The 144,179-nt window shown below is 44.8% G+C and overlaps 2 protein-coding genes across 12 annotated transcripts; one reads left to right on the top strand and one right to left on the bottom strand.

Annotated features, from left to right (window-relative positions):
• Nucleotides 1-2,325: 2,325 nt before the first annotated feature.
• LOC142775344 (dynein light chain roadblock-type 1-like) lies at nucleotides 2,326-2,730 on the bottom strand. The gene has a single exon (XM_075876706.1). It carries the CDS (start codon nucleotides 2,728-2,730, stop codon nucleotides 2,326-2,328), a length of 405 nt encoding a protein of 134 aa, XP_075732821.1.
• A 50,319-nt stretch (nucleotides 2,731-53,049) lies between these two features.
• On the top strand, nucleotides 53,050-99,164 carry LOC142776324 (uncharacterized). 11 transcript variants are annotated; one of them, XR_012887454.1, is made up of 6 exons: nucleotides 54,764-54,897; nucleotides 72,139-72,219; nucleotides 72,722-72,793; nucleotides 76,774-77,037; nucleotides 80,303-80,522; nucleotides 99,048-99,164. XR_012887454.1 is itself a non-coding variant. In XM_075879821.1 (6 exons), exons 2-6 carry the CDS (start codon nucleotides 61,460-61,462, stop codon nucleotides 80,359-80,361), a joined length of 495 nt encoding a protein of 164 aa, XP_075735936.1. In that variant the 5' UTR covers nucleotides 54,956-55,249; nucleotides 61,342-61,459; the 3' UTR covers nucleotides 80,362-91,721. The 11 variants fall into 11 exon arrangements, 9 of the variants coding, with proteins under 9 accessions (XP_075735937.1, XP_075735930.1, XP_075735933.1 ...); XR_012887455.1 differs by lacking the exon at nucleotides 99,048-99,164 and adding an exon at nucleotides 89,131-91,721; XM_075879821.1 differs by lacking the exons at nucleotides 54,764-54,897; nucleotides 99,048-99,164 and adding exons at nucleotides 54,956-55,249; nucleotides 61,342-61,478 and having other exon boundaries at nucleotides 80,303-91,721.
• The last annotated feature ends 45,015 nt before the right edge of the window (nucleotides 99,165-144,179 follow it).

Here is a 144,179-nt window from a genome sequence, read left to right as displayed (position 1 = left end):
GGCATGGTAAATCAACCCACAAAGCCAAGGCTTAGTCTAGGCTCCCTTCATAGAGCGCTGACACACACACACACACACACACACACACACACACACACACACACACACACACACACACACACACACACACACACACACACACACACACACACACGCACGCACACACACACACACACACACACACACGCACGCACGCGCACACACACACACACACACACACACACACACACACGCACGCACACACACACACACACACACACACGCACGCACGCACGCACACACACACACACACACACACACACACACACACGCGCGCGCGCGCGCGTGCGAACGTTAGTTTTGAGTTGACGGAACGGGAATGTGGCCGAGGTAAAATATGGCGCACTCTTTCCGGGTGGCGGTCGTGTACAATGAGATTCGATGATTCTAGAATGTCAAATAAAAGTTCTCGAAGGTGTGTCTGCATGCCAGAACGGCCCTTGATTGCTGTCAGACTGGATTGTTGTGATAAGTGCTCGAGTGCAACCAGTGCGCTGTTTGAAAAGTGCGTGAGTGCATCGGCGCAACAAAGGAAACGACAACGACTGAATGGGTGGACACGAGATCTTTTTGTATATTCGGCGAGGAAGACAATGCGCAGACGGGGCACATCGTCTTCGCACTGGCATGAAATAGTAGGAGGAATTTACTTAGTGAGGGGCCTCCACGCTGCTTAGGAAGAAGCACAGAAGAAGAATGTGACAGACGTGGCGGAGACGCGGCAGAAGCGAGAAGGCTACCACCAGGGCGCTGGAGAGGCGGCTGTCTTCATGTGGCAAAGCCGCTTTGGTCTCCCACCTGGACGTGTACTCGAGCGTTAACCACCGCCTGGCGTTGGGCAGGCTGCTTGTTGGCTGGCGTTGGCCAGGCACTTCCCGTCTTTGGATTCATGCCCCAGTGTTGAAGGACGACACCGAAAGGTCGTTGACCTTGGTTCACTCGACGCTACCTTCCTTCCAAGTGATGTCTTGACACTGACTGCGTCTCGCTGCATCAAACCTTATTGTCTACACGAATGCCACTACAGAACGTTGACCGTCGTTTGTCGTTCCTCCTGAAATAAAGCACTGTTAGCATTTATCAGTTAGCTCCCTAGCTTTGTTATTTTATCTCTTTTGCATGTTTCGTTTTTGAAGACAATAATCTTTCTTGGGCACCTTCAACGGAAAAATTTTGGTCTGTTTGCCTCTCTGTCTGTCTGTCTGTCTGTCTGTCTGTCTGTCTGTCTGTCTGTCTGTCTGTACATTTGTCTCTTTGTCCACCCTTAACGGTACCCTAAAAGGCATCAGACGGTACTTCAAACGGCCGACCCCATTCGCAGCGCCCACCAGTAGTGCTGAAGTTTCAGCGTTCATACTTAAGCAATTGTGAGATAAAAAGCAATTATTGCCCATATATGAGGCACTATAACAACACGTCAATATTCTGTATGTGTTTATCACGCTGCGCTGACCATGTAACGCCTACACGAAAAGGCAAGTGTTTTTTAAGCGGCTTTGCTAAGACGACACGGTGGTGACACCTACCCGTCGCCTGGCGTTCTACACCTTATCACCTCTGAGATGGGCGCGTACACCCGTCTCAGAGCCACGCGCTTTGTTTTCTAAAAAACTGCCAGATAGCGCTCATATACGTGTGACGTGACTTGATGTGCTCGTTCGCCTCCGCTGCACGCTCTAGGACTCTAACGGAGCGCTTCCAGAATACCATTCACCGATTTTCTTCCGCAGAACATCAAATAAACGTTTTGTTCACTCTCTCCAGATGCATGACTATCGTCTTTCGACGACATTTGCAGTGTAACTTGCAGATACGGGGCCAATTTTTTCTTATAACTTTCTTTTTTCTCGTTTTATTCAAATATATTGAGTGTCGGGTTTTTCCTTTTTTTTGCACAAATGGTCTCGTTTCTTTTTTAACGATGTCAGTTCTGTCATCAGTTTTACTTACACAAACCTACGCGAGAGCGTTTCGATGAAATATCCTCGTGACAATCACACAAAAAGAAACAATGAGCAACTGTTCCTCCCGCGTGTGCTTGGTGTCGGCATCGCGCGCCTCACACAGTCACTCATCCGCAGTGCTCTGCATGATGTGCTCGGTAGAAGAAACGCTGACTTGCATGGACGCGTGAAAGGGCGCGAAAATGATGTGAATTCGCAGCCGCTGGCTTCTCTGGCTGCCATAATAACAATAGTGGAAGGGTTCTGGATTTCTTGATTACAACATACTACACAAGACACATATATTCGCACTGACGCACACAGTGTTTGTGTGCGTGTACATTTATTGGGAAGCCTCTTCGAGTGGTTCCTGCTGCTTTTTCACCACGATAATGGTGTACAGACGGCCTGGTGTGACGACGATCTCGTGGTTCCCGTCTTTCACCGTAAAGTAATTCAGCTGCTCCTTGCGACCGGCTCCGATGCTGCTCCTGCAGTCACTGCCAAGGCCGGCAGCCATCCTGGCATAGCGATTGGTGTCGTCTTTGTCCGGCATTGTGGACATAATAACCATGCCATTGGACAGGGTAGCGATGACGCCAAGGACGCCCTGGTACCGGTGCATGGTCGCGAACACCTCCTTGGCTTCTTCGGTCGGGGACTCCCCGCCTCTGTCATAGACGTGGCCTGATCTGAATTCCCCATGGCGGCCCCTATCCACGGCTCCCCGGCGACGACGCGAGTCCATGGCAGACGGCCGAAGCGTTGTCGAGGGCTACTGGATGACGAGACGCAGCTGAACCTGGGCGAGCTCTGAGAAACTGTCTTCTTCGTTTTCTTGTTCTCCTCATGTGCTGGCTCGTGCCGAATGAAGGAGATCGGCCGAGTAGTAGGAAAACGTTTTCAGTATTTTTTCTAGTTTATTACTCATAAAAGTTATAATTAACTAATATAACGAATTTCAGTACGGATTATTGCAAATAAAGAATTCAACGGATAGAGAATTAAACTTGGTATTCTTGGAGTGACTGATAAATTCTTCAATTGCGAAAAAAACATCTTTTTGACTAGCCCAGATTAGAGGCACCAAAAGGAAGAATAACTGATTTTAATACTTCCAGACCCAGGCTTTAAAGAGATGATAGTATGAACTTTTTCCTCAATGACGTGAACCGGCGACAGGATAGAAAGTAGTGGGTAATGCTTTCATCCTCATTACAAAAAAGGCACAAAGGAGAAGGCACTAAACTTGCCCTATGCAGCTCCAAATTGATGAAAGTTACGCAGCAAAAAATATGGTTATAATTACTTTCTTGATTCTCGGCTTCAATAAATTGCTGTGCCAGGGAAATAAAATTGATTGATATTTAATGTTTAACGTTTCGAAACCATCATAGAAATAAGAGAGACGCCGTAGTGGAGGGCTCGGAAAATTTCGACCACCTGGGGTACTTTTACATGCACCCGAATCTTAGCACACGGGCCTAAAGCACACGGGCCTACAGCTACAGCCGCCGCCGCAATTCGATCCCGCAACCTGCGGATGAGCAGCCGAGTACGCGTAACTACTAGACTGCAGCGGCGGAACCAGGGAAAGAAGAGGTGCTTATATGCTGGAGAAGCTATCAATACAGAGTCTGATAAGCTTTTCTGAATGTGAGTGAGCGAAATATTGCAATTGTGTTGTATGCAGACGCTACGCAAACCGGAATGATCGGCACCGAGAGCACCACCTCGGATACAGATTTCGTTTAACAACAAACCTTTCTGGCCTGATACTCAAATTAAATGAATACATAAAAGGTGAGCGAGAACTATACTTTAAAGAGCAGAGTTGTAGCTGTTTCACCAGATGCGTAAAGAGGACATATAGTTGAGTGATACTGCAACTACTGTAATTGAAATACTTAATTATCGTAAAGCTAATGTTACGACCACAAATTCAGCTATAAAAACAGGAATAAAATAAGGCAGTCGTAATAAAAAACGTGGTTGATTCCCCTTTTTAGGAATCGGTATAACAGAAAAGTGAAACGTGTCCTTGCAGAGGTAGTTGGGCGTTCATTGTGCATTCTTTCGCCAGAGGGGTGAAGGAATGAATGCTGCAGTAACCAATTGCAATTCACGTGAAGAAGCGAAGAACGGCAAGCGGCTCGAAACTTGCAGCGCACATCCCAAGCAGAAAACATGCACGAAAGGAGCACACTCGGGAAGAGCGCGGATAAACCTGTCATAGGCTCGACACTTGAAGCAGGTTGCTCAAACAGAAAGACGTACGAAACAAGGCACAAGTGTATACACCTAGATGAGTGTGAACTATGGTTGGAATTCTTACTTCTTCCTGTGTAAGCAGCGTGCTCCTTTCGTAAACGCGGCCGTGGCAGCGAGCGAAGTGACCTTCGTGCTCTCTCTAACTTGATTTGTTGGGTTTAACGTCCCAAAACCACCATTTGATAGAGACGCTGTAGTGGAGGGCTCCGGAAATTTTGACCACCTGGGGTTCTATAACGTGCACCCAAATCTGAGTACACGGGCCTAGCGCTCTCTCTAACTTACGTAACATCAAAACAAGCTTGTGGTGGAAGCTCAATAGATACAAAGCGCCCGAATACCAAGATAAGCGTGTCAGCGAGTGAGCCACCACGCTATATCTATACGCACTCTGACCATATGCCATCTGGTGGTGGTGGTGGTGGTGGTGGTGGTGGAGAGAGAGAGAGAGAGAGAGAGAGAGAAATAAACGTTTAGTTAGAAAACAGTGTTCCGAGCGAGGCCCGGTGTCACCTTAAGATGGGAGGGTTCCCTAGTCCAGAAACCTTCTGTCTTTGACTGCCCTCTTGGCCCGGGCGACGAGCGGTCGCTGGTCTTCCAGGTCCTCGAGGACGAGCTCGGCCTCCCACGTTTCAATTAAGTGATCGTCGTTTATTCTTGGGGCTTGGTCCCATTCCAGTTGCACGTCGTGGTTTGCATGGCACTGTAACTCCAGGAGCAAGTGTGACATGGTCTCCGGTATGCTGCAGAGCGGGCACATGTAACCATGTGTCGTTGGGTAGAGGTGGTGCATTAATATGCCATGTATGTGAGTGTTGCTTTGTAGGTGTCTGAAAATCACGCTCTCTTCTTTGGTTATTCTAGCGGCGTGAGCCGCTTCATTTCTCTGTAGACCCTCATGTCCAGGAACTCAGATTACGCAGGTATATGGAAGTGTAGAGCTTCGCCATTGCAGGATGGTAATTGCGTCGGCAGAGACGTGGCCCTTCACGTAATTCCGGCAAGCGGCTTGCGAGTCAGTGAAAATCACCGCGGCGTCTTTACATGTGGTGGTGGCGAGAGCGATTGCCGCTTCTTCCGCTGCGTCTTAGCTGCGTGCCTTGACTGTGGCGGACGCTAACTCTCGGCCTTGAGAGTCGACGACGCTGATAGCATACGCGTTTCTACGGGGTTACTTGGCCGCGTCGGTACAGCGGGCGTTCGGGTTTTGCCTGAACTTTCGTTGAAAAGCTTCTGCTCTAGCCTTTCGTCTACCTTTGTGAAATGTAGCGTGCATTTTGCGTGGGATAGGCTTGATGGACAGGGACTCTCGAACGTCCACAGGGATGCGCGTTTTCCGGTCTGCATCCGCAATGTATGATTCACTGTAGTTGAAATACCGGAGTACCAACCTCCCAGTGGGTGTGAGCTTAAGTCGTTCCAGCTGGATGTTCTTGTGAGCCACCGTGAGCTCTTTCCACGTGTTGTGGACACCCATCTTAAGAAGTTGTAAAGTAGAAGCCATGGGTAGTAGTCCCATGGCAGCTTTGGTTGCCTTTCTTATCATAATATTAAGTTTTTCTATTTCCGCACTTTTTAAACAGAGCTATGGCGTGCCGTACGTGATGCGGCTGGTGAGCAGAGCTTGCATTATTCGTAGGGTGTCGTGTTCTTTAAGCCCATTGCGTTGGTTTGCGATCCTCTTGACGAGGTCCGTGAGCTGCGAGAGAGTTCTCTGGAGTCTCGGTATGGTGGCCGCTCCCGATACATCTTTGTGTATGTGAAGTCCGAGCACTCGTAGCGTATCAACTTTCGGAATAATTGTCCCGTTGAGGGTGACGCAAGGGTCGGGCTCTTCGTATATGGGAGGCCTGCCTCTCGTTCTCGCTTTGAGTACAAGGTGTTCAGACTTCTCGGCAGCACAGTTGAGGCCACAGTGCCGGAGATAACTTTCGATGGTGTTTACGGCATCTTGTAAGCAGCTCTCTTGTCTCCCGGTACTCGAAGCCTTGGTCCAGAGCGTGATGTCATCAGCGTAGATCGCGTGCCGTACATCATGTATTTTATCAAGAACCTTAGGCAGATTGATCAAGGCCACGTTGAACAGTAGCGGCGACATGACCGAACCCTGTGGCGTACCTTCTTTTAGGTAGTTGGAAGCTTTTGCTGCGAACGTTCCAGATGCCCACAGTTGCTGTACGGTCCGTCAGAAAGCTTCGGACATACGTGTAGGTCCCCTGAGGTAGCCGCCTTCAGTTTCCCCGGTGTGGGCTGGGTGACCTCGCTCCTCTGGTGTCGGCAAAAGTGCGGCGCTGCAACGAAGGTGACTGGGCAGGAGAAGGAGAGTGTGGTCGACGTCGGAAGACCGGCTTGTAATCAGTTGTAGTCTCGTCATCATTGTTACGGCGGCCGTCGAATGGGTGTCGAGGTATCGGAGGTCCTTGAGAACCGACATCGCCACGGCGGGATACGTACTCGTTGGCATGTCGAATGTCAAAGCGTGGCCTGAGAGGGCGAGACGGATCGGCGCGGTGCCAGCAATAGCGGGCTATGTGGCCTACACCTCCGCAGTTGAAACAGAGTGGACGCCTGTCGGCAGTGCGCCAGGTGTCTGTTCGGCGAAGCTGTGATTGCCGTGATGAGCCCTCACGCGACGAAGGCCATGGCAGGCCAGAAGACGACTGGTCGTATGGGGGCTGGATGGGTGGGCGCCACGATGTCTCCCCTGTGGTGGTGACCAAAGAACAGTTGCAGGTGGCGGGTAGTATGAAGGCGGAGTGGGTGGGGAGCTTCGAAGGGCGGCGACGTGCGTCATGGGACGTTGTTCGGGGGCAGGATCAGCTGTCGAGAATGCTTGGCGGATTTCGTCACGGACGACTTGAGCGAGAGATGCCATGGGTGTATCCACTACCGGAGTCCGCAGCCTTTGCAATTCGTCGCAGCCGGTTCTTTCAAGGTTCGTGAGGATCGCGTCATGGCTTACATTGTCGAAGCCGTCTCGCCCTCTCAGGCCACGCTTTGACATTCGACATGCCAACGAGTACGTATCCCGCCGTGGCGATGTCGGTTCTCAAGGACCTCCTTGACATTGACTCCGAGTATTGAGCACTTGGTTCGGTGACTTAGGTGATCAAGAAGGTCTCTTTAAGTAGTAGAAGCACGTCCTGCGTCGAGAGGTGCTGTCTGAAGCCGAACATCGTATCTGGTAGGTGCCCATTATCTTCTAGGTACAGAGTCAAGCGATCATGTACCATATGTCCAAATAGCTTTCCCACACACGCGCCCGATTTCTCTCACACAAGGTGAGAGAAATCGGGGGCAAGTTCTTGCCCCCGAATAGGTTTGTTAGGCTTGGAACTCATGGTGATCTCCAAGTGTTTCCATACCGCAGGCAGCTCTCCTTTCTCCCAGCAACAGTTGTAATATTGGAGAAGAGCTGTGGTGGCCTTGTGCGGTAAGTTGCGCAAGTGTTTGTAGACAATTCGGTCTTTTCCGGAACTGGTATTTCTTGTCAACTTCGATAGGGCAGCGTAAAGTTCCGCTTGCGTGAAGGGTAGGTCGAGGTCAAGGTTTGGTCTTCCCGCATATTCCTTGGTGTTAAAAGACGCAACAGCGGGCGCGTCTCCGCAAAGCTTTTTCACCAATTCTTGAAGATGTTCTTCAGATCCGGCATAATGGTGAATAAGCTTGTGAAGATGCTGCTTCTGTGCCGCTTTGGAGGGTTGCGTGCCCATAAGAGAGCGTAGCAGGTGCCAGTATTTTTTTTGTGTGTGTGTGCTGAGAGTTCCCTGTAGCTTGTCGCAAATGGCGTGCCAGTTCAGCCTGGCCAGTTGGTTCGCATAGTCTTGACTTTGCTTGGTGAGGACAGCGATACGTTGTTGAAGCTTCCTGTTAAGCTTTTGCCGCTTCCACCTCCTGAGAAGAGCCCTTCTCTATAATATCACCACGAAGAGCCCTTCTTCGTGGTGATATTATAGCCCCATGCCGTGTGTGAGGCATTCAAGTCTCCCACTATGACGATCGGGTGGCCTTTTGTGCGCTTCCTGAGTTCTCTTACGAAGTGATCGAAATCTGGTAGTTGGTATCGAGGGGGCTGTACACGTTGGCTATCAAAACTATGTGGCATATCACACGAATGTGTCGAAGGTCCGATGAAAACGCCATATGTAAGACCGAGCGCAGTGAATAGGTTGCAATACATAGTAAATCGTTGCAGCTAAAAAGTATTGTAAGCTTCAGCTCTCCCAAAGTTGGAAAGGTGATGTGGATAACAAAAGTCTGGGTCTGTCGTTCAAGCTTACGAACGCGCTCTTTCCAGTAACGTGCACTGAATCTGTACGCGTCTAGTGGCACACCAACGTACGTTGGTGGAAAACGAACCCAATAAATTCCTGCGAATGTGTCTGGCGTACTATCCCATGATCCAAACCATAATCCTAAACTTTTATATCAGTTTAAACGAGTTCCTGATACAATGCTGAATTTACTTATTGCAGATAACACATTCCCAACACTTCTTTTGTCCGAACAAAAGCAAGCTACGTCGTTTCGAGGTTTTGATTTTTTCGCGACAGTTGCCATCTCATAATTCGATCCTTCTTGCAGATTACATTTGTTAAAGTCTTACCTGACCTTATTGTTACTTCATATTTGTCTGTACGCCTGTGTTTATGAGGTTTTATGCAGAAAGTTCTGATCGCTGTCTGGTTTCTCAAAGTCCGGTTTTCCGTAGAATACTTACACACAGTATCACGCAGCAAACTCTATCAAGATTTGTTATCCATGCTTTTTTCCGCATCCACTTTACCGCTCACTATATTTAACCTTCAGACAGGATGTGCTAAAACTTGTCCCGAAAATGTCAACGTCTCCTGATACTAAAACCTTCTCTTCTAAATTTCATACAGATATGCTGCGGTGAAACCGTGGTTGCAAAAGAAGGATATTTTTGTTTCTTCACTTAACTGCCACCTCTGCGATGTACCAGAGACAATACAACGCTGCTTTATTAGCTGCCAAAATATCTTTCTATTTGGGGACATCCTTCAACAATCCATTAAAAATATTTTAACATTGATTCACATACCATACTTTTCCGTCTTCCAACAAGTCCTAAAGAAGTGCCCTTTGATATGTTTTTTTTTGTGGGGCTGCGCAGTCTATGGAAAACGCGCATGCGAGACCGTAATGCGGAACCAACGACTGCTTCAAGTATGCATTTCATGTGTATGGCTCTCCAGCTAAAGGACGTTAACGATGAACTTCACTTCAAACTAGACTGGCACCCCATCTTGATGAGGTTCTGATCCTTGCCCACCTTTTGAAGAACTTTTCCTCTTTTTTTTCTGGACTTGCTGAGTATATATGTATATAGGAATTTGAATGTTTGTACAGTAGTTGTGCTATTATTGTCGCTGAGTGAGTGTATCACTATACGTCATCGTTATAATTCCAAACACGAATTATAATGAATACCATGAAGAAAAAAAAGTCACTCGGTTAGCGTCGCGCGATAGAGAGCGCGTGGTCACTGGTTCGACGCCCTGCTGTGGAACAACTTCTCGTTCTTTTTTAAAGACGATAGTCTTTCTTGGGGCCTTCGACGCAAAAATTTTGGTCTGTCTGTCTGCCTGCCTGCCTGCCTGCCTGTCTGTCTGTCTGTCTGTCTGTCTGTCTGTCTGTCTGTCTGTCTGTCTGTCTGTCTGTATGTCTGTCTGTCTGTTTGTCTGTCTGTTTGTTTGTCTGTCTGTAGATTTGTCTGTTTGTCCACTCTTAACAGCATCAAGTACTTGAAATGGCCGACCCCATCCGCAGCGACCACCAATGTTGCTCAAGGTTGAGCGTTTATGCCTGTGCAATCGTCAATTCAAAAGCAATTAGTGCACATGTCTGGGGCACCATAACAACCCGCATACATTCTGCATATGCATCTCTTACTAGAAAACGCATACATAAGTAATTTTAAGGACCGTAGCGCTTATCACGCTGCGCTTACCATGCAACGCTTGCACGGACTGGAAGTGTTTCCAACGCTTTGCTAAGACGAGATGGTGGTGGCACCTAACCGTCGCCTCGCGTTCTACACCTTATCACTTCTGAGACGGGCGCGCACGGCCACGCGCTTTGTTTTCCAAAAGAAACTGCCAGATGGCGCACATGGCTCACGTGTGACATGACTTGATGCGCTCGTGAACCTCCGCTGCATGTTCGAGGCACTCTAACGCAGCGCCTCCGGAATACCTTTCACCGATTTTCTTGCGCAGAACATCAAATAAATGTTTTGTTCACTCTATCCACACGCAAGACTATCATCTTTCGACGACATTTGCAGATTACATGCAGATACTGGGCTAATTTTTTTCTTTGTAATCTGTTAGTCAATATTTAAAACGTCAAATCCGTGATGGAGCTGTGGTGGATCCCAGTATAAAGCACTTTTCTTTTAAAAGACCACTCGAGCTTATGGCAAAATATTCCTATCCCACATCTTTTCTCGGATTGCGATGTGTCCCTAGCAATGGTCACATTTGTTGGAAGGTATTTAGATGCTCTTGTAACAGTAATTTTGATATGCCGTGAGGTAATAATTTCTCATGGTTCGGGAAAAAATATTCTGGTAGACAATGCCTGTAGAGTTATGGTTGCATAGTCAAAAGAAGCGCATCGCAAATTTGTACATTTAGAAAGTGGAGTAATGTTTCAACAAATATAATCTGGGGCTAGCAGAATCTGGGCCGATGCTCGGAGAAAACTGAGTCAGAACTAGAGAGGAAAATAATTTGAGTATGATTAGTCAATGATCAATGCAACCTTAAGAAAGCCTGCACAGTACAAGTAGGTTAAATTGGCATAACTGGGGCTTCGTTCCCGCTTCAAGATATAATGCAGCATTTTCCACATTTTTGGAGACCTAATCACTGCTGTAAAACCTCTCGCTTTAATGGGACTAGTGACCAAAGCTCCGTCCATCCATCGGTCCGTCAATCCCGTCCGACTACGACGTTCACACGACATACTGCCAAACTGGTATGGTATCACTTGGCAGCATGACGAACATAAGTGACAGGCTCTGACGTGGAAATCATGACATGCATGTCATGTAAGTCATGACTACACGCTTCGCTTATGGCGTGCTTCTGGTCGTTTCGCTAGCTTCACATATACCACATTGGGTATTACGGGACGTGAGTGGATGACGAAGGTATATATGACTGGTGCAAGCATGATAATCATGTGATGCGTGTCATTCAAGAACATGACTAGATGCCACGCTCATGACGCGCTTGCGGCTGTTTCGCCAGCTTCATTTGGTATATCTAGCTAGCACTAGATATACCAAATTTGCGATCACGTGACGTGAACTTATAACGAATGTAAGTAACACCTCCAATTATGATAATCGTCATTTGCGTATGTTACAAGCTGCCACTATAGCGTCGCCAGCGCGAAGTAGGCGACGGGAATGACAGCAGGTTAGTTCGTTCCGTACGAGAGCAGAGACAGTAAAGAGATCAGAGACGTGAGAAAACAAAACAAACTTTACTCTAGTGATATTGCAGCACACGGGATCTAGTACAACACTTCAATACAACTAACAAAATACATGAACACTTGATACAACTAAAAGTTATATAAACAAACAATAAATTAGCTTACGAGAGAGAACTATTACAAATTACACAAACTAACAACAATAGAACTACAGAGGAGAAAGTTCGAAGATATAAACAAGTGAAGGCATACGTGTGATGACCGGCAGCGTTGCGTCCCCGACGATTGGATGCGAGAAGTCGAAGAGAGTTCTGGCACGACTGCGATGTCGGCGGTGTTGCAACGCTGGTGGCTCCAGGAGGCTAGTGCTTGCAGGTGACTTCGAGCATGTGTAGCTAACTCGAGGCGAAGTCCCAATGTCTACGTTGCAGACGTTAATATCGCGTCGCAACTAGACGAGCGGCTAAGTTTAGGTGGCCAGCCGATACAGATCCACACTAAAAACTTCTAGAAGAGATGTTTGTTGATCTGTTTCTACACCATGTTGGTCAGTGACTAGTCTGCCAAGCAGGGCAAAATCCTGCGCTTAAATCCCCCTCGTGTCTCCTCGCTTTCTTCCTTGGGGAAAATAAACCTCTATATGGGCTCAATAATGCGCGTTTAATTGATGGGAACTCCGTCCCAAAAATATATTGACCCCACTCCTTTTTAATTGGGAGAGGGCCCTCAACTAGCGAGAGTGACAACCTGTTGGGTTGTTGTCATACGACTTGGCTACCAGAGGTTTTCCCACGCTTTTCCTCGTGGGAAACGGTCAGACTGTTTGGCTCTCAGCCGGTGCGTCCCGTAGTATAATCCTTGTTCGGGGTACATCGCGGCCTTCCACGACCTTGCAGACGCCGCCGCAGTTACAAAAGGATCAAACGTCGACGGCGACGTTCCAAGAAGAGCACCCCATTCTGCACTTCTCGGCTCTCTTTTATGCGCCCGCCATTCCCACGGTCAGTGGGGGGAGTACGGCGCCCGTTAATTGCCGTGACGCGGGGCCGCCACAAGTGGCCGTCCGTGACAGCGTATCATGTAAAACTTGACTACATGCAACGCTCGTAGCGTGCTCGCGGCCGTTTTCCTAGCTCCGCATGTACCAAATATGGTATTACGTGACGTGAATATACGACGAAGGTAAATGACACGTCCAAACATGATAATCATGATGTGGAAGCCATGTAAGGCATAATTTACGTCCACCTCGTAACGTTGTGCTGATTTTAATGTGGCATATCAACCTTTCGCCTTCGTGCTTCGCATAACATCTATTCCCACTGTGCGTGGGATCCGCCAATTTTTTTATAGTTAACTAATAGCCCAACCGTGGTGGTCTAGTGGCTAAGGTGGTCGGCTGCTGACCCGCAGGTTGCCGGGATGGAATCCCAGCTGCAGCGGCTGCATTTTTGATGGCTGCAAGTCCGTGTGCTCAGGTTTAAAGTGTGTACGTTAAAGAACCCTAAGTGGTCGAACTTTCCGGAGCCCTCCACGTACTATGGCGCCTCTCATATTCATGGACTTGCTTTGGGACGTTAAGCCCCACATATCATTGAAATCATTATTAACTAATACTTTCGCTTTTCTTTCAAATGATTTTATTGGACATCCTCTTTCAAAGTATACCAGCTCATCACTGCTTGAAGCAAAATGAACACTTCTCAAGACGAAACGTCAGATATAACACTGATCGTGCTAGACCGCGAAGAAACGAAGGCTACTTCATGTTTAGGCTGGCAAAATTTTCATGTGTAATCCAGTCCCACAGAAGAGCACCAGAAGAATCTATTCTAAGTCACCATGGAACGAGATGGGAGTTGAAGTCACCGGCTAGAACTATTGAATTCTTGCAGCTAGTTAGATTACTATCTAACTGTTGTGTATTTGTGCGCGCCCGAGGGAAAATATGCCTTTATAATAGAAAAACGCCGTCATACCGAAATACTGAAGTCTATCACCGTATTTCTGCAGTCCGAGGACATTAATTAGAAAGCCAGGCTCGCTGTGTGGCGAAGTTTGTTCGATATTAGTATCATTGCACCACCCCGTAGTGGAGGGCGATCTAACCCAAACGTTCTAAAATATTTACTATAACCATTTCTATTAAGAGTAAGCCAAGTTTCTTGCAATGTTATTGCATCGGGATTTTACTGATTAACTAAGCAAAGTAAGTCTGTTGATGCAGAAAACAAACAAAAAAAATCCACTGCAGAACTTTCAAAGGATCTCTGGTGATGAGCGAATTCCTTCAGGAACATCTGTTTCCAAAATACTTTCTCTAGAAACTTTATTGATGTTAGAATTACTTTATTTTATTTTAGAACTTGGGCAAAGAGATCTTACTGGGGACCCAGCTCACTTCTGGAACCTGCTATCGTGGCTTATTTAAATCTCATCCTGCTATTCTATTTTAGTTGATATTGAGGGTTTGGATAAAGCAGACGTTCGGTCTGTACCATGTTCGCGCTGTGGAGCTTATTTAATCTCTGCTTCTACTGATGCTTCTGCGCAAGATGTCACTTTGCTCATCAGTACTGCAGCTTTTAAAAGTAGATGTATCACTTCAGAGCAGAACACTTGCGAGAAATACTCAATTACAGTTGGGATTATCGGATCCATCACTTTCAGCGTTGCTTTTTGTACTGCTGACTCAACAAGATGCAAAAGTTTGGAGTCATTTAATGAATCTTGCCTCGCAGCAACAGCAGCATATCCGAAGGCCCGATTCTTGATGACTGCAAAAAGTTATCGTCGCGAATATCTTCGCCTATGAAGTATTTCAAGCAGCTGAATTTCGTTTGATCTTGCCGCAGTGTTTGAGAAATCTACCGGATGGTTTCCTCCGCGAAGACAGCACTTTTATATCTTGGCTGAGCATTCATTAGAGAGATGATCATCGTGCACCACACACACATTTGCGTGAAGTTGATTTGCAACCTCCTACACTGTAGTCAAAACGCAAACAGTTATGACTCTGGAGAGAACCAGAAGATAGGCGTTCTACTTTGAAAATGAGTGGCCATATTTTCAACTCTCATGGACAACAAGGGCCGGCAAAGGTGATAACCAATTCAGTGGGAACTTTCTCACCCTTCACTACGCGGTTATACCAGTATACAGCTATGACCCAGCATCAGACAGCTTTTCCAGAGTCTCAATTAGTGTTAGTCGAGAGTCTACATGCTCAATGGGGCGGGATGATCGCATTCACCAAAACCGACGCAAATGACTTGCACTTTGGGAGGTCCACGACGCATGAGAGATCTGACGCCCAACAAACCGCACCACCTCTTCCAAACTGGCGAACGTCACCTATCAATTGGAAGTGCGATGTCGCGGCCTGTAGCTCCACCTAGACAGCTTTTGGGTTACTGAGCCTGGTAAATCAACCACTGGAAAGAACTAGCGCAACACGGATGCTGTTAACACTACTGTAGAAAAAAGGATTTTGATGGGAGGTTATCATTAGGCAAAAGGGCTGACCAATAGCGGTGCCCTTGGTCAGGAGATAAATTAGGCATTGGCATCGTTTCAATCGCCTAAGCAAGTAATATGTATCACTAAGAAATTTTCACTGATCGAACTCACCAAAAACACAGCCAAATCCACAGATAAATGCCCCAGCTCAGCAATCCCGAACGACATTTCGGACAAGACCACTTTGTGCTCGTCGGAATTCCTTAAGGATTTCCTTCGTAGATGTAGCTCGCGCCTTCTTGCAGTGTTGGCATACATCAGTGGTGTAAACCTCCGGGCAAACAAGGCGCGAGCCACCCAGAGACACCTCCTCTGGGACTGTGCACCACCGCCGGGTAACCAAGAAGTAATGCCAACTGCCATAAGCAGCAAAATCACCAGCCGAGAGCCAGGCAACCAAAGAGACGTGGTCCAGCACGTGCTTAGCATCCTGGAACGCCAGCGGCTGAAAGCGGTGCCCCCACGGATTCGACGCGAATAGGTTGCTGCTCCGGGACGTCCGAGCACGCTAGTGTCTCGCTTTAATCCCCCTACCCCTTCCCCCTTTATGCCGAATGGTCAATAAAGTTATTTCACTCACTCACTTCGTAGATGTAGATGTAGATGTAGATCCTAAACTCGTGGCTCACACCCACTCTGGTGGATTGGCCAAGAATCGGGTAGCTTACCAATAAAAAAAACGAATCTATATAAATAATACTGGCGAAATGAAAATTAACAGAATTATTGTTTTTTGTAAATTATTTTTGAGAAAAAAATTTGATGAATAAGACTGAGCAATAAATGATTGATATCAAAGAAAATTTTTCAATAGCCTACATGGGTTAACTGAGAAAATTTTGGTACGGAGGTTATTAAGTAAATCTCTTAGACTGTACAATAAAATCTTGCATGGCCGCGCACACTTGCTGAGCCCTAGGGTATGTGCACCTAAGGATAGTAAATTTGACGTTGTCAAAGCTAAGCCAAGATTCGTAACGGTATTTTTAGTGATACATTTTTCAATGTTGAAAACTTTGTATAAGAGATGAAAAAAGGCTGTACTGCTCTAAGCTGCGCGTTGCATCGTTATTCTCTAAAGGAGCAAGTGATCATGGCGCTTTGAGCAGCCTCAATGCGGGTGGACCGGCACAGTTCCGCAGCACGCAGCGTAAAAGTAGAAAAAGCCGTTTGCTTGTAATAAATATTTTGAAAGTTGGCACAGAACGGAAATTTAATAAAATGAATACAAATAGAAGAAATTAGAGCCACAATATGAAAACTAAATTAAACGCAAGGTTGAATAGAACGTTCCAATAAATTTACTAACAAATTTGGCCCAAATCTTAATGTTACACTGTGAATGTCATCGAAAGACGACAGTCGTGCGTCTGGGGAGAGTGAACAAAACGATTTTTTTGTGTTCTGCGCAAGAAAATCGGTGAATGATATTCTAAAGGCGCTGCTTTAGAGTGTTGAAGGCGAAGAAGCGCATCTAGGCACGTTAGCCACGAGTGCCATCTGGCAGTTATCTTCGAAAACGAAGGCATGAGGCACCGCGGAGAAAGATGCTCGCTAGTCTCGGAGGTGATAATGTGTAGGCTCCAAAGCGACAGGCAGGTGCCATCACCGTCTGGTCGAAGAAAAGCGTTGGAAACACCTTCTTGAGCATCGCATTGCACTATCAGCGCAGCGCGATAAACGCTACAGACCTTGGAGTTACTTGTGCGTGCCTCTTCTAGTATAAATGCAGACATACAAAACATATATGTGTTGTTATGGCGCCTCAGATATGCGCAATATTTGGTTTTTTAATTGATAATCGCACAACTATGAACGCTAAACCTTGAGCAATATTGGTGGGTGCTGCGGATGGGGTTGGCCGTTTGATGCTGTTTGAGGTATCGTTAGGGTGGACAGACAGACAGACAGACAGACAGACAGACAGACAGACAGACAGACAGACAGACAGACAGACAGACAGACAGACAGACAGACAGACCAGGACCGTAAGAAAGACTATCGTCTTTAAAAATTAGGTGTTGGCGTACGGTCTTGTTCGTCTTGATCGGCCTTCTCTTGTGGCTCATACCGATTGTGGGAGATTGGTCAATATTTGAGTGGTATTACAAAATTATAATTCAATATTAGAGCAATGATAAGTCAGGATTGTTAGACGTTGTCTTGGTCGCCTTCTTCAACCGCAGGTCGATTTGATATGGTATGGAAAATCTTTATTTAGGTCTGTCAGGGCGTGAACAAGCACGTGGCGAGCCGCTTCCACGTCGGGACAGATAGGCCTAACCTATACGGGCAGTCCAATGGGTCGTGGGTCTGATGGACTGCCCGTAGCTGCGTCCTTGAATCTGTACTGCGTAGCACAGCATCCCACTTTGACGATCGGTGATCACACACACAAAAAGAAGCAACAACAACAACAACAACAACAACAACAACAACAACAACAACAACAACAACAACAACAACAACAATAATAATAATAATAATAATAATAATAAAAACAAAACTACAATTTACCACTGCGAATTACTGTTAAACAAATCGGTTTTAAGACGTGCCTGTTTATTACCTGCATTCTTCTTTAAAGCGGATACTTTGCCGAAAAATTGAGGAGCCATTCTACTCTGTCAAACCAGATGACCAATGAAGCTGTAGCACAACGGACAAGGTTAGGCAAGAGTCCGCGTATTTATTTTTACAATTTCGTAATGACAATGACAAGACTGTTGTGTATACTGAACGGTTTGGTTACAACACATGACATATTCTTGACCAAAGTTAAATTGATACACGACCGTTGTCCTGTACATTTGAGGGACTTGGGATGTGGGGTTGTATGCCACCGACGAAGAGTGTTATTTTTTTCATTTCATATTAGTTCATTGAAATTTGTGTCATATTCATTACAGTACAGTTAAACAAAACGTCGAGTAATCTCGAGCTTCACGTTCAACAGCACAAGCTGGCAGCATACTTGGGCCCCGGTCGCATCGCCTTCTAATTGGCTAGCTTGGCTTCACTTCTTGGTGGATGCCGTGCCGCAAAGAATTGTACGTCTGTACGCGTTACATTGGCCGTTCAAACTATCCTTGAACGCCTACTGCAGGCATAGGTGCGACGGGCTTATGCAGTGCGCCATAATTATTCAGCTAGGTTCTTTCACGCTAAACGCCCAGCTATTTTGGAGACAATTTCAAATGTATTGAAAAAGGAAATCGTGCTCGTTTCTAGCGGTGGAAACAGTTTCTTATTTAAATATTTTTGAGGGGTAAAAAAATCGGCCGCCATCCCACTCGACGAACGTGAACGTCCCAAGAAGCTGTACCAACATCACGCGTGATAAGTAGTGTGTGGGGGTTGTTCTATGTTTTTAATTGTATACGTTAGAGTAATCCAGGGTGTAGGATGAATTTTTTTGGCTGGGGGGGGGGGGGGGGATGGACCTTTATTTTTAGTGCGGGTTGGGCAGGCACATGTGGTCACATGTCATTTCGTGCTCTGTATACCATGCTTAAAAACCACCAGGCCTGCATGTGTGGAACGTCCAGCACAGTCACAAAAAAATATCGAAGAGCGGCCTTTCTAAGCCTTCTTTAAACAGTCTTGGCGCTGCTATACTAAAATCCCACTTACATGATGCCCACTACGCCGTAAATCATCGTGATATTTGTCTGATGGGGAAGCGTCTACTGTGCCCTTATTCGATGATGTACATAGTACCTGTAATTATTTTTTCTTCTTTAATTCTTAAGTTTTCGTACTTTTGTGTTTATAATGTACATTACTGTCATGATGTTGCGATAGCCTGCTCTAGCGTAGCCTACCTTTCCATATTTTGCCAAATATAAATAGAAAAATTATGCCCAAGGTTTTTGTAATAGGTTGGAGCACCAATTGAGGCTGTCGTGATCCCACCGCTGATCACCAGTTGTTGTGATCCCGGGGTGCTGTGGTAGCGTGGTGTAGCTTCGGGTTGACGAAACGACCGCTTACAAGATGGGGATACGAAAAACAAACAAGGTTTATGGCACTATTTACAAATATTTACAGCATGAGGTTAAGAGTTCACAAACCACGAGCGTGGTGGTTAAACCTTTTCTTGGTTCAGAGCCTTCACAAACTACGAACGTGGTGGTTGAAGCTTTAGTTGGTTCAGAGCGACGTCCTGCACTCTGCGGCGCCGTTATAAGCCCTGTCGGGCTCCTCCTTCTTCAGTCGAACACCAATCACATACACACAACAGGTGAGGGGTACGAGCAGGCACGGCGCACGTGAACAGCCAATTTCGAGTCAAGATCACTGCACTTAAAGGTGGCGCCAGAGGGGCTCTTGCTCGTCGTGTGTGTCACTGGTCGAGGGATCCCAAGCTTCGGACAGCAGAGATCAAACGGTCCGCCAACCTCTCTGCTCAATTAGCAGGGCATTTTGTGGCGGCGGTCGCCGTTTCTACAAAGGAAGACGCTGTCTTTGTTGTCCCCTCTGGAACGGCTTACCGCTTCGTGGCGACGTGACGTCTCATCCGCCGGCTAGCAGGGACAATGCCTGGCGGGCATAGGCATTCGGCGAGCCGGCTACTTGTTTGAAGATTAAAAGAGCGCCGCTCCCTCGTCATTTCTGGACGCTGGTTCCGAGAAAACCTGGGTTACAGGCGTGGGAACGCTGCCCGGCCACGCTTCTCAGCGACAGCATGGCGCCTACTGATGCCGGTCATAACAGCTTCCCCCTCGCCAGATGAGTCGCGGAGGGCAGCAGTCAACACTGCTGCTCGCAGGGACGACGAAAAGGTCAGTAGTTGAATGCCAGGAACTGGCCTTCGCTTGTGGCATGGTCTGAGTAAATGCCAAATCTTCGACACCGTTTCTCAAACTGGACCACATGCACAAGCAAGTACTCGGCCCCCTTCGAACAAACCAAGCCAAAAGAGGGATGACAAACCAATTTTTCTTTGCTAGCTTTAATAAAAAGCTCGCACTCAAAACTCTCAGGACTCACTTGCGCTGAGAAACCAAACGTGCTACCTTACAAATTTACATAATAAGATGCACGACAAAAAAAAACTAAAATATCAATTTTGATACATAAAGAGCATCCCAGAATGGTTTAGAAAGAGCGGCTGAGCGCGTCAGCGTTACCATTCAATTTGCCTTTTTTTTTTTTACTTAATGTCAAAATGATATTTTTGAAGAATCAAGCTCCGCCTAGCAAGACGACTGTTCCTTGATGTCACGGTTTGCAGCCAAGTAAGGAGACACTGGTCTGTATCTACTTTAAATTTAGCACCTCCGAGATAACGCTGCAACTTAGAAATGGCCTACACAAGGTAAGCGCACTCCTTTCCTGAAGCGCAGTACGTTATCGCACGAGAGCCCAATTTCTAGCTCAAGTAAAGAGCAGCTTTGCTTGATACCACTGTCGTCGTGATGTAAAACGGCAGCCTCCTTCTTTTTTTTCGCTGACTACTTACACGGTTCTGTCCCGCTGAGAGCATCAGTCAGGAACTCGGATTCAGTGAGCGCTAAGTTTGTCCGAACGTCCGTCTTTGTCTACGGCCGCCAACAACCGTCTACTACTTAAGACATTAAGCTCACCAGCCTCCCGACAGCTTAACCTAAGCTGTGACCTAACGGTCTACCTCAACGGTTAGGGAAAGCTTGAGGATCCGCTCATGATCACTAGATCAATCACTCTTCAAAGAAGACAACAACAAAAAAGTAACAAACACTGCCTTCTAGCAGGTTTGTTCGGTTAGTTACCTGCCTTTGCTAACGCCTTTGATTGAGAAAAAAAAACACTGAGTTCTTCTGAGCGGTTTCAATTATTCTCATTCTTACGGCGCTGAAAAATTCACGGCACTACTAACCAAACCATAATCCCTCACAGTTACGTTGTAACACTCCGTGTACAACACAAAAATAATCCTAGGTGCTATACTCCTAATAATGCACAGGTTTTATGCTAAAATCCGGCCCCAATGACCTTCAATTCGCAATGCGCGCAATGACAACTCCACTGTGTCACGCCAAACTTAATCATTTTACGAAATCATTCGGTTTATGTTGATATCCTCTTCCTTAAATGCTCATTCACACCACATCCCCATGGCAGTGAAGGCATACGATGTCACACTAAACCTTTGAAAAAACTAGAAAATTGACACATTTTCTCTGTTTTTACCTTACGCAAATTTTCGCATTGGTGGTTAAAGTACTTCTAGTTCGGCGGTTTTCCTTCTGAAAAAGTTTACACCGCTTTACATTACTTACAAAATTAAAAGGCTCAAATCTGCATTTCCAATGCAAAACTGAGTAACAATATTTGACACGCCTGTGCAAAAGTTACTCTAACTGACCGTTCCCCCTTTTCTCATGGTTCCTTTATTCGTACACGATGGGGTCGCGGTCCCGGCGGTTTTCGAGCACGCCAGAAGCTACAAAATGCACAAACTCTAAGCAGTGCACTGCCGTCATACCTCATTTTCCACTTCTTCCTGTTCCCCTCAGGAATGTGAAAAGGACGCCAGAAACAGGGTGGAGACAGGGGACATTGTCTCTTTGTGCTCGCCCCGACGCGGTTTTTAGCCACTCTGTGCTTTCGACTTTGATCCTTCAGGCAAGGCCGCTTTCCCGAAGTTGTCGAACGCAACCGCGCTTTTCGTTGGGGTAACGCACCTCGTTTCCCCCCTCTACACCTGGCTTGCCGCTTGTACCTCTCGGAACGCCACCATGGACGTTTCCTGGAACGGATTAACGGCCTACCCTCTCGTCTTTCTTGCGACTGAGTGGGGCCTGACCTAGGCTTGCACAGTGACGAACGCTTCTGCTTCTTTCTTTTTCGGCGATGTTTTCTTGCCTCCTTTCTCTCGATGCCATCATCATGTCGCGTCGGGAGCTGAGGGGTTGGGAAGCTCGTTGGAGCTAGTGCTACATTTTCCCCCACGCTCAAACATTTTATACTCGGTGTCACGACGGACTGCCGGGCCAAATTATCTTTGTTAACGCTGATAGAATCATTAACTTGGCCCTCTCCGATGGCATCGATGCACTCCTGAAGCTTCGCGTTCTCACTCTCATTAGCCACTGCGCTAACCATATCTACATGTGAAAATTTTGAGACGTCCTCTCGAGGCATGGGGATGGTTTCCAGCTCCTTACTGAGCCCATTAGGGCTGCTGGCACACACCTCATCCTCGCAAGGACAGTCTTTTGATACTGTCTCTATCTCGAGACTGGCCAAGGGCTCGTTCTCGACATGCTCTAGATTGACGCCTTCGAGAATATGCGGGTCCTTTTCTTGCGCGATCCCTGGTCCTGGCGCTTCCTGACGCGCCTCAACTTCCAGCGCTTTGCGATGCGCCTCTCTTTCAGACTCCTGTGCGAGTCTTTCTTTCTTTTTGCTAACAGAAGTTCCGAATCTTCTGATCAGCTCTGCTTTGATAATTTCATAGTTGTTCGCGTGCTGCTCACTGAGTCGCGCAACAACGTCCACTGCCTCGCAGGGCAGAACCGTGCGTAGCTTCTGAGACCAGGTGTCTCGCTCACACTTCAGTTCACTACACTTTCGTTCAAAGAGTCTAAGATACAGGCCCATATCCCATGATACCTCATATGGCTGCATGTACCTAGACATCTCGAACTCTGCCTCCTTTTCGAGAAGTACTCCTAGCTGGCGTCCCAACCTCATACTCAACTCATAGTCTTGTTTGAAAAACTCTAGCTTGAGGTGTAGTTTTTCGTCTTCACTCTTTCCTTCCATCTGAGCTGCTCTTAGTTTTCTTTCGATGATGAGGTCCCATTCTTCGCTTAGTTCCTCATCATCAGCCCCCAAATCATTAATCGCTTGAATGATTATGGGTTTTCGTGCCAAACCCTTTGTATCGATCCCCAATACCTCACATAACAGCAACAAGTCTGACTTCTGCAGCTCCCGTAAGTCCATGATCGTACTGAGTGCTCGCTACTTCCAAAATAACTTTCCGAAACGGCGAAACTGAGTCTTTCGGCAAAGTTAACTACCAGTTCTAAAATTTACCCTCTTTTAGAACCTGGTTCACTCAAAGGAAAAGCCAAGCACTCACCCATACGTGATCCATGTCTCGAGCCAGCTGCTTCTCCTGGGCCGACTGTTGTTGTCACTTGTAGCTTCGAATCCCACCGATGCCAACCAGTTGTCGTGGCTCGGGGTGCTGATTCGAATCCCACCGCTGCCCCCAGTTGTCGTAGATGGGAAGGAAGATGTTGCAGGTGATGGCATCCGGATGGAGGAACTGAACGCTGACAAGAGGATACGAGAAACATAACAAGGTTTATGGCACTATTTACAAATATTTACAGCATGAGGTTAAGAGTTCACAAACCACGAGCGTGGTGGTTAAACCTTTTCTTGGTTCAGAGCCTTCACAAACTACGAACGTGGTGGTTGAAGCTTTAGTTGGTTCAGAGCGACGTCCTGCACTCTGCGGCGCCGTTATAAGCCCTGTCGGGCTCCTCCTTCTTCAGTCGAACACCAATCACATACACACAACAGGTGAGGGGTACGAGCAGGCACGGCGCACGTGAACAGCCAATTTCGAGTCAAGATCACTGCACTTAAAGGTGGCGCCAGAGGGGCTCTTGCTCGTCGTGTGTGTCACTGGTCGAGGGATCCCAAGCTTCGGACAGCAGAGATCAAACGGTCCGCCAACCTCTCTGCTCAATTAGCAGGGCATTTTGTGGCGGCGGTCGCCGTTTCTACAAAGGAAGACGCTGTCTTTGTTGTCCCCTCTGGAACGGCTTACCGCTTCGTGGCGACGTGACGTCTCATCCGCCGGCTAGCAGGGACAATGCCTGGCGGGCATAGGCATTCGGCGAGCCGGCTACTTGTTTGAAGATTAAAAGAGCGCCGCTCCCTCGTCATTTCTGGACGCTGGTTCCGAGAAAACCTGGGTTCCAGGCGTGGGAACGCTGCCCGGCCACGCTTCTCAGCGACAGCATGGCGCCTACTGATGCCGGTCATAACAAGGCACTCATTACGCAATCCGCTTTGTGTGACGCCTGGATTGCTTTACAGCTCTAAAACTCTTTATTACACACGGTAATGTGATTCCTTACTCGGAATAAAGCCTGCACAAGGTCAGTTTAGAATGGAGTTTTAAGCACCTGCATTGATGGCTAGGGTTGATTTACCATTGTGTCCTCGGTATTTTGAATGCGAAGCATGTCTCTGCGTATACTGTAGGCCCTTTTATCTATCTATCTATCTATCTATCTATCTATCTATCTATCTATCTATCTATCTATCTATCTATCTATCTATCTATCTATCTATCTATCTATCTATCTATCTATCTATCTATCTATCTATCTATCTATCTATCTATCTATCTATCTATCTATCTATCTATCTATCTATCTATCTATCTATCTATCTATCTATCTAGCCGCTTACGTTTGGATGCTCTCGTGGTTACCCCCTTAACTTGGCATGAGCCCAAATTAGCATGGGAGGATAGGATAGTTGACGAATATGACGCGCTGATCAAGACATCTATCAGTGGTGACGGACACCGGCGGCGGTGCCCCGCCGCGGTGGTCTAGTGGCTAAGGTACTCGGCTGCTGACCCGCAGGTCGCGGGTTCGAATCCCGGCTGCGGCGGCTGCATTTCCAATGGAGGCGGAAATGTTGTAGGCCCATGTGCTCAGATTTGGGTGCACGTTAAAGAACCCCAGGTGGTCTAAATTTCCGGAGCCCTCCACTACGGCGTCTCTCATAATCATATAGTGGTTTTGGGACGTTAAACCCCACATATCAATCAACACCGGCGGCGGCGGCGGCGACGACGGACAACTACAGCGCCACGCGTGACCCTAGTTTTGATCCCTTAACAGCTTTCGCTGTAAAAACAGCGGCACGTACTTGGGGGCGGGTATGTGGCGGATATGAGCCACAGGTGTTTGACAATTTATATCGACCCAGGAAAGGCGAGAACACACATGGGTAATTTTAACGCTTGATTGTTTAGAAAAAGTGGACGTAGGCGGCGTTGACCGGGGAATGCAAAGAATAAATGTCATTGTCCCAGCAGGAATCGAACGCTAGCATTATGCGTGGCAATCAAGTATTCGACCACCACAGAGCCACGTCGCGTCCGGAACCACCTTTCAAAAAACGTGATGTTCGTGAAACGCCGATTGTGATTGCTGTGCTGGCTTCTCAAGTTTATAAACATTACATATGTACTCCTACGATAATGTCGCCACGCACGTTCAAGAACCCCTGGTGCTCGAAATTTCTGCAGCCCTCCACTACGGCATCTCTCATAATTATATGGTGGTTTCAGGACGTTGAGCTCCACATATCAGTCAAATAAAAAAGTCACGTCGCGTTAACGTAAGTTGTAGTCATGTGTCATCCGCTTAAGTTTATTTATGTAGCAGTGTCCAGGGCTACGATGCTCGCAAGCAGCAGCGCTTTATATTAGCTTACCACTTCTGGTGTTGCTCATATCGACGTGGCTGTTGGCATCGTTGTGATATAAAACATGTGCGGTGGGTTAACGTATGTGTGTGCGTGCATTTGTACATATCTTTAGCGCCACTTCGAAACTTTTCGCTCAATTTAAATATTAGAACACATACAGCTTGCATGCACATGGTTCGCATAACACCGATTTCCAAGGTACGTGGGATTTTCTTACTAATGAGTTGTTTTTTTTGTGTGTAATAGTGGTTACGGACACCGGCGGCGGTGGACAACTACGGCGTCAGAATCAGCCCTTGTAGTGATCTCATAACAGCTTTCGATGTAAAAAAAAATTGGGGGGATGGGGGGGTGCACGGATTTCATGTGGCACCCCCTGGCTACACGCCATATTGGTAGTGATAATTGTTTCATGGTCGCTGTGGTGGACCATGACGGGTTCCGAGATCATTTACAGCAAAATAGTTTGGTTTTCGTCGAGAATATATATTGCATCCACGCTGTTGTTCGGAGTCTTTCATTTCCGTATAGTCTAGCCATGGCAATCCTACAGAATGAACTCAATGAGCTGCTAGATGGGTCTCTCCTTTATATATGAAAGTGGGATACAGCCACAGGTAGCAGACATGGCTGTTTGACGTCATTCGACGCCTTCGTGTGGAGTGCGAGGCAGCTTATAGTCTTTACCGAAAATGTGAGGGTGGGTGTTCTCAGTGTCAAAAGTGAGCATGCAATTTTCGTGCTTGCTTTGTGGTTTTCTTTATTGAAATGACTACCGAGCATTATGCTGTATGCCTGATTGAAAAAAAAAGATATGTTGCTTCACTTCGATCTTCAAGGGGCCCCTAAACCACCGAGAGGTCGAAATTTAGTTGTGTTGTAGCTGCGCATGAGTCCACAGCGAACGCGTTCGTTGGCTCGTCTGTTCAACTCTTCGCATTTCTTTCCTCAGAGTGGGAAGTGAAAACTCAAGGAGCGCGCACATCTGCTAGCAGGTGAACACGCGAGCACAAACGTCTGTTGGTGGTTTAGGAACCCCACGTTTTGTTTTGTTGTTTTTTTTTTGCTCACGGAGAGAAAACTGTTGGTGGTAGAGGTATACAGCTTGGCTGCAAAATATTTTTGGTAACGTGGGTGCCTTCCGGATTCCGTATAGAATGGCGCCTGAGTGTTGTTTGTTAGAAAAATTATTCTCAGGGTATCATTCACTATTTCATTACCAAATTTGGTTTACATATTAAGCAAAACCGTTTGTGTAAATTGTCCAAAACTTAATACTATTCCAAAAATTGTTCTGGCATTTACGCCTTAAGCAATTTAGGCAAATATTCCAAGTTTTGCATTTTAAATGCGAAGCATTTTTTGGCGAACGTCGGCCACTTTGAGCATATCTATCTATCTATCTATCTATCTATCTATCTATCTATCTATCTATCTATCTATCTATATATATATATATATATATATATATATATATATATATATATATATATATATATATATATATATATATATATATATATATATATATATATATATATATATGTATATATTAGCCACGTACGACTTTCAGCTCTCCTGCTGGTCGTTTGGATAATAAGATTTATGCCGAAAGTGGTGTGGCATAGCATGACTCAATGACAAGTATAAGCGACTGGTAATAGCATAGAAATCATCACATGCATGTCATGAATGTCATTATTTACATGTCAAGGTCTTGCTGCTCCTTTGGTGGTTTCGTTTACATGAGCTATCGCAAAACTTGTATGGTATGACATGAGTGCATGGCGAACATAAGTGGCGGCCCTCACGTGGAAGTCATGACATGCATTTCATGTAAGAACATGACTACATGACACGCTCATCATGCGCTCATGGTCGGTTCGCTGGCTTCACATGTGCCGAATTTGGTCTTACGTAACGTTAGTGAATGACGAAGGTATATGACTGGTGCCAACATGATAATCATGACATGCGTGTCATTTAAGAACATGAAAACGTACCACACTCATAATGTGGTCGTGGCTGTTTCGCTACCTTTATCATATCCAGTTTGTCATAACGTGACGTGAATAGATGACGAAGGTAAATGACACGCTCAAACCTGATAATCATAAAATGCCTGCCATGTAAAACATGGCTACATGCTACACTAAAAGCGCTCACAGCCGTTTCGGTAGCTCCACATATGCCAAATTTGTGCGTGACGTGAATAGACGGCGAAGGTAAATGACACGTCCAAACATGACAATCATGACATGGGAGTCATGTACGCAATAACTTACGTCCGCCTTGGAATGCTGTGCTAATTTTAAAGTTCCATATCAAGCTTCCTCATTCGTGCTTCGCATATCATCGATTCCCACCGTACGTGGGATCTGCCTAATATTTTCCCCTTTGGAATACTGAGTGATGATCACATGAGGTAAAATAAATGTATGATTTTAGAAAGTCATTAATTTCGCTCACATTGAGACGGAATTTACATCTGCCGCTTCAATTAAACACTAAGCTTGATACTGAAATCGAAAGCAGTGAAATAGTTCTTTTGTGGTAAGTTTTATCTTTACATGTTTTGTTGTTTTAAAGGAGAAAAATATTTTTTTCGGATTGCCCCATTCTTCCACAGCCGCTTCCACATTGAGGTTCCCCTTTATCATAGGCACGGGCGTGGTTTAGCGTGGTTTTACATCACAATTACTGCCAATAACGTTCCTCATACTTTCATTGGAGCTATTGTCTGTTAGTTGCCATTATTACTGAGCCTAACAAAGGAAAACGAGTCCTAAATTTTACACTTTCATTCCTGTGAGTTTTTGATGCTCAGTGATAATATAGTATCTTCCTGGTAGAGAGGCCATCAAGCTGCGTATGGCGTAAGTTACGACTTGCTCTAGGGGTGCATCAGTATGTCAGAAGCGAACAACGCCAATTCCGCGGGTTTATTGATATGTGGGGTTTAACGTTCCAAAACAACCATATATGATTATGAGAGACGGCGTAGTGGAGGGCTCCTAAAATTTCGACCACCTGGGGTTCTTTAACGTGCACCCAAATCTGAACACACAGGCCTACAGCATTTCCGCCTTCATCGGAAATGCAGCCGCCGCAGCCGAGATTGGATCCCGCGACTTGCGGGTCAGCGGCCGAGTACCTTAGCCACTCGACCACCGCGGCGGGGTGCCTATTCCGAGCCCAGTAAAGTTGGATGAAATCGGCCGGAGTACGCGCCGGGATAATACGGCGTTTGTAACTGGTCGGCACATTCCAGATACCAGAAAAATGTTGCGCCGTATAAGTCAACATTCTGTGGAGTACCAGCGGTGTCAAAGCCGTCGACAAAATGTTTGAACAAGTATACATGGTGAACTATGTACGAAACCTGCAAAAATGTTTCTGGCGGCACGCAAGAACAAATAAGAGCAAGGCAGCGCATCTTATCGGGGCGCAACTGATTTTCGACCTTGCTAACAACGAAACTGAGCACAGTGGCCGCTTTGTGCCAAACTGGTATTCCTTTTTGATTAGTCGAAGACAAGCGCTAGCAAAGCAAAGCGAACAAATTAGGTAGCCGCGCTAAACGCTCCCGCCAGTAAAACTGTTTATCACCTCTGTCTGTCAATATGCGCAAGGTGTCCAATATATTACGCAGCATGATTTTTTTTAAAAGAAAGGAACGGTGCTACGCGAAGAAAACCGAGTACATAGTGTTGTGCACATGGATTTAAAACAACAAAGACTGCGCGCGCGCGCGTGTGTGTGTGTGTGTTGTGTGTGTGTGGCGTGTGCGCGTGTGTGTGTGGTGTATGTGCGCACGCGCGCGCGAGTGTGTGTGTGTGTGTGTGGCGTGTGCGCGTGTGTGTGCGCGTGTGTGTGTTGTGTTTGTGTGTGTGTGTTGTGTGTGTGTGTGGCGTGTGCGCGCGTGTGTGTGGTGTATGTGCGCACGCGCGCGCGAGTCTGTGTGTGTGGTGTGTGTGTGTTGTGTGTGTGTGGCGTGTGCGCGTGTGTGTGTGGTGTATGTGCGCACGCGCGCGCGAGTGTGTGTGTGTGTGTGTTGTGTGTGTGTGTGTGTGGCGTGTGCGCGTGTGTGTGTGGTGTATGTGCGCACGCGCGCGCACGCGTGTGTGTGTTTGTGTGTGTTGTGTGTGTGGCGTGTGCGCGTGTGTGTGTGGTGTATGTGCGCACGCGCGCGCGAGTGTGTGTGTTGTGTGTGTGTGTGTGGCGTGTGTGTTGTGTGTGTGTGTGTTGTGTGTGTGTGTGTGTTGTGTGTGTGTGTGTGTGGCGTGTGCGCGTGTGTGTGTGGTGTATGTGCGCACGCGCGCGCGAGTGTGTGTGTGCTGTGTGTGTGTGTTGTGTGTGTGTGTGGCGTGTGCGCGTGTGTATGTGGTGTATGTGCACACGCGCGCGCGAGTGTGTGTGTTGTGTGTGTGTGTGTGTGTGTGTGTTGTGTGTGTGTGTGTGTGTGTGTGCGCGCGTGTGTGTGGTGTATGTGCGCACGCGCGCGCGCGCGTGTGTGTGTTGTGTGTGTGTGTGTGTTGTGTGTGTGTGGCGTGTGCGCGTGTGTGTGTGTGGTGTATGTGCGCACGCGCGCGCGAGTGTGTGTGTGTGTGTGGTGTGTGTGTGTGGTGTGTGTGTGTGTGTGTGTTGTGTGTGTGTGTGTGTGGCGTGTGCGCGTGTGTGTGTGGTGTATGTGCGCACGCGCGCGCGAGTGTGTGTGTGTGTGTGTTGTGTGTGTGTGTGTTGTGTGTGTGTGTGTTGTGTGTGTGTGTGGCGTGTGCGCGTGTGTGTGTGGTGTATGTGCGCATGCGCGCGCGAGTGTGTGTGTTGTGTGTGTGTGTGTGTGGCGTGTGCGCGCGTGTGTGTGGTGTATGTGCGCACGCGCGCGCGCGTGTGTGTGTGTGTGTGTTGTGTGTGTGTGTGTGGCGTGTGCGCATGTGTGTGTGGTGTATGTGCGCACGCGCGCGCGAGTGTGTGTGTTGTGTGTGTGGCGTGTGCGCGTGTGTGTGTGGTGTATGTGCGCACGCGCGCGCGAGTGTGTGTGTGTGTTGTGTGTGTGTGTGGCGTGTGCGCGTGTGTGTGTGGTGTATGTGCACACGCGCGCGCGTGTGTGTGTGTTGTGTGTGTGTGTGTGGCGTGTGTGCGTGTGTGTGTGTGGTGTATGTGCGCACGCGCGCGCGAGTGTGTGTGTGAGTGTGTGTTGTGTGTGTGTGTGGCGTGTGCGTGCGTGTGTGTGTGTGTGTCTGTGGCGTTTGCGTGCGGGTGTGTGTGTGTGTGTGTGTGTGTGTGTGTTGTGTGTGTGGCGTGTGCGCGCGTGTGTGTGGTGTATGTGCGCGCGCGAGCTTGTGTGTGTGTGTGGTGTATGTGCGCGCTTGTGTGTGTGTGTGTGGTGTGTTTGTGAATCTGTGGGCGCTATGAACCACTAAAAGCCACCGCGTTAAACTTTCAAGTTCAATTAGGTGTTTCAAACCTTCGTGCTTTGGTTTCGGTGTATTGACGCCAGAAAGGACATCAATACGGGAAAATTAAGTGCAGGCAGTTATACTTTTTGCACGTTCCAGGGAACGTTTAGACACGTCGAAGGTCGGCTGGCCACGTGGCCTGCAAAGTGTCCAACGCGTCGCCAATACGTGGATCTAGAACATGTGTAGTTGTGGCAAAAGCGCCTGGAGCAACTATTTAGCGGACGAGTACAAAGGGCCTGGACCATTGAGGCAGGGCAATTTCCGTCACGTGTGAGAAACCTTTGAAAAAAAAACGTTACATCTGAGAAACCTTTTCGTTATAATGATCTTCCGCTTAACACACACACACACACACACACACACACACACACACCACACACACACACACAGACACACACACACACACACACACAACACACACACACACACACACACACACGCACGCACAGTCTATTGTTGCAGGTGACGAGAGGGAAAAAACGCAAAAGAAAAGCAAAACGGTGAAAAGATTAAGCACAAACATGAAAATCAGGCCACATCATTCGACATGCTAAATCGTTACACATGTATTTGCATTCTTCGTAAAACAGGCAGTCTTCTTATACTTCTTGCAATAAAAAACAGGTCAATAATAACATATATAGGAGTTCTCATATCTTTTAAACGAAAACTCTACACCCGACACCCCGGCTTCTTCATATATGGGAAGCAAAACAGTCACTTCTGCGACGGTGGAAACACCAGCGCCACAACAGGAAACTCCGCATTAGGATAGCGAAGCTATACCAACAAATCGAGAGATACGCGGCTCAATTGGCGGCACAACATTGGGTCAGCTTAGTGAAGGAATGCATGACCACCTCCGTAATAAACGAACGTGGCAACTTCTTAGACATCTGCCAGACCTCAGCACTTCTCGCGCATGACACTGCCACGCTATCACTAAACGGTTACACGAGCGCAGTGACCATTTAGGACAGCTCTTTAATAACCTCCGCACGTTGTATTTACCTCAATTACGTAAGGATTCTGTACCATATTACACAGGGAAACCCAAAGAGTCATTAGATGCGTCGATAACGGAAGCGGAAGTTAGGCACGCCCTCGCAACAATCCGTACCACGTCAGCTTCAGGCCCCGACCGCGTTAACAACAAATTACTTAGAAATCTTGACCCTATTTCTATTAAAGCTCTCATTGAGTACTTTAACGACTGTTTTGACATGGACACCCATCCGTGCACCTTCATGGAAAGATGCCAGAGTCATATTTATACCTAAACTGAACAACGCTCCCTCGGTAGAAAATCTGAGGCCCATTTCCTTAACATCGTGTCTCAGAAAGACTATAGAGCATGTTGTGTTTGCACGCCTCCAGAGACACGTGGAGGATAATGGACTACTGCCTCCAGAAATTATTGGCTTTAGGACCTCACTTTCAGCGCAAGATGCGATGCTTCGCCTTCAACACGACATCCTAACTCCTAACCAGAGCGAGGATACTCAGGCAATCCTTGCTCTGGATATACATGGAGCATTCAATAACTCCCTTACCTTCACCTTAAATTAGCAAAGAAGGAATTGGTCAACACCCTCCTCCGCAGAATTTACAAATACGCACAATGCATTGCATTCAATACCTCCAACGCACGACTCCACCAGACAGGAGTCATAAATACCCTATGTGAAATCAGTGAAGCCCATTTAACAGCTCAATACGCAAGGCTCGCGACCACTAGCACCGGCCGCCACATCTTATCGTCTACCCGAATTAACTTCACCTCACTCACCAATGCTAAATACAACATTCCCCAAAACATACACAAACAATTACTGATACCGCCCCTTTCCAAAAACATGCATCCAACATATCACACTAAGCGTAGAATCCAAAGAGCGAAAGCTCTTCAGAAAAAATTGCATGGAGCCAATGACGTGCTCTATGTCGATGCGGCAGAATACCCATCCTCCTCATCCTATGCCCTCTTTGCTGTCGATTATAACGGCAAAATGCTCACAACGGCATCCATCACTGTCAACTCTTCGGAGGAGGCAGATGAGGCTGCCATCGCTTTAGGTCTATCCATCCCCAATATCACTCTGATGGTAAGTGACTCCAAAACTACCATACGCAACTTCAGTGGAGGTCGCATCTCATTAACTGCCCTTTCAATTCTTAAGAAACATCCTTCCACTGAAGACGTTGCTCTCATATGGACGCCCGCGCATGCGGGGTTGAATGGCAATGAGGCGGCTCATACCTGTGCTCGAGGAATGACCGGCCGAGCGCAGACCTCTGATGGCACCTTGGACCACGTGGCCTTTTTCAGCGCGAGAGATCGTCTTTTGACCTTCCACGATATAACAAACAACTACCACCTACAGCACACTATATACCCCCCCCCTCTTACATCATGGAGCTTCGCGCTACCATGAAATACTATGGCGCCAGTTACAGACGCGTACGTTTCCTACCCCATCTTTTCGCGCTCTTATACACCCTGCGATATACCCCTCCCCTTTGTGCATTTTCTGCCAACAAAGAGCTAACCTAGACCATATCATGTGGGAGTGTACTCGAAACCCACCACCTGATTCTCTACGCATTAATAGTAAAGAGCAGTGGGAGGCTGCTGTGTGCAGCTCGGCGCCCGAGGTCCAGGACTATATCTTGGATTGGGCCAAGAGGGTAGCGGAGACCGACGCTGGGTAGGCTCCTCTGACACTCCACCATGCACCTTTCCCTCTTTGGATGAATAAATTTTTTCTCCTCCTCCTCCTCCTCCTCCTCCTCGCTTCTTCTGCTCGTCGGGTGAAAGATGCAGCGTCCAAATCGATGTCATTGCAGTCGTGCAGTAGCATGGCGTCAAGCCTCGTCGTTACTTCACGGCCATGAAGGAGACTGAACGGCGTTCTTAGTGTACTTTCTTGCTGCGCTGTATTATAGGCGAACGTGATGCACGGTGGAATGACGTTTCAGTTCTTGTGATCCACGTCAATGTACATACTCAACATGTCGGTAATAGTCTTGTTGAGACGTTCTGTTAAGCCATCCGTTTGTGGGTGATAAAAAGTGGTTTTCCGATGGGCTGTTCCACTGAGCTCAAGCACTGTCATAAGGAGCGCGGCCGTGAGAGCGGTACCTCGATCCGTTATGATTGTCGGAGCGCCATGCCTCGGGACGATATTTCATTGAAGAATCATGTGGTTTCAACGACGGTGCCACTTGACAAAGCTTTTGTTTCCGCGTAGCGCGTAATATAATCAGTGCCGACTATTACCCACTTGTTGCCAGCATGAGAGTCAGACATTGTTCGAGGAGATTCATTACGATTTGGGCAAAACGTACCGTGGATACTTGTATTGGTTGTAATAGTCCAGCTGGTTTTAACGGTGGCGATTTTCGTCGTTGGCAATCGAGGTACGTGCGCACGTAATTTTTCACAATAGCTAGAAGTCTTGGCCAGTAGCAATTCTGTTGGATTCTGGCCAGTGTGCGTATGTATGCGAGATGACCGGGCGTTGGCTCACCTTGGCAAGCACTAAGTATCTCCTGACGGATTGACGTCGGGACGACAAGTAGGTGGGTGCTTCCTCTGGAAGAGAAGTTCTTGTAGAGAACACCACTACGTAAGCAGAATGAAGGCAGGCTCCTTGCAAATCTTCTAGGAACGGTTGTTGTGCGGTCATTCAAAAATTCAATAAGGGGTAGCAACTCACTGTCTTCCTTCTGCTTGCACGAAAAGATCGTAGGTGTTGACGACTCCTACAAACGCCATGTTGTCATCTTCTGTGTCATCGTCGAGCTTTATCGGTGACCTTGACAAGCAATCAGCGTCGGCGTGCTGCCGTCCAAACTTACACACGACCGTAATAAATTCTTGAAGACGTAAGCTCCACCATGCGAGCCGACCTGACGGGTCTTTCAAGTTAGTTAGCCAGCATAGGGAATGATGGTCGCTGACTACGTGGAAGGAACGACCATAGAGGTACGGACGAAATTTCATAGCCGCCCATACGACAGCAAGACACTCTTTTTTCGTTGTGGAGTAGTTGTACTTGGTGCGGGAGAGCGTCCTACTAGCATATGCGATCACACGCTCGGCCGAGTTTTGCTACTGGACGAGTACAGCGCCTAAACCCACGTCGCTGGCATCTGTGGGACCATGGCAGGAGTGTCTTCAACAAAGTGAGCAAGCACAGGCGGTGTCTGCAGCTTTCAAGCGTATCGCAGTAAAAGCTTGAAGCGTTAAACTAGAGAACGGGCTTCGTGAACTTCATAACACATTTTGAACTGTTCCATTGCATTATGACGGGTTCTGTGAATAAGCAGTTTTCGTCTCATTTTTGCGCAATTGGACGTAACTACAAGTGCACGAACAATTCTGTCTGAAATAACGAATGCTTCTGCGCTTACTTTTTCAGGAAATCAATGAATGAAAGCGTTGCGCCTTCCGAGAGAAGTCAATACCTAGCAGATACGAACACGCTCTCAGCAGCTGTCGATGGTGTGCATGGTTGCACTTCGTGAAGTCGGCTGGACAGCATCCATTCCAATGAAGCGTTGTTTCTTTTATTGTCTTTCTTAGATTGTATATTTTGTACTAATAAAAGGTGCTAAATTGATGTGTGCGCACGACGGTGCAGAATAGACACGAGTCGCTCAATAAACTTGGCTGTTTCTTTAAGCGTTCTCGTTTTTTTCTTTTCGTCATAAAACAGACAGTTTTGCTGAATGACAGCTCTGTACTCTATGAAGCGAGCAAACTTTGCACAGTGACGGTAACATAAGCGGGACTTATTTATATATACGTATACGCTCATCTAGCACGCAAATACGCCCGAACCACACGCGCAGAAATACCCATTCAACGCATTTTACATTTCGCCCCGCCGCGGTGGTCTAGTGGCTAAGGTACTCGACTGCTGACCCCCAGGTCGCGGGATCGAATCTCGGCTGCGGCGGCTGCCTTTCCGATAGAAGTGGAAATCGTGTAGGCCCGTGTGCTCAGATTTGAATGCACGTTAAACAACCACAGATAGGCGAAATTTCCGGAGCCCTCCACTACGGCGTCTCTCATAATCATATGGTGGTTTTGGGACGTTAAACCGCACGTATCAATCAAGCATTTCACAATTTCATGAACGTGATCACCGAATGGTTCCTTGCCAAACACTGAAGGCTTAAGACCAATAAGCAATCGTTATAGTTTGAGCAACATGGCAGAATGCGCAGCGTCCAGACGGTGCCTATATATGCCCCGGTGATTTTCACTCTTAAGAACCGGAGTTTGGTGTAGCGGTTAGCGTATGCGACTACTGGTCCAATGGTCACGAATTTGAATCCTGTTTATTTGTCGTTAATTTTTTGTAGTTTATTTCTGAGTTTACTTCTTGTGCACTGATTGTATATGTCGTCAAATGCATTCATCAACCTCCAAGTTTTCGGTAATTCAGCCAGAAATTGTATTAAGGTCGTAGGCCACTCAAAAACAAAAATTTTTTTAAGGGCAGGCAGCGTTGAAATAACGTTTTCCTCAAAACCAGCATGTCCTATTTAATTTACCCAGCTATTTACAGCGCAAAATATTGAATATTTATTTATTGGGAGGTAATCTTTGTCAAAAAGTGCATTAAAGTGCTAGCCACGCCAGCTGTGATGAGTGACTGATGGGTGGCTTTATTAAGTAAAGCTTTGAGATTTTTGTAACTAATAGCTGGAGCTATGCAGTGAACTATAATAAATAATATGCAGTGAATATCAAGGAAGTAATGCTAAAAAACCCAAAAAACGGGGGGAAAGAGCCAATTTACACTGAACCTGTTGGAGAATTCAGTTGTGAACTGAAAAATATTCAGTGGATTTCTTTTATTCTAGTTCACTGCACAGATATATATGTTGTAAATCATTGTGCAAAATTTCAGTTCAAAGTATACATATACGCTGAGAAATACGTTATGAAAGTTTGCGTCGCAACTTTTGGAGCAAATTGTTATTTTCAGAAAAACGTAAACAAAGATTTCCGAGCTTGTAAAACGGGTCACAATCTTCGCATGCAGGCCTAAAATGCACCATATTCATAGCTGGACCCTACTGCGGAAGCATTATTGTCTCCTTTTGTTCGGGTGGCTGCCCGTCTTTTCTTCTTAGCCTGTTTTGTCCCATCCACTGACTTGCGTTTAGCATTCTGCATGCGCAGGTGATCCCTGGCGATGCAAGCTTTCGTCGTGTGGTTCTATGCTAGCTTGCCTCAGAATATCTAGGGTGCTTACACTGCCATTATTAAAGTGTGCAGCAGCATCATGCAAGGCAAACATTACTGTAGGCAAGCTTACGTAGACCTCTTTGGGTGCCCGCTGCCATATTAGACCATTGAAACACTCATTAGCATTTTGAGTCTGTTATTGCCACAGAGCTGGTCTGTCAGCTTCCCCTAATTATTATTTTTGAAGAGTACAGGAGACAAAAAACACTGCATTATCTAAATTTCTGGAATGAATACTTTAACTTCCACAAAATCACCTTCAGTGCATTATTCTAGCTACTTCAATAACATGTATGCTCTTTTAGAATTTCGTCTTTTAAATACAGTGACTGAATGGTGGTTGATGCTTGCATGAGTTCCTCAAAGGCGTAAAGAAATTTAGGTAATAATATAAATCTTTCTACCTGGTCTTCTGCTTTTCCCAATTGTTTTATTTTTTAACTGAATTTCCCCCCTTTATAGCTTACACTGTATTCCCTTATTTTATTTTAAATTATTCCTGACATTTCTTTCGTTTTAGCTTACTTCTTTCATCTTCAATCTTTAATTAAAACATGAAAACCTGCCCAGTTCTTGGGTAATCCTTCAGCATGGGTGTGTGCCATAGTTTCAGAGGTATTCAATGCTTTACTCGAGACACACTGTGTGGAATTCTCTAACAGGCTCAAAATTGACCGGTGAAGCTTACGTTCACCGGTTAAGGCTGGGCACAGCATAGATAAAAATTTCTTGCACAGAATTGGCAGGGCTAAGACTCCCAAATGTGAATGTTAGTTTGTAGATGAAGATGCACGTCACCTTTTTATAGACTGCCTACATCATGACACACCGAGACGCCGTTTTAAGTGAGAACTGTTGGCATTAGACTGCAAATCATTCAGTATCAAGAAATTCCTGGGCCAATAGAAAACCGGAGCATTGCAAATGTACCCTCTAAAAGTGTCAAAGCGTTTTTTTTAAGACGGTGGGATTGCTGGCAATTACAAAGAAATAATGAACTTTCATTCATATATAACGCTACTAGTTATAAAAAGTGTTATGACTGTGGCGTCTGGCATCAATGTTGACGTGAACTGACATAATGCCCTGCCAACCCTGAGAGGGGGGGGGGGGGGGCGTGCCTTCGTAAAGTAGAGTGACCTACAGGTCACTATATCGTAAATGGTGTGGTTTTCAGGGTTACCAGATTGGGCTATTAATAGCCAAATTGGGCTACTTTTTGTTCGAGTTGGCGTTGAAATTTTCTCTTTGGCTAGGTGGCTATTTTTGGGCTACATTGTTATCGGCTAAGCAAGAAGTTACAATGGTGGAGAATTTTCTGACCAGGGACCCTAAACAAGTTAAGCGCGCACGCATTCCTTTGTAATCTCAGTCTCCCCTAAAAATATACAAAGAACAAAAGGCCCCCAAAACTTGCGCGTACTGCTTATTAGGGTCCCGCCACCAAAATACGCAAATGTGTTCAACAATCCCTGCACTTAGAAACATAGCCTAAAAAAGGGCTTGACGTGTCATCACTTTGAAAACGTGTTTTGAGGGCGAATGGACACCTGCCCCCTCTCAACACCCCCCCCCCCCCCCCCCCATGGCTTCCTTTAATTGTCCTGAGGCTGAGCAAAGGGAGCCTTTAAATGTAGGCATTAAACAGAAGTAGGTGAAATGAGAACAATTATTTTAACTCCAACCAATGTAAAGTACGTGAAACCGACTTGGTTCCTCCGTCATGGAGACCACAGTGACGTTGAAGTGGCGTCTTAAAAGCACTTGCGCGGCGAGTAATGACCCGACGTTTTGCCGTGGAGCGGAGTCCGTGTGCATACACTGGGGGAAGGGTTCCGAGGAAACAATAAATGTTTTGGGCCGTTTGATGTATACGCCACACCTCAGTAGTAGTCTTCTCCTCCAGTTTGTCTCGCTTTCCAGGATGGTTGATATTTATCTTGTCGAACGTCTCACAATATTACAGAAAAAGCTCTTATAAGATCACAACTCGGGTCACGCGCAGTTGTGCGCCACCATCGCCGCCAGTCTCTGTAACCATATCGCGCGAAATCAGAAAAAAAAAAACTAGCACCAAAGACACAGTGGGGCTCAAAACCCGGGTCTGCTGCGTGCCAGCCCAGTATTCTACCACTGAGCTGCGCCAGTGCTCGCGACTTGTAGGCAAACCTTGTGCCAAAGACACAGTGGGGTTCGAACCCAGGTCTGCTGGGTGCGAGTCCAGTACTCTATCACTAAGCTATGCTGGTGCTTGTGAATTGTTGGCAAACTTGCCTTAGGCAGGCTTGATGTCGGGAAAGCAATTGCGTTATTACGACCTATAAAGCGTTTTAAAAGAGCGAAGGAACAACCAGTCATCGCACTGTGCGAATAGTGTAACGAGTGGGCCGTCCGATGCCCCAATCTATTAAAAAGCTTGTTCTTGTTTTCCTATTAACTGTGGCGCAATGATGATGATGCTGATGCTGATGACCTCTGATGGATGGCGCTTACCCACAAAGGGGGATGGGCCAAGAACCGGGCGGCAGGATACTTAAATGAAACTAAACTGAAAATGAAGCCAATCTGAAAAAGAAGCTTAAAATAATACTACCAAAAAACAAAAATGTGTGCTGAGCAAGCGGTCAAACCATCTTTTGTTTTTGAAAGACATAACTACGAATTATAAACTAAAGATCTGAAAAGGTAGTGGTTCACTAGCATGGTAATCTTTTAGTTGCGTTGATGTAATCAAACACAGCGGAGCATACATCCCTGTGGCAGTAACCAAATGAAGTTCCGCCAAGTGATAAAATTACTGGTAAATTTACTTGTATTCCTAGCTTTTGTAATGGGGCTACTAAAAATCTTTTTCTCTGATAAGAATAACGATGACAGAATAAAAAGAAATGTTCAATTGTTTCAATTTCGTTGCACCAAATGCATAGCGGTGACGCCTTCAGCTGAGCTTTATTAAGGTAATAATTTAGTTGTGGAACTGCACAGCGCAATCTGGTATAAGTGACCTCTAACTGGCGAGATACACACCACTGTTTATTCCAGCAATAGCTCAAATGCTCGAAATCTTTGAATTTATGTGGCGCAACACTCACTTCAGCCATAATTCCTCATCATCGTCAGCCACTGCATAAACAATTGGCACGAAATTCATTGCAAGTGTTTAGCGGAAGCCGATATCACGCTTCTCAGAAGAAATACGAAAAATAGTATAGAGAATGCTGGCCTACTACCCAAAAGTTTCTTATTAATGCCCTAGTAGGTATCAAGCAAGTGTGCTTGCGGTACTTACCCAATGAGCGTTCTGAAAAGGTTTCGAAAGGCCGCTCTTCTAGCTTTGGTTGTGACTGTGCTGCGCCTTCCGCACAGGTCTGTTGTTTTTGGCCATGGGTCTGCGTTCTTTGTTCAGCTTCAGGACATCTTTGGCATCAATATACGAAGAAGGGCCCTCGGCGCATAAAATTTTGTAAACAATGCGGGAAGTCTTGTCAGGTGTTCTTTTTTTTCTTACGTGCTCTGTGTTTGTATAACAAAATGTAACATTTCACAAGTCCTAAGGGAGTGACCGGGCTGTATTAATATCATCTTTATAAGAATAATAATACTGTGGTTGATAATTGTTAACTGAATAGGCATATAGTTTTGTGGAAAAAAGGCTGCTTTTAGGCTACTTCAAATTTATGCGTTGGGCTAGGTTTGGGCTATCTGAAATCCAATTTGGGAGTTTGAGGCTCACGCCATCTGATAAACCTGGTGTAGTGGAGCATACGCACTAACGCGTATGCGCCTTCCAAAGAGAACGAAAAACCCCGTGCTCTGATTGCACGAGAATCTGGGCCGCCTTTACCAGACTTGTCGTACGGCCATTTTTCGTTGCGACATCGTTGCGACTTCTCTGGTTCAATAAACGTCATCACATTTGGTGGAGGTGCTGAGATCCCCAAGCAGACCTGGAACTCCGCTCTCGCAAGTTGCCCGAGAGACCACCGCGAAACATTAATGACGCAGTCGCCAACCAGCCCATCCCAGCCCAGCCAGCACCATCGGCTGTCCCGTCTACCTGCCCCGGTGCTACGCGCCAACGGGACCCACCAATCTTCAGCGGCAGTGGTGAGCAAGACGTCGAAGACTGGCTCTCCTTGTACGAACGCGTAAGCGCCAGCAACAAGTGGGACAATGACTATAAGCTCTCCTACGTTATCTTTTACTTGGCAGACGTAGCTAAGCTTTGGTTTGCCAAACGCGAAACCGCCATCGCCAACTGGTCTTTCTTTAAGGCCCTCGTGACTGAAGCGTTCGGCCGACCAGAGGTCCGCAAGCTCCGCGCTGACCAGCGCCTGCGCCACCGAGCCCAGCAGCCTGGCGAGACGTTTACTAGTTACATAGAGGACGTGCTCGACCTCTGCAGGCGTGTGAATCTATCTATGCCTGAAGAAGAGAAGATTCGGCAGATTCTCAAGGGCATCGAGGATGGCGCCTTCCAGATGTTGCTAGCGAAAAGCCCGACCACGGCGGCAATCCTCGTAAGCCTCTGCCAGAGCTTTGATGAATTGCGCTGTCAGCGTTCCATCGCTCGACAGAGTGTCCCACCGCCGGATTCGATCTCGGCCGTCGCACTCGCAAATGCCAACGTTCGCCAAGAAAGTCTGTCCAACCAGATCAAGAACTTCATCAGAGAGGAAGTCGCCCGACAGCTCTCCCTGCTGCCGCATAGCGACGCGCCCACCGCAAGCCTGCCTTCGACACTGCAGCAGGCCATACGCACTGAAATTTGCGATGTCCTCCCTACAGTGCAGGCCCCTTACCCATGCACTTCAGTAACACCTAATCTCTCAGCTGTCGGCTACGCACCACCTGTACCACCTTCACCTCTCAGCTACGAAGCTGCGGTCGCGCGGCCCCCACCGCATCCAGTCGCCTTATCGGATCCACCTCCTCCGGCCTCGCCTCCAGTTTACAAACCCCCACCTCGCTTTTTCCGTCCATCTAATGAGTGGCGCACCCAAGACAATCGTCCTATCTGCTTCGCCTGTGGCATCGGTGGCCACATTGCACGCTTCTGCCACCGTGGCCCCACACCTGCAAACGCATACTTCGGAACTCCTACCTACGCGCCGCAGCAGGCCACCACGTCTGCATATGAACAGAGGTACTCAGACTCGGATCACCGCCCATCGACTGCTCGTTTCCCATCCCCTCGTCGCCGATCGCCATCGCCTATGCGTCGTCGACCACCTCCTGAGGAAGGAAACTAATCAGTGCAGTTCCGGAAGCAAGAACTGCAACTTGTGCGCAATTCCCAAGGCCTCCGTTTTCGCCGCAAAATGTTGTTGATGTCGATGTTGAGGGAGTCGCCACATTAGCGTTAATTGATACTGGGGCCGCCGTTTCTGTGATGAACGCAAAATTTTGTCGGAAACTAAGAAAGTGACCACATCTCTCTGTGGCATGGTGCTGTCCACGGCTAGCGCACAAAGCATTCATCCCTCGGCTGTGTGTACGGCGCGCGTCGTCATCCAAGACGTTTTGTACGTCGTACAGTTTTTGTTCTGCCATCTTGCTCTCATGACCTTATCCTCGGTTGGGATTTCTTATCACGTCATGAAGCTATCATCGATTGTTCCCGTGCCGAAGTGTCCCTTGTGCCAACATGTGAATTTCCACCACCCGACCGGTCTCCTCGGCTCTGCAAAGTCATCGCAGACGACGACATCACCTTGCCTCCGGAAGCTTCGGTCCCTATAAGCCTTTCATGTGTGGCGCAACCTGACGCCACGGTGTTGTTTACGCCATCTCCGGTTTTCACTGAACGCAAGGGCATCGTTCTCCCATATGCCGTTCTTACAATTGCGTCTGGTTTAACGGTAATGCTGGTTACCAACCACTGCAACTACCCCATTGGCTTACTTCGTGGTGAAACGTTGGGATATGTGCAACCTGTCGACCATATCGATGACATTATTCTTCCCGACGAAACGTCATGTCACATTGCCGCAATCACTCATGCGTCTAAGCCATCAAGTTCGTCAGCCTTCGATAATGCTATTGACGCAGACCTTCCCCTCTCGCATCGCCGCCAACTTGTTGCTCTCCTTAACAAGTTTCGCTCTTCTTTCGACTTTCAAGAACCTGCTTTGGGCCACACCACGACTATCACTCATACTATTGACACCGGCTCACATTCACCTCTGCGACAGCGTCCTTACCGCGTTTCCGCCGAAGAGCGCCGCGGCATTACGGAGCAAGTAGATGACATGCTTAAACGTGGAGTAATACAGCCTTCTCAAAGCGCTTGGTCATCACCTGTGGTTCTGGCAAAGAAAAAAGATGGCACCGTTCAATTTTGCGTGGACTACCGCCGCTTAAACAAGATTATGAAGAAAGATGTCTACCCGCTATCACGAATAGACGATGCTCTTGACTGTTTACAAGGCGCCAAGTACTTTACATCCTTGGATCTGCGTTCTGGGTATTGGCAGGTGCCAATGGCTGAGTGTGATCGCCCTAAAACAGCCTTTGTAACGCTGGATGGCCTATATGAGTTCAAAGTCATGCCATTTGGGCTCTGCAACGCACCTGCCACATTTGAGCGCATGATCGATACCATCTTGCGTGCCCATAAGTGGAAAACTTGCTTGTGTTACCTGGACGACATCGTAGTCTTTTCATCTGATTTCCCGACACATCTTGTTCGCCTCCACGAGATTCTGACGTGTCTAACTTCTGCAGGCCTACAACTTAACTCCAAGAAGTGCCACTTCGCAGCACGAAAACTAACCATCTTGGGACATTTCATCACAAGAGACGGTGTTCTTCCGGATCCCGATAAGCTTCGAGCTGTCGCTGACTTCCCGTTGCCCACATCACTGAAGGCCCTAAGAAGTTTCGTCGGTCTCTGCTCCTACTTTTGTCGCTTCGTGCGCAACTTCGCGTCCATCATCGCACCTCTCACGAGTCTGCTTTCCAACAGCAAAGGTATATCTGCATGGTCACCTGTATGTGACGACGCATTTCGCCAGCTGCGCCGCCTGCTGACCTCATCGTCACTACGACCCCGCTGCTGCCACAGAAATTCATACCGATGCAAGTGGCATCGGTCTCGGTGCAGTTTTGGCACAACGGAAAGGCACCCAAGCCGAATACGTAGTCGCCTATGCAAGTCGCGCTCTCAAGAAGGCTGAATTGAATTACTCTGTGACAGAGAAGGAGTGTTTGGCCATAATCTGGGCCTTGACGAAGTTTCGCCCGTACCTTTACGGCCGTCCTTTCAACGTGGTCACAGACCACCACGCTCTATGTTGGCTGTTCATATTGAAAGACCCGTGCGGACGCCTGGTACGTTGGGCACTTCGATTGCAAGAATACGACATCCGTGTAGTATATCGTTCCGGTCGCAAGCATGCGGATGCAGATGCACTTTCGCGATCGCCATTAACCCCAGATGTGGCTTCTCTGACACCCCTTTTTACCACCTTGTCAGCAATAGACACCACTGAAATGCTTTCGGAGCAGCGTAAAGATCCATACCTTGCATTGTTATTCGACTACCTTACCGATCCGTCTGCTGTACCTTCCACGAGAGCGCTACGCCGACAAGCAGCCCACTTTTCCGTGCGAGACAGCATTCTGTACCGCCGCAACTACATGCCTGGTGGTCGGAAGTGGCTCCTTGCTGTCCCAACTCATATGCGCTCTGACATATGCATGAATTTCCATGAAGACCCCCAAAGTGCTCACGCAGGTGTCCTGAAAACCTACGAAAGGCTGCGCCAACAATATTACTGGCGAGGAATGTATCGCTTTGTGCAGAAATACGTTCAGTCTTGCACCACTTGCCAACTGAACAAGACACCTCCGCGGCACCTTACTGGCATGTTACAGCCGCTCCCATGCCCTGCTCGCCCATTCGACCGCGTGGGTATCGATCTCTATGGTCCCCTCCCATATATTCGCTCTGGAAACCGGTGGATTATTGTCGGCGTCAATCATCTGACACGCTACGCTGAGACTGCAGCTCTACCGACAGTGACCGCCCACGAAGTTGCACTATTAATTCAGCGCAGCTTCATTCTCCGCCACAGGGCTCCACGGGAATTACTCAGTGATAGGGGTCGAGTGTTCCTGTCGGAGGTCATCCAAGCTATTCTAGCTGAATGCAACATCATCCACCGGAAATCTACCGCATACCATCCACAGACGAATGGTCTCACTGAACGGTTCAACCGCACACTTGGCGACATGCTGAGGATGTACACCTCCTCCAACCACACTAACTGGGACGCTGTATTACCTTTTGTTACCTTCGCTTACAACACCGCGACGCAAGCGAATACCGGTTTTCCCCCGTTCTTTCTGTTGTACGGCCGCGAACCATCCCACCCACTCGACACCGTACTCCCGTACCGCCCTGATGCATCGGAGTGCTCCCCGATTTAGCAAGTCGCTAGATACGCCGCTGAAGACTGCTGTTAGTTGGCTCTGTCTATGACAAGTGAGGCTCAAGGTCTACAAAAAACCCGACATGACGACGTTCATCACATAGCGCCTACGTTTCGTACTGGCTCCCTTGTGTGGCTTTGGGTGCTTCCGCACGTTCCTGGCTTTTCTTTTAAACGTCTGGCCCGGTACCATGGTCCATACCGTGTCATTGACGCAACCTCGCCGGTGAATTACATCATCGAGCCCCTAACACAATCGCCAGATTTGCGCCGTCGAGGACGCGAGACCGTACACGTCGACCGTCTCAAGTGCCTACTCCCTGAGTCGCCAGAATGGCTACTCTTCACCCCGGGGGTATTGTAGTGGAGCATACGCACTAACGCATATGCGCCTTCCAAAGAGAACGAAAAACCCCCTGCTCTGATTGCACGAGAACCTGGGCCGCCTTTGCCAGACTTGTCGTACGGCCATTTTTCGTTGCGACGTCGTTGCGACTTCTCTGGTTCAATAAACGTCATCACACTGGTGATTTTTGGTCTACCCGCGTATCCACCACGCATGCCGTTTTAAACAGTCAATAAATGTTTCTTACAACGTAACAAAACTGGTGATGAGAATGGCATAGACTCCAAGAATTTCGCCAACGCAACGAGCAATGCTGGGAGCAACCTGCAGCTCGAAACAAGATGGGGACTGAGCATGGAGAGGGTGATTGGACACAATGGCTCAAGCTGCTGAGGCATAACCATTGATCACGGCGCCGTTGCCGTAAGAGGCAACTTCGAAATCTTGGATCAACTATGTCGAAAGGCTAGAGGCATTCTTCGAATTTAATGACCTGACTTCAGATTCGAAAAAAAAGGTCGATCCTAATCTTCATCCTGAACTTTGAGACCTATGCTCATCTGCGGAGCTTGTTCGCACCAAGCAAGCCAAAGGATGATACGTACGATACTGTTGTTTGTGTCTTGATGACACCTGAGTCCCGAGCCATCGGAGATTTAAGAAACTTTCAGATTCCAGACCCGGGTGCAAAACAGCGGAGAAAATGTGGCCGACTACCTAGCAGAACTGCGAAATATTGCCAATCATTGTGGGTTTGGAGAGGACCTGGAAAGGAATCTTCGTGACCGTTTCGTCATCGGACTCTGTGAGAAGGGGGTACAGCGGCTACTGCTTGCTGAACCTCATAGTTTTACCTTCTAACACGTGCAAGACACTGCCTTGGCCGTGGAGTTGGCCATCTGGAGTGCAAGTTGCCTGCCGGGATCAAGCGACACGCCAGCTGCTAGGGTGGTAACCAGCGTGAACATTTTGGAGCAGGAGAAGCGTTACGGTAATCAGAAAGCCAGCCGGCCACCGGGCAAGAAACTCTCGTGGATACGTTGTGGTGAGAAAAGTCATTCACCGCCAGAATGCCCACACAAGAACACGACTTTTAAGTGCAATTGACGTGGACATTTAGCAAGCCAGTGCTTCGGGAACAAGACTCCCCGCCATCAAAGAAAGTTTCAGTCGAACATGGAAGTTTCAGTCGAACATGGAAGAAGAACCCAAAACCTTCTATCTGTCCATTGTTCAGAGCCCGAATGAGGTGCGTAGCACGGCATACACTACCACACTATACTGGGATGGAGTAGAGCTCCAAATGCAAGTGGACACCGGATCTCCTGCGGGCGTGATTGCAGAAGAGACCTATAAGCGTAAGGAACATTTTTGGCCGAAGTTGGAGCCAACAGACAAAACTCTGTATTGTTACACTGGGAAACTGCCTCTACTGGGAGTTTTGAAGCTGGTGGTGAAAAACCCAACCAGTGAAATGGAAGGGGAGCTGTATGGGACTATGTGTTCCGGCCACATCCCTCTGTGGTCGCGACATCATCAAGAACTTGAACATTCTTCGACCGAACAGTGTCACCTCTGTACAGGTGGACAGTTCCGCTGCTGAAGAAGGAATTCAGCGACTCGTTCCAATCTGGTACGGGGTTGATGAAGTGGCCACCAGCGCACATCAACTTGAAGAAAGAGGTAAACCCCAAATTCTTCAAAGCACGCTCTCGACCTTATGCCATACGTAACAAACTGGATAGGGAGGTGGACCGACTGTGTGAAGGTATCCTATCACCGGTCACCCACAGTAAATGGGCCACCCCAGTGGTACCAGTGCTCGAAGGGTATGGCAGTTTGAGGTTGTGTTGTGGCTTCAAGGTCCCTTTGAACACATTATGCAAAGTAGACCAGTACACACTGCCTAAGGTGGAGGAAATGTTAGCCAATTTGAAAGATTGGTTGGTTCATGAAACTTGACTTACACGAAGCGTACTGCCATGTGCCGTTAGATGAAGAGTCGAAGAAAGCAGCAGTGCTAAATACTCACAAGGAACTGTTTTCGTAGAACCATTTGCCTTATGGAATAGCGTCCGCGCCTGCAATTTTCCAGAGGAAAATGGAGGCAGTGCTCAGGGACATTCCAGGCAGTCAAGTGTTCCTGGATGAAATTTTGGGGGCTGAACGCCAGCATGAGTTTGGCACCACCTTACGGAAGGTGTTGTCAGCCCTCCGTGACAATGGTATTAAGCTCAGGGGGGATGATGATGGCGAACAAACTTTCTTTAATTAGCAGAAAGGTCCTCTTCCCCTTTCAGGTGCGAGAGGAGAAGGGAGGAAAAACCTAGACGATGGCCATGATCCCATGGGCCCTGGCGGCGTCTTCGGCCTGCCGTATTAAGCGGGCTTGTAATTGAGAGTCAGAGCTGAGGAGCGCGGCATCCCATCCACTACCGTCTGGAAATTCGCCTCTCATGGGGGCCTGCGGGCATGTCCATAAAATGTGGCTCAAGTCCGCCCTGTTGTGGCAAAATTTACACTTGTCCGAATAAAGTTCCGGCAAGTGGCCGAGAAAGAAACGATTGACAGAATCATTAGACGAGTTTTCAAACAAGCTCAGGGGGGAGAAATGCATTTTTGGTGAAGAAGGAGTGAACTACATGGGGCACCGAATACACAGAGAACGTCAGCATCCCCATGAAAAGAAAATGGAGGCCATCATGAAGGCACTTGAACCAAGCAGCGTTCAAGAACTTCGTTCATTTTTGGGCCTTATGCCTTACTATGAGAGTTTTTTACCAAATATGTCCGCTATGCTTTCTCCAATCCATAAGCTTTTGAGGAAAGACTCAAAATGGAAATGGGGCCAAGAAGGAATTGCTGCATTCAGGGTGATCAAGCAAGCAATGCAAAGTTTAAACCTACTGGTCAACTTTCACCCAAACAAGCAAGTCATCTTGTAATGTGACGCATCACCCGAAGGAGTGGGAGTCGTATTTCCACACGTCATTGATGGGGTGGAACGGCCCATTGCGTTTTGCTCAAGAACACTCATGAACACAGAAAGAAATTACTCTCAACTTGAACGGGAAGCCTTGGCACTTGTTTTTGCAATCACGAAGTTAAGCGACTTCTTAATAGGTCACTCGTTTGTTCTGAAAACAGATCATGAGCCATTGGTGGGGTTATTTAAAGAAGCCAAAGCAGTACCTGCAGTAGCAGAAGCCAGAATCCAGAGATTGGGTATTATCCTGGGAGCGTATCAGTACACCATTAGGTATAAACCGGGACAGCAGAATGGAAATGCCGATGCCTTCAGTAGGCTTCCTGAAGAAGAAGCTGAACACACAAACTGTCAGAGTGAACAAGTACTGTCAACAAGTCTTTTGGACAGCAACCCACTGTCACTTCAGCAACTTTAGGGGCTAACCAAAAAAGACCCTGTGTTAATGGAAGTTCGCCACTAGATTGAACAAGGATGGCCGAGGAAGGTTAAAGTTGCAACCTTTCTGGCGGCTACGACAGGAACTCACAGTGGACAATGGATTGATCTGCCGCGGTGATTCCTCAGCAAGCAAAGAGGGCGTTCCTGCTAGAACTACATGACACACATCTCGGAATCAACTCGACAAAAGCTCTGGCAACGACACTCGTGTGGTGGCCTGTCATAGGGTCGGAGGTGGAACAACTCTTGCATGAATGCAGTGTTTGTCAACAAGCAGCAGCAATGCCTGTATCTAAGGAACCTTTGAGCTAGCCAGCCACAATGCAGCCATGGACTTGTATCCATGTTGACTATGCAGGCCTAGTGGAAGGCAAGATGATCCTGGTGATTGTGGACAGCCCTTCTGGGTGGGTGGAAGCCATGCCAACTCATCAGCTACGGCAGCCGCGACCGTAGAACAAATGTGCTCGCGCAATTTGGCCTGCCTGTATGCCTAGTGACGGACAATGGAACGTCATTCACCAGAGTCGAATGCCAAGATTTTGTACGACAAAATGGCATATGGCGCATTCGTATGGCACCTCACAAATCAAATGGTTTGGCCGAAATAGCTATACGTTCCATGAAAGAAGGTCTGAAATGATGATCTGGGGAAGCCTTACCACCAGGTGGTTGCACATTCATTGCAGAACACCTTCGGGGCAAAGGACGTGATCACCAGAAAAACTAATGCTTTCGTTCGCACCAAAAACCAAGCTAGATCTGACCATAAGGGTCACAGAAGTGCCACTGCCAGAAAAGACAAGTGGCTACCAGAAAGGTGACCTAGTCTTCTGTAAAAACTTTGGTACTGGTGAACCGTGGCTACCGGGAGACGTGGTTGAAGTGCAAGGAAATTGCCTCTTGGCAGTGAAAACTGCAAGAGAGATTCTTACATGACATCTGGATCAGATACCCCGGAGGCACACAGCAGACCCAACAAGTTCCAAGGCGAAATCAAATGAAGACCCACCAGAGGAATTCTTCTCCGAATGGCAGTGAGAAGAACCGGTGCCAAATGCCTCAGCTCCAGCAAAAGGGCTACCACAGGAGCACTCAGTCAAAAACTGACCACAGCGCTCTCGCAGACCTCAAAATCGATTAGACCTTTAGGAGAAATTTTTGTGTAAGTGTGGGGGGGTGTGGCGTCTGGCGTTAATGTTGACGTGAATGGACATAATGATCCTGCCGACCCTGAGCGTGGGGGCGCACGCGCCTTCGTAAATGGTGTGATTTTTGGTGTACCCACATATCCGCCATGTGTGTGGTATTAAACAGTCAATAAATGTTTGTTACAATGTAAAAATGACATCCATAGTATGTCTGGGCTGAAGTGCGTGGCGCGTCGACTGCTATGTACACGAGTGCATTTTAATCTATAAGGACCAGACGTGATGACTGGTAGTATGTGGCGGTTGAATTTAATGACAACTAGAGACATTATCGGAGACTTTTTTCATTTACTTTCAAGCATTTCCTTATACATTGTGATGGTGTTGTTTGATATTTACATGAGAATGTGTTTTTACTGGCTGTGCTCATGTGTTTTATTTCCATGTACTGCTCTTTATTTTTCCTTTAAGGTGTACATAGTAAAGTGTAACCAGCACCTTGTCTGTGCACCAACATCTACTTGTATACCATATACCCATTTATAAATCTGGTGATCCCTCAAGTCCAAAAAACTACCGCCCGATTTCACTCACATCAGTTTGTTGTAAACTCCTCGAACATATAATATACTCCCACATAATGAGACATCTTAATACTAATAAAGTGTTATTCGAAAATCAACATGGGTTCAGGTACAAGCGGTCTTGCCAGACACAGTTATTTGAATTATCTACGGATTTACATGACTCTTTGCACAAATTGGTTTACACAGATGCTGTATTTATCGACTTTTCTAAAGCCTTCGACCGTGTTCCCCACATACGGCTCCTCCAAAAAATAAACTGCCTAAAGTTAGACATAAAAACTACCCGCTGGATTCAGGAATTTCTATCTGGTCGCTCTCAAAAAGTAAATATAAATAATAATCTCTCCAGTTCCTGTGTCGTTAAGTCAGGAGTACCTCAGGGATCAGTTTTAGGGCCTTTGTTATTCCTGATATATATTAATGACATTGCGAACAATATAACTTCAACAATTCGACTGTTTGCCGATGACTGTATAATTTATAGACAGATCACATGCACTGATGACGTAGCTATTTTGCAAAGCGATCTAAATACCCTGGCTAAATGGTGCCACACGTGGAAAATGGAAATTAATACAGATAAAACAAAGGTCATGTCATTTTTTTCGAATCCAAATACTCCATTAAATCGATACATGTTATGCAGTTTGGATATTAAACGAACCTTTTCTTTCAAGTATCTTGGCGTGATATTTACTCCTGATTTAAACTGGGCCATGCATATTGAACACGTAACAAACAAGGCACTAAAGAAACTTGGCTTCCTTAAGCGCCGTTTACATCTCGCAAACCACGAAACTAGACTTCGCGCTTACACTTCCCTCATCCGTGCAACCCTCGATTATGCTTCAATTATTTGGAACCCTCACACAGCTATACTGTCCGACTGTATTGAATCCATTCAAAACAAGGCTGCCCGCTTCATTTTGCACTCGTACTCGCCATACCAAAGTGTCTCAGCATTAAAACAGATTCTTAATCTTCCAGAACTTAACACTCGTCGTAAATTCTTCCGCTTGACCTTTTTTCACTCTCTGTATCATGGTATTACACCTTTTTCATGTGCTCATATTTTCCCTGCCCATTATGTGTCCAATCGCACTGACCATGCTCGTAAAGTGTCGTCCATATTTGCAAGGACCAAAAAGTACCAAAATTCCCCTTTTGTGTTATCTGTAACCGAGTGGAACGAGCTTCCCAGCGAGATTGCGATGATAAATGATCCGTCAGCATTCCAATCAGTGCTGCGTACATTTCTTGATATGTAATATGTCTACTGCTGCTATATCTTACCCTGTTGTTATATCTCGTGTATTAGTGAAACGATGAAGAACTAGTGCCATGCAGATTCCTGGAATTGAAATGTACTGGAGATGTGAAATGAGCCATGCGTTACATCCTTGTCGTAAAATGTACCTTTTACCTAGTTATGTCTGATCGCTGTGTGTGTTCCTTTTATATGAATTGATGTATACCTTGTTTTTAACAGTATCCCCCCCCTATGTAATGCCTCTCGAGGCCTTTAGGGTATTTAAATAAATAAATATCAATAAAAAAACAAAATTTATTCGATATATTACCAAGTATTCACTTTTTATTTACTTAATTATTTCTCATTTAACATTGTTCAAATTAGCAACTAAATTCTAAATTACGAAATCTTAGCCAATCGCCCAGAGTGTGTGCTCAAACAAACAGACAAGAAAGCACAACCAACTACGCGCTAAGCGGTTAACAATAATTAACAATTCGTGACTCACCGTGCCGCGAAGTTGCATGCCTGTGCGTGGGGGCAACGCGTGTGCACGGAGGAAGACGAAGAAGCCAGCTTGCCCTCACGCGGAGCTCGCGCCATTCCACCAGCAGACCGGCCATGTCATCAGACGCTAGTCGGGGGCTTCGCGTCGCTTCTGCTCACCGCCAGTCTTCTTCGCAGCCACCAACGGCCTCTGAAGCCCGAGGTAAGCATCGTTCGGGGCATTAGTAAACGAGGCATTAGACTACGGCGATTGCCAGAATCCGGGCTTTCTTTCGTACCGCATGCTGCCAAACACAGTGGCCGTTGACCGTGAGAAACACTCGGCGTATGTCGAAGGCTGACTTGGCAGCTTGCGACAATCTTTAACAGATCGATCGATACCCGCACACTATTGCTGAAGGCGATGTGTCTATTCGGGTAATCTGTTTTTTTGTTTTTTTTTTCGTCATGGGATGCAGCGCAAATGCACGAGCGCGCGTTAATGTCACTCACGAGCGAGCCTTTTCTTTTTCTTGCTCGTGCCAGGGGGCACACGCCGGCAATCGGAACCTCGGCTTGAAATATTTCCTCTTATAAATTTACTGCCCGAGCTTTTCTCTCACGGCATCCGATGTTACATCGGTGGTTGCACGAACTGCGTAAAGGAAGTACGCTTCGCCGCATCGTTCTGGTGGGGTGGTAGGTATTTGCTTCGCTCTCATTGCTCGCGCTTTGTTCTCCGTTCAGCCATTGCTGGGGCGCTACGAGCCACGTCTTCCTGGGATATGCATTCCGCTTGTTATTCAAATACACTTGACTCCTTACCAGGGACAGTAACGGTATAAGTTTTTTTTTTTTTTTGCGTGCGCTACATGCTCAGTTTTTCGCTCCGTTCGATTCGCCTTCACCACATGAACCAGTTCACAAGGAGCTGCACCTTGCCACATTCGTTTCAGCGATGCAGCAATGACGACCTTCAAGACATTCGTTTCAAAAGGTGCACCACTGGTTCACAATTTTCCTGCACCTCCTACGCTGACTGTGCCAGTAGCGCCATACAGTAACAAACAGCTTTATATATATATAAAGGTAGGTGTCCTGGTAGGTGTTCTGGTAGGTGTTCTGTGATACTACTTTATGGCTGTGCCGGCTAGGTGCAACCGCGCGCATGCGTTCGCAGCATTTAGGCGTGTGCGCCGTTCCAGTGCAGGTCTTCGTCCTTCTGCGCTGGTCGTATCCGCGTCTAATAACGCTGCGTTTTCCCAAGATGTTTGCGCCAGTAACCTCCTTGTTAGCGCCTCATTAGCTGTACACATTTGTGGTTTACCAACGCGGTCAATGTTTGTTTAGGGTTTTAAGCAGACAAAACGGCTTTCACAATGACGACAACTCGTCACTCGTTCCTGGTGTTGCATTGTGCCTGCACCGCTGAACTCGTGGAGGAAGGAAATGTCCAGAGAACACCTCTACCCAACGTTTTAAACTACGTTTAGACTGTATTACAATGTTATCAAAATAACATAAGCAAGACCTGGTAATAAGTAGCGGCGGCGTACTGAACTAAGCCATTGTTTCTATTTCTTTTTGACACAGGGCAGGCGTTTCACGCGCCACAGGAATAAAAATAAGTAATAAATAAATAGTGTGTCTGTTCCTGCACTGGCCGGGCGTCACGGTTTCACGCGAGTTTTCTCAATGCGCGCACACAAGCACGCACACTCGAGCGCCCAACGGTTTGATGGAAGTCGAGATGAGCCAAGACAAGCCGTGTTTCGTGCCTGCATAGTAGGTAGGTGTTCTGTTCAACGTTACGTTGGTTCTGTTTAACACGGAGGAAGGTGTGAGTAGGTGTTCTGTGCCTGCGCCATTCGCGTGGTTTCAGCCGGAATTTTTACGTGTTGGGTCACTTTAGTTTGGCCCGACTCATCGAAACCGGGTGACGGGTTGCTGGTGCGCGGGGTTGAAGAAGGTTAGGGTGTGTGGGGCTTTTCCCTGGCGGGTGTGTTTTCGGCCCCTCTGTTAAGCCGGCCCCAGCGTAGCAGGAGTCTTCGTTGTGTTTACCCGGTTTCATCTGTATGGCTCGACAGTCCCAAACGTTTTGGCAGACTTGGCAAGGTGCGGGGCGCATTGTGCAGCCACGGGTAAGCCTGTAGAACATAGGCGATTGTTTCTTCGGCTGCTCCACACAGGCGACACGTCGGAACGGGGTCGAAGAGTTCATGACGTCGTTGTTGAGTCGCCAGAGAATCCGTACGAGCCTGGAACAGTAGTGCACTTAATTTGTCTCCTCTGTAATGAGGTTCGGTGCCCGTTGCCAATTTAATATTGCGAGGCGAGTTGTTGCTGCGGGTACTATACAGAAGCTATTTCTTCTAATCTTTTCATTGATAAGATGGAATCCTTCTCTTCTACAACTTAGAAAGATATTCCATTTTCTTTCAGCGGAGTGAACCGACAGATGATATTGAAAGAAAATGGGATATCTTTCCAAGTGGTAAAAAGGAAACATTCCATCTGATAAATGGAAAGATTAGAAGGAAGGGGCTCAGTGGCTGGCAGAAGTACATAAAAAGAAAGGATGTTGCAAAAATTTGGAACCATCTAAGCTCCCTGAGAAATGAGACGAGCCTAGAGCAGAGGTTTATAACTACAGCTCAGGGTGCTAGGCCAGAAGGGGACGAAGTTATTGAATATATAAGAACAAGGGTGACAGAAAAATTTCAACAAAGAAGCGCTTTATGCACCACAATAGCCAAGGATGAATCAAGTGGTGCAATGGCTCCATTTTCACAACAAGAGTGGGAAAGGGCTGAGAAGAGGGTTCCTAGTAGTACATTAACAGGCCCTGACGGCATCCCAATTATGCTGATAAAGAAATTGGGTCCCAACTCTAAGCAAACGTTGAGAGAGGCAGTGAGCAAAATAATAATCGATGGTGAAGTCCGCGATGGATGAAAACTTAGCAGGATGAGCATGATCTAAAAAGGAAAGGGGGACAAAGCTTATATAAATATCGTGTTATAACAGTGACGTGAATGGTTTACAGGCTGGTTATGCAGATTACAAAGACAGCAAGCATGAATAGAGGATGAGGGGGTGCTAGGGAAAATGCAGAATGGGTTTCAAAAACAAAGAAGGTTGGAAGACAATCTGTTCTCATTGACGCAGTGCATCGAAATAGCAGAAAAGGAACACAGGCCCCTGTGGCTAACATTTTTGGATATTAAGGGAGCGTACGATAGCTTGGTTCAAGACGTCTTGTGCGGAATACTGGGCACACTAGGTGTGGAACATGGAATCACTAAGCTCTTAACGTCTATAGAAGTAGCAAGGTAGTTATAAAATAGGAAAAACAGGTATTTGAGCCCACAAAGATAAAACAGGAGCTTAGGCAGGGGTGTCCTCTGTCACACTTGTTATTCATTATGTACGTACAAGGATTAAAGGCCAAATTGGAGGGGAGTGGACTTGGCTTCAATCTCTCTTGCGTCAAAACAAGACTAACTCATTCAACAGGCACCATCAGCATTGATGTATGCAGATGATATGGTGCTAATGGCCCACAACAAAGAAAACTTGCAGAGATTGAGGGAGTCAAGTTGGATTTCAGATTCAGTAAGAAAAAAATTAGCAGTCATAATTTTTCATGATAATGAAGGTAGTGAAATTAGGATGCAAGAGGTCACGCTAGAAAAAACAGATAAATACAAATATCTGGGTGTATGGATAGGCAATGGGACTGAGTACCTAAGGAAACACGAACTATACGTAACAACTAAAGGAAACAGGAACGCAGCAATGATGAAAAATGGGGCACTGTGGAAATAAAATAGGTATGATGTTTAAGGGGAATATGGAAAGGGGTCATGGTTTCTGGTGTGACGTTTGGCAATGCGGTCTTGTGCATGAGATGAGAAATTCAAGCAAGATTAGAAATTAAGCAACGTACAATAGGTAGGCTTGCTTTAGGACCTCACGGGAATACACCAAATCAGGGAGTACAAGGTGATATGCGTTGGACATCATTTTAGGGCAGGGAAGCCAGCAGCAAAGTACAATTTGAGAAGCGATTGAAAGAAATAGGGGAGGATCGTTGGGCTAGGAAGGTTTTCAGCGACTTGTACATGAAGAATGTCGATACAAAATGGAGGAAGCAAACCAGGAAATTGACTGGTAAATACTTAGAAAACAGCAGGTGGCCAAACCAAAAAGAACTATCGGTTAAGAAAAAAGTGAAGAAAACGGAGACTGACATGTGGAGAATAGGCATGATTAAGAAGTCCACACTAGAGGTCTATCGAACTTTTAAGCAGAAAATCATCAAGGAAAATATCTATGATAATACCTGGGGGTACTTCTCTACTGTTTGAGGCGAGGACGGGAGGATACCAAGACATAACGGGCCAAATACGAAGGGGTAGACACGGTATGCTCTGCATATGGAGAGGAAGAGGATACTGCCGAACACTTGATAATGTTTTGTAAAGAGCTTCACCCTATATTTCAGGATGATGGCGCTAAGTTATTCAAAGCACTGGTGTTTAGGGACAGAGAGGGTGAAATATTTTTAAGCGGGTAGAATTAACTACAAGCAGGTTATCTGATTGGTGGCTAAAATCAAGGCACGAGTGAAAATTAAACCCTTCGCTGCAAAGTACCAGTCCTCAACTTCACTATTTAAAGAAAAAAAAATGCATGTAGTTTTTGGTTCACTAAGTATCACGACTAGGTGGCGTTAGCCGCCGCCCGATCTAGAGGGTACAGCCATATCCATCCATCGAGACGCTTTTGTTTCTTTTTTGCTGCAAGTAGGGCAGCTCACTTCTGGTGCGCTCTGCTCGCTCCCTGCGGTAATTTGATTTTTTCTCGCTACATAGTAGTTCGCGTGTCTTATTATTGCCAGGTGACCAAACTGGCCTTGACTGGCAAAAACAACGGCATTCAAGTAAGGTTTGCATCGTTTATTAGGAGTGTCCAAGCCGATAGAACCGATGTGTACAGTGAGGTCCGAACAAAAGAAGTCACTCATACATATCAAGAGCTTTAAACCCATGAGTAAAGACTCTTGAAAGCTAACAAACATACGCTTATAACTATAGTAGTGTAACTGAACATCGAGACCGCTGAATGACCATCACTCTAATTGTGTTGCGGCGTTCGATTTTAATAGCATGGCTTCAGGACAAGGGTCTGAGGGTCTGATTCTGCCGTCAGATGCGGCCACCATGGATGCGGCGCTTGCTAGGTAGTGTTGATCTTGAAGTGAAGTGAATGCACTATGTGGAATCGGGAACGAAACTTGCACATTCCCGACAGATAGCTCGCGCAGTGAGCACAATGCAGTTTTGCTAAATTTGTTACGTAAACAATAGCGATTGTGTGCGGTTCAGAATCGTTGGTGCTCATACAGTTCACTTAACAACTGCTGAGCGCTGAGCACAATCTCTTTTTTTCATAGACATGTCGATAAAACTTGAGCAATTCCTTGTGAGCAAGCACTCCTGATATCAATTGGGGGCACATGATGTGAATCTGTCAAAATGCTGGATCAATAAAGGTCACATTTGTTACATATTATTTACAAGTGTGTAATACTTGTGCTTGGAAGCTTTTTTCTCCCTGCTACTTTGAGAGGTTTCGATTTGGGATATGTTCTATCTTGCTACGACTTATCCGCAGCCACACTGGCTGCGGGTAAATCAAGATGATGTACGATTTAACTACCTCTATGATTTCCTGGTTTTTTTTCATGACAGTAGTGCGAAGAATTTCACTTCATAGTGGTAGGTACTATAGCTATGGCAAGTTAATTTAACAAGAAGCAGATGTGCTCGAAGAAATTTAGGACGTTGCTCTGCTATTGGGCGCGATGCCCACCACTGGAGGTGCGAGCGCTGCAATCACTGACGTGCAGGGTTGGATCACGTTATCTTGCCTTGCTCTGGTGAAGGAAAGGTGGCAGTTGGATGCGTTGTTTTTAATCATGACTTCGCGGTCTTTTCATTTTTGAGCAGCCTTGTATTGCTCTGGTTTAAGGTGCGCGGACTTCTGCAGACTACACAATGTGAAAAGTCACAGCGAACGTTACCGGTGATGTGCCAAAGTTCGCTACCTATGTGATATCACAGTCACGGCCTCTGGCAGTACTACTGTCCCCTCTCTCTTTCTTTGTTGTGGTTGTTATTTCGAGCCCAAGGGGTTAAAATGAGCACAGAGCATGAATGTTCACATAGAAGCAGATCGTTTCAGTTTCCACACAGGAGCCTCATTCACATTAAAAAATGAATGTGCGAACGGTCCGATTATGTATATTTTAAAATAGAAAGTAGGAGCATACATGTGGGGGAAGTTGCCGTTATTACATAAAAAATGTGCGCCGTTGTCTGAATTGTCAGAGCCAAGATAGCCCGGAAGTCCAATTCTCTTTGCTTTATTTTCGCTATTGTCACTCTATTTTAGTCTGTTTCATGGGTGGGTTTCCATCCACAAGTGGCGTAGCCAGAGGCTAGCACAGCAAGCTAGTGCCCCCCCCCCCCCCCCAAAAATTCACATGGTATATGCGCAAAAAAATAATGGTGTACCAGATCTACCTGCCCGTGCCCAAATCTGATTAAGTTGAATTAAGGTGGTGCCCCGTCCAATAAAAACTTCTAACAATGCCTCGGCTATCTGTGATTTCAGCTCACAGGTTCGATTCCTTGCTTATAGATGACATCTGTAGAATGGGCTCATAGCTACTGTCAACTTCCTCTCAATGTTGCTTTGATCTACAGGTGAAAATGTGGTCAGCTTTGAGAACTGATTCATATTCTAAGAGCTTCGTGAAATATGACAGCTTATGAATTAATCTGTAAAAAAAAAAAAAAAAAAAAAAACTGGACATCGGCAATTTTACTGAAACATGAAATTGCCATTTAAATCACTTCATAGCACGCAAGACCTAGCAGCATGCACATTTGAGGACGCAAAATGATGCGGCCGGCTGATCGCATCTTTTTTATCAAGGCTTAGTCCTTCATAGAAGCTCCGTAACTGAACCAGTCATTCATAATTTTCACCCATGTGTGGCTTGATGGCGATCGAATGTGCAACGCGTGGCCACCAGAGAAATTTTGCGCAATAAATGTTAGAATCGTTCTGCATAGAAAAGTTAGAATTCTGAATAAGGCACGCGCGTGTCGCCTGCAATGATAACAGAAAAGCTGCAGCTGCATGAGGCTGTAATAATGCTGTGTTGCTTCCCGCGAAGCATGGAATCCGCTACCACTGTACTTCTTAGGGCTAAGAGTGCTAAACTAAAATATAATTTGCGCATGCTTGTCATGTCAACCGTGGCTCCTCGCAAGCCTACAATGAATAAAGTATTGTGGTTGCACACATTTTTTTCAGTAAAGATCAGTTTTTTTTTTTACCATTGACATCCATTTTATGCAATTCGACACGGAATAAGTTGCCACCTCTTACAGAGGTGGCGCGCTCGGTCCCCGTGGTTTTCATTCAGGGGGCCATAGGAGACGACGCCGGCAGCACTTCGTACTGTCAGGGAAGAAGCTGTAGCAGTATTTTACTGATTTTATTGAGTCGAGTATAAGAAAATATTAATAAAAAGAGGAAGATGCGAAAGCGGCTGCGCGCAAGAGGGCGGCGGAGCAATCCAACCACGTACGTCGCAGGGATGCCTCCGCATGGTGGCGCCACGGTATGTCCTCGCACCCAATATGAAAAAAAAAAATACTACCCCATCCAATGCACACTATCTTGTTCATCACGACGGCATTCTTGTGCTTGATGAAGCTGTGCTGCAAGTGCTCATCACTTTACGATTTATTATATTAAGGAGTCCATTGAACATATGTACAAGTATCAGGAAATTCACTTCAGGCTTGTGAGCTGTGACACATAATTTTGTAAACTTGCATAAGATAAACACAGTTATTTGACACAAAGCAGTTATGGGTGTAGTTTGTAAACTGTCTCACAAAGCACAACTAAATGTTGGAAAGCCTGTCAAGGCCCCCCACTGCAGGGGTGTTTATTTTATAATGCAATTAATAATTTTTGATGATTCACATGCCAACCACGATATGATTATGAGTCATACAGTAGTGGGAAAATTCAGATTGATTCTCGCTTCCAATTTTCAAACAAATGACATTGTAGCCGCGCTAGAGACAAAAGTTCTTGTCGAAACATTTGCTCCGACACTCGTGTTCTGTTTTTTCACATTTTCAAGCTTCCATCTTTCAAGGATCTGTTTGATTCACCTGTACCAATGGTAACCGATTCACGGCTGTGCATGAGAAGTTCAGAACTTGTGCAGCACGAGCTCAGCAGAGTGACATCACAAGCCTATGACAAGGCTCCGAAAAGGTGGAAAGCCTTATTTCTGTTCGAGGTGCAAACATCTCAGCCAAACATGCCGCATTAGAAGAGGTTGGTACGGCACCTCTGCCTAATGCTATGTCATCTGTTGAGCTGTGCATGTAGCTTAACCACACCGGCGACGTCAGTGTAGGAGGTAAGAAAAATCGTGAACTATTTTTAGTGCAGTACTTTTCCTGCACTTCTTGAAACGAATGGCAACGTGCAGCACCTCGTAAAACTGATCATGTCGTGCAGGCAAATCGAACAAACCCTTAACCACACGAGCGTCTTTGCATTTCACCCCCATTGAAATGTGACCACTGTGGCTGGGATCAAACCTGTGTTGTTGAGCTCAGCAGTGCCACACAATCTAACTATTGGTGTTTTAGTTTCAATGTTATTGAAGTGTAGATCTCATACCACAGTAGACAGCCAATGCTTGTGGGCAATCTAAAGCACCCCTCCACGAGATGCCTGGTAAAACATTCACAAATACAGCATTGCTAGTGTGTGCTTCGAGATGACCTGTTGTAGTGGACGTTCAGATGGTTCAATGTGTTTGCAAAGTGGACATTCGGAGGTAATCATTTTTTCATTGCATGGCAGCCTGGAAAAACAAGTAACATCACCAGACATTGATAAGCATATTCAATACATGAAGTTTTCCAAAGTGAACAAATGAACTCGATTAACTAGTAAATAGGAGTATGCTATACATATATGTAATGGTACCTCGTAACACATGTATCAGTCGAGGCTGCTACTTCAAAAGGCATGTCTTGTAGCAGGTACCATTTTACACAGTTTTTTGCATGTCAGGTATGCCAGGAGGCTGTGGCAGAAAAAGTATTTTCGATTTAAGCGACGCTTTTTTTGTCGCACTACAGCGAAACCACACCCATAATTCTGTGATGCTTCTCAATTGTGCCTACGGTAAACTATCAACTCATAGGTTTTTTGCACTAATATATGGGCTAGCTACGAAGACGCATGCAAGGCGAAAGTGATGTATTTGCCTTCTTTCTTCGCCACGGCCTGGTTTGTGTTACCTGGCAATGAAATTTCAGAATTCATTGTTGAGTCGGCGACTTTCTCCCATGTCAAGCCACGCCACAAGTTATGCACGTTTTCCCGGTGACAGATTATAACACGATAAAATTTTTAAAATTTGTTATTGCAAAGCGCTGCCACCGTGTGATGCCTACGCAGTCATTGGCAAACACATATGTTGAAATGAACCAACTAGCGAGCTATCCTTAAAAAATTGCAGTAGTTTTTACTCACCGGGCCGTTATTATCTGGCTTGAAATGGGGGTCCATTCGATGAAAGCTTCAACGGTCGCGTCGTTCCCCGAAGTCACTTGAACGGCTTCACGAAAGCATTTGAACAAGTCTAAATAAACAGAACGAAAGAGAGTGTTGGCTGGCAGTGGCTCGAAATATTTACAGCGAAACGAAACAGGAATAGTCCCATCCGAATGCACCTCAAGCCGTTACCTGCCATCGCTACCGTTGGCTGCCGTATATTTTGAAATGAGGAGAATGATGTCGATAGGCTGCTGATAAGTACGAGTCAGCTAGAACAAAACTACTACAATAGAATGATGATGCAGCACGCGTTTAAGGAAAGGTACATGGTATAAGAGGACATTGTTTTATTTTTTATGTGTAGTGTTATGCAAAGATATAGTATTCGATCATTTTAGAATCGAAGTTTGCACTATCAAGTGCGCCCTTACAGGAAAATGCAGTAGCGCGAATGGCAGTAGATCCGGTGCGGGTGTTTGAAACCGGAACACGCCGGGGTTGATTTTTTCACCCCTACATATGATCACTTGAAGTTGTGAGTCTCTGGGACCTGAAATGGCAGAACTCTAGCTGCCAAACACTTGGACTTCTGGTGCACCGCCGTGAGCTGGCTTCTACTGCTGAAAGTGAATTGAACGGACTCTTTATATCATAATTAAAATTTATTGTACTTGAAATGAGAACTCCCATCGCGTACGATGGGCCTTTTCCTAGTCCGAACGGCACCTTTAGTGAGGATCACAGAAATCAAAACTGTTGGCTCTTGAACATAGTTCCATACAACAATGCCTAGAGGGAAATCTGGCGCTAGTGTCTACGCAGGCTCTTTCAGCCATGGTGTACAAAATGGGGCAGTGTGCCGTCTTCACAGCAACCAATAGGACAGTGGTGATCGCTTCTGTGATCAGACTACCAGTAGGAGGCCACCATCGAACGGTGTGTCTAGTCTAGCGCGTGTAATTAAAATTTGAGTTTCCGACCTTCATACAGATTTTAAATAAGATAGTCACATAGCATAATCGAAATCTGCAAGGTTGTAACACATTCAACACATATAGATGCATTAAAGAGATAAATAAGACTGCTTCTGTGTAGTCAAGCTCAAACAACTCTTATCGCAGAACAGGGACCGAGATTGTCTGCTAGTTTACTGTATCAACTACACAAGGAATAAAAAAGCACATCGTCATTCCTTTGACCTATATGTACTCCTGCCTAGTTATCGCGCTAACTTGAAGTCATGTGACGAAACACTTGAGGAGGCCCTGAAGGCTAACGTTATCAGCAGGTGAGTTCCACGGCCACCACTTACCTGGATGAGCCAGAAAAATAAGAAGTCACGCTGTTAAAAAAAATAATGCTCAAGGTATTCCGATCTACTTTATACATTTTTCTAATAATTTTTATACATTTTACAACCTGTGCAGCAACTACAAGTACCGATCTCTGAGGCTTTGTATCTCAACTGCTTATAAATTACTTCAGAGGGTGCCGACAGGTGGCTACACAGGAGTACGATGTGCTCTGATTGCACTGGCTGTCACCGCAAAAAGAGCCACGTCTGCGATGCCAGACGGCACACTGCCCCATTGCAGTACACCACACTTCAGTGGCACTTGTACTTTCATGGGTACTGTAATTACTCGAATCTAACGCACACCTTTTTTCCGGTTAGGCGAGTTCATAAATCGCATGCGCGTTAGAATCGAGTACGAAAAAAAATGAATACGGTCATTCCATTGCCATCGGCATTTTCAAAGTGGCCGCCCCCTACGTGCGTCGGCATGGCGCGGCGGCCATTTCTGCTTATGTGTTTCCCATGTGCGGCACTTCATACATGTACTGAGAAGTTCGTCATCTTGTAGTGCATTAGCATCGACGGCATGGAAGGGCCGACTCCGAAAACTTGAGTGCACCACGATGCCGCTTTTAAAAGACAAGTCATCGCTTATGCAGAAACGGACGGAAATCGGGCCGCATCACGGTCGTTCCGAGTTCCCGAAACGTGCGTGCGGGACTGGCGGAAACAAAAGCAGAAGATTGTCAACAGCAAAGCTTTAGGCAAAGGCTTCAGTGGACCACAGCAGGGTCGGTTTCCGCAAATTGAAGAACTGCTCGGCGAGTATGTGCTTGAGCAATGAGCGGCCCCTGACGACAGAACTGCCCCAAGTGCGGGCTATGCAGTTAGCCTTAGAAAAAGGGCTAATGCGGAGCCAGTTGAAAGCGAGTAGGTGCTGGCTAACTAACTTTATGAAGAGGAAAGGCTTTTCCCTCCGAAAGCGAACGGGCATATGCGAAAAGTTTCTGAAGGAGTACGATGAAACGCTTCACAGTTTTCAGAGGTTCATCCTAAACTTGCGGCACAACAACGGCTACCTGCTTGGGCAAATCGGGAATGCGGATCAGACGCCTCTTTACTTCGACATGCCTGGCACCATAACCTTCGAGAAGAAGGGGGCGAAGCAAGTTCACGTGCTAACATCGATCCACGGTAAAACTACAGTGATAGCAATGCTCTGTTACACGTCAGATGGGCACAAGCTTCCGCCGTACCTCATATTTGAATGGAAGACGCTCCCGAAAGGAGTCGGTTTTTCGAGTGGTGTGATCGTGCGGGCCAACGAGAAAAATGGGTGCGCGTTGCAATCGATGTCTTATTTTTCCTTTTTTTTTCGTGGTGGAAACCGGGTGCGCGTTACAATCGAGGGCGCGGTAGAATTGAGTAAATACGGTATTATGGGAAGTACAGGCTTCGGATCTGCTTAGTATGAATGGCGTTCTTGAGATTCCCGACGCTTGTTTGCAGAGTGTAAAACAAAGTTATATTTAGATTAAACTTGCTTTATTCTTTTGTTCATAAATTTTATTGCGCAAAATGTTTTTGTGGCTATGCAGTACAAGTGAAACCTGGACAGATATAACCACCAAGATATGCATGGGAAGAATGTTTAACTTCCAATTATGCTCCCCCCTATTCACAAATAAACTTCAATAAACTTCAAAATTTGGTATGTTTTCAAGATCATTGTTTATTGGTCGCTGGGCGCTTTCCCCGCCACACATTTTGTGTTCCCGCATGATGTGGCGCTAGTGCACACTGCAAAAGTTATTACAAACGAGCACTATGAACATTAGGAATAGCGGTGCTCTCCTGGCAAGCATGACATTTGTGAAATTGTGTGGCAATATACATAAAAGAAGCTATGGTGCATCATCATGTTTGCACGGCAACTGTGGAAAACCCAAGTTTTGCCAAGAGTGGCAGAATCTTCGAGTGCATCGTTACTTTAGGCCAGCACTGTACTCCTTATTACCTTCCTGAATGGCCGCAGTGCTTTTGTTTTTTAAATGGGGACGGACAAAATACTAATTTATATAACATCAAGCAACACTATTCTAGATTACTAATAAAACTTCCTCAAACTAATCAATCTATCGTGAAACGTCTACCAAATAACAGTTCGGGTGTTCGTGTTTCTTACCTGTTCGTTATAAGACTACAAGAATGCAGGAAAAAGAAAAAAACACGATAACTAAGTGACACGCAATGCAAAAGTAACACACCATTTCAACTGAAAGTATCCAAATTTTAGTTGCCGTCATCAGAGAGTTTCCTAAACTCAACTAAAAGGGACTCTGGTGCTGCGATCGTTCAGCGAGCATGGGAATGATGCGTAGTACACGGATTTGCTTAGTCTTCGTACTTGGAGGCAATGAATCCCACTTGTGAATTCGTTTATTGCTGTAGTTTGGTTTTGTTTCGAAGGAAAGAACGAATCCTTTTGAACTTCATGGCCCGATTTGAAATGGTGAGCCTAAAAAGTAAGGTAGTTAAGCGTCACCGATAAACATTTCTCGATTTCTGTTTAATGAGGAAAAAACTTCAAGCCACACGAACGCACACGAAGCCATAAAAACAAAAATTAAACAAATTGGTGTACTACCCATCATTCCCACGCTTGCTGAAGCGCCGTGCACTGCAGCTCCCATGGACACTAGCGCCAGAGTTCTATTGTATTATTAGGGAACTCTATGGCCATCATAATAGGATCATTAGGGATGCTGAAAATCGGCTAGATGATGACACACGGGCACTGTGGTGACGAGATGCACGCAAAGCAAAGCTACCCTCTTCGCACATCCACGCTTATGTGACATCTCGCCCAATAGCGCTAGTAGTACTGAAAGCCGCATGCTGCTGTGTTCACTCTGAAAAAGATTGTTACTGTACGTGCCGAATCCCAAACGCTAGAAAGGTATGTCGGATGTACCCAAAATCGGGAGCCTAAAGATACGCCGGATGCGTATACTCGTAAGCAGAAGTAAAGATAAGTCAGAAGTCGGGCTTTTTCGGAGCTTGCAACTGGGTGTCTCCGAATTCGACCAGCCCGTCCGTTCTTTGTTCACACGATTGACCTAAAGATACGTCAGACGTTGCACTTTCTCGCCGACTCAAGCGCAGTTTACGCCTAATTTTGAAAAAAAGTGGGCTCGTGTGCGCTTGTACTTTTTGAAAGTTGGTTGCAGTTGCGGTTTCAAAGAGCATAGAGTGAGGCGGTTTCCATGCTAACTCAGCTGGCTACATGGACACGGAAAACCACGTTCACATGAGTACCGTCCCAACACTTTTTTGCGAAGCCCTTGGTGCTGCTATCAAAGGTTGCAACTATAAGTGTGGACCCTCCCCCCCCCCCCCCCCTCCAAAAAAAAAAAATTGCACTGCCGAGGCAAACTTCCGTCCAATCCTTTCAGAAAATCTACTAGGAGAAGATGCTCTCAAGGATTGTGGCATTTAGCACAAACTTGTGATGCAGATGGTGGTTCGTCATTTGCACGAAACTAAAGGCGTATTTCGCAGGTGTTAGGGAGGTGACATGATATGCACTTAAAAATCATTGATAATAAGGGCCAGACAAATCTATCTGACAAGTTATCACGCCTTCAGTTTTTGTAAGTAGTCTTTTAAAGAGGCATTCACACCGGCGACTGACAGAAGTCTACGACTGGCACCACCGACCGTGACGCCATTCGTAAACCACGCGATGCTCAAAGTTTTCCACTGTCATTGGCATTGCTCACCCGGCTCGTTCTTTGTCTGTCTTGCAAACTGGCACACGGTAACCGCGACGCACCCTGCCACTGATGCGTCCCACTACATCACGAGAGGTGATGTATCTTTAGGCTCGCTATTCTGGCTGCATCTGACGTACGTACCTTCTGCTTTTGAGATTCACCTACACTGGACTTCCAGGTTCACATTTGTTGGACGTACCTTTAGACACAGCGATTATTTTTTACTACATTTGAAAACAAACATTCTTGTTTTGCCCTTGAAAGTACGCATTATCTATTTATGGAATAGTACATTATTAAGTGAGAAACACTTAATGTTTTATTTGCTGCGATGCCAGGTGCATCTGTCCAAGTGATTTTCTTGTGAAGTCGAGTCGCAGGAGAGTGACGGTGCATTTACTTAGCTTCGCTGTCTGTATTCACTCGATTTAAACGAGTTTTGGCAAAACGTGTTAAGAAAAAATGTGTATGCCATGTAATATTCCGCACTGGCATGGGACGCTATATCTATGCGCAGCAGTGAGTGCGCGACGCATCGCTTGAACTGTCAACTACGACCCCTAAAGCTCTGAAGTGGCAGCGAATCTTGGCAATAGTGGTCTTCAGCCTCTTTGAACAACAAAGATGCTGCTTCAGTGCTTTGCACCGCAGCCCACTACGCAGGCTATGCTGGCTAGAGGAAGAAGTGTGAGCTCGTACTACCGACGGGTAGCACAAGCTTAAAGGACCCCCGTCTCCTAATTTAGGAACTCTAAATGCTTGGGTTGTTTCATAGCCCTGCATGCGAGGCAATCTCTGACCGATTATTGGTGGTGAGTGTAGCCTAGAAAATATTTTAACTTGGTTTTAAATATGGGTGCCTGCTCTTCCGATTATTCAGGTGCAATCCACATTATCTGCGGTTTCTTGTAGACTTGGGCTTTCCTTGTGACATTGCAGGGTCAACATTTGCAGGGCTCCCACAATACCTCGACTGGAAAAAAATATCATTTGCCCCCCCCCCCCCCCCCCCCTCTGTTGTCGGGCTGCTTTCAAGGTGGTTTTGGCTGCTTACGCCAGGAATGCTATTTTTTTTTGAGGGGGACACGCTTAAAGCACCCAGATCCTTCCATTCTTCACTGCACGCAGGTCTCAGGTGCTGCTTCACTGCGAGGAGCTAGTTTCATGGTATTTAGGCGGGTGTTTTGAACTGGCGCAAAATCGGTCTGAATGAACGTCGCCAGCATAAATTTTGCGATGCGTTAGAGCATTTATGGTATCATTTCGGCATTACCAGACGCAAAGCTACGAATTACTGTAAAAAACTCGCAAACAAATCTTTCACTGTCAAGGGTTCTTTAACGAGCTTAAAGCGTCGGTGCCACCGGCAGGTGGAGCAATAAGACACTGCTGTGTCTTATCGACAGCTATTAAGGCAGACTTTTTTGCATGTGTGTGTCATGAGCAGAAAAATGTAATGTGGTTGAATGCAGTGAGAATCGTAAAAGAAAAAGGTTAAAGTAATGAAGATGTAGATCGAGACGCAAGCTGCGTGCTCACTTCGTCTTTATGAAAGTGTGAAGCCAATGCCATAGGAAGCCTTCAAAGAGACTTCAATTAAAACATGTATTCAAGGGAGCTTGTGTACGTGAAGAAAAGTGGCTCTGTTGGTCAAAGAACCCCTGGGATTTTTTCGCTTTTTTTTGCTCTATGGCCTCGCACGCCCAGTTCGGAAATTAAGTACTAAACCGCTAAATCTTCGTTCTAGACAGTCTGAACAGTTTCTCAATATCGTACTCATGGAACTGTCTGGCAGTGTTCCTGTAATTAGGAACATAATTGAAATTTTTACGTACAACCAGCAGACAACTGATTTAAACACAAACCCCATCAAAACACCTCCTCTGTTACTGTACAGATCGCCATTGTCGGAATCATCGACGCTGTCGAGCTCTTTTTCATACGACATCGATCCACCATCGATACATGTCACGTTGGCTATTTGACGAACTCTGCGGGCACTTGCATCTTTGTTTTGGCAGTAGCCGCCACGCTTTAAGTGTCGTTGCTGCACCTGCACTTGCTGAAGCAGTGCTGAGCGGCCACAGCACCGCTGTGACACTTTTCAGAACTAGTGCAGGCACTGCAAGTGAAATTGAACAGACCTAATATACTGACTGTGGAGAGGCTGCCCATAGGGCCCATGCCTTAAAACCTATGACTAATCAACTATGCAATAACCATCCGGGTGCGGCCATGATGGAACGATACTTGGATTTTGGCTGATGTACGTTGGTACTTGCCACTGCGTGCTGCGAAGCCTCCTGTTATTTTTTTCTGTTGTGTGAACTTCTGTTGCATCACATGTCACATAAAGCATACCTGCCAACTCTTCCGATTTTCCTGTGCAATGTACGAATTTCGACCGCTTTAATGATTTTATGAATCGTGCTTCAAATTTCACGAAAAAAATGTCATTTCTGGTAAAAAAAATAAAATTAGTTAAATAGCATGGTCTCCGCAATCGGCCGATTGGCTACAGTGCATTGCCGTAGCTGGTCACCAAAGCCACAAAAATGGCACCACCAAGAGAGAACAATATATATCAGTGTTATCATCACACCTGCTAAGTCTCTTGCATTGTCCGGGAAACTCCTGGACTTCGACCGTTTCTTCCCGTTGTATGGTTGCCATGAAAATCTCCCGGAAATCGAAATTTGTGTGCAAGATCTGGCCCCATTGACAAAAATGCAGATCAGTCCGTTTCGGGCTTTTTCCGAGCCCACCACATTTTATTATAAATTTATTTGAGAGGCGTTCATGTAAACGCACAGTAGGGTCTCAGTGATGCGAAACCGCAGCAGATGCAAATTTGAAATTTTCCAGCCAAATTCATGTGTCTATTGGGCCGAAATTCGAATGTTCCGAACACTTTTCCTAATTGCAGTGTGTGATATGAACCTCAGTACGGCTTGCTTGAAGCTTCAGAAGTACGTGTGCGACCAGTGCACGCACTGTCTTCTAGAGCGCGCATGGTTGTCACTGCTACTACCGCTGTTAACCAAACCACAAATGTTCCACACGATCATGTATGGCGATGTTACTGAAAGAACTTCGAAAGTGTGCGTGCGGCCAACGCTCAACCAGTCAAAGCACGCTGCTTTCGCCCAAACTCTGTGGATAAAACCGCGGTAGTTGAGATCATAGATAGCATGAAACGATAGCATGAAACAATCAAAGGAAGGTTCTGCTCCAAAAACTGTTTCCATTTTAGTTTTAGCGGTCTCACCCCTGTTTAGGTGAAACGTTAGCCATAGGTTGGAATACTGAAGGTTTAATTCCTGCGGCAGTTCTGTCGTAAAGTGAAGTGCGCTTCCATTCTCTTTAAAGGGACACTAAAAAACAAAACGATTTTTTGCGTATTAGTAACTGTAATTTCACAATCCCAAAAATACCTCTTACCACGACATGATGCTTGAGAATGGAGAAAACATGCAAGAAGAAAATTCAGTTGGAGATTCCACGGAGATTCTTGCGCCAAACACAGTGACGTACGAAATATTGAAGGCATCTGCTGGGTCCAACATAGCTTCTACTCAATAAAAATTAAGTACATTGTCTTCTTTGGGTGCCCCTAGACCTAGCATAGGAAGGTTTGGAAAATTTCATCGAACTAATCTTGTGGCAGTTTCTTACTTCTTATCACATGTATTGTTGGAACGAAAATCGTTAATATATATATATGCCCCGTCGTATCAGCCTAGTGGCTTAGTCACTCTGCTGCTGACCTACAGGTAACAGGATTGAATCCCGGCTGTGGCGACTGCATTTCCAACGCAGGCGAAAATTCTGTATAGTTGAACCCCGCTACAAAGAAAATCAGTGCACGGAAAATATTTTGTTGAAGCAAAAATTCTGTTGTAGTGAAATCGAAAAAAATATAGCTGATCTGAGCTAGCTAAACAAAGGAATGTTTGTTCTTAAATTTAAAGAAGTGTTTGCTGCTTCCTATTTTTTCCCAGCAGCATCAAACGATTCAGTCATGCAATGCGAGGCCATGGTGAAAACCGCTAAAATAACGCTCACAACCACATTCGTAAACGTACCAAAGACCAGCAGCCGTTCGTCGTCAAAGTGTATCCGACAACGCCCAGATGGAGGCAGGGTATAGTGGAGCGGTGACTTTTGCCTTATTCTATGCATTCTTATCCTTCAAATCTTGCGGCTTTTCTGCCATTTCTGGTAACTAGGGAATCTTAATCGTGCAGCTTGTCTCAGTGGCTGCTGGTCTTGTTTCGATGTGCAGATGGCTTCAAGTGTGGTCAGGAGGGCCACATGAGCAGAGACTACCCAAACTCTGATTCCTTGAGTGGCGGTGGAGGAAGAGGTGAGTGTCCTTTTCTAGGTCTATTTTGCCTGGCACGTGTAGGACACCAAGCAATTGATGCTGCCGGCTCGTAACTGAACATGCAATGGAAGGCTAGCTTTGCATGTATACTTTCGTAGACCTGCCACTGTGGTCTAGTGGCTAAGGCACTCTGCTGCTGACCTGCAGGTTGCGAGATTGAATTTCGGTTGCGGGGGTTGCATTTTTGATGGAAGCAAAAATGCTTGAGATACATGTGCTCAGATTTGGGCCCACTTAAAAGAACCCCCAAGTGGTCGAAATTACAGGAGCCCTCTACTACAGCATCTCTCATAATCATATGGAGGTTTTTTGGAAGTTTGGGATATAACTGCATAGTAGTAAAAATTTTTAGGCAGCTGAAATTTCTGGAGCCCTGCACTACAGTATGCCTCCCAATTGGCACGTAACTAACCTTACCTTGGAGGCAACGGGGTGCAATAGTAACCTACAGACAGCGTTGGTTCTGTGGTGCGTCTTTCAGGATGCTTCAAATTTGGCTTCGAATTGAGTCGCTATTGCCCAACAGCTTCCAGCGACGACAGACCCAAGAATGGTGAGTGTGCTCATCTGGTATACTTGACAAGTTTCCCGCGTTGGTAGGAAATTCTCCTGGAAAACAATATTTCCGTGCTTTATGAAGTCACATTAAGATATCGAACCTAATCTGATCTAGGCTTTTATGGGCCTCTAGCATCTGGCTGAAGAGCATCTTTTCACCCAACTCTGCTCGTGATTGGCTACCAACCAGGGTACTGAAACTGTTGAGGGAGAGCTGTCATGCAATAATCTGACCTCTGGTCAACAATTGCCACAACTGCTGCGAATGAAACAGTGCTCGCTATTGACGCAATCCTGTGTGGAGGCGAGGAACTTTCCGGGCCTGTCTTCTCGAAAAGCTCTTTAGATTGCTCCCTTGATTTTTGTACAGTTTTATTGTTTCTGAATGACCTTGCCAGGGTGTAAGGAGCTCCTTTTTTTTTTAATTGTGCCGTTGATATTCTAGTAAATACTAGCTACATCAAAATCAAAGTTGCTTGAACCATATTTTAAATAATTATTTCGTACTTGTATTCTGTACTCTTTAAAACAGTTAAACAGTACCTTATAGTTTAGCGAAACCACCTATTCTCTAATTATCAACATCTAATTCAATTGCAAAATGGAAAAAGCTATTTTCTTCCAACACGTGCAAAAAATGCCGTAACTAATCCAAACTTGATGTGTGCGCCATTGTCGGAGCACGCAGTTGACCTGTGCCATCTTAACGTTTTGAGTGTGAATTTTCTGTCTTGTTTTCAGCTTTGCAAAATGGTTGAGATGCGATTTGCATTTTCCCGCAAAGCAATGTGGAGCAGAGATTGGCTAGAGTAATGTATCGTATCTTGCTGGAGAAAGCGTGTCCGCCATTGGCTGCTGCGCAGCAAAGGGGACGTTCGCATCAGCCTGTGTCTTCTGCACTGCTCTTTGTCTTTCGTGCTATCTTTTCGATTATATCCTCCTCTACATTTTCTTTTTTCACTAGTTCTCAATTTGTCTTAGTTGTTGCGCGCGATGCCAGTAGCGATGCTGAAGACAGCGCAGAGGTCCTGTGCATGAAGGCGCTCGCCTCAGTTTGTTGAAGCATTAAAATTCCACTATTGTGCTGGGAGTGCCTGCAGTGTACATGCTTGCAGTGGCGGAACTGCACCGTCATTGGTTGCCAGTTGATGATATGACCACGCGGCCGAGCGCCACCATCCTGGTTTTGTTTCCCTCGCGAATTCTTGCTTTTTTTTCTCTTCGCCACCTACGGCGGCAGCAGCGGCAGCGTGACCACGCTGGAATCGCTCATGTTTGGGGGAGGGCTCTCGAAGTTTTGAATTCTTCCGTGGCTCTGTTGTGAAGCCACGATTTGAGGAAGCGCGGGCCTTTGGTGGGAGTGGGCGATCACGCAGCTCCTATTGGCTGCTGCCATCGATGACTCATCTGTTTTTCTTGTTCCCCGTCTGCTCCGGCGCCGGCCTCGCAAGCGCCAATGCTCTTTTGGCATGCGCTGTTTTCTTAATTGCCATCATTCCGCTCGGTTCTCATGCATGCGTCACGTGTTCACACGGGACGCTGATTGTTCTGTCACTAACTATGGGCAGGGTAAAGTTTGGGACCCGGCACTTGTTCTGTTCAAGAAACGTCCGATGAAGCTCGTATGCATGGTGAGGCTCCTTCATGCGCCAACGTGTGGGTGACAGTCGCATCGATGCTAAGCAGCTTTTCCTTCGTCTCCTCAAGATGACTGCATTAATGCTTCTCGACATCGAGAGTGGGCGCAACGCTCGGTCGTCACAAGTGAGGCTGGTGTTAGTGTTTCGTGCTCAAGTGCACCTGGTGTGTTGGGCTTGCTAACTGCACTGGTTATGGCCCCGAAAAGTGTGACCGCATTGTTGACTGTGCATTTGCCAACACATTTTGGGACGTGCGAGGAGTTAGCCGCGGGGGATAGCAAATGCTGTGCAACCACAGCTTGGCGCTATGTTGGCAACTAACCGCACTATGCCGTCAACTAACCGCGTTATGCTGGCAACCAATGGCCAGCGGAGAAAGACTTTCTGTGTGAAAAAGGCTCAACAGCTGTAACACAAGCAGGGAAAACGAAAAGGAAAAGTCCTAAAAAACATTTCTAGAGACTTTGCACGAGGTCATTTTAGGGCAAAATATGTGTTTGAAACTTTAGTTCATTTTCTCAGAAAGACTTTTTTGGCCAGTGAGGTTGTTTTGTCTAGTGATATCTCTGCAACCGCTCATCTAATTTCTATTACAGCAGAATCCCGCTGATAAGTTTTTCACGGGACCGTAAAAAAACCCCGTAGGAGCCGGGAAACCCAAGCGCTGAGAAACGCGGAAAATTGAGGAATAAGAGTAGTAGTGAACTGCACATAGTTTTATTTTAATTCTTTCGCTTGAAAAAATCATGCAGCCTTGCCTGGCGCATCTTCTCATGCCCGACAAGCACAAGGCGTTTTTCAAGCACCTGTAGTGCCATGTGGCTCTCGCCATTGACAATGATGCGCACATATCTTCGCAATAAATCCAGTGCCTCTACTGCCGATGAGGACGTTGGCTCCGGTATCCGCTCCACCTCCTCCTCAACTTCCTCGTCACTGGCGCACTCAGCCGCGATGTCGTCGACGAATAACATCGGGGAGATGACAATGGCGTCAACAGCGTAGTCACTGTACGCGATTACACTGGCACCAACTGTTTTCATGGCAGTGTTCAGTTCGTCGCAGTCTGCGAATGCACAGTGTAAAGGCACTATGCTGGACACTTGTGTAACCTGCGCAAGGACCGACACGAAACAAAGGCAATGCGAGAAGACTGCAGCAAACACGGGTAGCATGGGCACACATGGGCGCCCCGCCGCGGTGGTCTAGTGGCTAAGGTACTCGGCTGCTGACCCGCAGGTCGCGGGTTCAAATCCCGGCTGCGGCGGCTGCATTTCCGATGGAGACGGAAATGTTGTAGGCCCGTGTGCTCAGATTTGGGTGCACGTTAAAGAACCCCAGGTGGTCAAAATTTCCGAAGCCCTCCACTACGGCGTCTCTCATAATCATATGGTGGTTTTGGGACGTTAAACCCCACAAATCAATCAATCACATGGGCGATGGTGATGGCGATCGGGCTATACCCTTTGAATCGGGCTGCCTGCGCGACCTGGTGGCGATAAGGTTAAGCCAGCATGACGTCCCAAGAAAACAAAACCAGGTCTCCGAGACCTCATTTTTACAGATGCCAAAACCAATTTTAGGGTGCCAACGCGTCATAGACACAATCTTTCTTAGAGTGCAAATACGGATCTGAAAGGTCATGCTTTTGCTGGCATGAATCGAAAATATGTCATAGGTGTTGTCCCCGTCATTTTGGGCGGCCGATCCTATCGTCAAGCCGCCAAGCCAAGCTACATGAAGGACAACATGGCCACTCGGGCCAGCACGTCATGGCACTTCGCAATGTATGGTTCGGGAACGGTCCCACAGTTGCGACGCAGCAGCGGGGTTTCCCAATGCATTGGATCCTATCGGAGCTTCGGAGCTGTGCTGGGACCGGCCGAAAACGCCGTAACAACCAAGAAAACGCAGCACACGGGAACGCAACAGCGGGGTTCTACTGTATTTGTTTTATTTTGTACCCTAATAAATAGCTCACACACTGACAGAGCAGTTTTTAAAATTAGTTGGCTGTAATTTGTGATAATTTAAATTTCATTCATAAATGCTCAATAGCAACTGTTTCAGTTTACACTATTAATAGAAAGTTTTAAAACCCCTATCTGCCCTTAATGCAAAGCTTGTAATAATTACTCGTCCTTCACTTCTTAGATAATATCATCCGATGTTTTTATTGCTGTAATTTAAAATTTCTGCTTGTAAAGATATTTGCAACTTCCTCGTAAATCAGGTGCACACATTCCGCAAACAATCTCTTGTTAAACGCTGTGCCTTGCTTGATATAGGTGTTGTTGACTTGCAGTAAGAGCATGGCACGTTTACCGTTTCTCAGGCTACTTTAACTGTGGGGAATACAACCACATGAGCCGGGATTGCCCTAACCCCCAGCATGAGCGGCGCTCCAAAGAATGGTTCAAGTGCGCTGAGAAAAGACACATGAGCTGGGACTGCCCGAACCCGCACGCTCGTGGTGGACGAGGGGGAAATTCCTCCGGTGAAGGGGGTGACAGGCCCAAGGGTTGCTTCAAGTGGCAGCAGGAAGGCCACATGGCCAAGGACTGTACAAATGAGCCTGTGCCTCGCATGGGCCCCGATGGTGAGCAAGGCTTTATTCTGTGCGTTAGTAGTGTGATACAGTAAAATATCGGTTTAACGAACTTCCGGTGGCCATGGTAATTTGTTCATTTTGAAGTTGTTATATGAAAGCCCAAAAATTAACCATACTTATTTTCCATTGACCAAAACGACTTACCTTCACAAAGATGTGTCCTTGAACTCATTTTGGCGAGGAAAAACAACTGCACAAAAAACACCAAAAAATGCACGTTTAATAAACAAATATTTGTTTTTTTGACGCTTGCACTCAAAGTTCTCTGGCCACAACAGCCTGTTTTTTGCTTTCTAGTTGCCGAAAAGGAACCACTTTCTCGTTTAGCGAAAACTGCTTCCGCTTTAATAAGTTTGTTCAAAAAGCAATAATCATGGTGCGCATGTTTTGCAATCCTCATAAAGGTTCTCATAAATTCGTAGCAGAGCTTCTAACACAGGTGGCAGCAAATTGTCAAAAAGCCTGGAAGTCTGTTCCCTGTTTTTTTGTAGGTTCTGCGTGTTAACAGCACCAAGAATCTGGACAGTTGGAATGACATCACAAAAAATTATTTCTACTTGGTGTGTGGAAATTTGCAAAGAGATAAAAAAATACTTCCAGAAACCAAATATGTCAATTTAAAAAAATCAATTTTGTTGTCACTTTTTGGTCCCAAAGACCAGTCTGACCCCTTCAATGAAACCCATTTTCCTGGTCCCTTAAGGTTTTGTTTTAAAGGGGTCTACTGTACTTTGTTATAAGCATCTTGAATGTTCATGCAACTGGTATTCGTGGCAGCAGATGCAACGGCGGGGCCCTTGCTGCTGCCCTGTACCTGCTTCATCTAGTGCATTACACCACTGATCCAATTACGAAGAATCTGTAAACAGGGCATCCATATTTATTTCGACTGAGCCTACCAGTGAATCAAGGAGTCTAAATAAATTAGTTTTCGGCGGTCTGCGTGTGCAGGCGGCGTTCATGCTTCCCATTCTGCACTCGCTACTGAGTGACAGTAGCTTCGAGAACCCGGCCTACCAACCTGTACAGACTCCGATGGCGGTCATCCTATCGCCGACGCGCGAGTTGGCCATCCAGATCGCCCAGGATGGGCACGATATGACTTAGGTGCAGCACCAGCTGGCCGTGCCGTCTCGAGGCTGCCACATTCTGGTGGCCACCACTGGCCGTCTCAAGGACTTACGTGAATTATATAATTTGTAGTATTCGTATTCGATTTGTAATATTGTATTGATTCGATATACTATTGTATTGATTCGCTTTGTATATTCAATTTGAATTGTAATATTGTATTAATTTGATGTAATGTTGTATTGATTCGATTTGTAAATTTATATTCAATTCAATTTGTAATATCGTATTGATTTAATGTAATATTGTATGGATTCATTTTGTAAATTCTATTCCATTCGATTTGTAGTACAAGTATTGTATTGATTGGATGTATTGATTCAACTTGTAAATTTCTATTCGATTCGATTTGTAATATTGTATTGATTGTATTTAAAAATTCGTATTCGATTCGATTTGTAATATTGTATTCGTTTCGAACTAAGTCTATCATTCGATGTTCACCAATATTCGTTTGTATGTTTGTGGGAATATTGGAATATTGAAGTAAATATTAGGGTATTCGAACTCACTTGGGTTTGAATTTAAGTTATTGAGAATTTCGAAGTATTTGCAAGGAACAAATGAATGCACATTATTCCGAATGTACTACTTGTAAAGGTGATTTCACTGCAGTGTAGGGGTGTTGAACAGTGAAAGCACCTTTCCACGAGAAATTCGCTTTGTTGCGAAGCCTTCAATTTTAAAAGGGCCCTGCAACACTTTTTGAGCATTGCCAGAAAATGCTGCCGATTGGTAGTCGAGGCTACTGAGCACACACAAGTCAAATATTATAGCGCAGCACACGGCGTGGGATTCAGAATAAATTCTAAGTCAGCTAAAAATTGCTCTCTTCTCTCGGCAAATAACTCCACAAGCTCAGAAGGCATGCGTGACTCATTTCCCCATGCCATTCCTCTCTAAATAAAAGTTTTTCATCCAAATAAAAGTTTTTCATCCATCCATCCATTCCTCCCTGCTTAGCTTCCAGTGCTTTCGTCGGGATGAGAAGAGAAAATGCACTAGCAGCTTGCAAGAAATCGTTGCAACTCCGCGCATACTGGACGGATTCCAAAAATATTTGGGGTGGTGAATTCATGAGACAACAAATAAGCTTCTTTAGTGAATGCATTCTATGGCTACTTGAAAAAGTGTCAAATCAATTCAAGTATGAACTCAAAAAACTCTCAATCAATATATATATATATATATATATAATAAATCTTAAAATGTTAAGTATTCGAAGAGTTATGAATCGGTCCTGCTGCAAGTGAGATCCTCGTACTACTCAAAGTTCTTTCGATTTCTTTTGAACGATAAAAAAAAATTCCATAGAGGCTCTATTTCATTTTTTTTAATATTGTGCAGGTTAGTTAAGGAGAGACACTGTACTTGAGACGAAATGTCAGATATTTTCATGCGTTTATAAAGAAAATTCAGTGTGATCAAGTTTGTGATGCTGATTTCAAAAATGCAATTACTATTCCACTAAACCAATTAGTTTTCAAGATATCCTAAAATAATTACCTATTTGCCGGTATAATGAGACGGGAAATTTGTATTGCACAGCTACTATTGGCACATGCCTGTATAGTACTAATGAACATAAGCTACACAACGGCAGGAGTGCTTTTTTTTATTTCATAATTTTAGCAAGGTTTGTCGCACCTTGCACTTCAGTGTTGCAGACACGGCCACTTTATGCTCTAATTTCTCGCAAAAGTTAAATTTTTTAAAGATCTTAATCAAACATTCGCACCTACCATTGTGTAAACTAAAGATACAGCTACATGTCACAACAAAAATGACAGTCCTAACGAAATGGTTTTGCACGGGGTGGCATAGAACGTGCGTGATTCTTTCGTGTTGCCGCCATAATTGCTGATTCTAGAAGGTTCTCGCGGTCCTTCGTGCGTCGGTGCCAGTCAGAGAAAGTGCTCGCTCTGTTTCTTCAGGCCTTTTCGAGTTCATGTTCAGCTGTCTTCGGCGTCCGGGTGCACCCTTCCGAGGGGTGCGGCCATTGCGGGCGGTGCTAACTTGAGCTCAGCTGACTGATGTCTGTCGCGTCTCCCGGCCAGGCAAACTCTGCCTGGTCGGCATCCCTCACTAATGATAATTTACCCATTGATCTTTTCTTGCGCAGCGATCTCAGCAGCATTCCGGTGGCTCTGGTCCCAACAAATGGGGCTTCTATTCACATGAAAAACCCCAAAAACATCCAGGAAGAGCTACAAAAGATGACCTAACACTTCCAACTCATCACCGAGGTGCGACAGTTTGGTCGTAGAGGCATTCTGTGCTGTTCCCCAGATCAGGCCTGCGTATCAGATCTGCTAAAATGCACATCGTTTGCCTCTCTCCTGGTGAGCCCTTTTGTTCTTCCTCACTTGGCCTGTGTGAAAGGTTTGGTTCGTGGGGTAGACTTGAGCCTGTCTCCGTCCGAAATTCTAGAGATGTTTTCTGCTGCAGGCGCGGTGGCAGTTTTTCGCTGTTCACGTAGCGCTGACAAAAATAAGATCCCGACAGAGTCGGTGATAGTTACCTTTGCTGGAACTACTAGACCAACAAAGATCAAAGCGTGGCCACTGATATATCAAGTCGAAATGCTAACTCCGCGTCCACTGCAGTGCCATAGATGCTGGCGTTTTGGGCATAGCATAAAGGGTTGCCGATCAGTAGAGCGGTGTCAAATGTATGCAGGACAACACAACTCTAAATAATGCACAACTCAGGAAAGGTCTTGCTGTCTCTGCGGTGGCCCTCACCCATCTGATGATGGCACATGCCCTGAGAGAGCTCGGGTGATTCAACTTATGGAAATATTGAGCAAAAACGTTGTTATAGACGCGAAGCTCGAATCGCCATCGCAGAGCGCTCTCGTGGGTACGCAGTAGCTGCGATCCGTAATAACCATGTCATGGACTCGTCACTCTCAGACGTGATAGCCTCGACTATTGAGAAAACAATGACGAAGCTATTGGAGAACCTTTTTGTGACGCTGACGGAGTCATTTGCTCAAATAGTAAATGCACAAATTGCTCAGGTCCTCATGAATGTTAATCATCCACATGCAGCCTCTATGCTTTCTTCAGCTAAAGAGGTGAATGCAGGATCTGCAGAAACAGGGCCTTCTAAACCCAGCGAACCGATAACAACATCTGTTGAAAAGTTATATTCATCAAGAGCTGGTTCATCGAACCGCGGCCGTAAAACAATTCCCATTGAACATCTGGATTGGAGCTCTGATTCAGGTTCGCAGGACTCACAAATGGAATTCGACACAAAGAAAGTGAAACGGCAGGCGTCGCCACGAAAAAATGGATCTCCAGTGAGTCCTAAAAGGAAATGTAAAAAATACCAGAAAGAAATAGCATCAAAAGAGGATTTTTTGAAAGATAACTTATTGCAGAAGGCAGTGAATGCTGCCGGCATATCCTCAAGATAGGTGGATTAAAAATCTTGCAGTGGAATCGCCGGTGAATTTCTTTCGCAACTACTGATTTATTTTGCCTTTGTAATCAGCATTCCCCAGATGTTATAGTGTTGCAAGAAACTTGGCTTTCTAAAGAAAAAACCTTTCATCTTAAAAACTACCAAACATTTAGCTTAGACCGCCCCTTTTGAAGATGTGGTTTAGCAGTGTTTATCTCTTAAAAAATTGCACATCGGGCAAAAGTTACAGGTCAAATAATGAATTTAGAAAGTGAACTTTAAACATTGAATATTGCTCTTCCAGGACACATTCCCTTTTCGTTAGTAAACGCTTATTTTCCGTCAGGTGTTCAAAATTCTAGTGTTTTAGATACCGTAATTTCATCTTGCAGAAAAGACATATTAATTTTAGGAGACTTCAATTCTCATCACACTTCGTGGGGATTCAGAACAGATGTAAGCGGAAAGCGTTTATGGGATATTGTTGCTAAAAATAATTTAACATGCATTAACCAGCGAACCCCCACGTTTGTATGCAATCAGTCTCATTCTGCGATTGATCTGACTTTCTGTAGTCCTAGTCTCTCGGGTACAAATAGCGATCATTTTCCTATATTGTTTGAACTTGTATGTCCCGTGACTTCAATCAGCCCACTTTTCACATCAATTTTAAAACATTTGAACAGACACTACGTGTGGCTTTGTCAAAACGAACCGAGGTAAATAAAGAGCAAAACGTTATCAAGTTTAAGAATGTTATAAAACAATCTTTAAATAAAGCTAAATTCACAGTTCAGGTCTCCAAACAACGCCCTTTGAATCATTGGTGGAACTCTGATTGTTCACATCATTACAGGCTAAGAAAAGCAGCGTGGCGAAAACTGCTCTATAATCAATGCCCTAGAAACTGGAGCGATTACAAATACGCGGCTGCAATTTTTAAACGACCAGTTGCCGCTGCGAAAGAACTATGATAGCCAACATTCTGAGTTCCTTTCAAAGCCTGGCCACAGGAAATCACTTTTCAACTTCCTTAAAGCTAAAAAAGTAATCCCACCATCAACAAACCTCGAATTGATAGTTTCAACGCCACGTGAGTTGCCTACTTTTCTGGAAAATATTGCTCAAGGGCTGGAAAGCCACTTCACCGCTGCTAACTTTTACCACTCGCCGTGCCCTGTTAACAGCGATGACTTTGAAGAGGTTACAGCGTCAGAAATAGCACAAGTAGTGAAAATATTACCCAATTCTGCTCCAGGTCCCGATGGAATAACTGCATCGGTAATAAAAATAATCCATAAAGTATCACCTCAAGATTTACTTGCAATAGTTAACCACTCCATTAGACATTTGTGGATTCCGCCTGAGTGGAGAATCGTGAAAATAATTCCTTTATTAAAAAAACATGGAGCTGGGTTTACCGTAACTACTCGAATCTAACGCGCACCTTTTTTCCGGTTAAGTGAGTTCATAAATCGCATGCGCGTTAGAATCGAGTACGAACAAAAAATTACGGTCAATCTATTGCCATCGGCAAATCCAAAACGGCCGCCCCCTACGTGCGTCGGCATAGCGCGTCGGCCATTTCTGCCTATGTGTTTCCCATGTGCGGCACTTTGTACGTGTGCTGAGGAGTTCGTCATCTAGTAGTGCATTAGCATCAACGACGTGGAAGGGCCGACTCCAAAAACTCAAGTGCACCACGATGCCACTTTTAAAAGAAAAGTCATCGCGTGTGCAGAAACGGACGGGAATTGGGTCGCATCGCGGTCGTTCGGAGTTCCCGAAATGTGCATGCGGGACCGGCGGAAACAAAAGCAGAAAATTGTCGACAGCAAAGCTTCACGCAAAGGCTTCAGTGGACTACACAGGGTCGGTTTCCGCAAATTAAAGAGCTGCTTGGCGAGTATGTGCTTGAGCAGTGAGCGGCACAGCGGCCCGTGACGACAGAACTGCTCCAAGTGCGGGCTATGCAATTAGTCTTAGAAAAAGGTCTAATGCGGAGCCAGTTTAAAGCGAGCAGGTGCTGTCTAACTAACTTTATGAAGAGGAAAGGCTTTTCCCTCCGAAGGGGAACATGCATATGCGAAAAGTTTTGTGGAGGAGTACGACGAAAAGCTTCACAGTTTTCAGAGGTTCGTCCTAAACTTGCGGCGCAGCAACGGCTACCTGCTTGGGCAAATCGGGAATGCCGATCAGACGCCTCTTTATTTCGACATGCCTGGCACCACAACTGTCGAGAAGAAGGGTGCGAAGCAAGTTCGCGTGCTGACATCGGTCCACGGTAAAACTACAGTGACGGCAATGCTCTGTTACACGTCAGATGGGCACAAGCTTCGCCTGTACCTCATATTTAAATGGAAGACGCTCCCGAAAGGAGTCGTTTTTTCGAGTGGTGTGATCGTTCGGGCCAGCAAGAAAAATGGGTGCGCGTTGCAATCGTTGTTTTACGTTTTTTTTTTTTTTTTTCAGTAGAAATCGGGTGCGCGTTACTATCGAGGGCGCGGTAGAATCTAGTAAATACGTACTTTGGATAACGTTAGGCCTATTTCACTCACATCTAATCTGGTAAAACTAATTGAAAGGCTTCTACACAATAGAATAGACAACTGGTTGGACGAAAATGCAATTTTAAGCCCATGCCAAATTGGGTTCAGGCGTGGCTGCTCCATTTGGTGTGTCCATGTTGATCTGGTAAGCAGGATACAACTAGCTCGTTCTAAGAAACAGGTTTCCGCCTTAGTAACTTTAGATATTGCAAAGGCTTATGACAGTGTGGAACACATTAAACTAATAAATTCGCTAACGCACATCAAGTTACCAAATTACTTCGTGGCATGGGTTTACTCCTTTCTAAAGGATAGAGAATTCTATTGCTCTCAATCTGGCATGTCGTCTTCAAATTTTAAACAAACTAGAGGTCTCCCGCAAGGATCGGTTCTTTCACCATTAATATTTAATATTTTATTGCGCACAATTCTATTACAACAGGATGTGCAGGTGTATGTATACGCTGACGACATAGCATTTTTTGCCACAGCTACAGATATACATACATTATATCAGATGCTACAGTTATTTATGAACGGTCTGGACACACGGTTAGAAGACATTAATCTATCATTAAACATCAGGAAAAGTGCAGTCATAGTTTTTCCTATAAGTGTTCTAGTGCAGATTTCCGTACTTTACAGACAGGACTTTATCCCGCAGGTGACATCGATTAAATACTTAGGAGTGACTTATACTGAAAACCTAAATTAGAGTCCACACATAGAAAATATGGTAGCTAAAGGAGCACAGGCGCTTGGAATGCTTCGCAGACTCAGCAATAAACGTTGTGGTTTACGTCGTGATGTGCTAGTAATGATATATTGTATGTATATTCAGCCAATATTGGAGCCAATATTGTGTCTTGTTTTCTGGAGCACCCTTCTACAAAATTAGAACACTGGTATTACTAGAACGCAAAGCGCTACGGTTATGTCTCGAGCTCCCAAAATTTGTCGGAATTAATATTTTATATAAGGAAGCGCGCCTGCCTTCTCTTCGTGCTAGGTCCCAAATACTAGCAGTCCGTACCTTCCTAAAAATATACGCATCCCCACATAGGAGCTCACAATATGTTTTCATTATTGAGCCAACGTTCTTTTTTAACCATCAGTGGTCTAAATTAAAATGTCCACAAGTCATCGTCGTACAGAAGCTCTTGTAAACATTACAAGTTAACCTTCGTGAAGTACGGGTACTAAAAACACCTATTCAAACAATGAAAATAGAATTTGACAATATTTTTCCCAATAATTGCAAAACTTTTCCCGGTAGATATCTAGATGCCATCTTGAAAGACCACCTGGCAAGATTAGACATAAAGGTTGTAATAGCAACGGATGCTTCAGTTCGCGAAGACAAGGCAGGAGTCGGAATGACATCTTCAGTGTTGGATTGGTGTTTTTCGATTCGTTTACCCGATTTTACACTTATTTATCAAGCGGAATGACTGGCAATTTTCTTAGCATTATGAAAATTACCTCAAGCAATAACAGATGCTATTATTCTTTCAGACTGCTTGTCTGTGTGTAGTTTATTAGCTGCGCCTAATATGTCCAATGCTTTAAAAGTATTTAACGACCTTGCCCCAAGACATTTACGACTATTTTGTTCAGTGTGGATACCAGGGGATAAAGGTTTAACCCTCAATGAATATGCAGATGCACTCGCAGTGGCCTCACATTATTATCCCATAATTTCTATATTACCGACGCTAGCATTTATCGTCGTGGCACGCTTTGAAAAATTTGTCATGTCAAATCAGTTTGAAAATTCTCTATTGGCAACATCGGATTTTTCCCATCTTAAGTACCCTTGTAAAAATCGATGGTGCTCCTCTAGAATGACGCAGATATCAATTACGAGACTAAGATGCCGAGTCTCCCCACTGAACTTTTATCTACACAGGTCTGCTCTGGCACAGTCTCCCGTATGCCTCCACTGCAACGAGAGTGAATCCCTTCACCATTTCCTCTTAACATGCAGGTTATACACAAACCAACGGAGGATACTGTTAGAAGAACCTCTCCGTAGGTTGGCTCTAAATTTATCCTTTCCGGCGGTCCTCTCCTTTGGAGCAACTGAAAAGGGATTTAGCCATAGGAATGTTTGCGAGGCCGTACGCGACTTTCTACAGGCAACAAAACGATTAGAATGTTAAGCTGAGGCATAAATTCACTTTATTTCAAATTATATTAGCCTGTTCGTTATTTTTATTATCTCTATTTTATTTCTAATCCATCGTTTTCCAATTGGTTCTTTGTTTAAACATTGTTATCTAAATAATCAGGGTGGTAAAACAACTCCATCTCACAAATGAGGCACCGTCCGTTTCATGGTCAATCCCCCGTGGTGGGTTGCGCCAGGACTCAGAGGAACAACCAACTAACCAACCTAGCTGCTCTGAAGGCAGAGATATCTTTTAGACAATTTTGCAACTGCAGAAAAATTTGAATCCTGAAAAATCATGCAAAAACACAAGTCCATTTTGGGCAGACAGTAGCATGGAAAAGCTGTTTATTTACAATGATCTGCAAATTCAACTTTCTCAGTAGGCACAAGGCATGTAGTCCTTCTGTTTTGTGTCACCTAAATGGCGCTTTTTCAATGCCTGCTGCATGTTTTCCGCAGAGGCACACTTGCGAGCTGATGCGGTCGCCTTGGGCTCGTCTCCTGACTAGGTCGTTTACCAGTTCAGTGACGCCTATGTGCGACGAATGTACGCATGTAATTCGCGATCCGTCCTATAATAAAGCAGTTTTTTGGCTTGTCCAGATTGATTTGTGATGTCGCAGACCAAACTCGTGCACTCGCCCATTAATTTCAAGGCTCCAAGAGCAGCGACGTGTTAGTTTTCTTTTCACGTAACATTACCACATTTTCAAATAGAGGCCGCAGCGCAATATGTTCACGTTGCGAACGCGTCGTTACAAGCACTCTACCTGTTGCCAGTAGCCTTCATTGCGCGGGCAGCGAGCACGTTCATCATAAACAGATTGATTCTTTGCTGTTTGCTGACGCGCAGCGAACTCCACTCTGGCGACCCGACGCGCAGTTCATGTCAGAGTGTGGGAACCCGCAGCATCGGCACGTTTAGCGATACTAAGACTGCGCTTCCGTTCCATCGTTGCAAAGATTGCCACCTCTAGTAGCTTCACTTCTGCTTTTTTACTTGCCGTCCTGTAACTCTTGAAGCTCGAAAACACTGCCGCTTTCAGCGACGTTGTCGACAACCGACGGGCTCGTACGTGAGTTAGGCCTACATTGGTGACTCGGCGAGCGTTGTTGAACGCCGCGAGTTTGCTATCCTCTCTGTCCTGAGTGGTAGTGGGGCTCTTTCTGAAGTTCACAGCGAGCGATCACCACAACCCCTTCACAAATTAGTGCGGTGAGAACCTCTTTACTGCGGCAGGAAGTCGACAGCACCATGACAAAATGGCACATGTCCGTGCGCGTCACGATGAAAAAGCAGACGCCACTTGACCAATCGGGTGTCTAGGTTTTGTCACATGCCCCAAGCAGCCAATAGAATCGCATGGTGGTGCTTCTTGATGACTCGTTTTTGCTGAAGAACCAATGAGCAAGGCGAGCCACTGGTGGCGGGAAATTGAAGATGTAGAACGACCCTTCCAAACAAGACCAAGATGACCACGCTAGCTTGTGTGTAAGGGCAATAGTTCGGCGTGGAAAAAGCGCTACTTTAGTGTCTATTTGTGCTCAGATTCATCTCACAGGGGTGTTATAAATTGATTTTGTGCTGGAAATAATGACGCGAGAAGCTTGAAACTTCTCTGATAAGAGCAAAAATAGTTGCCGATTCCGAAAATGTCAACTTCAAAAAGTCGTTTTTTTCGCAATTTGTCCCTCCTTAAGAGTGTCCCTCCTTAAGTCATGATAAATATGCGTAAGTGCGGTGATGCCTGCAGAGAAATTCACGAAGGTGTGATAACAGCTACCCACGAATGTATGCTTTATCTAAGTTTTATAGGTCAGAATTATTGCCATTTGCCGCCGTGCCCTTGTGCGCAGGACCACACGTGCGTATCACTCGTGGACACGAAGGCAATTCATCGCCGCCCTTTTGGCTCGTCAAAATAGTCTTCACACGTTTGCTTGTTTTCGTGCTGAGTGAGCGCGAAAAAAATCCCTGCACGAGGGCAAATGCATGCGTATACGTTACAGGGTGTGGCGCTGGAGTAAGCTTTGTAGGCTCACTCCAGGGTATGCATCTGTATGCAACTAGCTAGGGGTACACTCAGCTTGACGTATGATGGCAATGGGTTTCTTGTATAGCCACGCAGTTTTCGTCAATTGATCACCGTAGAAACATTCATGTCGAAGCTTGACGAGTCGTCCGTCAGCTGTGCCGCTACTTCAGCATATATACTCTCTTCACCATTTCGGAATGATTTTATCGTAGCAGACATGATGAGGCAAATGAACTGAGGTGTTTTTCTGCGCGATGGCAAATATATAAAAGGCTATGCACTTTGGGTAATGTTACAATAACGTCCGCTGACGTACGTAAGGGGATAAACGGTTTACTGCATAGTTCCGCTGCGTTCCCTAAAGCACCCTTGAAAATTTGTAGTACATGCATAGCGCTTGCGCGGCAACGTCTTGCTCTTTTGCGAACGTCAGTTTACTGCAGTCTGTAGCGAGCGCGCTAAAAGGGGTCGCGATGTGGCAAAATAGTGCCCTCGCTGCTGGGAGTTGTGGCTTCGTCAACAAAAAGGCGTATTTGGGGCGTCTTTTTATCAGACATCAGTAATCGTCTATCTCGCACACATACTTCAAGTTTTTGCTGCGCACATAGTACACCCACAGAACACCTACCAAGTTAACGTAAACTGTACCTTTGGGCTGTTGTATCAAACTAACATGCAAATACGTAGCGGCGGCGTACTGAACTGCAATACCGCGAGGCCAGATGGCGCTGTTAGTACTATCATCATCAATAAATGAACGCATATATTTTTTTTGTTGCAGGTGGCGGAGGTCCCGCTGCTGGCTTCCTGTTTTTTTTTTTCGTAGCTAAATCGGGTTTCGCATTTGTAGTTATCGCCAGGTGACCTAGCTGGCCTCGACTGGCAAAAACAACGTCAATCAATTAAGGTTTGCATCGTTTATTGCAGATGTCCAAGCCAGTACACTAAATGTATACGGTCGGCTCCAAACAAAGCAAGTCACTCATACATATCAAAAACTTTCAACTCATGTGTAAAGACTTGAAAGCTCACAAGCATATGCGTATAACTGAACATCGAGGTCGCTGAATGGACGTCGCTCTCATTGTGTTGCGGCGCTCGAGTTTAATAGCGTGGCTTCAGGACAAGGGTCCGATTCTGCCGTCAGATGCGGTGCTTGCCCTGTAGTGTTGATCTTGAAGTGAAGTGAATGTATGATGTGGAATCGGGAAGGAAACTGGCACATTGCCGATAGATAGCTCGCGCAGTGAGAGCAATGAAGTTTTGCTAAATTTGTTAAATAAGCAATTGGGGATGTGTGCAGTTCTGAATTTTTTTCGCTCTGCAATGCTACATTAAGTATTTCACAATTGTGCAATGTCGTGTCGTGTCGATAGGGTAGGCACTAGTTTTAATTCTCAGCTGTGAGCTCATATCATAGGTAATATGTATTTAGGTGATGGGCCTAAAAATATTTCAGGCTTGCTACATTTATTGCTAGAGTTCAGTTACACAGTTACTACAGCTAGAAGTTCTCGTTACAAGTAATGACCAGTCTGATGAGTATGCAGCGAACATGCATTCGAAAGAACACTTATTAGGTGTGTGCTTACATATCATCATGATCATCAGCCTGACTACGTCCACTGCAGGACAAATGCCTCTCCCATGTTCCGCCAGTTAACCCGGTCCTGTGCTTGCTGCTGCCAATTTATACCCGCAAACTTCTTAATCTCATCTGCCCACCTAACCTTCTGTCTCCCCCTAACCCGCTTGCCTTCTCTGGGAATCCAGTTAGTTACCCTTAACGACCAACGGTTATCCTGTCTACGCGCTACATGCCTGGCCCATGTCCATTTCTTCTTCTTGATTTCAGCTATGATATCCCTAACCCCTGTTTGTTTCCTAATCCACTCTGCTCTCTTCTTGTCTCTTAAGGTTACACCTACCATTTTTCTTTCCATTGCTCGCTGCGTCGTCCTCAATTTAAGCTGAACCCTCTTTGTAAGTCTCCAGGTTTCTGCTCCGTAGCTAAGTATCGGCACAATACAGCCGTTATATACCTTCCTTTTGAAGGATAGTGGCAATCTACCTGTCATAATTTGAGAGTGCTTGCCAAATGTGCTCCACCCCATTCTTATTCTTCTAGTTACTTCAATCTCGTGATTCGGCTCCGCGGTTATTAGCTGCCCTAAGTAGACATAGTCTTTTACAACTTGAAGTGCACTATTACCTATCTTGAAGTGCTGCTCTTTTCCGAGGTTGTTGTACATTACTTTCGTTTTCTGCAGATTTATTTTAAGACCCACCTTTCTGCTCTCCTTGTCTAACTCCGTAATCATGAGTTGCAATTCATCCCCTGAGTTACTCAGCAATGCAATGTCATCGGCAAATCGCAGGTTACTAAGATACTCTCCATTAACTCTTATCCCTAACTGTTCCCATTCTAGGCTTCTGAAAACCTTCTGTAAGCACGCGGTAAATAGCATTGGGGAGATTGTGTCCCCCTGCCTTACACCCTTCTTGATTGGTATTCTGTTGCTTGCTTTATGAAGCACTATGGTAGCAGTTGATCCCCTGTAGATTTATTCCAGGATGTTTATATATACTTCATCGACGCCCTGATTTCGCAGTGTCTGCATGACGGCTGATATTTCTACTGAATCAAACGCCTTCTCGTCATCTATGAAGGCTATGTATAGTGGTTGGTTATATTCTGAGCATTTCTGTATTACCTGATTGATAGTATGAATGTGGTCGATTGTTGAGTAGCCTGTTCGAAATCCTGCTTGTTCTTTCGGTTGATTGAATTCTAATGTTTTCTTTACTCTGTTAGCAATTACCTTTGTAAATAGCTTGTATACTACAGAGAGCAAGCTAATCGGCCTGTAATTCTTCAAGTCCTTGTCATCTCCTTTCTTATGTATTAAGATGATGTTAGCGTTCTTCCAAGACTCTGGTACTCATCCCGTCAGGAGACACCTCGTAAACAGGGTGGCTAGTTTTTCTAACACAATCTGTCCTCGATCTTTCATCAGATTTGATGTTACCTGATCCTCACCAGCAGCTTTGCTTCTTTGCATGCTCTCCAAAGCTTTTCTGACTTCTTCTATTATTACTGGTGGGGTGTCATCTGGGTTACTGCTAGTTCTTACCCAATTCTAAGAAAATAGGCTTTAGGCATGCATTGTACAATTTTGTTGTGTGTACATCTTTTGTTAGTGCTCTTACAGTACACTATCTGCTCAGCTCTGAGCACAATCTCTTTTTTGCATAGACATATCGATAGAACTTGAGTACTCTCTGGCAAGCAAGCACTCCTGAAATCAATTGGTGGTACATGATGCGAATCTGTCTGAATACTGGATCAATAAAGGTCACATTTATTACACACTTGTTATTGTGTTTACTTTTTCAGCATACTTGGGCTTGAAAGCTGAAGTTGTTTTCTCCCTGTTACTGTTAGAGGTTAGGATTTGAAATACGTACTATTTTGCAGTGTGGGTGTGGATAAGTCAAGATCATGTATGTTTCAACTACCTGTGTGATTTCCCAGATTTTTTTCATGACGGTAGTGCACAGAATTTCACTTCATAGTGGTAGATACTATAGTTATGACAACTTATATTAAACACAAGCAGATGTGCTCAAAGAAATCTGGGACATTTCTCTGCTATATGAAAAAAAAAGAACTGTGCCACATTTAATGAACACAATCTTGCTCTTCACGACAGCATTCACATCTTTGAGGAAGCTGTGCTGCAAGTGCTCATCACCTTTATGATTTATTATTTTAGGAGCACATTGAATATATGTGCAAACCTAAAGCAATTAAGTGCAGCCTTATGAGCTTTGTCACATCTTTTTGTAAACTTGTATAAACTAAACACAGTTAATGAAGACAAAACAGTTCTAAGTGCTGTTTGTAAACTGTCACAAGACACAACTAAATGTCGGAAAGCCTGTTAATGCCCCTCACTGCAGGGGTGTTCATTTAGTAATGCAACTAATAATTACTGATGATTCACATGCCAGCTATGAAGTGATCATGAGTCTTACAGTAGTGGGCAAATTTAGATTGATTCTGGCTTCCAGGGGTTAAAACAAATGACATCGTAGCCTCAAAGGAGACAAGACTGCTTGTCGAAACATTTGCTCTGACGCCCCATGTTCATAGACATTTCATATTTTCAAGCTTCCATCTTTTAAGGGTCAGTTTAGTTCACCTGCAGCAATGGGAACTGGTTCACAGCTGTGCTCGAGAAGTTCAGACCTTTGCAGCACGAGTTCAGCAGTGCGGCATCACAAGTTAATGACAAAGTGCCAACAAGGTGGAATCTTTATATTTGTTCGCTTAGTTTATTGAGGTGCAAACATTGTGGCAAAACACGCCGCATCTGTAGAGGTGCGCACAGTACCTACATCTAATGCTATGTTGTTTGTTAAGCTGTGCGTGCGGCTGCACCAAACCAGCGCTGTCAGAGCAGAAGGTACAGGAAAGTCATGAACTAGTTTTGGTGCTGTACCTCTCCTGCGCTTTTTGAAATGAATGGCACGGTTTAGAAGATGCCATTGCTGCGCCACTGAAATGAATGGCGAGGTGCAGCACTTTGTAAAAATGGACTATGTGGTGCAGGTGAGTCGAACAAACCCTTAAGCACACAAGCGTCTTAGCGTTTCACCTCCATCAAAATATGGCCACGGTGGCTGGAATCACACAGTGTGTTGTTGAGCTCAGCAGTGCCACACAATATAACTAATAGTGTTACAGTTTCAAGATTATTGAAATGCAGACTCTATGCCACGGTAGACTGCCAATGCTTGTGGCCAATCTAAAGCACCCCTCCACGATATGCGCGGTAAAACATTCACAAATACAGCATTACATGTGTGAAGCTCGAGAGGACCTGTTGTAGTGGATATTCATATGTTTCAACGTGCTCAGAGTGGACATTCGGGGGTAGTCATCCTGTCGTTGCACGGCAGTCTAAAAGAACAAGTAACATCATCAGATATCAATGCATGTATTTGATACATAACCAATGCATGAAATTTTGCAAAGTAAGCAAATAAACTCAGTTACTAGTAAACAGCAGTATTTTATACATATATGTAATGGTACCTCATAACATGTGTATCACTCGGGGCTGCTTCTTCGCAAGGCATGTCATGTAGCAGGTTCCTTGCCCATTGTACACAGCTGCTTCCATGTCAGGTGGGCCAGGAGGCTGTGGCAGAAAAAGAAGTATTTCTAATTTATGTAACGCTTTCTTCGTCACACTATAGCAAAACCAGACCCATAATTATGTGATGTTTCTCAAACGCATCTGTAGTAAACTATTAACTTGTAGGTTTTTTGCACTAATATATGGGCTAGCTACGAAGGCACATGCGAGGTTCTTTGCCTTTTTTCATTGGAACGGCCAGGTTGGTGTTACCTGGCGATAGAATTTCAGAATTAACTATTGAGTCAGCGGCTCGTTCCCACTTGAAGCAAGTAAGGCACATTTTTCCGGTTACAGATTAATACGCTAAGCAATTTTAAAATTGAATATTACAATGCACTGACACCGTGTGATGCCTACGCAGTCATAGGCAAAAAAAAAAACTACATATGTTGAAATAACCAAATAGCCCCGCAAACAACAGTCCTTAAAAAACTGAAGTGGTTTCTACTCAACAGCCCGGGCTTGCAATGGGTGTTCATCCGAAGAAAGCTTCAACGGTCGCTTCGTTCCCGGAAGTCACTTGAATTCCCTTTGCAAAAGCATACGAACGAGTCAAAATAAACAAAACTAGAAAGAGTGTGTCGGTCGGCAGAGGCTCGAAATATTTACAGTGGAATGAAACAGTCCAAGACACATCCGAATGTACCGCGAGCTGTTACTTTGAAATGAGGATAATGATGTCAATAGGCTGCTGTTGACCTCAAGTCAGCTGGAGCGAAAACTATTACAAAAAATTGATGACGCAGCACTTGTTTAAGAAAAACTACTCGTTAGAGAAACAAGTTGTTTTTTATGTGTAGCAGTACGCAAATTTGTACTATTTTTTGTTTTAAAATAAAACTTGGCCCCGAGGGCGCCCCTACAAGAAAGTGCAATAGGGCGAGTGGCGAGAGAGGTTTGTAGATCCAGTCTGGGCGTTTGAAGCAGAAACGCGCTGGATACATGGATAGATATGGCTATACCCTTTAGATCGGGCGGTGGCTCGCGCCACCAAGCCGTAATACCTAATGAACGAAAAACTAGATTGACTTTTTTCTCTTCAATAGTGAGGTTGAGAACTCGTGCTTTGCAGTGAAGGGTTTAATCTTCGCTCGTGCCTTGACTTTAGCCACCAATCAGATAACTTCCTTCTAGTTAATTTTACCCGCTTAAAGTCTATTTTGCCCTCCCTGTCCCTAAACCCCAGTGCTTTGTGAAAAACTCTGCGTCATCATCCCGAACTATAGGGTGAAGCCCTTTACAGAACATTATCAAGTGTTCGGCAGTTTCTTCTTCCTCTCCACACGCACTGCATACGTTTCTACCCCTTTGTATTTGGCCCATATGTCTTGGTTCGCAATACTCCCGTCCTGGCCTCAAACAGTAGAGAACTACCCCGAGTATTATCATTGATCCTTTCCTTGGCAATTTCCTGCTTAAAGGTTCAATAGATCTCTCGTGCGGAGTTCTTAATCATGCTGATTCTCCACATATTGGTCTCAGCTTCCTTCACCTTCTTCTTAACCAATAATTCTTTTTGCTTTGGCCCCCTGCTGTTTTCCAAGTACTTACCAGTCAATTTTCTGGTTCGCTTTCTCCATTTCGTATCGACATTGTTAATGTACAAGTAGCTGAATACCTTCCTAGCCCAACGCTCCTCCCCCATTTCTCTCAATCGCTCTCAAATTTTATCTTGCTGCTAGCTTGCCTGCCCTCAAATATTGTCCATCCCATATCACCTTGTACTCCCTGATTTGGTGTATTCCCGTGAGCTCCTAAGGCAAGCCTACCTAATCCACGTTGCTCAATTTCCAATCTTGCTTGAACTTCTGAGCTCATGCACAAGACCGCAATGCCGAACTTCAGACCAGGAACCATGACCCCTTTCTACATTCCTCTCACAACATCATACCTATTACAATTCCACAGTGCCCTGTTTTTCATTACTGCTGCATTCCTGTTACCTTTAGTCGACACGTATATTTCGTGTTCCCTTAGGTACTTGGCCTCATTGCTTATTCATACGCCCAGATATTTGTATTTATCTGTTATCTCTAGCGTGACCTCCTGTATTCTAAGCTCACTACCTTCATTGTCATTAAAAATCATGACTGCTAATTTTTTCGTACTAAATCTGAAATCTAACCTATCTCCCTCATTACCACAGATGTCCACCAATCTCTGCTAATCTTCCTTGTTGTCGGCCATTAGCATATATATCATCTGCGAACATCAATGCTGGTAGTGCCTGTTCAATGAGTTTTCCTTGTTTGACTAAAGAGAGGTTGAAGCCCAGTCCACTTCCCTCTGATTTGGCCTCTAATCCTTGTAGGTACATTATGAATAATAAGGGTGACAGAGGACACCCCTGCCTAAGCCCCTGTTTTACATCTGCAGGCTTGGATACCTGTTTTTCCCACTTTATAATTACCTTGTTACCTTTATAGATATTCTTTAAAAGATTAGTGTCTACATCTTCTACGCTTAGTGTGTCCACTATTCTCCACAATTCCTCTTGAACCACGCTTGAACCACGTACGCTCCCTTGATATCCAAAAATGCTAGCCACAGGGGCCTGTGTTCTTTTTCTGCTATTTCGATGCACTGCAGTGAGAACAGATTGTCTTCCAACCTCCTGTGTTTCCGAAACCCATTCTGCAGTTCCCCCAGCACCCCCTCATCCTCTATCCATGCCTGCAGTCTCTCCTTTATAATCACCATCGCCATCCTGTAGACCACTGATGTCACTGTTATAGGACTGCAGCCTTCCTACCTCCCATGTTATTTACCCTTCACACTTCTCGGTACTGTTGCAAATGATCAAATCAAGCCTTTCACACATATATATGATCATTTTGCCTGTCGGGTTGGTATACCCATCTATATCTTCTATGTGTGCATTCATATCTCCTAGTATAATTATCTCGAACTCTCCTCCTAACTCCTGAATGTCATTTGATATACACTCTACCATTGTCTGGTTTTCCTCTCTGGTCTTTGCTCCCGTCCACAAGTACACGAAACCAAGGAGCGTCATTTGCCCTGCCACTTTCCCTTTTAGCTATAAATGTTCCTTGCACTCCTGCTTGACCCTGCCAGTCTGTATTTTTATGAAGTAATGCCCCAATAGCGCTGCGGTTGATTTTTTCGCCCCCTACAGGTGATCACTTGAACTTGAGAGTTTCAGGGGCCTGGTACACCTCTGTTACGACCATGCAGCTGTCAGCGCAAGAGAGCACTCTTGATCGAAAAATGACGAGCGCGGTCCTCGAGAAAGGCAATGGAAGCAATGAATTGGGACCACCTGGACTGCTTTAATAATCCCTTAGGTTTTAGTACATGGGTGTCAACTGTTAGGAAATCAAAACAGTGGTTTCATGCTTACTAGTCATCAAGGCAGGTACAAAAGCTTGTCTACCAACCGTGGATGGTAATTTTCTTTGCAGATAAATGACGCTGATATCGAAGGTGTTTTCTTTCGCTGTAGGTCATTCAGGCATTCAGGTTACTGCATGCTAAGTGGCGGTGTTATGCAGACCTCCCTATTTGTTCTAGTGGTTCAACTTCGTTTACCACGGGTTCTGGTAGTACAATGGACATTTGGATATACACTCAAACCTCGTTATAACGAAGTTGAAGGGGAGCCACAATTATTTCATTATTTTGATTGTACGGCGCCAAAGATTATTTCAATTATTTCTAAATGTACGGTGCCAAAGAAGTGTTAAGACCAAACAAAGAAAAAAAGTCCAAAAGAACTGCGAGGACCCCACAGAAAACTACGTCTACTTGTAAATCACAATAATCATGGACGAAGGCAATATCTACGTCATAATGGTAGACAGGAACCTCGGAGAGAACTCGTTTCAGAAAATGTAGATACAGAACAATTGGAAACAATCCTACTTCCCTGCCAACGATATCTACCATTGAGCACAATTCGGCCACTACAGATAATTCGCAATGTGTATCTAGCTGCGCGATTTATCTTCAATGGAATCTATAGTTCCCTTTACATAAAGGAACTCGAATCCTCATTAGTTGTATCAAGAGATCACTGTAGCCAGCCATGATTGTTCACGTGCTACGTTGCATGTAAAAGTCACCAGCTGCACAACAATATGGTTCGCCCACCTGTACTGTGGCAGGTGTTACAGGACTTCCTCTCTTGGAAGCTCTGCCTAGTCTACCCCAATACAAACACATGAAGCTATAAAGCAAAATTTTACCTGAATCATTTTCCAGTGGCTTCAAAAGAATCTTTTACTGTAACACTACACCCCCTTTTATGTTTTGTTATAAAAAAAAAGCAGCTGCGTCGTGCCCTTATGTGTGCACGAACCGGTCACTGCGAGTGTGACAGAGGCAGGAGATCAGCCGTTTGTCGACCAAGAAATGTTTCCATGGGCCGAAAATGTAAAAATATCAACTTTTTGGTCAGCGGAACCTACTATATGTGGATAGAGCTTGACTATGTAAGGAACCCGAATACATATGCGCGCAATTGATGCGTATGTAGAAGTGCATAAACCATAGAGTCAGTATATTAACTCTATGGTATGAACTTTTGGGAGAATAAATTTTTCATTCGACGAAGATGACTACTTTTTCTGTAGTCCTTCTGGGGATACACAAGTTCATATTTTGCACTTGTGAATATTTGAACATTTGATTCGAGTGAAGGTGTTTTTTTTTTTCTTTCCAACCGAATCTGAAAGTCGTCGTAAAACGTAGCGTCAGCGTAAAAGTCTTAGTCTGAGTATTTCAGACATGCATACAAAAATACATGGCTGAGGAGGAGGAAAAAAAGCCACACAGTCACGGCTTGCGTTGCTCCCTTCCTCGCCGGATACATCGCAACTGCGGTATGCACGAAAACAGAAATAGCACAGGCTAATGCGTAGCATAATAAACAAAAACTCAAAAGCAGAAAAACTCGGTGCACAATAAAATGGGCAACACTACAAAAAACATATCTTCAGGCATATTCAAACATGGTTGCATACACAAAATATAATTCAAGTCTTGGGGAAATGCGCACATCAACGAAATAAGTTTCTAAGAGAGTTCAAGGAAAGTTCGTGTATCGAGGTGTGAGATAAGCCAAATTAGTTAAGCAGAGAAGGCAATGTATAGCTTAGGGTTTGAAAGCCGTGGTTAGTCCGCCGGTGAGGCACAAACCAATACTCGTGGTGCCTTGTATGGCAGTGAAGAATGTTGGTGTGGATGTTAGCGACTTCACATAAGGACAATATGCCGTGTTCAATCTGTGATTTGTAGAGCTGTAAAAGACGATGATGGTACATGTTGTTTAAGTGCATGATACGATAAGTGGCAAACAGTGGATCAGAATGCATTCTGTAAGGTACGTCATCAATGGCTCTTTGCACATTTCTCTGCATTGAGATTATTTTACTAATATTTGCTTTTGTTGAACTTCCCCATACCAATGCGCAGTATTTTAACTGCGATTCAAACAGGGCGTGGTACATCGTAAGCTTTGTCTTTTCAGGCAATAGATGCTGGAATTTTCTCAAAACACCAACTACACGTGCAAGCTTACTTTGAAGATGTTCTATGTGCCTATCCCAGAGCATGAATTGATTAAAGTAGACTCCAAACGTTTTAACGGTGTTAGTAGTTTCTATGGCATTCCCTCCTAAGGTAAGTGTGGCTCTGATAAAAAAAGCTTGATTTTTCGCTGTGAAAAATGTTGCTTTAGTTTTCTTGGAGTTAAATCTGTGTCGTATAACCAAGGGTTTTAATACATTGTCTCTACGGGGATTTCCCCGGGACCAAACCGATTCTCCATAAAATGCAGGTTGTCGTAAAACTGGGTGACTTATAATAAAATTTTCACTGTAGTTGTCCTTCTTTTGCCATGTTTGTGCCTTGCACTCTATTGGACAAAAGGGTAAGTCTCTAACGTATGACAGATGGTAGATTGCTGGATGATTCGAGTAAACATATGTGCACATGTAAAGGAATAAAATGTGGCATTTGAACCATGAAACGTCTCCTACTAACATTACGTACACAGACAAAGCAGCAGTCAGCTTAGCATGGATGATTTCTTTTTTTTTTCCTCTTTCCTATGCTTTTCGTACAAAAAGCACTTTGCAATTGATATAAATAATGTACCTTATTGTACAATTCTGATTGAATAGCCAAGACTCACTCAAGTATACGGCGCACACAACAAATACAATGATTAGATCGTTATTAACTGGGTCTGAAGCGAGTGAACTCGTGCTTCTATATGTATGTAGAAACTCTCGAGTTGTGTGCAGGATGTAATCAGCCCGTGATCAATTGCAAATAATAACAGCTCTTGTAGAGCTGGCCTTTCTTTGTTTTCAAGCGAGATAGATATCACCCCTCTGTGTTGTGTGCATGCACCTTGACGGGACCTACAGCGATTCCGAGGAAAGTTTTTTGGAAGGACTAATAGCAACATCACAATCCAGAGATTTCATGCACCTCATGTGCGAATGTAAATGCAACAATGATCACTTGTTATATAAATAATGTGAAGTTTACATTCGCACGATATTGCGAGTTTTTAAAAAAACCCACGCCTAAGCAGAACGTGCACCACAGTCACAGCAAAAGATTCTTTAAACACTTTTCCGGTAACTGCCAAGCACACTTGCACTATGCCATAAATCATCATAATTTCACATGCAAAAGCATTTCTTTGCATACTACAGGCAATTTGGGCGTCCGTCCATTCATCTCTCTCTGTCTGTCTGTCTGTCTGTGTACCTACCTACCTATCTATCTATCCATCTAGCTGCCTATGTCTGGGTGCTCTCGTGATCAACCCCTAATTTGTGGTAAACCACAATTAGTATGGGGGGGGGCACGATAGTTTGAAAAATATTACTCGCTGGTCACGACACGAATAATGTCACAATTCCATCGTGTACGTGTTCAAACCCTTTCTGCCAGACAGAGGCCCATAACCACGGCTGAGTATGTGCCACTAGTATGCAGTTATGTGCCACAGGTGATTGACATTTAATATCTATACTCAGGAACGGCAAGAATACACATAGGTATTTTTAAAGCGTGGCTGTTAATAAAAAGCTGACATCGGCAGCGTTGACACAATGAATGCAAAGAAAAAATGCCAGGGTCCCAAGAGGAGTCAAACCCCAGAATACTGCATGGCAGTCAAGTATTCTACTACAGAGCCATGCCAGCTCTCAAAACTGCTTTTCAAGTAGACCCTAATGTTCGTAAAACATCAATTGTAGTTGCAGTACTAGCTATCCAGTTTTATAAACATCACATACGTACAGTCGCATGCGATATGAAGGTTATCGCACGAGAGTCGACCAGCCTATTGTGCTAGAGGCCTAGCGGCTTATTTCTGAACAATGAAAATCACAATTTTGCCTTCTTCTCTCCCTCATTGGCTATTGCATGCTATAACAATCACCCTTAAGACAAACTCTACACCCTTTCTCTCAATTTTGAGCCTCCCACTGATCGCGATCAAGTGTATTCTTTGTGAGCTCTTATCTCCGCAGCCGATTACAGAACTGCTTGGAAAGGTGTGTTACTGCTGTGCATTGCTTTGTTTAAACAGCTTCCTGAAACAGAAGTGATTGCTGCTTAAGGAACAGCAAAAAAGAGTGAGTGAAGCTTGGGTGATACCACCCTCTCCTCAAAAGTGAATTCTGGGACATGGCGCTGTTGTAGTTCTTGGTCTACGCTCGCGTGATGACCTTCAAATTGCACTCGACTGTACTCCTTTGACACAGCCCTCACGTTGGGTTGACGTCAATTGTAGTTAGGCGCCATTCGGTGAAGTTGATTTATGTAGCAGTGTCCAGGGCTACAATCCTCGCGAGCACCAGTACTTCATATCAGCTTACCCCTTTTGGCGTTCCTAATATATATGTTACTGTTGGTATCATCACACAACTGTAAACAACTGGTTATATAAAACATATGTGGCTGTTTAGCGTGCATCTGCGAGTATATTTGTACATATCATTAGTGTCATTTTGTAACATTTCGCTCAATAAAATAATTACGAGACAGTCACTTTCCATGCATACTTCGCATAACATCGGTTCCCAAGATATGTAGGATCTGCCAATTTTTTTTTGTGTAGCAGAGAGGCATTCACTATGCCATCCTTCGTGATTCTTTGGTGAAGCGTGAGATGAACTGCACACTTGCAAGAAATTTCTTAATATTTTTTTATACTGTGGCTGACGACGATGAAGAATTATTCCTGAAGCTTTTGTAATGGGTTGAAGCATTCGATGACCCACTCATTCTACAATTTGTATTTTCGGATGCCTGACTGTTTTTTTCTCTGTTCTAAAATGCTTTATTACGCATATTAGCACGATTCCTTTTCCGAGAAGCTTGCCTATAGTCAGTTTGCTACTACAGAGTTTCCAGCACCAGCGTTGCTCAGTGGTAGAATACTCGGCTGGCACACAGAGGACCGAGATTCAAATCCACATTTGTCCTTGGTGTCTTTTATTTACTCAATTTTTTTTTCTCGTTTCACGTGATAGTGATTATGGACATCAGCAGCAGTGGCGGACAACTATGCCAAAAACATTTGTTGTGATCTCATAACTTTTGCTGTAAAGAATACGAAATCATTTTCCACAAACATTTTACATTTTATGAGGCCATAAGTGAAGTGTTGCTAACATAGCAACGTCACATGAGCTAGCCACCTCACGAAACTGTTGGTCATATGTGACCATGACATCTGAAATCCAATAGTTTAATGCCCACTTTCTGAGATTACGGCGATGCTAAAGCAATCTGAGCCAGCTTGAAAACTATAGTGCGCCGATTTTCACAAAAAACCTGCGCTATCGCCGGCACCCTGTGATTGTCATGCAAGTGTGCAATCGGCACCTAGAGCAGCAAAAATTTCAGTATAGGATAAGAGTAATTTTTCTTGTAATTTGAAGTTTATCTATGGCTTAGATTTGCTACGTTATTTTCACAATTTATTTTGGTTTTGGATGTTTGTCAACCTAAAATGGATATAAAGCAAATATGGTGATTAGACCAAAAAAATTTTACAGGTCCCACGTACAATGGGAATTGATGTTATGCGAAGCATGCGGACGGAAGGCAGATGCTGCCGACGCAAGATTTCCTGAACTCTCTCGCATTTAGTTAACCAATGTGTGATCTCACCGCTCCTTCAAGGAGATATAACTGCTAATCACTTGCATGCTTCTCAGAGAGAGGGTTTGACAACGTACGGGACTGTGTTTCCACGTTATTTAAGTCACAACCAGTCAGACATATTCGTGAAACCTTGCAACCTCCTCTTACTAATTATCACGAGAGCACTCAGGTGGGGCTTGACGAGGATCACGAAAGCACCCACTACACTAGCTTGCTAGCAAAAAAAGAGAGAAAAAAAAGACAAAAAAATAGACAGACAGACAGACAGACAGACAGACAGACAGACAGACAGACAGACAGATAGATAGATAGATAGATAGATAGATAGATATAGATAGATAGATAGATAGATAGATAGATAGATATGCCCATAGCACTTGCAGTCTGCTAATAAATGCTTCAGATTTTAAAATATTGCAAGATCCCTTTAATGAAATGACATTGGTATCACGCTACAGCTTCATGTGAAAAAAAAAGCTTGTGTTCTCTCTCGGACACTGAATGCTTAGTAATACCTTGAGCATCCTCGCTCTCTTGAATCTCTTGCTGTGAAAATTCTTGCTGTACGTCCTTCAGTCCTGTTGTCCAATGTCCTTTTGTAATATAACAGAAAGACTAGTGTGTTTTCAACAGCTTGGAGCGACAGCTCAAATGTGGGACAAAAGACTAGAGTAGCAGAAGCACGAACTCTAATAGAGCAGCCCAGCTTAAAATATTAAATACCCACGGTATAAATACACAGGGAAGCACTGCCGAAACTGTGGTTGTACACCAGAATTTCAAAATTCTGCAGTACTTTGCACTCATGCCAACCAAAAAACGCGAGAAATAATAGAAGAAGCAGAGATGGCCAAGGATGATAGCCAGTGCATCAGCGTGCCCTCCACTACACTGTCAAAAAAAGAATTGTGTTCTTCAGGTGTGCTGCCTTATAGTGCCTTGTGATTTCATAGAGAAAAAGAGAAACACAACTTTATTCAAAGAAAAAAAAAATCTGGCGCGTTGTTCAAAAATCTGGGCGGATATCCCCGCCTCCGTATAGCCCACGAGCCCTTGAGCTCTCGCGGTAGTCTCGGCTCGCTGGACGGTCCACAGTAGGTCTTCGAGGGCATGGCTGAACAGAGCACTCTCCCAGCTCGTTCGTTTCGAGGCTGGGTCTTCGTCTGGAGCCCCACCCCCGCCACACTCCCGTAGCATATTGCCACCATTGATGAACGAGCCACTGTGGCTCATACTCGTTTTGTGCTGCAAAGAAAACATTTTCGTTGCACTGGTTCAGGTGAACTCTAGCGCTTCGTAAACTTCCTGCAAGCGAATCAGAAGCAGTCATACTTACCGATTCTCTCACTGCACTATCTATAGCAAAAATTTTGACATTATTGAGTATGATTAGCAGTTTATTACCCGCCAACCTGAAACAATTTCACTTGCTATGGATACTGGGCCACTGCGGGATTTATCCAAATGAGATGGCAGACTCGTTAGCCAAAGCATCTTTAATTGGACCACTCTTACCTATTTTACCTGATTTCGCCTATGTATTAGCACTCAGAGTTAGAAATGCTTGTTTGCACAAGGAAATAGAAATATTATCATTGGATAAAGTTAGAGACTTCGTACATCTAAGATTTTGCTGGAACAAACAGAGGTGTGTATCTCGGCAGTTAGAAGTTACAATCACCAGATTACGATGCAGAATTCCGCAGCTGAATTATTACCTACACGAAGCTGGACTTGCAGCATCTCCATTATGTCTCTTTTGCAAGGAATCAGAATCAGTATATCATTTATTTTTATCCTGTCAATGATATTCTTATCAAAGGAAAAAGATACCTGGTCAAACCGATTGAGAAGCTAGGTTCAAAAAATAAACGTGGAAGTAATTTTATCCTTCAGAGTGATTACATTAGGTTATAGCCACGGGGAGGTTTACTCTGCCGTGTGTGCGTATATAATGGCAACAAAAAGATTACCTTGTTAGTCTATTGTTATTATTATTTACGTCTACGAGACTACCTGAATGCCTGACTTATAACTAACATACTTGATGATCCTGCCGCCCGGTTCTTGGCCGATCCCCCTTTGTGGGCGAGTGCCAGCAAAGCTGAAGGCTCATCATCAACATCATCATAAAATGAACTCCTCCCTGCAGGTCTTGTTTTCCTCGTGACATTACTGGTGGAGACGCTGGGTACGTGTACTTTGGCTGTGTCGGCCATCATGGAGACAGCTACATCTCCCAGAACAAGAAGCAGCCGCTGCCTGCGTGGGTTACCACCTGAATTTGGTCCCTTGGTATGGACACCGAGAAAGATGGCAACTCCGATGACAAGCCAGGCGATCCAAACCAGTGATGCCCATGGTTCTGTTCTCGCGCATGTTTTTCATGTGCCACAGACACCAAAGCCGTTCCATGGAGACGTTTTCGAGGATGTTGATGACTGGCTCGACCGCTTTGATCGGGTTGCCAGTATCAACGAATGGGACGATGTTCGCAAGCTGCGCCGAACTTACTTCTACTTGGAGGATTCTGCGAAGATGTGGTACGAGAACTACGAGGGCTCTTTGCAACCTGGCAAGAGTTAAGCTGACAGCTCCGTGACGCCTATCGCAACACCGAGAGGAAGGAGAGGGCTGAACAAGCCATATTCTGCAGAAACCAGCGGCCGAGCGAACGAGTAACCATGTTTGTCGAGGACATGCTTCGGGTCTTCAAGCGTGCAGACCCTACCATGCCCGAGGAAAAGAAGGTGCGGCATTTGATGCACGGAGTAAAAGAACAGCTTTTCGCTGGGCTCGTGCGCAATCCACCGACGACAGTTGCCCAGTTCATCAGTGAGGCAACCTCGATGGAACGTACACTACAGCAGCGGTCGTCACATACGAACGCCAGATCCCAGCCATCACATGTTATATCGGCTCTGACAGCGAGAGACAGGCCTTTGCAGACTTCATTCGAACTATTGTTCGGGACGAATTGTGACAGCTTCAGGCAGTGGGATCCCATCCACCTGTGTCAGCCCTCGCGGATGTAATCAGACAAAAAATTCGGCAGGCCGTCACACCCATGGCCCAAATCGCACCACCGATTTCCGAGGCCACAGTCCTGACATACGCAGCGGCATTGCGATCCGCTGCACCACCGGCTACAGAACCTACTATACGGCCAAGGTACCAGGCTATGCAGCCATTCCACGACACTGCTTCGAGTCCGTCTCTCGTCTCAAGGCTTCCGAGCACACCCACCTATCTGCCGTCTACCTCAAGACAAAGTGGTAGCAAGGCAAGCACGTGGCACACTTCGGATAACCGTCCGCTCTGCTATCAGTGTGGCGAAGCGGGTCTCGTATACCGGAACTGTCAATACCGGCAACTAGGTTTCCGCGGCTTCCACCCTGATGCTCGATGCCCGCGCTACAATGAGCACCCCTGCAAAATTGAAGCCTATCTTACGGGCCAGCAAACTCCTTCGATTATTCAGCACCATCATTGATTGATGATTGATTTGTGGGGTTTAACGTCCCAAAACCACCATATGATTATGAGAGACGCCGTAGTGGAGGGCTCCGGAAATTTTGACCACCTGGGGTTCTTTAACGTGCACCCAAATCTGAGTACACGGGCCTACAACATTTCCGCCTCCAATTCAGCACCATCAGTCGAGATCACCATAGCCTCGCCGGTCTACGTCACCCAGTTTGCCCTCATCGTCTTCCGCTCCTTTTAGGAGTCGGTCACCAAGTCGCTGCAGGGGAAACTAGGAACAGCGACTTCTGGAGTGAAGTCACGGCCCGGTGAACTCTAAAAGACCCTTCTTCGACGCAACGACCGGACGATGACTATTCCGGTTTCGCCGTGTTCTCCGACAGCAGAAAGATCGTTTCTGCTGCAATCGCCGTCTTCGTCGACAATCATGCTGTCAACGCCCTTGTCGACACCGATGCCGACTATTCCGTAATGAGCGCCACATTGGCATCTGAACTGAAGAAGGTTACCCCACCATGGCAAGGACCCCAGTTGCGCATGGCGAGTGGCCATCTAGTGATGCCTACTGGTATGTGCACTGCACGCATTCGTATATGTACGTCGACATTTGCGGGCTCTTTCCTCGTATTGCGCGTGTGCTCTCGGCCAGTCATTCTAGGAATGAAATTCCTTCGTGAATACGGCGCCGTCATGGACCTCTGTGAATTACTTGTATTGTTCGAAGGATACTTTTCGTGCTGCAACTGACAGTACACAATTCCGGAAAAGAGCGCTCCATGTTAAGCGGGAGACACATGGTGCGATTTGGCATTTTGCCATTTTCTCTGCGATTCGGTGTGCGGTGCGAAGATGCGACTGCCGGTGTGGTGACGTTTCGTGACGTATCATCGCGTCGCACCGCCGCATAGCCGGTGCGGCGAGCATCAAACCAGCCAGATATTTTCGTCGCAACATCGCACCGCCGCATGGCAGCAGCCAATCACAACGCGAAGAGGTAAACGTCACGATGACGTGCAACGAAGCAGGTGAACAAGCTAGTGAAGCTGCAGTGGCTGGAATAGTAGTGGAGCTGCCATATTGCCAAATTTTCATGCTGAGAAGGTAGCTCTATCGGTGCCGACAGTTTCGACAAAGCTATGAGTTTAGAAGCAGCTCGATTTTCGAGTGAATTATTAATTTCGCTTGTACGGCATGAGCCGGTACTGTGGAATCAGAACTCGGTAACGTATCGGAATGTGGATGCACGCGCGGATGCCTGGCTACGAGTCGTCAGCACGCTAGGCCTTATTTTGACAGATGGTATGTACAGTACGATCCCAGAACACCTGTTTGATCTACTGTTGGAGGGAGCACAGCAACGCGTGGCTGGCGGCTCGTGTGGCGCAAAGTGGCGGCAAGATTTGTAAACGCTGCGTATGCGCATAGACGCAAAAGGGTGGGGCTCACCGCCTTTCCTCTGCTACTTCCCACTCCGGCGCTTGACGTGCACTGGATACAGCGTTCGCGTTTTCCCACTCTCTCTGCTCTCCCAGGGTAATCAGCGTGCAGAAAAAAAGTGCCGGTCGGTTGTTCTTGTGCTTTCTCGGCAGCTTTGTTGCAATTCCATTCATGGCCACAGCAGCCGATTTTAGATTACAGGCGAAATGCAAAGAAAAGCCTTGTGCTCATAGTATTTAGAAGCATGTTAAGGAAACTCATGTTTTAAAATGCTTCAATGTATGCCACTACGACGTTGCACTGAATTATATAATTGTTGTGGATTGCAATACGCAGCAAATGCTAGTTCTAACTCTCGTTACATTTCGTTTTCTTCGTTGAAGCGAAAACACCAGAAGCTCCTTATTTCGAATATGTGATAGCGTTCACTTTTTCGAAAATCACAACATTTCACCAATACGCGGGCTGAAAATGGTGTATGTAGAACACTATAGACTAAACAAAAAAAAAATTAATTTTTCAAACTTAGACAGGTTGAGTGAGCTGAGATCTGTAGCCTCGAAACATATGAATAATGCAAAGGTAATGAAACAAATTTGAGCCCCGTGAAACACACTATAATGCAAATCTGTGTAAGCAAAATAGGACTAGGCATGACAGAACTTGGCAATGAGAAAAAATACATTCGTAATGCCGATGATTATGCTAGTAATGAGAAAGTGGCCATTTCGCGATGACAGTGACATCACGCTGGCTGTATTCTTTGGTGTACAGCTCGACTATTCGAAGCCTTTCGTCCTCAGGTACTCTAGCCATGCCGCTTCTAAGAACTAGCTCCGCCGAAAATGTGATCAGCGAATAAATATGCCCCCAGCTGTGGAAGTCCGTAAAAGCTATAACGAAGCGCATCACTCGCGTAGCCTAATGTTTGTGCTCACCAAAAATGTAATCGTAAGCTTTTCAAAAGCCCTTCGAACCAGCCAGCCACTTTTGATAACAGACATGAAAATTAATGGTCGATGAAGCAAGCACAGCAAGCTTGTTGTCGCTAGCGCGCGCCGAGTGTAGGGCGGGGTAGTAGCAGACGATGCAGGCAAGTACCGCCCGTGCGATTCTGTGCGCATGCTCCGCGTTTCCCAATCTCGCCAGCAGTTGGCGCCCTGCGAACCGCCGGCTATGTGCTCGCGTGTTCTCCCTAACAGTGGACTGTACTGTACATGTACTTCATTATCAAATAATTTTTTTTCTTTCGGGCACTTTTTTTGTAGTGTGAACTGCGCACGCAGCTGAGCTTTTCACGTGAGATAAAGTTTAAAACGCTACGTTTTAGACCCACACGACGGGAACCTTGAAACTTGACGTACGGCAAATCTGGAAAGCTATGTTTACCGGTTTCAAATTAGCAAGTGACATACCATCGGATTACACTCCGTAGTGATTGGAAACGGAACGTAATGACACATTTTGAGCTCCCATTGCTTCTTTTCATAAAGTAATTTACGCCAGCGCTTGAATTATGACCCCATAGAAGTGTTGTGGCGAGCAAACGAGCCCGTGCCTCTCGAGCCGCTACGTAGCCTCGAGTAAAGGGGCCTCACATGGAAGCCACTTTTTACACTTCTAAGGGAAAGTCTTGCAAACACATTTCATGCGTCGTCTAACATAGCTGTTGCAGTCTTAACGTCAACCATATTGTCGTAACATCAATCATCAGTTATGTACGTATAGTATGAAATCGTTACGCAGTACACAGCTCGTGCAATGTTTGTGGCATTGAAAGGTTAAACATTGAAACATTTTTTGACTGTGAACAATTGCCCACATTGCCCACTTTGTCATTGCAAGCATTAAAATTGCAATTGTGTTGGCCGATTTGGTGCATAGTATTACAAGATATATGAGTGGCGAATTCAGAAGCATTGATGAAACAATCAGTAAAAAGCGTGGAATTCCACATGTCATCTTGCCTTCAGAGTTCTTTTTTCTTGCTTCTCAGTTTGTGTCACCAATATTTCATTGAAAATGTTTGGAGAAATCGTGCATAATGTGTTTTTGTTACCTTTTCCTTTCTAGAAAATGTGAAGCTTGTATATAATAGGTGGAGAAATTTAAGGGACACCTTCTCTAGAAAATTAAGAGAACTGAAGAAAAAGAGCGGAGCCGGGTCGGGAGAGTTGTTGTTGTTGTTGTTGTTTCCCTGTAGAAATGGCTCGTACCCAAAGAAGGGGATTGGCCGATTTTAAGGTGAATTTGCCCTAAACTTTCAGCATTTTGTCATTCCTACAATTTTTTTTGTAACTTAATTTTGATTTGAAATACCGATATCAAGTTTGCAGAAAAAAAAATAAGAAAAATTTTGAGACAGCAATTTAGCAAGAAAATCGTTTAGTCGCAGTGATGTATTCTTGAACGGCGAATAAAACATCCCTGTGGCTGAAACTCAGTGTAGAGGCTCCAAATGAAAGAAGATCAGGCTGTGATAGTTGCAAGCCCAGTCTTTGAAGAGGTGGTGCTAGTATGCTTTGCCTGAATAAATCGAAACGGCGACAATGTAATAAAAAATGACTGATCGTTTCCTCTTGATTACAGTAAATGCACATAGGGGAATTCAATATGCCTGATCTATGCAAGTAAAAATTGAGGGAGGTAACGCGGCAACGAAATTTCGTGATGACAACTTCCATCATCCTTGATTTAGTCAGTTCACTGCGCCAGGGAAATAACAAGTGTTTGTACTCTGGAGAAGCCGTCAGTGCAGGGTCAGATAAATTTTGCCTGATTTTAAGTGTGCGAAATCGCGCCACCGTAATGTATACTGTATGGGGGAAAATAGGAATAATTGGTGTCGAAAGGGATGCCTTCGCAAGAGAATCAGCTATTTCGTTTAACAACAAACCTTTGTGCCCTGGTGTCCAGATTAAATGAATACTTCGGAGATGACAGGGGATCAACGATTTAAAAAGTTTCACTATAGGTGAGTGACCAGATGCGGACAGAGAAGAGCACACTGATAATGAATCAGTTATGACTGCTACAACTGGAATGGAAATATTTACCTTTCGCAAAGCTAACATTATTGCCATGAATTCAGCCAGAAAGACAGGAAGAAAGTCCGGTAAGCGAAGTGAAAATGACCAATCAAGTACGGGGCAATATATTCCAACGCCTGATTTTTCATGTGATTGAGATGCGTCCGTTGCTATAATGACATTTGTTGGCATAGTACTTAAATGGTCCTGCAATAAACCATTTAAAATGCCTGTAGGTAATAGCTTTGCGTGAGTTGGGAAGATATCATGGTAAACAATTTCTGGAGAATTTTGTTGCTCAGTTAAAGGAATCAGATCACGAACGTGTACATTTAGGGGCTCAAGTAACGATTGAACAAATACTATTTGTGGTTTGGTAAATCTGGGCCAATGCACGGAGAAGAATAGGTCAGGATTGGAAATAAAAATAATTTGTTCAGGGTTAAACGGTGCTTCATATAGTCGTAAAAAGGTCTGCACAGTAAGAATGTTAAAGCGACATAATAAGGTTGGTATTCGTGCTTCAAGGTATAACACTGCATTTGAAGTATACTTTGGAAGTCCTAAGCAGAGCCGTAAAGCCTCTCTTTCCAACAGAACGAGCGGCCGAAGTTTGTAGGCTGGCGCACCAGAAAAATGAATGCAGCCAAACTCCAACACAGGTCGGACATACATTTTATATACAATCAAAAGTGCCTTTCTTCTCATACCTGATCTGCAATTGCTCAACCTCCGCAATACCCCCATCGCGCGTACTGCTTTTGTCGCGATGTATTCAATGTGAGGGCGCCAATTTAGATGCTCATTATACATAACTCCAAGATATTTCAATGATTGTACTTGTGGGATATCTTGAAGCTTGTAATTAATAGATATGTGCACGGGATCTTTGATTGGAAAAACGAGAATAGCACATTTACCGGTATTGAGGTTCAACTTCAATCCATCCAACCAATGTTCTATTTTATTAAGATATGTTTGCAAGATGGTGTAGAGACAGTGGAAGTCATGTGACATAGCAAAGAAAGCAATGTCATCGGCATAAACATAGGTTTTCACTTCTGGATGAACGGGGATGGTACTAAGCAATATGTTGAATAAAACCGGGGAAAGTACTGACCCCTGAGGTACACCTCGGGTTTGCTTGTGATTACAGGAAGAGAAACCGCCTTGATAACAATAAAATTCTCTTCTACTTAAAAATTCCGTCACCCATGCTACTATATAAGGTGGAAGTCCATGACTCCATAACTGATTAGTCAAGATAGAATACTCTACACTATCATATGCTTTACATATGTCTAACGTTACTAAAGCCGCAAAGTGCTTTTTGTGACGGGTAATATGAATACGACTTTCCAGATCTACATGTGCATGCCATATGGAATATCCAGATCTAAAGCCAATTTGGGAAGAACTCAACAGTTGTTTCTCGTTAATAAACCTAATTATACGACCATGAAGTACCCTTTCAATAAGTTTTACTACATTAGATGTTAAGGCTATCGGTCGTATGTTGTCTAAATTATAGCCTGCCCCCTGTTTCTTAAGAAATGGTATAATTTTCGCAATCTTCCATTCGGAAGGGATCCATGCTCTCCTAAGGGAATAATTGACGAGACCTAACAGATCATTCGGATATTCCCTGTGAAGTATTTTTAGCATTGTATTTGTTATTCCATCGGGGCCTGGTGCTGCATTTGGCAATCTTTCCATAGCCTGATTTAATTCGGAAGTCGATATTTCTGTGTAGTCATAGATGGTTGTTGTGTAGGCCGAATTAGGAAGATGCGTTGAGAACCTGTTTTCTAATTCTTTAGCCAACTGATTCAAAGATTCCTGTAGTTCCTGTGAGGTGTAAACTACTGAGTCAACGTTTCCTGGTATAGGGGTCTTCTTCCTACCACGAAGGAAGTTGAATAAAGCACGTTTGTTATTTGATTTAGACAGGTACTCGAAATGTTCTTGGTCATATTGCTCTTTCGCTCGCGATACAGTGCGTTTAAATGTTGCCGCAATGAACTGATAATCCTTCCAATTTTTTGGACTCTGATTACATATAAGTCTTTTCCATGCGGCTTTTCTTCTTCTATAATCTCGTGTGCACTCATCATTCCACCATCTACTAGGTTGGGCACTTTTGGATGACGACGAAGCAATTACAAATTCTGAAGTGTTCTTGGAGATTTTTAAAGCAGAACAGAGATTTCTGCCGAGGTCTTCATTTTGACCACTGGACACTGCCCTAATGTTGGAACGCAAGCAGTCTTTAAATTTTTTGTAATTGATCATTGTTTTCTTTGTCCTTTCAATAGATTTCACAGCACATGAGATTTCAAAGTATACAGGAAGATGGTCACTGTTTGAAGAGAAATCAATTGTTTTCCAAGACTTTATTGAAACACTTGGGCTGCAAAACGTGAGATCTAATACCGATCGTGTCCGTCCGCGAATAAAAGTAGGCTGTCTATCATTTAGGCAGGTAAGATTTTTATTAATCATCCAATCCCACAGAAGAGTACCAGAATGGTCTGTTCGAAATCCCCATGAAACATGATGTGAGTTGAAATCACCAGTCAGAAGGAAATCATTCTTGCAATTAGCTAAGGCAGTATCTAATTGTAGAGTATTATGCAAACCCGTTGGAAAATATGCGTTTATAAGTGAAAAAGGGTGGTGACTGGGCAGACAGAGGTCTATTGCCAAAATTTCACAGTCTGTGGACATAAGCTGAAAAGCTATGCTCGCTGTGCGGCAAAATTTATTCGAGACTAGTATAATTAGACCACCTCCTAGTGATGGACGGTCTGACCGAAATGCTCTAAAATTGTTTAAATGATAATTCTTAACAGGGTTAAGCCAGGTTTCTTGTAATAAGATTATATCCGGATATAACTGATTAATTAAGCAAAGTAAGTCAGTAGAAGCAGAAATCAAAGACCTACAATTCCACTGTAGTACTTTCAAGGTATCTATGTTGACGAGCGAAACACTTCAGCAACGGCAGCTTCTAAAATACTCTCCTTAAAAAGTGCACTGGCATTTTCGCTGCCCTTTTTGGGTTTTGTGTTTGGGCCAGGAGATCTTAATGGAGATCCAGTGCGCTTCTGACGCCTGAAATCTTGGCATACGTCCATTTCATTCTGATCCTCCACGTGGGTCGACGTAGAAGGTACGGACGAAATTGGGGTTTTCTCCTCGCGGGATTGTCGCTGTGGGGCTAAATTCGGTATAACTTCCACTGCACAAGGTGCCGACTTGGCCATCGGTACTGCTATCGCAGAAGCCAGCTGTGTCATCTGTGAGCAAAACACTTGAGAGATGCACTCACTCACGCTCGTAACTATGTGTTCCAGCGCTTTCGACATCGCCTTTTCTACTGCAGCCTCAATAAGATTAAGAATCTTCGTCTCACTTAGTTGTTCGTGCCTCGACGCGACTCCGGCATATCCAAAGGCTCTATCCTTCACAACTGTTATTGCTTCTCGCCGCGAGCAACGACGTCTGTCCATGATTTCTAGAAGTTGCGTTTCATTAGACCTTGCGGTGCAGTTCAGATAATCGGCCGCGTGATTTCCTGCACAGAGGCAGCACTTTTCGATTTCGGCGATGCACTCCTTCGATGGGTGGGTATCGCCACAGATGCGGCAACGTGAATTTGATTTACAGCCCCCTGCACTGTGACCAAAACGCCAACAGTTTTGACATTGGAGAGGACGAGAAGCGAGACGTTCGACTCTGAAAATGAGCGGCCATATTTTCAACTCGGATGGACAGGAAGTGCCGGCAAAGGTAGCAATAACCGACTCAGTGGGGACTTTCTCACCGTTAACTAATCGGTTGCATCGGTACACAGCTATGACCCCAGCATCAGACAGCTTTTCCAGAGTCTCAGCGGGCGTTAATGTAGAGTCGACTCCTCGTACAATTCCCTTAGTGCACGCTAAATGAGGCGGGATAAATGCACTTACCGGGACCGAAGCAAATGTCTTGCATTTTAGGATGTCAGAAACGCACGAAGGATCTGACGATCTGCATACCAAACCACCTCTTCCGAACTGACGAACATCACTTATCAGCTGAAAATGCGGCGTCATGGCCTGCAACCCCACCTGGATCGCCTTCGGGTTGTTGAGCCTAATAAATCCACCACTCGAGGGCACCAGCGCAACAGGGATGCTTCCAACACCACTGCGGAAAAAATATTCCAATGGCAATTCATCATTAGGCAAGGAGGCTGACCAAGGGCTATGCCCTTGGCCAGGAGATGAATTAGACATTAGCACTAATTCGATTGCTTAAAGAAGTAATATGCCACGTCAGCTAGTTTCAACAGGTCAAATTCACCCAAAAACTCAGCCAAACCACCGTCCGAAAGAGTCCGAAGGGACGAGCCCGGTTCAGAACGAAGCCCGGTTCAGCGGAAGATCAGCGGTCGGGAGAGGCAACACCAGAATGGAAATTTTTCGACCTCCTCCTCTTCTTGAAGGACATCACCGAGCTACGTCCGTAAGTCGAAGCTTTGTTTGCGGCTTGTTGCAAACATTGAAAGTAACTGACGCTATAAAATGTTTTACTTGGAGCGGAAACACCTTACACCCAAACTGCTCCCTTGGTTGTGGCTACAGTGTCACTGACACATACTAAAGAAAAAATGGACACAACATTGCACTGATTATCACTTGAAGTTTATCAGTGAGGCTCATGTACTTAGAATTAGGTGCACTTCTTGAAGTATTATCATCTAACTTCTTCAACTAATTTTCAAGTAACTAAATTCTCAACGAACTAGCTACAAGTTTCCTTCATATACCATTCATATGCTATTTGTTTGTCATTCATTTGGAAATTGGTAGAATTTTACCCGTGGAATCGACCCCTTCATGTTTAGATTGTTACCACAGTTTGCAGCCTAACAGCAATTAGAAAGGTGGTGCTGTCGGGCCTGCACACTAGAAGCGATTGAGAGAAATGGGGGAGGAGCGTTGTGCTAGGAAGGTTTTCAGCTACTTGTACATGAAAAATGTTGATACAAAATGGAGGAAGCGAACCAGAAAATTGACAGGTAAATACTTAGGAAACAGCAGGGGGCCAAACCAAAAAGAACTATCGATTAAGAAGAAGGTGAAGGAAATGGAAACAGACATGTGGAGAATCGGCATGATTAAGAAGTCGGTACTAGAGATCTATCAAACTTTTAAGCAGGAAATTGCCAAGGAAAGGATCTATGATAATACTTGGAATAGTTCTCTACTGTTTGAAGCCAGGACAGGAGTATTGCGAACCAAGACATATCGGGCCAAATACGAAGGTGTAGACACGGTATGCAGTGCATGCGGAGAGGAGGAGGAAACTGCCAAACACTTGATAATGACCTGTAAAGGGCTTCACCCTATAGTTCAGGATGATGGCGCAGTTTTTCAAAACACTGGGGTTTAGAGAAAGGGAGGGCAAAATAGTCTTTGAGCGGGTAGAATTAACTAGAAGGAGGTTATCTGATTGGTGGCTGAAGTCCAGGCACGAGTGAAAATTAAGCCATTCACTGCAAAGTACCAGTCCTATACTTCACTATTCAAAGGGGAAAAAAAAGATAAATCTAGTTGTTGGTTCACTAAGTATTACGACTACGTGGCGTTAGCCGCCGCCCGACCTAAAGGGTAGAGCCACTTCAATCCATCCATCCACTACGACTGAGCATGCCAGCATAGAGATGAGTGGCGAAACTTGAGCCGTTGCCCCCCTGTGAAAGCAGAAGAGGGTGTGTTTCGGCAACACTACCAGTGATGACTGCTACTGCTGCTAGTAGTCATAATCATTTATTTCAAATCAAACAAAGGAATAAGTACATAGTAAGAATATACAGGAGGTGCTATAGTCATCAACGGAAATGGGACCTTCTGCGCTTGTAAGGTGGCTATTGTACATGTTGCCCCACTGTTCACTGTTATAGCTAAAATGGAAATAAAAAAAAAAGCATGATAAAGTGATACGATAGTAGACAAGGAGAAATGCAATTGAGCTTTGTTCAGAGTGTGTACACTGTAGACCATTTTGTTTTTCATGTTAGAGACGTGTAGATGAAATTTAAGGTGGCGATCAAGTTTCAAACCTACTAATTCTGTAGAGACAATGCTGATATGAGGAAAAGACGACAAATTTGGTCTTATTATTGTTAATTTGTAGGTTGTTATTTTCACATCATGTACACATTCTCAAAAAATTTTCATTTAGCTTATTTGATGGTGTAGATATGCAGCGATTAGAAATAAGGATCTTCATGTTGTCAGCACAAGATACAATTAGATGAGAGGCAAGTCATTATTAATACAAATTAGGAACAGTAGAAGACCTAATATGGCCCCCTGTGGTACACCCATCTTAGTAGTTACTTCTTCAGAATAAGAGCCAGATATATATCATTGGTTTGTTTTCTATCCTGTAAATAACTCTGCATAAGAAGCAGAAGTGGACCAGTTATTCCAAGAGCTTCAAGTTTTGCTAAATGAATGGTGTGATTAATAGTGTCTAATGCTTTTGAAAGGTCTATGAATATGGATGCTGCAAATTCACCTTGATCAGTCGCTTTTTTGAGTAACTGGTAAGTGTTATAAGAGCTACATTTATTGAAGAGCCGGAGCAAAAGCCATACTGATAGCGAGACAGAATACAGAATTTATTCATGTAAATTGTGATTCACTTGTCGATTCTTTTTTGTAATTCAATATGCCTGCTAGTGACAAGTTCCCTGAAACACTGTGAAGAATTATCACTACGAAGAAACCGTAGATAGATCGCACATCTTTAAATGTATTTATGCCATTTATTTCCTTCACTTAATTTTCAGTTGTAATAATTCTTAAAGCAGTAGTGCAAGTCCAACTCAGTGTAGCAGTGGCTAGGGTGTTCAGCTGCTGACCCGAAGGTCGCAGGTTTAATCCCAGCTTGGGCGATTGCATTTCAATGGAGACGAAATGGTAGAGGCCCATGTGCTGTACAACGTCAGTGCACGTTAAAAAGAACACCAGATGGTCAGAAGTTTCCCTAGCCCTCCACTACCGCATCCCTCACAAAACGCAAAACCCCAAAATGCAAAAGCATTCCGCAAAATCGTAATGTAACCCCAACCGTCTCAGACTGGCAATATAGAGAATGCTAGAGCAGCTAGATGCTTATTTTCAGTGCAATATTGCATAGTAGCTAGTGCATGCATTCAAAGAAATGTATTTGTTACTGCTGTATTCTTCATGGCACTAATTATGTAGCTGCTTGTTTTCCTCATAGAACAAGCAGTAACCTGGACGAAGAGAGCATAGACGCCACCGACGATTCAGCAGTGGTGTTTGCATCAATGTTGCCCCCTCGGTGTGCCAGTGCTCAGAGCGAAAGTAATTATTGCTCTAACACACCATACCCGCTTCTCCTCCCACTTTAGAAGATCACACTAACTTTTTCTTTCGGCCTATTTCTGCTCCACCTATTTCCACCCTTTCAACACAACAGCCCACATCAACAACTGTCCCATCTACCCTTTCAACGCCCATCCCACTATGTAACACGCGACACACAACACAAACAAAGAAAACAAACAAAAAAAAAACAAGCAGCCAGCTTGCTGGATAAGGTTGTTCAATAACTGAAAGACAAAAAAGAAAACAGAACAGAGCAATTTTTACTTTCGCGGGCCGAGCACATGGACAAAATGCCTGAACACCGGAGGGGCAATGCAAAATGCACCTACTGGAAGTACTAATGCACTACGAAGTTGGAGAAGTGCCGACCGTGTTGTTGTCAATTCAAGGGCCAGCTAATCGATCAAGCAACACTAATATGAGTGTTGCCAGAAATATTGTAAATAAAATTTTTAGATTTTTTTTCCCAAATACGTAAAGTTCGTTTTGTCTTCATGAAAAGTTTGGGGCCTAAGCAGCACTTGGGCCCTAGTACTTCGTGAAAAGGACGTGGTACAAAATAGGTCATCAGAGGCCAAGTAAACGACCGACACTGAAGTACAGTTTTCTCTCATATGAAGCACAATATACAAATGTCTAAATCAAGGCAGAACCATTACGCAAGTGAATTGCTATAGGCCATGTAGCACCCAGAACGTGTAGCTATTGCATAGGCAATATAACTATTTTTTTACATTTATTATTTTAGTTTTGCAAAAAGAAGTTTATTATATTTTATTAAGTTTAAATCTCGTAGCACCTGGCATCACGATGCGACTAGTGCTGCAATCGTGCACCGGCAGCAGCTCATACGTGCGCAGACGCTTCAAGAGTGTAGAGTTGAACCACGTCGTCTGCTACGACACAACACAAGCCGCATTATTAGCCAGTGCATGAATATCGTTGTTAATGTAGGGACTGGGCCGATACTCTGGATTAATTTTTTAAAAATGCACCAGAAGATCGGATACAAAGAAACAAGGTACGACAAACTACAAATGCGATAGTGAAGTACAGATGCGATAGTCAAGTGGTAGTGCAGTATATAGCACCTGGTTTAATGTCTTCTGGTTTGACAAACGTTCAGGATTATTTTAGATTTGCAAGTTCTTTTAACTTCACTTTGTGACTATTGTAATTGAGACAGCTTTTGGGAGCAATGTACTGCGCTGGCAGGACACTGCAGTCATGACACAAGAAGTGCTTGATTGAATTTAATTATACAATAACAGCATCATCCACAGTACCTTGGTTAATATAACCAGTCCCTATCAAACGTCTAAACATTCTAAACAGAAATATTGCCGAACACATATGGTGAAATTCAAAACACAGAAAGACTTCCCAGTTTATCCAATGGTAATACCACATAAATTTGTTTTCTTATCTGCATGTAAACAAGGCAAATTTACTAGTAGTTATTACAACTAAGTAGTTTATGACAGTACAAAACAATATTACACATGTAGCAGAGCCTTGGAATGCTGTAGTGGGTCATTCTTTCCAGTGCCTTCCTGTTGGTCATCCTATTCTGCTATTCTGAGAAAATGCCACTGATACAGGTAGCTTGCCTTGACTTGCCATTGCGCTGCCTGCTCGTAGTGCTGTCCAATCAACACCTACACGAATTGGGGCAGAGTGTTGTGGCCTTAAAACAACTTCTACTCTCCTTCTAAAACCTGTCACAATCACACACTGAAGGGCCTGCTTGTGCTTTTTGTGACTGTGTGTTTCTCAGGCGAGGTGCACCGTTTGTCAGCAACTGATCCACATAGTACATGGTTACCCCTTGAAGACACAGAAGTTATGAAAGCAGCTGATGACATGCACTGTCCCCGTTCCAGTGCGCTCTGTGCAGTTTCTTAGTATGGTTTCTCACTCACTCATGTATTTGGTTCCTCTATTGCCGACAACCTTTCGCTGGCCACTGTTCTCAGCTTCTGTGCCTGTTAGAGAAACTTCGTTTATCTTTTGTGAACTGTATTTCTAAATTTGATGCTTCATTTTAAATTTATTATCACCTCTTGTGAAGCTTCTTGGAATTGATCAGCACCTCTATTTACAGTAGTTAAAGTGCGACGACAAATTGCGAAGACCCATTGGTTGTTGACGGCTGCTACCAAGCTCCTACCCACCGCACAAAATCAACAAAATCTTTCCATACATGCCAGATCCTACCGAGTGTGCGTCTATTTTTGCCACAGCCAGACATGCTGTAGAGTTTCGTGATGATTGGTGTTGGCTAAACGGAAGCAGGGTATCAAGATAACAAAGAATAATGGCCAAATAGAAAATAAAAAAATAAAAAGGTGGCCAGCTCGCCGATAGGCATCAAGTATGGTTGACAGACGAGGGAGGCTGCTTTCAAAAGTGGGTAAGGAAACGATGACATCATCCAGATAGCAAGGGCAGGCTGACCATTTCAACAGTCACAGACACACGATTGCCCAAACTTTGAAGACAAAGTTTCGGTGAAACAAAGGGTTTGCATTTGTTGGAGATTACGAGCAAGTCATTGTGGTCAACAGCCTTCCATCAAGGTCTTCTCGCAGCTGCCATTGCCTTTTGTTTTCCCCATTATTCTCTCGTTGTTGGTGCACAATGTCGTTGGCACTCCACCATGATTCACAGCCATTTGTTGGACCAACTGTAGCCACCTTCATCTTTAGTTGACTAATAACGAGTAGTGCGATTGACACAATTTGCGCGGCACATACCCATTTATGGTGGGGATAGTTTTCAGCTGGGTCACACAGTGGCACCTATTCTTTAACACCTTTACTAAAGAAAGATGCATTTTCGATGGAGGCAGAAATGCTCTAGGCCCGTGTGCTCACATATGGCTGCATGTTAAAGAACCCCAGGTGGTCGAAATTTTCAGAGCCCTTCACTACAGCGTCTCTCATGATAATATGGTGGTTTTGGGACGTTACACCCCACATATCAAATTACTAAAAAAAAAAAATTTCCTCTTCACTGGGCAGCAGGTAGTGCTGCATCAGGCCCTGTGTTGATGTGTTGACAGGACACCAGATCTTATCCTGCCAAGGCACTTTGCCTACTTCACTGAAGAAATAACTAGCATACAGATTCCTGACCTGCCGAGCTACTTTGGCAAAGTGGCGTGCCTGTGTTTGAGCCACTTGCATTGGCGGCTGTGCAAGAAGCTCACGTCAATGGCCAGACCGCCACTGCCTTAAGCCATCCACAGAATCAGCAAAGCCAGGGCCACAATATGCATCCTCATATACAGTGCCTCTGTGCGTTAGAAAGTTGTGGAGAGCACAGAGAGCCCTCACCATCTTTTCAGCTTTTTTCGGCTCTTCGCCCATGGTCCCTGCCAACATTCTCCACCTGGTCACCAGAGCGTTCTTGGCACACCTCCTCTTTCATGGAGAAAAAAAAAGAAAGAAAGAAAAAAGCATAAATGACGAGTTACCATTTCAGTCCCCATCCCATCACTCTCAGGTAAATATATACTTTCAGCTCTATTTCTGAACAATCACACACAACAGTAGCAGAAATTTTGGTGCCACTTCGTGGTGCCAAAATTGACACAGGAATTTTTTTGTCGCTAGACATCAATGAAGAACGGGTTAGGGTTGCACATCACATCTGCCTTCTCTAATGAGGTGTAGGTAAGGAGAATCACTGATATGAGCCCACGTGACATGCTGCCCGTCCGAGAATTCTGTCCACCGTATGAATGCGAAATTAAAGGAGCACTGCCACGAAACAGTCAAAGCGAACATTTTGTGGCATGCAAAAAAATATGCAAGACAGCAACAGCAAATTTAAACAATGCACATTTTGAAGAACATGGTAATGCACATACTGTTGATCTGAGTGCAGAATGAAACATGTCACAACGTAAACTAGATGCCATAAGCTCACGTCGGCTACCATGTTTGTCCTCTATGGTGACATCACATCAAACAAAGCTTGTCCACAGCACTACAGCAGTAACTAGATCAGTCCAGAGCATTGTCAAAACTACTGGACAAAATTGGTAACTTGACTTCTGTCAGTGTTGCTACAGGTGCCGACCAATTTTTCATGCTTGGTGATGACTGCAATATCGTCAAAAAAAAATCCAACACACTGAAAATTTGTACAGGCAACAAAATTCAGTTCATTGTAATTATAGTGAAGGTGGAGAATATGTAATCTGCGGGATGGCTCAGAAACAGTTGCCACACGACTTAAATGACCACGTGCAGAATGATATCTACCAAAATTTCCCATGCTAATTATACATGTTAAAAAATCCACAATTCGCCTGCATTGTGTATCTCAGACATTCGTTCCCTTGGTAGATATTGATACGTTAAAGTGCCGCACAACAGTAGTTCATATAGGAAAGTGGAAGAGTGGCAACTAGTCCAGCCAGCAACGTTTCCTGCTACTTCAGTAGCACTATGCAAAGTCTTGGAAGCACAAGAAAGCAAGGGGGGTAGAGTCTATCGAGGGAGTCGCCTGAAGTACAATCTCTACATCACATGAGCGATGGAAGATGACACCGGAAAGTTTACAAATACACTTTCAACTCACACCAAAATTCGAAATGCTTTGCGCTTGTTCATTCCCCCTTGCTGTTATGCCATATTCGAAACAATGCAACACTGGCAAGATTACTCGATAACTAAAATCTGAGTACTTGTTTGGCAGAGTGTTTAAAAGTCAGAAGATTAAATGAGGCATATTATTTACGTAAACATACTGCAAGTCCATGGCTTCTTTTTGGCATGTGGTATCGAAAAACGAACTATAATATACCGGGCAATAAAAAGCTCATGCTCAGATAATACTGCAAATTTTTAGTTGGCATAAATTCATTAATATCTTCAAAAGCAAGTGCTTAACAGATTTGCAAAAATGAGTGCCAAGTTAACACACTGGGACAAAGAAGAAAAAATTAACACTTCCTCTCAAATCCAGGTTTGTCTTATTTACCTTGCTCAGCTCAATTAGTAACTGAAGATGTGGTTCTCGCCCTCTAGCCCTCGTCCAGGGTATGGCCGTAGGAAGTCGGTGCAGAGTTGGAAGGCTTCGTCTCTCACAAAAACGCAAGGCGCTGGGTGGGACGTGTTCAGAAGTTCTAGGTCTCGCGGGATATGAAGCTTTCCATTCTCCAAGTGACACCCGAACTTTGATTGCTCTAGGACTCCACCATCGCTCTGTTTGCCGTAAGCACCAACATCGACGATCACGAACTTCTAGTCGCTGTCGACCACGGCAAGCAGAACAATGGAGTATGTGCCCTGCAATGAGTGTTACATACAATAGGATTATGTAACATTATTCTAGATGCTTTAGAATGCTGATCTGCTGAGAGGCCAAATTAATGGGGTTGCAACATAACTTTTAACAATGCATGCATGGAAGCTGTAATTTAATTTATAACTGCACATGCACCAACATTCCATTCAAACTTCAAGAAGAGAAAGGGACATAGATAGAGCTGTGTGAACAGCAAAATTTTTGGTGCGAAGGCAATTCTATTATTTCTCGATTATTTTGTAACAGTTCAAAATGAACTTGACAAAAAAAAAGTCGGAGTGAATTCCTAACCCTATTCTCATTAAAGTTACCTAGAGTGCCCTGTTATAATGCATGTTATCGAAAAAAAAGTATGTTAGAGCATTAGGGAATACTATCATACTTGCTGCAAGTATGATATACTGTATGACAAACTAATGTGTATGTGTGCTTTGTAGAGATCATGGCATCATATTCCAGACATCGGAACATCTGATGCCACCATTGAGACAGCACACTGAAATGTACGATGTGTTCAGTGCTTACAACGGCACATAAAATTCATGCGCAATAGACAACAATCTCAGAAATGAATTGTCTGCAGAGTGCATCAAAACATTATACATACTAACCTTATAATTGAAGTACGTACTTCTGGAGTTCAGAGGACACTTAATCTGTATGTGCTTTTCATCAACAGCCTCAATACAGTTCGGAAACTGCCATGTCCGGCTGAATTCTTCAGCAATATGCAGCCACGTCTCCGTCTTTGGCTTCTAAATTGAAACAAGCGGTGATTTTATCAGAAATGGTAACATTGTTTGTGGGATCAGTGCCATGAAAGTGGAGATATCTAGGCCAGTGAAAGCTTCATTTTATTACTGAGAGGAAGCCTCAAACATCAAAAAACATCAGTTTAAAACCTTAGCTTCATGTACCATGGCCGACTGTAGTTTTTGCCTGAGCCACTATGCACTGTTGACCCCTTCAGGCCACTGGCAAACTAGTAACCTTTCATATGCATCTATTTCAACGAAAGGTCATTCCTCTCCTCTTAAAGATAGCTCACAAATCCTCACGATGGCTTGAAGCATGCAGAAGTGTGCATTTTAAAGTAAGGTACAAAGCTGGACATGTTGAAGTGGACTTTATTTTCACTTCTGGCTACATTTTACAAGCCACAGGGTGCCATAGATAGCCAGAACACACAATTCTTTTTCAGTATGCTCTGCTCACTACACAGCATACTTCCTCCATGTCTGCAACAGCATCGTTGTATTTATTTAATGGATTTCAAGAAAGGCATTAGATGGTTTTGACCTCCCTTTTCATTAACAAGTGTCATTACCAAATCAAGTGCTTGTATAAGTACTTGTATAAGTACTTGTATAAGTAATTGTCCCAAATATAGCAAAACTTTACATGCTATATTTCCTTCTTATCTTTTTACCTCACATTTTTGCACGAGACCAGGGGCGCAATACCTAAGCTAGCGTCGTGCCATTTATGCAGGGTGTCCTAGAGATTTCCCAATCAGATTATAAAAAAAAAATAATTTGCTATAGAAAAATCAATCAAAGTGTATGTCATCAATAACCTTACGTGGTTAAAAATCAGTATCTATTTTTTTTATCACAGAGTGCCATCGAAATATTTAACTTTAATTTGTCAACCTTTTTATGGTTATTTGAATCCCAAACATGTCAATTTTAGGTTGTAGGCCATCTAAAATAACCTCAAAATCCAGAATTTCTTTCATGTTGAAATCTTCCTGGTTGTCTTTCCCGACTAACAAAAAACCTGTGAAGCATGACAAAATGCGAAACAGACATGCGCTAATGCACCATTACTACAAATGAGTTCATCTCTGCTTGAGACGAAGAAGCGGAAGCAGTTTTTGCTAAGGGAGACATTGGATATATCGCAATAGATATATAGGGCACATTCTGTAAAGCAGAAAGCACCCTAGGATTGTTACGCTGGTTTTGCAATAAGAATTCAGGGATGCACAGGGATACGTTACTTATGATATATCAACTTTACGTATGCCCAATCCTGGAGTTTGGTTTTCTTCCGGAAGTGCTGAGTACAAATTAAGACCTCTTATTTTTCTATAAAGGCAAGCTCTGCGGCTGTGTCTCAGGCTACTTAGGTGTGCCGCGAATAGCGTGCTTTATTTGGAAGCTCGAATCATTCCACTTGATGCTAAATTTTGACAGCTTACCATGCAAACATTTTTAAAACGGTACGATGTGCCCCTCTCCTGTTCACGGACAGTTTTCATCAAATATCCAGTTTCTTTCTTTAAGCGCCCGTGTAGTTATTATCAAAGACCCCAAATCATTTTCGTTGAGTCTCTGTTATAAATATTCACGCTTTTCTCCGGCATTTAATCCCCCAAACCCAATGCTCGGTGCCAGTTGACTTAATTTTCGATGATATTTTCCCAAAAAATGCCAAGTTACTTCCAAAGCATGTTCTGGAGGGCCTTCTTCAAGACCATCTCAGTCATTTTTCTAAATACGTAGTAATTTCGACGGACGCAACGCACAATCTTCAGAAGGCTGGAGTAGGTATTTTTTCTCATCAGCTGAATTGGTCTTTTGCGCTCCGATTGCCTGACTTCACACCAATTTATCTCGCAAAATTCCTGGCTATTACATTGGCTCTTCAAAAACTAAGTTCTCAGCAATCAAAAGCTATTATTATTTCGGACGCTTTGTCTGTTTGTACACATCTAACGTCCTAAAGCAGTCTCGTCTTCTCAGAATATTTTGGTCTCTCGTACTGCATAGTCTATCAGAAGTTCGGTTTATTTGGGTCCCCGGGCATGCTGGAATCGCACTAAATGAAACTGCTGATTCGCTCGCTTCGGCATATTTTAATTTCCCGGTGGTACTAATAGCTCCACAGTTTCCTTTTATTACTGCCGAACGATTCAACCGCCTGTTAATCTTAAAAATTAACGAAACATGGCTCCTACAATCTTAAGAATTTCGGCACTTGTAATTCACAAGGAACACCGCAAAATGCCTTTCCCGTCAATGCGAGGTGACCCTATCAAGCTTTCGCTGTACAGTCCCTTGGTTAAGTTTTTATCTCCACAAATCAGGATTTTCATTAACTAACCTATGTGCAGTTTGCAATGAACCAGAAACAATAGATCACTTTATTCTCACATGCCGCCGCCTCGCCTCGCTGCACCCAGTAAATCTTGAGAGACCGATTGGTATGCTCGGATTGCCAGTCAGTTGGCTACGGGCCCCAGAACTATTCTGTCAGCGCTACATAAATTCATTCAGGCAACCGGAAGGATACGCTGCTACTGGTACTGCCAGATATATCAATTTTTTGTCCCCCTTCTTTATTCTTGCTAATTTGTTTTTCATAATTTGGTTTATCAAATTCTTCTGCACTTTTAAGTTTTTTCAAAGGAACATTAATATTGTTCTTATCTAATTTCTCTCTTTTTTTAGCTAGGGTTGTATTAAAAATTCTCATTAGAAGATACAGTGTGGCCAATCCACCTTGTGGGTATGAGCCAAGATCTTCTAGGCAACAAGACAATGGATACTCTTCGGACACTGGAAGGCAAAAAGCAGGCTGTTGTGACCAAAGAACCGAAGGTCACAGCAGAAATGTAAATGATCTGGAGGCCTTTGCACTGCAAAGTTTGTGCTGCTCGTGTCAAAAAAAAAAAAACAAAAAACACAGACTTCTTTAAAGTAAACGTGCATTTTTTGTTGTTTACTTGTGCATTTGTTTTTTCTCATGAAAACGAGTTTAGGGACCCACTGTTATAAAGGTAGGTCGTTTCGGTCAGTGAAAAATAAGTATTTATGGTTAATTTTAGAGCTTTAACTATAACGACCTTTCAATATAACGAACAAATTTCCAGAGTCCCCTGAAGTTCGTTATACCGAGATTTCACTGTACTTCGATTTAGGTGCACGTAAGATAACCCCAGGTGATCAAAATTTCCAGAGCCCTCTGCTACAGTGCCCCCCATAATCACATTGTGGTCTTGGGGCATAAAATCCTGACAAATATATATTGTTAAGATCAAAGCCTCAGATGCCTCATAAAAGGGAAAAATTGACCGTCATAGTTGGCGTCCAGGGGCGTCAGCATCAACATGAGTGGTGCAGAAAACATCATGTAACGTCATGATGACAGATTCCTAAGTTTCATGACGTCATAATGACACACTAAAAGATCACATAATGTGACGCCACCACAAGGCATTGGTGCTTGCTGAAATGCAGGCCAATCACAGAGTCAGTGCAAAACCAGGAGAGCAGTGGACAGTCATGGAAGCAGTGGAAAATCACGTTAGGTGGGAAAATATCTCAAAGGCAGCTAGGCAAAGATCAATACATCAAGTGAAAAGAAAATAGGGGTAACTTTTGCCTTGGAGCCATCCAGGGTGAATGCATAAGCTAACTGTGTAAGTTTTTTTATAATTTATACAGGCTCTAACGTACAAAACGTAAGGGGCACGTTAGTGCACTGTAAAGATTCCTATGCTTATATACCGCCACCTCTCCTCCATCCACCTCTCACGCCCGACTGCTCCATGCTTATTCATACATCACAAGCGAGCTTTCCCACCACAACCATCACACCATAACCACATAATGCAGCCGTTCATGCAGAAAAAAATTGCTTGGAAGCACTTGAAAAAGTGCACTCTTTCAAGTTGCGCGTATTTCAGCATTACGGTTGTTCTTGTAAACAAAACAAATCAAATTTCTGCAAGAAATGACATTAGATTCAGCATGTAGATCGGTTGTATAGTAGTGCAATCATGTTATCATAAATATGTTTCTTTATGTTTACTGTGGTTTCTTTTTCTCCTGTTTTGATTTAATTGTATTTATGAAATAGACTACCACAATCTGTCCATGTCATGGCATATTTTTTTATGGGCCAAGCTTCTTAGGACCTAGCCTAGTCTTCTGTTGTGGTCACGGTATAGAACCATTGCTATAGTCAAAACATATGCAAGACACGGGGACACACACACAAAAAAAACATTCACAACACCTTTCAACGCAGACGCCAGCTCAATATAGAGTAAGAAATTGCAGTTTCCGGCTAAAATAACTGATCTAGAAGAGTATTGATGAGTCGATCTCCACTGAAATGTGCCTAGATGTTGAGGCTTCTCAAGGAAATCTGTAGGACTAAAGCAAGTGTCAAGCACTCTATGTCCCAACAAATTACTCCTATTAGAACGGTACCTTGTCGCCAGTAAGATGCAGGTCCTTGGATTTACTTTTGAGGCCTATTCCCCACTACAGCAACTTTGGATATTTTCCTTGAATTGCCTAGGATATGGCTGGAGAAATTAGCAATTTTAAATACACTTTATGTCACTCATTTTACTTTATATGCAATGCTCAGGTAACATATGATTACTCACCCATATTATCCAGAGCTTTGCCCACTCGTCATGATTCACTTCTTGTAGATGCGTGAATTTTTTTAGCCACTCTACTAGCCAATGGCTGTAGGTCCAGCCCGTGTTCCATACTTTACCATACTAACACCACTAGAAAAAAAAATATGAAGATGATGATGATAAAATATCTGACTCTGAAGTTATTTGTGGTGGCCAATAACTGAAATTCTTATGTTAGCAATTTAGGCAACATTAAAAAGTTGACCAATTAAATTGAATAATTTACAAGTACCTTGTTTAGAAAAAAATACTAGTTGTAAGCATATATGACAGCCACTAATGTGGAGTTGGTACCATATTTCTAGAAGTCATTTCCTTTTTTATGTCTTGGTCCGAGTTAACTGGGACACCCTGCATATATATAAATCTGAAAGGTTCATGCAGCCATAAGGATGAGGATATGCATTGTCTGACAATGAACTGTCCTAAACTCATCATATGTAAGCAGCACCTCTTGGCCCAAGACAATCAAAGACTAGTCACAAAGCGATTCATGTGCTCAAGTGTTTTTGTGAGGATGCTGGCATTTGTGATGACGAGTGAGTGAATAACATGGAAAGTGTTAAATGTGCTTGCATGTGCCAAACATTAGCAGGTTGTGTTAAAATTAGCACTTTCGAGCTAAACGTATGCAGGGCCATGGTTTCGTTGTTGTTTTTCCTTAAATTGTATTTTTTACTTGGCACCCAGAGTAAAAGGGTGGCAGTCGCCAAAAAGTGACATTGAGCAAACAGACTGAAACTTGAGCTAATTGGTTGTACTTCATAAGAAAACGGCAGAGCAACCACAAATGGACAGAGGAAAGAAGGTGCATAAAACACAGCACTGTAATCAAAACGGAATCTTTTATTTCAGTAACGACACCTACCGTAAGTTTCCCGCATGCACAAACTGAAAGAACCCACAAACCATTGCGTGTCAAAAGAAAACCGTGCGAGTACCAAAAAACAATGTACAGGGTTGCCCACTTTTGGTACAATTACGACGAAGAGGGACCGCGCTCCGTGGGGCACCACACCACATGGTGCAGCCACGCATCATAGCTAATTGGCACAGGCACACAACCGTTGCCTGTCTTCTTCTGATGTGCTGGTGCACCGTGCTTGCTAGTGTGCCGGTAGTGATTGAGTGCCCTACAAGAGTGTAGCAGGAAAGTGTGCTTCACTTACCATGGCCTGTTGCGCAATTTTGAGCTTGAAAGAGTCATTCCGTGCCAACTGTCCCAAACTTGGCAATGGCCAAAAATCACTTTCGATAAAGAAGTCTGAAAAAATTACACACATATGGAAATTAGTTTTAAAGCATTTTCCCGAAATATTTGAGGGGCCAAATTTTTCTGCACAAGCAACCACTGGTTTCCTACCAATCACGAAACGGTTTAAAACCAGGTACGAAAAGAAAATTCCCTATGAATTGACCACTTCACGCATTCTTTCAGCCCTTGATCTGTTGTTTATTTTTAGCATCGTGCTTTATTAGAGAACAGTGCCTTATGGTCGCTTTCTATTTCTTACTCCTTCAAGCAGGTAAATTTAATTTAGTTAATTGTTACATTTTGAGGGATTTTTTCACAAAAGACAATTATTAACAAAATGCTATAATTACTGGTATCAAACTCTCTTACAATTTTTTACCTTTTTGTTTTGGCTGTGTGCATCGCATCTGCTCTAAAATAAAATCCTGAATTTGGCAAGAATACCACTTTGGCTTATGTTGAAACATCTGTAACACCCTAAGATGGTTCCAGAAAAAATCAGCACGAAAGCGCATACGATTGGGAATTGCAGCAAATTTTTTCACAACAAGTTTATTTGAAGTAATTTTTGTTTTAGTGGAGACAAAAAAAGTTCAAAGCTTATTCTCCAAGTTACTTTTTTCTATATGGACAATACAAATTAAATGAATTCGCTGCGTAAAAAGTAGTGGTAGTGTGTTCTCATTACATGGTTCTAAGTTACTTTTGTTAGTACTTTATTTTGCATACTACATACCAAAGTGATAAAAAACAGAGGTAAACATATAAAAATGCGATTAGCTTAGATGCTCCTAAGAATTTTATCAGACTTTTTATTGACACTGATCTTTGGCGAGTGCCAAGATAGGGAAAGTTAGCATGAAATTATGCAGCAGTCTCAAACACGCGGCCTATGCCTTCGCTAGGATCAAAATGTTTGTAACCTCTCTAAATAGCACTCGCATTATTTACTTGTCTATTGTGATTATTAATTATTTGTTCGGGCAAGCTAAAAAAACGAAATTGATCTCGGCTTTCTTTTTTTTTTATCCTGGGGCACTCATCGTGGAACAAATTCTAATCAGAATAGGTGTCCAGAGTTAAGTCACTCTGAATTGAAGCCGTAAGTCATCAAAAAAAAAGTGCAACTCACTCAGACTTACTCAAAAAATATATCTTGCACTTTGGACTCACGTGCATTAAGACGCGCCAAAATTTTCCCGTGTTCGGCTAGCACTCAAAAAAATTTTTTTTTCAACCGGGCTCACTCGAACTCAAACTTCCCAAAGGAGTATTCACCCAGACTTACTCAGCCATTTAGATAGAACAAGTCTCTTAAGTGGCTTCGATTTTCTTCATGAGCCACTGATTCTTTTTTTTCTTCCTTTCTTTTTTACCATATACAGATAAAAATATAGAGAGTAGCTTTATTATAGGAGTAGCTTTAGCATTGTCACCCCTATACTTTTTCAAAGCACATATTTGGTATATAATTTTTATGCAATCAGTTCATCTCGATTCATTATTGCCTTCAAGTGCATAATATATGACAGTATTACTCACTTAAAGGCAATGATAAGTCATCAGTCATATACAGAAACAATGCTATTATTTTATTATAACTTTTTATTAAAAACTGCAGTACGTGGAATTTCAGTACATGGAATTTATAAGTGAAATATGGACACATTGCGGAAAATCATAGGTAGAGTTTTCGTTTATGTATCTTTAATACAATCTTACTTTTATACTGTTTTGTTGAACTCATTCGTGAGCGCACACAGTTTATGTTTATCTGCATGAACTTGCAGTCCTTGCCTCATGCCACCGATTCTGTACTTAAGAGCAATCAAAAGAAGCATGCGGGTAGATGCATATGTTTATGCACTACATAAACATATGTAATATTTTATCATACACACAGCACACGTCACACTAGAGTCCACATGGGGACACTCTGAACAGATGTTCTCGAGTCATCCTAATAAAAGTGCGTGATTTCGAAAACTGGGAAGCCGCTTTTTACCAGAATACGCAGATGCCTCGCCCAATAGGGAGTCAAGTAAGGTCTCCTCTCATCTTTGAGCTCTCTCTCTCACATGCACGTCCACGCGTGTGCAGAGAAAGAGAGAGAGAAATGTGGCAGAGCAAGTCAGACCTCCATTCCCTCTGGGAAAATGAAAACTATCCAGCTATGCTGGGACGAGTTCTCATGGTTGCACACTCTACTCGAATATTCTAGGAGCGTGTATCAATTGAACCAAGCAGCTACTCGCAAAAGTCTTTCACACCGTTCGTCACCGAAACTGCACACCAACAAGGGCTATGAAAGTCTTGGAAAAGAAGCAATAATTCTCTAACAGACGAGCCAAGCCTCTGCCCTCACAGCCGAAAGAAAGATCGTCACATGACGGAGAGAGAAAATGCGCTAAATGCTACGAGCCATCAGGTGGCCTCCTCTCTCGCAGAGCTGCCGATGTTTCTTTTTCAACAAACGAGGGCTGCATATAAATGCCGAGCCTAATCATGGCCGTTGATAGCGGGCTCATTTTGTCACGATGGAATTCTCATGCATAATGGCATGTGAAGCACTTCATATGTGGTACTTCCCGCTGAAGTGAAAATGTGCCGTTTATGTCAGCTTATATAGACCGTCTTAACAAACAAGAGAATCCCCTCCTTTTTGAAATGTTGCGAGGTAGAACAAAAACCGACTTCACAGCTCCGGCCCCGCATTTTTTGGGGTCAAACATGTTAACAACAGTACGGAGGGCCTTATTGGGACACACAGCTAGGGAGCCTTCGTTAAAGACGTGTATACAAGACGTTATACAGTATTTAGGTGTGCAGAGCTTTCTCGGTGAATTAGGCTTTCAAATTATTATTGTCTCTTCAATAATTCATTGCAACAATGTTGTTAAAAATACACTTTGATTATAATTTTCAGTAAAATGCAAAATCAATGTCGCATTGCTTTTTAAACAGTATGCCAATAATAAGTGTAGTCATAATGACAGGTGCATTGCAGTAAAGAAAAATGTGAAATTGAAATTTCCCCCTCCCCTGCACTAGATTTGTCGTTCTCCTCGATTTTGTGTCCATCATGGTGGCAGAATTTTTAATGATCATTATAGATTTCTCCTAGTTCCACAGTAACTTTACTGGATTCGATATCGTTATGATTCTGCATCACTTTTAAACCACTAGCTCTGCAGCATATAAATATGATCAATGTCAGTTTGCTTCCCAAGGGCCTCTTTATGAATAAATTGTTCAATGCATGTGCAAAGACATCTTTGATTGGCCTAGTTATTCAGATATTGCTGGCATCCCAATTCATTATAGGTGATAGATTGATGTTAGATTAATTTTCTGCACCATCAATAATGGCCGAATTGGAATTTCAGCACTTTAATAGTAAAATATGTCACTTAAAGTCGCATACACTACGCTATACACCTTATCAGACTTCATTTCGAAATTATTATTGCCACAGAGCTGGTCTGTCAGCTTTCCCTAATTATTCTTTTTGAAGAGTACAAGAGACAAAAAACACTGCATTATCTAAATTTCTGAAATGAATACTTTAACTTCCACAAAATAACCTTCAGTGCATTATTCCAGCTACTTCAATAACTTGTACGCTCTTTTAGAATTTTATCTTTCAAATACAGTGACTGAATGGTGGTTGATGCTTGCATGAGTTCCTCAAAGGTGTAAACAAATTTAGGTAATATTATGAATCTTTTTTCCTGGTTTTCTGCTTTTCCTAATTGTTTTACTTTTTTAACTGAATTTCCCCCCTTTATAGCTTACACGGTATTCCCTTATTTTAAATTATTTCTGACATTTCTTTCGTTTCAGCTTACTTCTTTCATCTTAAATCTTTAATTAAAACATGAAAACCTGCCAAGTTCTTGGGTAATCCTTCAGCATGGGTGTGTGCCACAGTTTCAGAGGTATTTAATGCTTTACTCGAGGCACACTATGTGGAATTCTCTAACAGGCTCTAAATTGACCGGTGAAGCTTACATTCACCAGTTAAGGCTGGGCACAGCATAGATAAATATTTCTTACACAGAATTGGCAGGGCAAAGACTCCCAAATGTGAATGTTAGTTTGTAGGTGATGTACGTCACCTTCTTATAGACTGCCTACATCATGACACATCAAGACGACATTTTAAATGAGAACTGTTGGTATTAGACTGCAAACTGGTCAGTATCAAGAAACTCCTGGGCCAATAGAAAACTGGAGCATTGGAAACATATGCCCTAAAAGTGTCAAAGCGTTTTTTAAAAAGACGCTAGGATTGCTGGCAATTACTAAGAAAAAAGAAAGTTTCATTCATATATAACGCTACTAGTTATAAACAGTGTTATGACTGTGGCGTCTGGCATCAATGTTGACGTGAACTGACATAATGCCCTGCCAACCCTGAGAGGGGGGGGGGGCATGCCTTTCTTAAATATAGTGACCTACAGGTCACTATATCATAAATTGGGTGGCTTTCAGGGTCACCAGATTGGGCTATTATTAATCAAATCGGGCTACTTTTTGTTGGAGTTGGCGTTGAAATTTTTTCTTTGGCTTTGTGGCTATTTTTGGGCTACATTGTTATCGGCTAAGCAAGAAGTTACAATGGTGGAGAATTTTTTAACCAGGGACCCCAAACAAGTTAAGCACGCACGCATTCTTTTGTAATCTCAGTCTCCCCTATGAATATACAAAGAACACAATGCCCCAAGAATTTGCACGTACTGCATAGGGTCCCGCCACCAAAATACTCAAATGTGTTCAACAATCCCTGCACTTGCAGACATATTCTAAAAAAGGGCTTGACATGTCATCACTTTAAAACATGTTTTGAGGGCGAATGGACACCTGCCCCCTCTCACCCCCCCCGGTTTCCTTTGACTGTTCTGGGGCTGAGAAAGGGAGCCTTTAAATTTAGGCATTAAACAGAAGGTAGGTGAAATGAGAAAGATTATTTTAGCTCCAATGAATGTAAAGTACGTAAAACCGACTTGGTTCCTCCGTCATGGAGACCACAGCGAGAATGAAGTGGTGTCTTAAAAGCCCTTGCGTGGCGGGTAGTGACCCTACGTTTTGCCGTGGAGCGGAGACCATGTGCATACACTGAGGGAACGGTTTTGAGTGAACAATAAATGTTTTGGGCCGTTTGATGTATACGCCACACCTCCGTAGCAGTCTTCTTCTCCAGTTAGTCTCGCTTTCCAGGATGGTTGATATTTATCGTGTCGAACGTCTCACAATATTACAGCAAAATCTCTTATAAGATCACAACTCGGGTCACGCGCAGTTGTGTGCCACCATCGCCGCCAGTCTCTGTAACCATATCGCGTGAAATCAGCAAAAAAAAAAAAACTAGCACGAAAGACACAGTGGGGCTCAAAACCCGGGTCTGCTGGGTGCCAGCCCAGTATTCTACCACTGAGCTGCGCCAGTGCTCGCGACATGTAGGCAAACCTTGTGACAAAGACACAGTGGGGTTCGAACCCAGGTCTGCTGGGTTCGAGTCCAGTATTCTATCACTAAGCTATGCTGGTGCTTGTGAATTGTTGGCAAACTTGCCTTAGGCAGGCTTGATGTCGGGAAAGCAATTACCTTATTACGACCTATAAAGCGTTTTAAAAGAGCGAAGGAACAATCAGTCATCGCACTGTGCGAATAGTGTAATGAGTGGGCCGTCCGATGCTCCAATAGATTAAAAAGCTTGTTCTTGTTTCTCTATTAACTGTGGCACATACCCACTTTAGCCATAATTCCTCATCATCGTCAGGCAATGCATGAACAATTGGCACGAAATTCCTTGCAAGTGTTTAGCAGAAGCAGATACCATGCTTCTCAGAAGAAATATGAAAAATAGTACAGCGAATGCCGGCCTACTACCCAAAAGTTTATTGTGCCCTAGTAGGTATCAAGCAAGTGTGCTTGCAGTAGTTACCCAATGAGTGTTCTGAAATGGTTCTGAAAGGCCGCTCTTCTAGCTTTGGCTGTGACTGTGCTGCTCCTTCTGTGCAGGCCTGGTGTTTTTGGCCATTGCTCTGCATTCTTCGTTCAGCTTCAGGACATCCTTGGCATCAATTTACGAAGAAGGGCCCTCGGCGCATAAAATTTTGTAAACAATGCGGGAAGTCTTGTCAGTTGTTTTTTTTTCCTTACGTGCTCTGTGCTTGTATAACAAAATGTAACATTTCACAAGTCTAATGGGAGTGACCGGGCTGTATTAACATAATCTTTATAAGAATAATAACATTGTGGTTGATAATTGTTAACAGAATAGGCATCTAGTTTTGTAGAAAAAAGGCTACTTTTAGGCTACTTCAAATTTACACGTTGGGCTACGTTTGGGCTATCCTAAGTCCAATTTGGTGGTTTCAGGCTCATGCCATCTGGTAAACCTGGTGGTTTTTGGTCTACCCACGTATCCGCCATGCATGCGATTTTAAACAGTCAATAAATGTTTCTTACAACGTAGCAAAACTGGTGATGAGGATGGGATAGACTCCAAGAATTTCGCCAACGCAACGAGCACTGCCGGGAGCAACCTGCAGCTCGAAACAATGTAGGGACTGAGCACAAAGAGGGTGATTGGACACAATGGCTCAAGCTACTCAGGCACAACCATTGATGCGGCCCTGTTGCCGTTAGAGGCAAATTTGGAATCTTGGATCAACTATGTCGAAAGGCTAGAGGCATTCTTCGAAGCAGACGACCTGACTTCGGATTCGAAAAAAAGGTCGATCCTAATCTTCACCCTGAACTTTGAGACCTATGCTCGTCTGCGGAGCTTGTTCGCTGTAAGCAAGCCAAAGGATGATACGTACGATACTATTGCTCGTGTCCTGATGCAACACCTGAGTCCCGAGCCATCGGAGATTTAAGAAACTTTCAGGTTCCAGACCCGGGTGCAAAACAGCGGAGAAAGTGTGGCCGACTACCTAGTGGAACTGCGAAATATTGCTGACCACTGTTGGTTTAGAGAGACCCTGGAAAGGAATCTTCGTGACCGTTTCATCACCGGATTCCGTGAGAAGGGGGTACAGCGGCACTACTTGCTAAACCTCATAGTTTGACCTTGAAACACGCGCTAGACACTGCCCTGGCCGTGGAGTTGGCCATCTGGTCGCCTGCCGGGATCAAGCGACACGCCAGCCGCAAAGGTGGCAACCGGCGTGAATATTTTGGAGCAGAAGAAGCGTTACGGTAATCAGAAAGCCAGCCAGCCACCGAACGAGAAACTCTCGTGGATTCGTTGTGGCGAGAAAAGTCATTCACCGCCAGAATGCCGACACAAGAACACGTGTTTTAAGTGCAAGAAACGTGGACATTTCGCAAGCCAGTGCTTCGGGAACAAGGCTCCCCGTCATCAAAGCAAGTTTCTGTCGAACAAGGTGGTTGAAGAAGAACCCAAAACCTTCTATCTGTCCACTGTTCAGAGCCCGAATGAGGTGTGTAGCACTACATACACTACCACACTCAACTGGGGAGGAGTACAGCTCCAAATGCAAGTGGACACCGGATCTCTTGTAGGCGTGATTGCAGAAGAGACCTATAAGGGTAAGGAACATTTTTGGCCGAAGTTGGAGCCAACAGACAAAACTATATTGTTACACTGGGAAACTGCCTCTACTGGGAGTTTTGAAGCTGGTGGTGAACAACCCAACTGGTGAAATGGAAAGGGAGCTGTATGTGACAATGTGTTCCGGCCACATCCCTCTGTGGTCGCGACATTATCAAGAACCTGAACATTCTTGGACGGAACAGTGTCACCTTTGTACAGGTGGACAGTTACGCTAAGGAAACAGTGACGCAGCTGAAGAAGGAATTCAGCGACTTCTTCCAATCTGGTACGGGGTTGATGAAGGGGCCACCAGCGCACATCAACTTGAATAAAGCGGTAAACCCCAAGTTCTTCAAAACACGCTTTCTATCTTATGCCATACATGACAAACTGGCTAGGGAGTTGGACCGACTGTGTAAAGAAAGTATCCTATCACCGGTCGCCCACAGTGAATGGGCCACCCCAGTGGTACCAGTGCTCAAAGGTTATGGCAGTTTGAGGTTGTGTGGCGACTTCAAGGTTCCTTTGAACACACCATGCGAAGTAGACCAGTACCCACTGGCTAAGGTGAAAGACATGTTCACCAATTTGAAAGATTGATTGGTTCATCAAACTGGACTTACGCGAAGCATACTGCCGTGTGCCGTTAGATGAAGAGTCGAAGAAAGGAGCAGTGCTAAATAATCCCAATGTACTGTTTTCGTATAACCGTTTGCCTTATGAAATAGCATCAGCGCCTGCAATTTTCCAGAGGAAAATGGAGGCAGTACTGAAGGACATTCCAGGCACTCAGATGTTTCTGGATGAAATTTTGGTCGCTGAATGCCAGCATGAGTTTGGCACCACCCTACGGAAGGTGTTGTCAGCCCTCCGTGACAATGGTATTAAGCTCAGGAGGAAGAAATGCATTTTTGGTGAAGAAGGAGTGAACTACCTGGGGCACTGAAGACACAGAGAACGTCTGCATTCCCGTGAAAAGAAAATGGAGGCCATCAGGAAGGCACTTGAGCTACGCAGCCTCCAAGAACTTGGTTCACGGTTGGGCCTCATACCTTAGTATCAGAGTTTCTTACCAAATATGTCCACTATCATTCTCCACTCCATAAGCTTTTGAGAAAAGACTCAAAATGAAAATGGGGCCTAGAAGAAATGGCTGCCTTCAGGGCGATCAAGCAAGCACTGCAAAGTTCAAACCTACTGGTCCACTTTGACCCAAACAAGCAAGTCATCTTGGAATGTGACGCATCACCCGAAGGAGTGGGAGTCGTACTTTCACACGTCATTGATGGGGTGGAACGGCCCTTTGCGTTTTGCTCAAAAACACTCACGAACACAGAAAGAAATTACTCTCAACTTGAACGGAAGCCTTGGCCCTTGTTTTTGCAATCACGAAGTTCAGCGACATTCTAATAGGTCACTCGTTTGTTCTGAAAACAGATCATGAGCCATTGGTGGGGTTATTTAAAGAAGCCAAACCAGTACCTGCAGTAGCAGCAGCCAGAATCCAGAGATTGGGTCTGATCCTGGGAGCGTATCAGTACACCATTAGGTATAAACCGGGACAGCAGAATGGAAATGCCGATGCCTTCAGTAGGCTTCCTGCAGAAAAAGCTGAAGACACAAACTGTCAGAGTGAACAAGTACTGTCAACAAGTCTTTTGGACAGCAACCCACCGTCACGTCAGCAACTTGAGGGGCTAACCAAAAAAGACCCTGTGTTAATGGAAGTTCGCCACCGAATTGAACAAGGATGGCTAAGGAAGGTTAAAAATAGCAAGTTGCAACCTTTTGGCGGCTACGACAGGAACTCACAGTGGACAATGAATTGATCTGCCGCGGTGATTCCTCAGCAAGCAAAGAGGGTGTTCCTGCTAGAACTACATGACACACATCTCGGAATCAACTCTACAAAAGCTCTGGCAACGACACTCGTGTGGTGGCCTGTCATTAGGTTGGAGGTGGAACAACTCTTGCATGATTGCAGTGTTTGTCAACAAGCAGCAGCAATGCCTGTATCTAAGGGACCTTTGAGCTGGCCAGCCACAATGCAGCCATGGACTTATATCCATGTTGACTATGCAGGCCTAGTGGAAGGCAAGATGATCCTGGTGATTGTGGACAGCCCTTCTGGGTGGGTGGAAGCTATGCCAACTCATCAGCTATGGCAGCCACGACCGTAGAACACTTTAGAAATGTGCTTGCGCGTTTTGGCCTGCCTGTATGCCTGGTGACGGACAATGGAGTGTCGTTCACCGGAGTCGAATGCCAAGATTTTGTACGACAAAATGGCATATGGCGCATTCGTATGGCACCTCACAAATCAAATGCTTTGGCCGAAATAGCTGTACGTTCCATGAAAGAAGGTCTGAAATGATGACTGGGGGAAGCCTTACAACCAGGTGGTTGCACATTCATTGCAGAACACCTTCGGGGCAAAGGACGCGTTCACCAGCAGAACTAATGCTTTCGTTCGCACCAAAAACCAAGCTAGATCTGACCATAAGGGTCACAGAAGTGCCACTGCCAGAAAAGACAAGTGTCTACCAGAAAGGTGACCTAGTCTACTGTAAAAATTTTGATACTGGTGAACCGTGGCTACCGAGAGAAGTGGTTGAAGTGTAAGAAAATCGCCTCTTGGCAGTGAAAACTACAAGATGGATTCTGATTCAAGAGGATTCTGGATCAGATACCTCGGAGGCACACAGCAGACTCAACAAATTCCAAGGCGAAATCAAATGAAGACCTACCAGAGGAATTCTTCTCCGAATGGCAGTGAGAAGAACCGGTGCCAAATGCTTCAGCTCTAGCAAAAGGGCTACCACAGGAGCTCTCACCAGTTGTCAAAAACTGACCACAGGGCTCTCGCAGACCTCCAAATCGATTAGACCTTTAAGGGAAATTTTTGTGTAAATGTGGGGGGTGTGTGGCGTCTGGCGTTAATGTTGACGTGAATGGACATAATGATCCTGCCTACCCTGAGCGTGGGGGCGCACGCGCCTTCGTAAATGGTGTGATTTTTGGTGTACCCACATATCCGCCATGTGTGTGGTATTAAACAGTCAATAAATGTTTGTTACAATGTAACAATGACATCCATAGTACGTCTGGGCTGAAGTGCATGGCGCGTCGACTGCTATGTACACGAGTGCATTTTAATCCATGAGGACCAGACGTGATGACTGGTATTACGTGGCCGTTGAATTTAATGAGAACTAGAGACATTATCGGAGACTTTTTTCATTTACTTTCAAGCATTTCCTTATACATTGTGATGGTGTTGTTTGATATGTACATGTGAGTGTGTTTTTACTGGGTGTGCTCATGTGTTTTATTTTCCATGTACTGCTCTTTATTTTTCCTTTAAGGTGTACATAGTAAAGTGTAACCAGCACCTTGTCTGTGCACCAACATCTACTTGTATACCATATCAATAAAAAAAACAGAATTTATTCGATATATTACCAAGTATTCACTTTTTATTTACTTAATTATTTCTCATTTAACATTGTTCAAATTAGCAACTAAATTCTAAATTACGAAAGCTTAGCCAATCGCCCAGAGTGTGTGCTCAAACAGACAAGAAAGCACAAACAACTACGCGCTAAGCGGTTAACAATAATTAACAATTCGTGACTCGCATGCCTGTGCGTGGGGGCAACGCGTGTGCACGGAGGAAGACGAAGAAGCCAGCTTGCCCTCACGCGCAGCTCGCGCCATTCCACCAGCAGACCGGCCACGTCCTCAGACGCTAGTCGGGGGCTTCGCGTCGCTGCTGCTCACCGCCAGCCTTCTTCGCAGCCACCAACGGCCACTGAAGCCCGAGGTAAGCATCGTTCGGGGCATTAGTAAACGAGGCATTAGACTACGGCGATTGCCAGAATCCGGGCTTTCTTTCGTATCGCATGCTGCCAAACACAGAGGCCGTTGACCTTGAGAAACACTCGGCGTATGTCGAAGGCTGACTTGGCAGCTTGCGACAATCTTTAACAGATCGATCGATACCCGCACACTATTTCTGAAGGCGATGTGTCCATTCGGGTAATCTTTTTTTTTTTTCGTCATGGAATGCAGCGCAAATGCACGAGCGCGCGTTAATGTCACTCACGAGCAAGGCTTTTCTTTTTCTTGCTCGTGCCAGGGGGCACACGCCGGCAATCGGAACCTCGGCTTGAAATATTTCTTTTTATAAATTTACTGCCCGAGCTTTTTTCTCACGGCATCCGATGTTACATCGGTGGGTGCACGAACTGCGTAAAGGAAGTACGATTCGCCGCATCGTTCTGGTGGGGTGGTAGGTATTTGCTTCGCTCTCATTGTTCGCGCTTTGTTCTCCGTTCAGCCATTGCTGGGGCGCTACGAGCCACGTCTTCCTGGGATATGCATTCCGCTTGTTATTCAAATCACTTACTCCTTACTAGGGACAGTTACGGTATGAGCTTTTTTTTTTTTGCGTGCGCTGCATGCTCAGTTTTTTGCTCCGTTCGATTCGCCTTCACCACATGAACCAGTTCACAAGGGGCTGCACCTTGCCACATTCGTTTCAGCGATGCAGCAATGACGACCTTCATGACATTCGTTTCAAAATGTGCACCACTGGTTCACAATTTTCCTGCACCTCCTACGCTGACTGTGCCAGTAGCGCCATACAGTAACAAACAGCTTTATATATATATAAAGGTAGGTGTCCTGGTAGGTGTTCTGGTAGGTGTTCTGTGATACTACTTTATGGCTGTGCCGGCTAGGTGCAACCGCGCGCATGCGTTCGCAGCATTTAGGCGTGTGCGCCGTTCCAGTGCAGGTCTTCGTCCTTCTGCGCTGGTCGTATCCGCGTCTAATAACGCTGCGTTTTCCCAAGATGTTTGCGCCGGTAACCTCCTTGTTAGCGCCTCATTAGCTGTACACATTTGTGGTTTACCAACGCGGTCAATGTTTGTTTAGAGTTTTAAGCGGACAAAACGGCTTTCACATTGACGACAACTCGTCACTCGTTTCTGGTGTTGCAGTGTGCCTGCACCGCTGAACTCGTGGAGGAAGGAAATGGCCAGAAAACACCTCTACTCAACGTTTTAAACTCTACCTTTAGACTGTATTACAGTGTTATCAAAATAATATAAGCACGACCTGATATTCAGTAGCGGCGGCGTACTGGACAAAGCCATTGTTTCCATTTCCTTATGACACAATGCAGGCGTTTCACGCGCCACAGGAATAAAAATAAGTAATAAATAAATAGTTGGTCTGTTCCTGCCCTGACCAGGCGTCACGGTTGCACGCGAGTTTCCTAAATGCGCGCACACAAACACGCACACACTCGAGCGCCCAACGATTTTGATGGAAGTCGCGATGAGTCAAGACAAGCCATGGTTCGCGCCTGCATAGTAGGTGTTCTGTGCCTGCGCCATTCGCGTGGTTTCAGCCTGAATTTTGACGTGTTGGGTCACTTACCGACTCATAGAAACCGGGTGACGGGTTGCCGGTGCACGGGGTTGAAGAAGGGTAGGGGGTGTAGGGCGTTTTCCTGGCGGGTGTGTTTTCGGCCCCCCCTGTTAAGCCGGTCCCAGCCATAGCCTCCTTTATTTTCTAAAATAAAGGAGGCTATGTCCCAGCGTAGCAGGAGAGTCTTCGTAGAGTTTAGCAGGTCGAAATTGGTTTCATCTGTATGGCCCGACAGTCCCAAACGTTCCGGCAGACTTGGCAAGGTGCGGTGCACATTGTGCAGCCACGGGTAAGCCTGTAGAACATGGGCGATTGTTTCTTCGGCTGCTCCTCTCAGGCGACACGTCGGGGCGGAGTCGGAAGAGTTCATGGCGTCGTTGCTGAGTCGCCAGAGAACCCGTACGAGCCTTGAACAGTAGTGCACTTGATTTGTCTCCTCTGTAATGAGGTTCGGTGCCCGGTGCCAATTTAATATTGCGAGGCGAGATGGCGCTGCGGGTACTATACATGGCTTTCGTGCGATGTCACTTCCGCCGTTGTCGCCATCTCCCGCCATGCCTGGGTACCTCTCTGGGTACCTACAGCAGTTTGCGTGCTGCAGCGCGGTTGTTTCTTTAAAGAAAAGCCGTGTGGTTTTTTGTTGTGATACTTTAACGAGCTCATCGGGTCAGGAAGGCCTCGCTTGTTCACTTGATACAAGATCAGAAAATCAAACCGTGTGACAGCCGCCGAGTACACCAGCTGCCCGCCACGATCTGAAGGCCCATTATCTCGCTTTCACTACAAATTGTATGGCCCAAGAACAAGTGAAAGCTCAAAGTCTCTCAACCCGCAATTTTAAAAGTGGATGAGTGAAGCGCACAGCTCCCATCGAAAACGAGTCATCGTGCAGAGCTAGGCGAGTTTACTGGAGATATATTATTAATAATAATTTTAATATGTTGCTGCAGCCCACACCACCAAAGTAGCAGTGCGGTTCCCCGAACAGTGATAATGTTGAGCGTCTTTAATATGAATTTGTGGAAACAGCCAAGGAATATATTATGCAAGGTAGAGACAATGCATGGTGCATACCACGGTGATGCC

The sequence above is a fragment of the Rhipicephalus microplus genome, chromosome X (genome assembly GCF_043290135.1).
Source record: "Rhipicephalus microplus isolate Deutch F79 chromosome X, USDA_Rmic, whole genome shotgun sequence".
NCBI lineage: Eukaryota > Metazoa > Arthropoda > Arachnida > Ixodida > Ixodidae > Rhipicephalus > Rhipicephalus microplus.
The sequence above is the reverse complement of the archived record's forward strand: the minus strand, read 5'-3'. Positions and strand labels throughout refer to the sequence as shown.

What these genes read in the sequence shown, in the direction of transcription:
- LOC142776324 (XM_075879814.1), top strand. Translation starts at nt 54,804, where the DNA reads ATGCGCGCACACAAGCACGCACACTCGAGCGCCCAACGGTTTGATGGA. An exon ending in GAGTGGCGGTGGAGGAAGAG is followed by an intron (nt 72,220 to 72,721) that starts GTGAGTGTCCTT and finishes TGCGTCTTTCAG; the next exon opens with GATGCTTCAAATTTGGCTTC. An exon ending in CGACGACAGACCCAAGAATG is followed by an intron (nt 72,794 to 76,773) that starts GTGAGTGTGCTC and finishes ACCGTTTCTCAG; the next exon opens with GCTACTTTAACTGTGGGGAA.
- LOC142775344 (XM_075876706.1), bottom strand. Translation starts at nt 2,730, where the DNA reads ATGGACTCGCGTCGTCGCCGGGGAGCCGTGGATAGGGGCCGCCATGGG.